Source organism: Sorex araneus, chromosome 1, assembly GCF_027595985.1.
Source record: "Sorex araneus isolate mSorAra2 chromosome 1, mSorAra2.pri, whole genome shotgun sequence".
Taxonomy (NCBI): Eukaryota; Metazoa; Chordata; class Mammalia; order Eulipotyphla; family Soricidae; genus Sorex; species Sorex araneus.
Genome location: NC_073302.1, coordinates 156,294,333 through 156,419,483, shown reverse-complemented (window position 1 = coordinate 156,419,483; position 125,151 = coordinate 156,294,333). Strand labels below are relative to the sequence as shown.

The following is a 125,151-nucleotide window of genomic DNA, read 5'->3' as shown; positions in this document are numbered from 1 at the left end:
GGGGTAGGGGAGATAAAGGTAATAGTACCCCTCCTCTGCTCCCGGTGGCACCTTCTCAACCTTTCGCCAAGTATGTCCTCCAGGAGAGTGGATCACTCTGGGAACCCCAGGTCTCAAAGTGAGGATTTGGAGTGGGGACCCTCTGGAGAGACAGTACCATGGGAAAGGTGCTTGCCTTGCATGCACCAACCCTGATTCGATTCCTGGTGCCCCTTGTGGTCCCCTCAGCTCTGCCAAGAGTGATCCATGAGCACGGTCAGAATAGCCCCTGAGCACCACTAAAGAACTGACCACCAAAAGGAAAATTTTTATTTCCTGTTGTCTGAATACTGCATATAGCTGTTCTGCTTGGGGAGGGGGACATTGTGGGTGCAGGGGTGGCATTTGGTCCACACGCACGGCTTATCCTGGCCATGTTTAAGGGGGCCCTGTGTGGTGCAGGGGATGCAGCCGTGCACATGCGTCAGCTGTGTGCAAGCCACTGAGACATATTGTATTGCAGCCTGGAGCTGGCAGTGTCCCCTCAGAGCCAGAACAATTATGAGTTCCTTGATAATATGCAGCATGGAGCAGCATGAAACCACAAAAATGAGTCTGAGAATCAACAGTCTTCGCAGGTAATGCAATCAACTCCAATAATGATGGGATTTGTTTTCTCTGCCAAGCCAAGACTTCCTTGAGTAAATGTGATAAAGATCACACTTTACAGTAAGTTATTTCTTCTTCATTATTTGGGTCAAGGAATTTTTGAATTTTCAATTCTTTTCATTTTTTCAAGAAGAAGAAGGTCATACCAAGAATTATTCACTAATATATTCTTTTCATAACACCAATTTCTGCTCGAAATTGTTGTTCCTTAAAGGAACAAAAGTAATTTTATTTGATATTGAGTTGTGGTCAAATACTTTAAAGTGAAATTTCCTTTAAATATGCATTCTATGATCTACTGTTGCAACATTTAAAAGGTTGTGCATAGTAAGATTTTCTGTTGGTGCTAAAGATAATTTTGCAAATACCTTTCCAAGAACCATACATAGTATTGACAATGGAAGGCAAACACAATGTGATTTTTATTTTAATTGGAATTTTTCTAAGGTGTGCAATTTGGATTAAAAAAGAGATGCAGGGGCCGGAGCGATAGCACAGCGGGTAGGGCGTTTGCCTTGCACGCGGCCGACCTGGGTTCGATCCCCGGCATCCCATATGGTCCCCCAAGCACTGCCAGGAGTAATTCCTAAGTGCAGAGCCAGGAGTAACCCCTGAGCATCGCTGGGTGTGACCCAAAAAGCAAAAAAAAAAAAAAAAAAAAAGAGATGCAGTCCACTGTGAGTTTATTCTATTTTCATTGCAAACAAGAGTGGAAAAGGGAACAAATGTTTCCACACTGGGTTCCTTGTGAGTCAAGTCAAGCCCTTGGCAGCGGTGTGAAGTGTCTGCAGGGTCCTTCAAAGGGCCTCAAAGGGGAATGGAAGTCTCTGCCCAGGTCTGTTAAGTCTCAGAGGCTTCTGGGGGGGGGAGGGGATTGTCAAATTTCATACTTAGACCATTCATCCCCACTCTAGGAAGAGATGATGCTGTAAGGGTGATGAGGCCGTTTTCTGGCTAGACCAAGTCTGAGTGTAGCACATGGGCCAGCACTGGGCAGCTCCTCTGCCTTTTCCTTCCTGGAGGAGCATTCCCCACCATACCCTGCCCCCCACAGAGCTGACCCGTCACTGTGCTTCACACACTCTACGTGTGACAGGCCCCAGGCTTCTCCTCTGCCATGAAGGAGAAGGTCTAACTCAGTCCAGCCTCTATTTTCATTTTGGTTTGGAGGTTACACACAGCGGCGGTGCTCAAGGGTTACTCCTGGCTCTGCACTCAGCGATCACTCCTAGAGGGGCTTGGGTCCATGTCGGGTATCCAAATCAAACCTGGGTCTGCTGGGTGCAAGACAAAAATCCTACCCACTGTTCTATCACTCCAGCCACAGTCTCTATTTTTTTTTTGTTTTGGGGCCACACCCAGTGGTCCTCAGGGATTAACCCGGTCTCTGTGCTCAGATATTACTCCTAGCAGTGCTTGGGGACCATAAAAGATGCCATGGATTGAAATCAGATCAACTGCATGCAAGGCAAGTGCCCTACCTACTGTCTTACAGCTCTGGGCCCAGCCTCTGTTTTGAATTACCAGGCTAATGGGTGCACTAAGAGGAAAGGGGTGAGCATCAGTGCCTCATGGCCAGAGAAAGTGCAGGATTAGGGTGCATATCCTGATTTGGGCTCTGGTACATGGTCCCTTCAACCCACAGCATCGCTGGGTGCACCCTAGAGGTCGCTCAGAGGGCTCCTGAGCATATTTGTTGGAGGCAAATAAAGTCAGTGCCTCCAAAGAAATGCTGACGTTTCTCTCATTGAGTCCAGAGGTGTGTCTGTAGTAACGAGCTGTCTCTGGGCTGGAGCACTGCCCAGCAGGCTCAGGGACATGCTCTACATGCTGGAGGCCCTGCTTCTAGCCCAGCACCTCATGGTCCTCCAATCACTGCCAGGAAACATCCCCGTGCACCAAGGCTGCACGACTGCAGAGCTGGCCGTTGGCTCCGCAAGAAGTGCTTGCCATGCATGGGACGGTGGGGGATGGGGCGAACGGGCGGCTGGGGAAGGTTCCCCTCACTTCAAATAAACAAACATGGGGCCACAATATGATCCAGTCATTGTAGTTCTCTTCTGAATTGAAGTAAGCATGTCTACACAAAGACTCGCATATGAATTCTTTTTCCAGAATAACCCCAGGTGGTTTCCAAATGCACATTAACAGATAAGCTGAATAAGCAAAATGCACATCGATATAATAGAGTATTTGGCAATGGAAGGGAACCAGCCAGGGTACACTGGGCAACACAACGGGCAGTAACCTGAGAAAGCCAGCTGTCCCATTTATGTAAGAATTTATGTTTAATTAAACAAATTTATTCACGGGGGGGTCTCCTAAGCAGTGCTCAGGAAGCCTGGAAGCGATTCTCAGCCATCGAGCCAAGGGTTCTGTGCTGGCTTCTGAGTGAGGACATGGTGGCTGTGGCTCGGCGCTGCAGTACTGGGGTTGGGCAGGGACCCCTGGCGGTGATCCTTGGGGGGATATGTAGTGCCAGAATTGAACCCAGGGTGGGCATATCTAGGTGTAAGCCCTAACTATTATACTATCTCCAGGGCCCTGATTTTATTATGGTTAGGGATCTCCCAAAGGGAGGTCTGGAGGCCCCACTGCCATTCTTGGCCAACTATGCTGAGTTCAAAGCAAGGGTCACAGATGCCATGGCCACTGGGGAAACCCAGGCCACCCCAGTGCTGGGATCCAGGACCTCCAGGGCTGTACTTGGTGCTCAGGGCCTCCAGCTGGGGCTATACCCAGAGATGCTCAAGGACCAGGTGGTATGGGGATAAAACATGGGTTAGGTCATATCTGGGCATCTAGCATGTGCCCTGACCACAGGCCCCCAAGAGAACTGCTGAAGGATGAGTCAGCTTATAGCAGCAGCAGATGGCAGGCCACTGGTTGCCTGTGGATGTGAGGGTTACGAGAGGTTACCGTGGTGACAGGAATATTCTTTTTCTTCCTTGTGATGTTTCACAGATGTGCACCATTGTGGATACTAACCAGAGTACACACTGTGCTACAGCATGTGCAGTCATGTCTGCAAGCATGTAGAGACATTATTTCTCATTAAAGGGAACATTTTTGTGTGAGATGTTGATTCTTAAATCTGAGGCTTGAAGAAAACAGTGGATAGCAGCTTTGTGGTCCCATATAATAAAAATATGAACCAACTTTTTTTTGGGGGGGGGGCAGTGTAGTAGCTCAACCCAAAAGAATAGCATTTTGGAAAGCTGGTTTGTTTCTAGGCCGCATATATGAGTTTGTAGGGCAAGAATTTCTCATTTGGTGTCAGGTCAATCAGAGAACAGAGCAGTGCCCGAGGACTCGGTGGTCCTCCTTGCTCTTCTCCTGCCCACTGCTTAGCACACCGGGACCCTCAATACCAGTTTCTAACCTCACCCTGCCCAGGCCCGTATGCGCTGCTCAGGCATGGATTCCTTTCTCCTTTTTGAATGGCCTATTCAGAAACTAGAAAGCCCGTAAGACAATTCTTCCTTTATAGGCCACCTGGAAAACCTATTTTAGTTGGCACTGCTTGCAAAATCACAGGATATGAGATTTGGAAGGAATTTCAGAAATCTCTGCTACAACTTCCCAAAGGAGGAAACTGAGGGCGAGACAAGGTAATAATGGAAGCTCCTTCAGGTCTCACTGAGAAAGGACAGTCCAGACTCTCGCTAGAGCTAGATCCGAAACCCAAGCTCTGAGATGTGTGAGTGCATGAGTGTGCATATATGTTGCTGGGAATCAAACCCCGGTTTCCTGCATGCAAGGCATGCACTTTACCGCTGAGTCTCGTGCCCAACCCCTGTATTAAAAAACAAAATGGGGCCCAAGGGATAGTACAAAGAGTAGGGCGCTTGGCTTGCACACAGCTGATCTGGATTCGATGCCCTGACCTCCATAGTGGCCCTCCAAGATGGCCAAGAGAAGTGCTCTGCCAGGCATGGCACGGTGGGGCCCCCACACTGGCCATGGCTATTTCCTGATTCCCTTTATCACACCTGTGGGTAGCTGTGCAGTGGCTGTTAACATGTGTCCACCCACCCCATGACACACACCTGAGCTCTAGTAAATCCTGACCCATGACTCAGTTACATGTGGGGCATGTGTGCACTCATTAACCCTAAAGGAGGACTGATCAGATCAGTGGACTAATGAGCTAAGGAGTCGCCTTTCTAGAAAGACCATTTCTAGAAAACTTAGACACTTTAAGAATAACATTTTCTATAAAATCAAAGAATGATCAGATCTTTAGCTTTTTTCAGGTACACGGCAGGACCACAGAGAATGAAGTGGGTGCTTGAAAAAAAGGGACTATTGTCCCACCCTCCTCTAACCCTGTGGATGAAGTCAAAGGATAACTGAATTGCCTTTTTCTCTATTCTTTATTGAGGATAAAAGTAGTCTTTTAAAGCTGGAGAGATAGTACAGCAAGTAGGGCATTTGCACGCTGCCGACCTAGGTTCAACCCACAGCATCCCTGAGCTGTCTTAGCCAGTTCCCCCCAGTACCCCCCCCACCCACCACCACCCTTTCTTGGCCAGGATCAAGCCCAGAGCCCCACACATCCTGCTTTCAAATTTCGTGCTGACTTTGTAAGGTCAGCCATTTCCCACTTGAAAGTGTCAATCCACGATCTCAGAATATTCCTCTTCATTGTGACATTTTGTTTCGGGGATGCAATACGTTGCCTTATATTTCTGACAAAAGAAATCTAATTTTTTTTATCTCTGAATTATCTTTACCTTTTAAAAATTTTGGTCTGTAGATCTCTTGGAGATGATTCTGAGCAGTGTGTGCTGAGACCAGAGCAATGTCTGGGAGCTGTGGGGATGGGGGGTGCATAACAGGCTGCCTGCTGGCATCAGGGGTAGGCTGATGGAGAGGGAGGGGAGCTTTGCCAATTAGTAAATCTCTGCCCTCTCTGTCCCAAGCAACCATCTTTTCTCTGGGGTCTTTAAGTGAAAAATCTTCAAATTCTGCCCTCAGAGCCACCAAGCTGGGGGACTCTGAGCACCTCAGGCCTCCTGCATCCCCGAGCACTGCCAACCCTTCTGTTCCCCTGTGGAGCTTCTGTCACTTTATCTAGAGCAGGAAGAAGCCGTGAGTACCTTGCTCTGGGGAGTCTTGCTCCTGGTCAACTTTGCCCCACCCAGGTTCTGCTTATCCTTAAGTGGCACCCCATGATCAAAGAACAGAGCACTTTAAGCCCTGGGCCTGGTGTCACTGCAGATTTGCCTCAGGCCAGTGCCCTTCACTGAGTGTAGTCACCTCCTGTGCATGTCAAACTTCTGGTATTTTCTTCCCTCATTTTCTAGTTTGGTTCTTTATTCAGTTTGGTCATGTTAGGACTTTAGGAGGGAGTATTAAATAAAAATGTTATGTTTCGAGGGGCTGGAGAAGAGCACAGTGGGCAGGCACTTGCCGTACACAGATGACCCCGGTTTCATCCTCAGCATCCCATATAACTCCCCGAGCACCGCCAGAAATGATTCCTGAATGCAGCTAGGATTAAGCTCTGAGCACTGCTGAATGTAGCTCCAAAATAAAACAAAAAAATTGTTCCAAGCCCAACATCTATAACTGAAAACTCTTTAGTATTCTATGTTTGGCTTCATTTTCTTTCGGATTTCATTCTCAGTCAAAAACCAGAAACTTCATTTTTCAGTAGCACCCAATTATTGCAACAAAGAGTAAACAGGAAAGAAAGGTTTTAATATTGTTGCCATTAATCTAAATGTTGCCTGTTGCACCAGTCAACCTTGTGACATGTTTAATTCTATTAAATGAGAAAGTATGTCTAACTGCTGTCTTTATACTTTTCTAGTATATTTTATACTATCCTAGTTTCCAGTGTTCCTGAGCTTCTAAATTACTCCATCCTTTGTGGCTCTTCATAAAGAACTTTGAATCATATCTTCAGGAGAATAATAGCCAACACGTGTGAGTGCCGTGCCCTTCTATTACAGGCATTTGGATCTGCAGGATCATATGAATATCATCTCCATTTCACTGCCTGCTGAAGAACAAAGGATTTGTGAACAAATTGAAGCACAAAGGATTTGTCTAAGGGGCTGGAGCGATAGCAGAGCGGGTAAGGCATTTGCCTTGCACACGGCTGACCTGGGTTCGATTCCCAGCATCCCATAAGGTCCCCTAAGCACTGCCAGGGGTAATTCCTCAGTGCAAAGCCAGGAGTGACCCCTGTGCATTGTCGGGTGTGACCCAAAAAGAAAAAAAACAAAAAGGATTTGTCTAAATTCACACAAGTAGGTGTCTTTTTTTCCCTTCATTACTATGCCATTTTGCAATACCTTTTTAATTTCATAAAATGGAAAGATTTCTTCAATCTCCAAAGGACACTAATTATACAAAGCATCCCCCAAAAGCGAGCTTAATACATATACACACACCTAGCCAACTGAAAGGTGCAAAAGTAGATGTTTGTAAGATGAGAGTTGAATTTTCTTCCATTCGAGCAGATTTGGCAGATTTCTGACAACGCATGCAAAAAAGGGAAACACACTAGATTCTATAGTTTTGTAGATCAGGCATGCAAATTATACTGTGAAGAAAAGGTTTCTCACATCTTAATTCTAGAATTCTAATACAACTGTATTAGGGTTGTAATATTTTTTTATTGTGAAATGTAACATTTACTCAGAAAAATATATGAACAAGAATGAACAGACTGAAAACCCCAGGCTGCACTCAGCCCTAACCCAGGTCGTCTGACAATCCACAGAAACTACAGATGCTTCTTCCTGGTCACTGAGCCCTCCTTTCCCCATAAGTGATCATGATTAATTTTTCATTATTGCAATCATTTTTCACCACTTCAAACCTATCCAAAATGCAACTGTTTTGCCTAACCTGAATCATCATTAACCATAGTGTTGAAGTTGCTGCTTCACTTTTTCCCCGAGACGGCCCCATGGTGCTGCACTTTTCATTTCCCTTGCCCTGCAGTACTCCACTGAGTCTCATAACCTTTCAGGACTTGTCATCCCTTGGCTGGTGGACATTTGGATTCTTTTGAACTGAGTCATTTATATCACTAGCAAGCATGTCAGAGTTCTTTTCTAAATTCTCCACAAGGCTGAAAATGGTCTTTTAAATCTTTATCTTTCCTGAGGGTGTAATGGCATCTTATTTTGGGTCTCATGTTTTTTTCTTATTGAAGTAGACTATTTTTGTATCCAAATTGGCCATTTAAATCTATTTTTGGTGGGGAGGGGCACAACTGGTGGTGCTTCCTCTTGGCTCTATGCTCAGAAATCACTTCTGGCTAGGCTTGGGACTATATGGTAGGCTGTGTGCAGGTCCCACCCGAACTATCTTATCCAGTATGGAAACTCTTTCATGGCCCCCTTCAGCTGATGCTCTAGGGGGCATATTTGTGTGTGTGTGGTGAGGAGGCGGGGGAAGAGTGGCTGGGGACATGGGTTGCTGGGAATTGAACCTGGGTCCACTGCATTCTAGGCAAGCGTTCTACCTGCTGTACTATTTTTCCCAGCCTTAAATTTTTTAGGCCCCATTTGGCAGTTGATGATCTAGGAGGTACACCGTGTGTGTGTGTGTGTGTGTGTGTGTGTGTGCGCGCTGAAGCACAGCAGCAGCAGCAGCAGCAGCAGCAGCAGGGAAGGGATGGAAGGGGTTGGGGACCACACCCAGCAATGCTCAGGAATCACTCCTGGTGATGCTGTAGGAACCACATGCAGTGCCACTGAACTGCTGGCTGCATACAAGACAAGCACCTTAACCCTATACTATCACTTCAGCCCCTAATTATGGGGGTAGTTTACTGGTAAATATCCCCCTGCATTTTGATTACACAAAATATGTTGATGGATGACAGTCAAAGGCTTTTGGAATAAACACCTTTTTAGCGGGACTTGGTAGTAATCAGATTCTTTTTGACACAATCTGGCCACTGGACTTTATCATTTTGTCTTTCTTTAAAACTATTGGGGTTTTGTTTTGTGGCCACATCCAGCAGTGCTCAGAGATCACATGGCTTGGGGGAACCATATGGAACACATCCAGGGAGTGGACCTAGATGCAAGGCGAGCACCTTACCTGTACTGTATCTCTAGTTCTTCCTTTATTAAAACTATTTTAGGTTTGCAATTTGCTGTAAAAACGTGTTTTTGTTTTTTCCTTTTTGGGTCACACTTGGTGATGCTCAGCACTTACTACTCAGGGGACCATATGGGATGCCGGGGATTGAACCCAGGTCAGCTGCGGGCAAGGCAAACACCCTCCCTACTCTACTGTTGCTCTGGCCCCCCAAAGCATCTTTTAGTATTATTACAGTCTCAAAGGCCTTCAGATGACATGGAGGATACAGTTGGACATTTACAGTTCACTGCAAACACAGGCATTGTTCTTGCTCTCAAAGTACATGAACAGAGACATGAGGCAAAGCATCTTCAGACCTGCGGCTGTGATATTCCTGTGAATATTGCAAATATTGCAGAGGCATGTTTATGTTTCTGTGACTTTCCTTGCAGAAACTATATTGTGAGGAGCCAGGTCCCCAAATTGACACATTAGCCCTATGTCACAATTAAAGTTTATAACTGAAGAAACAATAGACAATCGAACAACTGTTTAAGTGCCCAAAACACTTCAAAGGGCTTGTTGTAACTTTTCGTATTTTATCTCTGTAGAGATTTTCTTAACTATTTGAAGTCGTATCTTGGTGCCTTTTGATGCTTTATCCTTCTTGAAAATGTGTGTTAAAGAGGTCTGTCTGGCACATTTCAGCACGGGAAAGTTTAGCCTAGAATAAACAGTTAAGACAGTTCTATGCCACCAGTGATTTCAGTGTCACCTTGGACAATATCTTAAACCATTTTTGTGTGCTTCAAATGATTAGTAATATTTGTATCACTATGAAGATTAAATCTGATTCTGCAATTATTTCCCACATCTTTCTTATTCCCATATTAATACTCAATGTTTGATAAGACTTTCCAAATGCAATTCAGTAATTAGGATTCAGGTACTTAAGTTGAGAAAAAAAAATGCATTTTAGGTAAATGTGTAAGTAGAAAACACGAGATGAGCATGTGAAATGGAGACTTTATCGGGTGAGAAGACATAGAAAAGAGTGCAAAGTTGGCCCACAAAAAGTCTTGTAGCACTGACATGTTTCTTAGTGCCACAAATTAAGTCCAGCCCATGGAAAATGTCCATTCTGTCACTTACCAGGGCCAGACCACATTTTACAGGTTTTATGGCCAGATAGTCAGATAGGGTTATCCATGATGTAGAGACCAGAAATAGAACAATGAAAAATAAAAACTAAAACACCATAGGACAAACTGATGTGCACAGGAACTGAGGCTCTTGCCTAAAGCTTAGCTGCATGTGGGACCACCCTTGAAGGGTGCCTGCTCTGAGGTATGTAGCTCTTGTGTCGGGGCTGTGTCAAAACAGCCTTGGGTTAAGACTACCTGCTGGGGGCCAGAGTAATAGTACAGTGGGTAGGGTGCTTGCCTTGCATGCAGTTGTCCCACATTTGATCCCCAGCACCCCATATGGTTCCCCAGGAGGGACCCTGAGCCAGGAATAAGCCTGAGCACCGCTGGGTGTGGCTCCCTCCCCCCCAAAAAAAAAGCAACAAAAAGACTACCTGCTGGGTTATAGTGATGCCAGACCTGTGTTTAAGTGGAAACCCAATCATCTCCCGAATTTAGATAATCACCAGGTGACTGATAAAAATGAAAGGCACTTAAACATTTTCCAACTTTTGAAGTCAGAGTTTCCAAATAAGGTAGGTAGTTTCAAGATAATATGAATAAGGTTGTTACTAGCACAAATTAAAATATATTTTATTACAAACAGTGGTCAGGAAGAAGTACAAGGTGGATAGTCTCTCAATCCTGAGCAACAAGTTATAACAAATCCACAACTTGCTATGCTCTACTATTTGAAATAACAATTATCTACCACCAGTGCCTAGCTATTTTAAGCAAACAAAATCAGGTTAACTCAATAAATATCTTTTATTAATGAAAAAAGGAATATTGTTAAGCACCAAAACTGTATGTTGTTACATTGCATGTACAAGAGAAAGGTGACTGCAATACTTGGTGTACAAGTACTTAACTTTGAAGTCATGAGTGTAAAAAACATGAAATACAAAGCAATACAATAATTACAATGCAGAAAATTTGCACTAAAGAGCAAAAGGCAATAGTTAAAACAATTATTGGAGATTTCATAGTATTGCTATAAATGCTTGCTTAGTTTTTCCTTTGTACTTTTAATACTTTAGAATGTTAATTGAGCAGGTTTAAGTATTGTAAATTTGCAAAAGTTGGCATTTACAATACATTGTGCACACTGTCCATTTAATTGGTATTAAAGCCATCCTTAAAAGCCAAGCACAACGTGCTAGTGTTTTGCTTCTACCATTATAATATTGCACAAAGCTATAAATGGTGTATCAGTTTGCCATTAAAATTCTCATTTATCCAGAATGGCTAAAAAACTTGTCAGTTTCATGAGTGCCAGTAGGCTTTATTCATGCAAAATAATCTGTAGCCTTCAATATTTCATATACTAAATATTATGGTTTCACACTTGGCAAGAACCATTCCATGCCATGAAAATTCACTAAGAAAATGGGGCTTCTGTCCAAGCTGAAACATCAGAAGTCACTGTATGGGTTGTACTGTTCACTCTCTTGGTTTACAACTGAAGGGGAAATGCCATCTTTGATTATGGAGGCGTAAAAATCAATAGAATTTAGTATTGGGGAAAGCTAAAGTAATTTGTTATACTCTTTAATAGTTAACCCTAACAGAACATGCAAGTTAAAAGAAGTTAAAAAAAAACTTCCCTTGTTAAAACTGAACTCTACAATCAGCACCCATACCTTTTATGTTAATTTAAAAATCACTTTCAAACTCTATCTTATCCATCTGTAAATCCCTTAACTGAGCCACTCTTAGCTATACCTCAACTTAGAACAAAAGTGAAAAACCCTGCTTTTCCCTGACTCTCAAAATGAAAGACTGCTTGAGATAAGTGTGAAATAACATTGGTAAAATATTTAATGTCAACCACGGAAGTATCTTCTGTACATGCACCTTACAGTGGCATAATAAATGTATTTAGAGTGGGGTGAAACATTTAAAATTTGGAATTCAATCAATTAAATTCTTAAATATCAAGCTATATGTTTACTGTGGGCAAAGGAGAAATTCTTAAATGAATATATTTTGAAATAACTCATAAGCAAACAACACACACATTCTCTCTCTCTCTCTGTCTCTCTCTCTCTCTCTCTGTGAATCCAGACTACTCTTTCTTACATAAAAAACAAAAACAAAAAACCCTCCATTTACATACATGATAGTTTAGGCAGCAATATAAACTCATTTTGTAGGAAAAACTTTTAATTAAATTAGACTATATTTATAGGATTGAAAACATCATTGCTTCATTTTACAAAGCAATTAAGCAGAAACTCTTCTTTAGGTGCTTTAGCGAAAGAGCACTTTGCAGAAAAGTTCAGAAATCACTACTGAATTGTTCAGTGTCACTAAATAAATGCAACATACCCCCACCCCGCCCCCACCAGCAGTAAGGTGCTTCTACTTTCTTGCCTCTCTTTTATCTGAATACATCTTGCTGGCCAGTCCTCTGAGTAATTCTTCTATGCTAAGCAATAAATGGGAAATCTTTTAAAATGCACACTAAATTTTATATTATCATTTAAATTCAGTGCAAGAATCATGTAAAACTTGTTAGTGTTTCTGTTTTCACTGTAGAATTTTAACAACACAACTCCCACAATTTTTAAATGTTTTATAGTTGTTCAAAAGAGACTACAAATATCTTGGTAAAGTACATAAAACGTCAACTCTATGATAGTGCCTTTAAGAACCCATTAGTACTTAATAGATTCGGATCTGATACTAAGTGCATAAGACCTGTTACGGAGTAACCAAAAAACCAAAACTAAAGCAAAAAAAACCACCCCCCCACAACAAAAATAAACCTTTGTATTTATTTAGCCAAAGAAAAATCTTGCCTTAGGCTACAAGCATTGACTTAAAAAGCTAAATATGGGGGAAAAAAATTAAATCTACCTACTCAATGGCTGCAATTTAAAAATCAAGTTTTAGGGAATATATAAAATTTTATTTTAATATTGGTCCCATTTCAAAGAGAGGATGCTGCCCCTTATTTCTTATTTCACTGGCTTAAGAGTTTTGATTTCTAGTGTCTATATGGCCAAAGTGTGCTTTATAATTTAATACATTTTATAACAGAAAGTGGTCATGCCACATATTAACAAATATTGCTACATAGTTAGCAATTTTTAAAAATCAAGGATTTTTTCCCCCCACTGCAATAAAAAATATGCATGAAAATGCTGAAAATGTTCTATTTCATGTAATGAGAAAAGCCCCACATTTCACTGTGGAAATGGTATACCTGCAGTGACTGTGCTGAGCATTTAAATATGCATTTTACAGAAATATTTCAGTTCCACAGTGAAAACTAAGGAATGATTGTTTTTAAGTTGCTCACAAAATCAAGGCAGCTATAAAATATACATCAAGTAAGCAAGACAACTGGTCATCTTTTAAAAATCCTCTTCAGCCAGACATTTCCTTGTACTTCTAAACTAAAGTTCTATTAGGATGTTAAGTCATTAGAAATGCCTTTCCTATACATGCCCCATTGTTTATATATACATAATTTTGGTTGCATTAGAATAAATATTTAAAATTTACCTTCAAGTGAGAATACTATTAACTTCTAAATATCCCCAGGTCATCATCATCTATTTGTTTTGTTATCTTAAATATACTGCAGTTGAGACTAGATTTGTTTGGTAAATTAACTTCTAAAACAAGCAGCTGTTTGTGGATTCTTAAGACAGAAATCATACATTAGTGGAAACATAACCACCAGATATTTAAAACCATATACATAGTACAGGCAAGTCTGGAACTAGAAATATGATCATTTGTAAGTACCATCATAACTAAATATATACAAAATGAATACTAAGGCCAAAGATGCTTACATTATTAGAGACAGGGGAAAAAAGAAAATTTAACCATGCTTAGATAATTTGGTTTTGAAACTGCTTTAAAAATAAATATTACAAGTTTGAATTGCTAATCTAATTTTGATGGACAAGGGCTATAATTATTTGAAAATTTACCATTATTTGTGAAAACTCCAAGTTTTTTCTAAGACTGTTAAAACAAGAATTGAATCTTGAGGCAGGGAAATGAATGTGTTGAAAAGGTTTTTAGCCAGGACAAGAAGGGCTTTGCTTTAACCTACTTACTCTCTTGTATGAGATGACTTTCTTAGAGTGCTACTCTCACATACGGGACTGTCCACGCTTCACTATTTGCTAGAGATTCATTACAAGCTGGCTCACACAGACCATAGGCCTTTTTTTTAGTGGAGCCATCTTTCAATGGAAGCAGAGCAAATTCCTTTGACAAATAAAAGGTATAACTGCTTTTGCTGTTGATTTAATACTAGATTCTCCTAAGTTTTCTAAATACCAATATATGATAAAAACAAAACATCAAAGGCGTAAAATTGGTACATGGTTTTGTTAATGTTTGCAAATTTTCTTCAGAAATGTTTAAAATATACTATCAAAACAATAATTCCTTCTGATACAAGTATGCTTTTACTGAAGGTGTAAAGAAAAAACCACATCCATTGGGGAATGGATATCACATTTATATACTTAACCTATTATTACTCCTAATCTTTCTAGGCAAGATGTGGGGAACACTAGACTATACATACTGAGAAAAGGTTGTGCCAAACTCCAAGTCTCATCAATATACATACATATTATTGAAATTTAAAGACAGTCCTAGGGATTGAACCCAGGGAGGGCTCACACATGCAAGGCATGTGCTCCCCCAGGAAGCCACCCCTGGGCTTTTGAAGTTAAAGGCAGTAACATATTAAAGTGACAAAGGTATGTTTCTTTTTTCTGTAGGTAAAATGCCAACTTGTATATGCTTTAGGGCTTTCACCCTGGAAATGCTTTCCAGCTCTAAGCCAGAAAATTAATTGCCTTATGAAAAAATGAAATTTTTGGTACTTCAGTCCTTTATTCCATTCGTTTAAATGCCAAGACCTGTCATATGTAGAATTATACTCTACAAAGTACTATAAACTGAGTCCAATATATCCACTTCTGTTCAAGCCCAAGGCAGTCCTGCTGAGAATTCATAATGGCTCCATTCATAAAAAGGCATAGCCCTCTGGATTTTGAATGAACAAAATCAGTACCTAGAGCTGCATACTTATGATTAAAACTTCGGTGACAATAAGAAAAGCTTTCTCCAGAATTCTACTCAAAGCATGTGAAGACAAAGAAATGTCCGTCAAGGAGACTTTTCTGCCGATCTACTCTCTTCTTGTAGCTACACTAGCCCCCATCCCTTCCCGTGTGGAGCATAAAAATATAAACTTAAATGGTGCATGAAAAGAGATTTATGGTCTGCATCCCTATTACTGAATCCCAACTTTTGACTCTCAATAGGAAAGTCTTGTTTATAGTAATCAAGCAGTAATTCAAACAAAAAGATTAAACATAATTTGAAATATAATCAAATTAGAGTATTGCTTCTCATAAAATAAAGCTGAAATCCAAACTATTTTAAGTTCACAATTATGAAGGTCTATTTAAAAGCATGAACATTTTTACCTTGAAACCATACAAAGTGTAAGAGTGTGGCCTTCTAAAAAAAATATGCCATGTTAAATGCATGATGTTGTGGTAAACGCATCAATAGGTGTATCTCCATGGTCATGCTATCTTTTCAGGTGTTGCTATAATATCTTTGTGAAAATTCCTTTGGAGATGAGTAATGTGGTCATTTTCAGTGCAATTCCATCCAATTTTCTTTCAATTTGTCCTACAGATATCATGATAAACTTTTTTCATAGTGTCACACTATTTATATATAACTGTGGTGGAAGAAGCTGTTACTTTAAGCAGATTTTCAGTGCACTGAAAGATGGATTTCAAAGCAGTCACAATACAGCTCACAGTAGATGTTTGTCAACCCAGTGTTCTTCTGACTCATAGCGACCCCTAACTAACTAGTCACTATAAAGATGTAAATGGGTGGACAGGAGCAGAAGGTGCTTTTACAAAAGGAATCTTCAGAAGGTCTCTTCTTCATTGCAGTCCACGAACATTGCACATCGAAAACTCATTTTACCCACCATCTATTGGAATGACTAGGAAAGTGTTAACTTGCCAATTGTGCTTCCTTTTTTTTCATACTATTGAGCCAGTACACTTTGGATCTAATAAAATCCAATTGTGGAATTAAATGCTTAAAATTTTGTTTTCCAAAAGAGTAAGAACTGATCTTCAACTGTTTTGTAGGTATTTCTTCTTTCTGTTAAGACACCTGTTTATAAACAAAATAGTACAGTATTAAAAGGGTGCCTCATTAAAGAGAGTGACATATACATGTAAATATATATGTGTTCACATAAATATTTATACTACCTCATTTTCTGCAATGTTTAGGATCAGCAATGTTTTTCTTATGAACAGCTAGCTAATCATACAGATGATGCACAAAGACACTGAAAAGAAGGTTGTGTTTTCTTTTTTTTCATATTTAAAATAATTATTGAAGAGTTGGGGTGCTGGGCCCTACCTGGTGGTGCAAAGAGACAGCTCTTGGCTTTGTGCTCAGGAGTGACCTCTACTGGAGTTTAGGGAACAGTGTGTGCTGAAGGGGCTTCAGCTGGTGTGGCTGCATAGGAGGCAAGTACCTCACCTCCTATACTACCTCTCTAGCACCCAGGCTTGTGTTCTTGAAGAAATAACTTGAGTACAGATTTTTGATCACTGCTAAAAACTTATAGTTTAGTGTTCACTTTTTAAAATTTTTTTTTTAATTTTTGGGTCACACCCAGGAATGCTCAGGGGTTGCTCCTGGCTCATGCACTCAGGAATCACTCCTGGCAGTGCTCGGGGGACCATATGGGATGCTGGGAATCGAACTCGGGAAGGCCATGTGCAAGGCAAATGCCTTATCGCTGTGCTATTGCTCCAGCCCCCATAGTGTTCACTTTTATTCCTTTTATTCTAATATTGTATGTCAAAAAGCTATATATTACAAATGAAAGTTTGCCTCATAAATTATCTCATAATTTATATAGTTATATTAAGTAGCATCTTTAAAATTCACCAGACAGCGAGTATTGTTGCTATGTATTCCTTAAACTTTTAATTCTCCTCTCCTCTTAGTAAATTGTTACTCGTAAGACTGATCTATTTTTTTTTAATTTTAAAATGTTTCAGGCACTGAATTATTCATGCTACTTAAAAAAATTAATACAAATTTAAAAAGATCTACAAAAGTCCTTTGGACTATCTCCCTGGTACTCCTCAGGAAATTATTCACAGAATGTTAAGAACTGGCTTGTTCTTCAAAAACTGGCTTGTTTGCCTTTGAACATGAATCTTGCTTGCTTATTTCCACTCTGGAGAAGCCTGTATTCTCTCTTGAACACCCACTTCTCCCTTACTCTGCCCTCACATCTTTCTATATAACATTACAATCTATCTTCACACAACACACACAAAAATATTAAGAATCATTGTGTCATTAAGTTAATCCATTACTTCCTTGCTCTAAGACTATCTTCCCATTTTGTTAAGTGCTGTAAAGTCTATTGATATTAATAAAATTATTGAGAACATAATAATTAATAGACTATGTTTGCATATATTTTGTACAAATTCTAATGTTTTGGTTATGATCAATTTTATATGTTATTCACCACCTTTACGGATGGTATTTTAATTTTTTGCCTTATTAATATATAATTAGCATATAAAATATGGAATACAGCTTTCTATTACTTTAAGAGATGGCCAAGTATATGCTGGTATTCACAGGAGTACTTATAAAATATGTGTATAATTTTTATATATTATATTAAATTTGGGGCTGGAGTGATAGCACAGCGGTAGGGTGTTTGCCTTTCACTTGGCCTACCCATGTTCGATTCCTCTGCCCCTCTTGGAGAGCCCGGCAAGCTACTGAGAGTATGGAGCCCGCACGGCAGAGCCTGGCAAGCTACCCATAGCATATTGGATATGCCAAAAACAGTGACAATAAGTCTCTCAATGAGAGACGTTACTGGTGCCCACTCGAACAAACGATGAGCAATGGGATGACAGTGACAATATTAAATTTATGTTAGTTACAATTTTATATAGAATAGTGGCTTCAACCTTTTTATAACTGTGGATCATCAGTGGTTTGTAGAAATCACTATCTGGATAATGTGATAAATTCTTATTTAATAAAGTATAGGTGGTTATCTTGTCTCTCCCCGCCCCCCCCCTCGTTTTTTGATCTACATCCGATGGTGCTAAAGATAAATTTCAGCTCTGTACTCAAGGAACCACGTAGTACCAGGGACCAAACTCGGGCCTCTTGCATGTGAAGCACATGCTCTGGTCCAGTAAACTATCCTCTGGCCCAACAAACCATAGTTTTAAAGACTTTTCAAGGCAATAGCGAGACAATACATTATTTCATGAATAGTCTTAGAAAATCCCCTTTGGACTGCTAACAATATATTAAAATTTAATATGCATAATAGTTTACAACCACTTCAATTAGAAGAAATTTTTAGTTTTTAAAAACCAGAATGTCATTTGCATACTGCAGAAAATCTCAATGAGCAGGATATTAGAAACACAGCATCTAAATAACAATACTTTCCAGAAGTAGTTTTCTGTTAAATTTCCAGAAACAATGCTTTACAGGTTTATGGTGATGCTAAACTTAAGCCGCATAATAAATAGTATAGCCTCAGACTTACTAATATCGCATCACCCAACATAATAGCCGTATTGCTGAGTACTACTGAGGAAGACAAGTAATACATTACAGACAAAATAGGACAAATAAGACAAATAAGACAAATAAGAAAATAACATTTACTTGTTAGTTTTCCCAGTCCGTGCAAGGCAGGGCCTCCTCTTCATCCTCTGATTCAGGGGATGCTTCTTTGATTCTTCTAAGAGCTTCATGGATGCTCCGTGTTAGAGGGTCTGTGTCAGGCAGAAGTGTGAAGGATTCTCTTAAAACCTCCTTCTGTACCTTCTTCAATTTTACCCCTTTCCTTATTTGTGCCAAGATATTGTTACTATCATCTTCATCAGGAAAAGGAGGCAGAGTCCGCTGTTCAACCTTTTTCAGATGAAAACTACCACGCTTCAAGGAAGCTAGCACCTCATCCATGGGTGAGCTCACTATAGAAAATGAAACAGAAATTCCAGTTAGAATCACACTGCATACTCTCTAGAATAGTGCTTCCCCAAGGGATCATACTGTGTTCTCCCTACTCCTCTTCAGGACAGTCATGCTGGAGCAGTGGTGGTGGTGGTGGGGTGTGTGTGGGGGGGGGGAGGGTAATAGTCTTGGGTGGAATGGGGGGGGCACTTTTCTGAAAAGGGGGCAGTAGACCAAGCTTGGCAACCTCTACTCTAGACTTTAGGATAGTAAGCTTGGGGCATGGAAAACAGCATCTACAAAATGCTTCATGAGGCATGGACAGAAGACTGCCAGAAAATGGAGGGGTTTTTACTGTTTGTTTTGCTAAAAACAAAACCCCAACTTAAAAATTCTGTCATTTCCCTTATGTAGGAATCGAAGCAGCCTGGGCATACCCAGTGTAATCTAAATTCAAATACCAGGTAGGTTACACATTTTTATACAAAATCAACCCCAGGTCCTCCATAGCCATGTGTCTAAGTATCATATGATTTTGCCAATGCTATCTGACTGTGACAGTCCTGACCAGATTTGTGATCGGAAACGTTTCGCAAGTTTAAGAATCATATTTTTAACACAAAAGAAGTCACCTACTATGTACTGCCCCAAATATCATGTATCAATTCAGAATATACCATTTTGGGTTTGGGGACAATTCTTATCAGGGATCACTTTTGGCAGTATTTGGGGGACATATATTGAAAGGGATCAAATCAGAACTGGCTGTATGCAAGGCAAGTGCTTAAGCCCCTGTTTTCTCTCTTTTTCTCTCTCTCCTCTCTCTCTCTCCCCCCTCCCTGCCTCCCTCCCTCCCTCCTAGGATATACACTTTTAAAAACATGCTGAAGTTTTAAAAACACCCTGGCCCTGGATTATAGAAATGAGAATACCAAAGAAAGAGGGGTTGTGGGGTAGGGGGGAGGTAAAGAAATGAGGACGTGGACTGGCAATAACAGGCATTTTGGTGATGTAAAGAGAAATAACTAGATCAAAATCATAAAAATCAAAACTAGTCTAAGCACATAACTCAAAACTATAAACTAATATACTATATAAAATGAACTATATACTGTAACTATAAACTAGAACTCATTTAAAGAAGGTATTTGTTAGATGGGGAAAGGCAGAGAACCTTGGGTCACTGGTGGAGGGAGGCTGACCACTGGTAGTGGGTTTAAGGTTTGTAATACTGAATACCTAAAACTGTTGTCAACAGCTTTATAAACCACAATCACTGTATCACTGTCATCCCATTGTTCGTCGATTTACTCGAGTGGGCACCAGTAACGTCTCTATTACACTCAGCCCTGAGATTTTAGCAGCCTCTCCTTACTCATCTTTCCCAACGACTAGAGGCTCTTTCAGGTGCATTGCGGCCGCTCGACATCTAATAGCCTAGTTCTCCCTCTTGGAGAACCTGACAAGGTACTGAGAGTCTATTGCCCACTGGGGAGAGCCTGGCAAGCTCCCCGTGGCATATTCATATCCAAAATACAGTAACAGATATATACATATACAGTAACAGATATATACATACCTCTCGGAGAGCCCGGCAAGCTACCGAGAGTATCTCGCCTGCACGGCAGAGCCTGGCAAGCTAACCGTGGTGTATTCAATATGCCAAAAACAGTAACAATAGGTCTCTTAAAGCACAATACCTAAAAAAAAATTTTCTGAATGTCTACACAAGAAAGCATGCATTTCTGTCTCTACATACATTTGTCAATGTGGGTTGGTATGAATTCTACCCTACAGTGACTATGAAAACCTGTTCACTATCAAATAATGTTCAAAGATAATTTTCAGCTCTGTAGAATCCTGTGAAGTTAAAAAAAAAAACCACCTTTGATTATGCATAACTTTATTTGACACATGAACACAAAATGCTTAACTTACCTCTCCTTCTCTGCAAACCTTCAGCAGTCTTTTTGAGCTTCTTCCTGGCACTGACCAGCTGGCTACTATCAAAGAGGTGTGCTGAGGGGGCACTTGCAGACTTGGGGATCCTCTTCTCATTCCCCTCCAACTTCGGCGGACCTTTCTCCAGTGTCTCTGGGGTACTATCCTTAGCAACAGGTAGAGGCGGGGGAGGTGGGGGAGGTGGAGGAGGTGGTGGTGGAGGTGGTGTTGGAGGAGGAGGTGGTGAAGGTGAATCTATGGTAGCAGAAGCTGGTTCAAGATCAGTATTTCTTAAAAGTGGAAGAGGTGAAGTGGGAGGCAATTCAGAGGTGACACCACCAAGAGGTAATGAAGTAGCTTCAAGTTGTGCTAATGAAGTATCTTCAAGTTGTGCAAGGCTTTGGGTGTCTGTTGTCTGTGATGACCCAAGCTTGCCTCTTCCTTCCTCTACTTCTTCACTATTCTCTTGTATTTGTAATGCTCCTGGTAGAGAGTCACATTGGTCCTCAGAGGGTACTGGACTGGCTGTGCTTCTTCTTCGTGCATGAGCCAATCGTAATCTGGTTGATTTAAGTATGACTTGGCCAGGGTACCTCTGAAAAATGGAAGTTATTATAATTGGTTGAATTGTATTAAAATAATTTTTAGCAAGTAGATATATTCTCCTTCAAATATAGTATGTTATTTTGGAACTTTTGTGATAATCTGAGGGAATAAAATTTTTTTATTTATTTTTTTAAAGAAGGCCCTCTGGAAGCAATGCTCAGGAGGCCTGGTGGCCATTCCTGGAAATACCTGGCCAATTCCTGGGCCTAGTGATGCAATGCTGCGTCTGCCCAGTGATGCTGGGAGCTACCTGGGCCACCCGGGCTGTGGCTCAGGAGCCACCAGAGAAACTATATAATACCAGGGGGACTGAACTCAGGACCTCACACATGTAAGGTATGTGTACCAACTCTTTTCTCAGAGAAAATTTTTTAATGACGTTATGTAAAAAACCAAATTACAAAGTGGCTGGAAAGATAGTACAATGGATAATGCATTTGCCTTGCACACAACTAACCTGGGTTCAATCCCCAGCATCCCATTTGGTCACTCAAGTGCTGCCAGTAGTATTTCTTGAGCCCAGAGCCAGGAGAGTAACCCCTTAGCATCACTGGGTACAGCCCCAAAATAAAACAAAACAAAAATCCCCAAAGTTCAACACGTTTCAAATAACTATAAGGAAATTCAAATTTGCAGCAGCAATGTTAAATACATAACAGTGGACAAATACGTGTTATTGATATACAGAAAGCTAAGAAAATATTATTACTTTCTTATACATATTTTCAAATGTTCACAGATGAAAATTTAAAACATTATAATGTTCCTTTCAAATGTTACTTTGTCGATTAGAAAACTCTGAAAATGTGTGCATTTTCCAATAGAATAGTAGGTGAGGAAATAAAAAATATTTGGTGTTCTGATACCAAACTTTTCTTTTACTATAGTAAAACCACAGCATTAATAGTATTTGGGAGACATGTTTCTTACAACGGGGCCCTTGTATTAAGGACCATTTTCCTGTCTGAAACTCCACTGTTTAATAGTAAAAGGACTTGATTATAAAATGATCATCTGACAAACCCGAGAGAGGTTCCTGAGCACTTTAACAACTGTAACCAAGTAATTTAAGTATAGTTCCAAGTTCCAAGGAAATGTTCGACTGCTTTATCACTGACTAGCTGATAAAGGACTTCTGAATATTTCTCATGTATGTACATCCAATCCCTAATTCTGCCACTAGCCATTTCCAGATTACCATCATGGACCAATACATAAGGAAGAAAGCAAGCTTTTTGGAGATAATTTCACAGATATCACTAAAGTGGCAGATCATGGATAATAAAAATAATAATTCAAAAAACAATCAAAGAAAAAAGTAGCTATGCTGCCAAAGTGGTGCTTTTGTTTGTTTGTGTTTTGGTTCTTTTAAGTTTTGGGGTAGCACCCAGCAATGCTCAGGGGTTACTCCAGGCTCTGCACTCAGGAGTCATTCCTGGGACTTTGCAAATGTTACTTGGCCGATTAGAAAACTGAAAATGTGTACATTTTCCAGTAGAATAGTAGGTGAGAAAATAAAAAAGAAGACAATTCGGGGGACCATATGGGATGCTGGGGGATCAAACCTGGTGGGCCTTGTGCAAGGCAAGCTCCCTATCCATCATACTATTTCTCTGGACCTTAAAAATTTTTTTAAAGGAATGCTATGTTTGTAATTACTTTCTAATGAAGAAAAAAAATCCAAGTTTTTCTCATATAAAAACAACTTTAAATAAGAAATGTGCATAAAATCTTCATTTAAAAGTAATGAGAAACAATAAATAAACTAACCGTACTTTTATTACCTGTTTAAAAGTTCGAAGTCTATCCAGTGTTCTCTGTCTTTCTTGACTAACCCAGGCGCTTTTTCTTTCTTCTTCATCATGTAATTTTTCTCTCTTCTAGCAAAAAGTTAAAAGTAAATATATTAACTATCTAATTGATTTTTACTGTTACTTGGGGGGGAAAGCATTCTTCTAATAAAACAGATGACTCTAAAGAATGAGGAATTAAAGTATTTTATAGCATGAACACTATCAGTTATGAGCAGAAATCATTCTTCAAATACATGTCATTTCATTTTTCTTCATTTACTGTGAAAAACATGTACATCACAAAAGTAAAATACTCTTTTAACTAAATGTTTCATCTATGGGATTCTAGCTAAAAACAACTTTTTTTATTTTAAGCTATTTCTGTGAAATACACATAATTGTTATAGCCTTCTAGCTTTAACAACTGACCTTAAAGATATAGTTGGAGACCATTAGGTAGTTTATATACTATATATTAAACTTTGTATATATGATTATATAAGGAAAGTTTGGAATAAAATTGCTTCTGGCAATATAAAAGTCATTTGGTTTAGTTTATACCATATAGGGATGATTCCTGGCAGTGTTGGGGACCACATGTAGTGCCAAAAATCAAAACCAGGTTGGTCACAGGAAGAGTCTTCCCTATACTATTTCTCTGGCCCTTTTATTTTTATATTATATATCAAATAAAAGGTTTTCCTATTGAAGTGTTTTCTGAAAATGATGACATCTGTCACTGGACAGAGCACTTTTAAGAGCATGGAGGAAGCAGCTCTCATGAAAAAGGGAGGCAACAGGATAAAAAAAAGTTATGATGGTTTCTATACGTAATATTTCATTTATACATTTTAAACATGAAATCCCTGACTGTTGTTGAAGAATAAACTTGAAGCGGCAGGGGGGAAGGGAGGGGGAAGCTAGGGTGGTCAGGCAATACCTAGCTGTGCTCCTGTGGGTAAGAGCTGCCATATGCGGTGCTGGGGATTGAACCCAGGTCAACTAAAGGCAAGGCGAGTGCCTTTCCCATTATACTATCTCTGGCCTTAAGAATAGCTTTTTAATGAGGAAAAAGATTTTTACTAACCACAATTTTCTCCTCTTGTCTGTCTCTGACCTAACAAAAAGGGCAATTTTACATTTTGGTTAAGTATTCTGCTCTACAGAGTTTACTATCCAATATTAAAATTAATACGTTTAGTCTTACATGTTTAAATTTTGTAAGGATATTCAGAAGAAAGGGTTGAAACAGTAAGATATAGGAAGCTAAATTTTATCTTATTTGGTTTTGGAACCACACCCAGTCAGGGCTTACTCTTGGCTTTGTGCTCAGGGTTGACTCTGGTGGGGCTCAGGGAACCATATGTGGTGCCGAGGATCAAACCTGCATCTGCTGAGTGCTGGGATAAACACCTTACCCACTATACTATCTCTCCAGGGAACTGTACTTTAAATAACCCACCCATTTAAGTAATCCATCATCCAAGATATCTTGATAAAGATGGTTTAAGAAAACCTTTCAAAAAAATGATTTTTAGAAAGTTTTTATTTCTGCCAACTGCCATTTTCCTCTAGCCGTGCATATTATAGATGATTACATGGTCAACAGATTAGTTGCACCCAATTCCAGTACTCACAAAACTATACGGCAGATGACAACATATATATCCAAGATTCCCCTAAATAGCAATTCTACTCCCATTTTTTGCGGGAGGGGGTAAGAAGAAGGGGGTTTGAGCCACATCTGGTACCACTGAGGTTTTACTACTAACTCTGCATTCAGGGAATAGTGGGGACCAGGAGACCGTCTGGAGTACCAGGGTCAGCCACATACAATGTAAATGCCAAATGCCCTATCACTGTATTATTTCTCTGGCCCCAGCAATTTCCTCATTTTCACTCCTGTTTTTAGTGTCCCATAAGACACTAAAAACAAAGGATCTGACAGTCATTCTAAAAGGTTATTCTTTCTACCGAAGGAAGTATATGCATTTCCTTGGAGCAGCCAAAAATCTTCATGTAACAAAGAGTAAATTCTACTAGCAGATTATCAGTAACAAATTGACAGAACAGGTACTGATGGTGACAGTAGGGGGCATTCTTATTCGCTTGGTAAGCCAACCCACAGATAAATCTTACAAAGCTGTTTCTGACACATAAAAGCAATGTAAAATCAAAGTTATAAATTAACTCTGCTATTTCTAGCTTCTCGAAGATCTCACTACACTTTATGTGCTGTCATTCCTCCTTACCCCCTCTAAAACTGCCAACAAAGAAAGAAAAAGAAAGAAAGAAAGAAAGAAAGAAAGAAAGAAAGAAAGAAAGAAAGAAAGAAAGAAAGAAAGAAAGAAAGAAAGAAAGAAAAAGGAAGAGAGAGAGAGAAGGAAAGAGAGAAAGAACTCTAGTGTATACTAAACTCTGGATGATAATGATGTGTTAGTCTTGTTCACTGATCATAATGAACGTACCACTGAGAATTTTGGACAGTAGGGGAGGCTGTGCATGTATGAGATATGTGGGAATTGTATTTCTACATACTTTTCTCCAAGATTACACTTAAGAAATTTATGTATGTGCTAACAAAGGATTTGAACAGCTCTGCAGATTTAATTCACTTCGAAACATTAAAAACTGAGTTTCCAAGAGTCCAAACTTACTAGTTGTACTGTGTGATGGGCTCTGTATTCATCTTCACTCCGAAGACGCTGCTGGAATTTTTCTTTGTGTTTTGCAATACAAATTTCCTACAAATACATAAAATATATTTTAAATATAAATAAAACTGAAAAAACCATACCAGGGTTTATTTGATAATTTAAAGGTTAATCTTAGCATAAACCAAATAGCACAATACCAAATAATTCTCACCTCTGGTTTCTCATTTAAAGTTGTAAAGAAACATAAGCTAAATAATCAGGATATGAAAGACTCTTGGATTAATCTATGAACCTCCCAAACTCAAGTTTTCTCCTTTTCAAGACAAAGAGTACATTATAAAGAATAATATACTGTACGGTACAAAGAGTGCTAGTCCTAACATCCTAGGACTAATCTCAGAAGAGACACCAAACTGATGCTATTCCCATATACACCGGTCTTCAGACTGAAAGGTCTCAGGCCTTCTCAGGAGGCGTCGGGTCATGTCTCTGCCCTGCCATAAATCCCAGCAACCACACCCATATCCCACAGGCTCCAGCATATAAACTGCCCAGCTTCATGAGTAACCTCAGAAGAGATGCCAAACCCAGTGAAACTCCTAGGTACATTCTCCAAGATAGACCACATGCTGTGCCATAAAACAGACCTTCATAAAATCAAGAGGACAGAAATTGTACCAACTAGTACCTCAGACCATGATGCACTGAAAATAGAAGTTAATCACCACAAAAATGGAGAATCAAATCAAACACCTAGAAATTAAACAACTCACTACTTACAACCAGTGGGTCAGACAGGAAACAAAAATGAGGACACAAGCTACCAGAACTTACGGGACACAGCAAAAGCAGTGTTAAGAGGAAAGTTTATAGCTTTGCAAGTATTCATTAGGAAGCAAGAAAGGGCCCACATAACTTTACAGCTTAAGATTTAGGAAAATTACCAACAAAAGCAGTACAAACTAGGCAAGAGAAGAAAAACAGTAAGTCTTTAAGAGCAGAAATTAATGAGCTGGAGTCCCCCCTCAAAAAAATCCAAAAGATCAATAAATCCAAGAGCCTGCTTTATAAAAAAAAAAAAAAAGATCAATAAACTACTAGCAAGACTCACAAAGGAAGAGAGGGAGTACCCCAATAAATCAGAAATGAAAGAGGGGAACAGAAACCACAAAACTTCAAAGGATCATTACAGATTATTTTGAGAATCTTTACGCCACAAAACAAGAGAGCCCAGAAGAAAACTGATCAATTCTTAGAATCCTATAACCTCTCAAGGCTGAATCAAGAAAATCTGGAATACCTGAACAGACCTACCACAATAGAAGAAATTACAATAGTAATCAAAAGTCTCCCCCCAAACAAAACTCTTTCAACCTTTAAAGAGTATCTACTGTCAATCCTTCTCAAGCTTTTCCAGGAAACTGAAGAAATAGAAACACTCTCAAACATAGTCTATGAAGCAAACATCACCCTGACACCCAAAGCAGATAGAGACATCACAAAAAGAGAATAATGGGCCGATATCCCTGATGAACACAGATGCAAAGATCCTCAACAAAATGCCAGCAAATACAAAGAATCCAACAACTCATCACAAAGACCATATACCAAGTAGGATCCCATCACAGGACTGCAGGGTTGATTTAACATTTGCAAGTCAATCTAGGAATACATATCTGTAAAAGATTAAAAACCAGATGATTGTTAATCGATAGATGCAGAGAAAACATCTAACATGATCCAGCACCCATTCATTATAAAAACTCTCAACAAAATGGGAGTTGAAGGAACTTTCCTCATTATAGTCAAAGCCATCTACCACAACCCCACAGCAAGCATTGTTCTCAATGGAGGAAAACTAAGTCTCTAAGATCAGGCACAAGACAAGGTTGCCCACTCTCTCCACTTCTATTCAATATAGTACTGGAAGTACTTGCCATAGCAATTAGAAAAGAACAAGATATCAAAGGCATCCAGATAGGAAAGGAAGAAGTCAAACTCTCATTATCTGCAGATGACATGATACTATATTTGAAGTATTTGCCATAGCAATTAGGCAAGAAAAAGATAGCAAAGGCATCCAGATAGGAAAGGAAGAAGTCAAATTCTATCTGCAGATGACATACTGTATTTTAAAAATCCTAAAGTCTCTATGAAAAAAAGCTCCTAGAAGCAACAGATATGTATAGTAAAGTGGCAGGTACAAAATCAGTATGTCAAAGTCTACAGCTTTCTTATATACAAATGATGAAAGAGACATTAAAAAAAAATCCCATTCATAACTGTGTCTCAGAAAGTCAAGTATCTTGAAATCAGCTTGACTAAAGAGGTAAAATGCTATATAAAGAAAACTACAAGACACTAAAGAAATAAAAGAAGATACGAGGAAATGGAAACACATCCCCTACTCACAGATTGAGAGGATTAACATCACCAAAATGGGAATATTCCCCAAAGCATTATATAGATTCAATGCAGGCACTGAAAGAATTCCATGACATTTTCAAAAAAAGAGATCAAACGCCCCTGAAATTCTTATGGAACAATAACTTCCATGAGTAGCTAAAGCAATCCATGGAAAAAAGAAGATGGAAGGCATCACTTTTCCCAACTTCAAACTGTGCTACAATGCAGCAGTAGTTAAAACAGCATGGTGCTGAAAGACAGACCCTCAGATTAATGGAACAGAGTTAAATATGCTGACAGAGACCCTCAAACATATGATTATTTAATCTTTGATAAAAGAGTTAAGAAATATTAAGTGGAGCAGTGGTGCTGGGAAAAATGAAGCAGCTACATGCAAAAATACGATCTCAGGCCTCTGTCTAACACCGGGCACAAAGGTCAGATCAAAACAGATTAATTATCAGACCTGAATCTATAAGGTACCGAGGAAAACGTAGGCAGAACCCTCTATGACATTGAAGCTACAGATGTCTTCAAAGATGAAACACTGCTGACCAATCAAGTGGAAAAAACAACAAGTAAATGGGACTACATTAAGCTAAGAAACTTCTGCACCTCAAAGGAAATGGTGACCAGGATACATGGAATGGGAAAAAATATTTACCCCAACACCCATCAGATAAGGGGTTAATATCAAAATATTAAGTGGTAGCACTTTACAAGAAAATAATCCAACTCCATCAAAATATGGGGAGAAGAACAGAAACTTCCTCAAAAAAAAATGCAAAAAGCACATGAAAAAATGTTCTATATCACTAATCATTAGGGAGATACTAATGAAAGTAACAATGAGATCTGGCAAATTTTTATTCAGATTTCAAAATCCAGTCCAAATGATACCTCTATAAAGAAGTCTATTCTCATTCCCTGATCTTACTGAAGTATCAGTGGTTATCACAGTCATCTGTTTATTTGGTTTGACTTCTCTAAGACTGGTAGAAACAATATCTCAAGTCATAATAATGTACAAATTATTAACATGTTGTTAAATTGAACTGAATCAGTTAAACAACTTACACAGAATTTTCTTCTACATGCTCTCAAAAAACTAAGACCACAATCTAGTCTCTAAAGTGCTACATTATACAGTAAAAAGAATACATAAAACTATTTCTAAAATTCTTAGAAGCAAATCCATGATAGCATCTTAACTAGAAACCATTTTTCTAGGACATAGAAGGGGTGGAGGAGAATTACACACTATCAAAAGATTCCTTTCTAATTATTAAAAAAGAACATTTTGAAATATAATCAGTTACATATGTTATTATCTAGCTATATCTTTCAAGGCTAATGTCAAAACAAGTACATAACTAAAGAATATTCATGATTTCCTTTAATAAAGAATCAGGAACTTCATTATATAAAATTCTATAATAGCCAAGCTTAAGAAAAGTCTATTTTAGGGCTACTGAGGTAAATACTTAGCACTAGTGATTATATCAATGTGTTTAGGAGGGCAATTCTCTGCAAATAATATATATTTATATAATGGCCCAACTAGTGACCTTTTCATTTGTTTCTAGGCCACAGCTAAGAGTATTCTGGGCTTACTCCTGGCTCTACACCAAGGGATCACTCCTAGCAATGCCTGGGAGCCATACGCGGTGCTGGAGATCATTTCTGGGTGGCCACATTGCAAAGCAAGCACCCTACCCACTATACTATCTCTCCAGTCCCTGGACTGACTACTGAAAAAGGGGAAGCTCTCAGCATTCTGAACAGTGGGGCTGATGGGGTCATAAAATTTCTACATGAATGACTCTAAGTACCCTTTAAATATTTCCTCTCAAAAAGAGTGGCTTTAAGTGGAACCAAACTGGAGCCAGTGGTGGAGCAATGGCTAGAGTGGAACTCCTGAGGATGGCAGCGGTGCAGGCTCTGAAGCTGACAGAGCTATGACAGCACTCAGTGCCATGGGCAGCCAGCCACTGTGGTGACAGATGTTTAGTGTGAATGAGTTGGACTCTTTGGGTCCAACTTGGCACCACTACAGTGTAGGTCTCAGAGTTGAGGAGGCGCCTAGATTCTCAGCATGGAGGTCAGCTCAGTCGCCTCACTGCTGGCAGGGCATCCCCACCACCATTTCTTCCTCGGACCAGCCCACCTGCCAGTGCCACCTGCAGCACATATGGAGGAGCCTCCTTGAGCAACAGCTGTCTGGAGACTGAGGATGGGGACATGTATCTTCTGGGCAGGTTCTGCTGGACTGATGGCTACGGCCCATGCAGAGTGCCTGAGCTGTGAATGGCAGTAGCCCTGGTCCCTGCTGAGGCCACAGATGCCACCGCCAATGGGGCCACGAGGGCACAGTGCCACCAGTGGGTCAACCTGAACATGGGGAGCCATAGTGCCCATAGACTTCCTGAGGCACCCAAACTGCCATTCTGCCTCTGGCCAGACTCCAACAACTCAAGATCAAGGTTTTCAAAAAATTAAACTGCCAAAAGTTAGCTAATGTGGGAACCACACCCACAAACCTTTTCTCACTCATTTATCAGCCTTGCCCCAGAGACCCAAAAATAAATCTTAAAAGAGATGAATAAAACAAACACCCCTGCAGTTAATCTTGGACCTGTACGAAGCTGAACAGACCAGGATAGATGGGAGAGGATCAAAGTGGACCGGGGGGTGGGGGGGGTGGTTAGGGGAAAAGTGCAGACCGCCAGCAGCTGCTTGGTCCCACAATCCAAATCATGGCCATGCCCTTGGGCAGACTTCAACATCTTGGCACAGACCTCACTGAAATAGTAACCTGCCGAAAATTCAGATATGCGGGTTTTTTGACTGGAATCTCCAGGCTTTCTCTGAGTCAGGATGGGCTACTCAGGGGCTGGAGTGATAGCACAGCGAGCAGGATGTTTGCCTTGCATGTGGCCAACCTGGGTTCAATTCCCAGCTTCCCATATTGTCCCCTGAGCACTACCAGCAGTAATTCCTGAGTGGAGAGTCAGGAGTAACCTCTGTACATCACTGGGTGTGACCCAAAAAGAAAAACAAACAAACAAACAGCAAAATAGCTACTCAGATGTACCTTCCTGATAAGAATGGATGCCCTGAACAATACAATGACCTCTTGGTACCTGTATGCAAACATAATGCACAAAAGGCGGGGGGGGGGTGGCAGGGAAAAGGAGGGAGAGAGAGGGATATAGAGGGATAGAAAGGGATAGGGAGAAAGAGAGGGAGGAGAGAGAGGGAGAGAGACAGAGAAAAAGGGAGGAGGAAAGGAGAAGGGGGAGGGGGAGGGGGTGGAGGGGAAGGAGGGAAGTGGATGGAGGAAGGGGAGGGAAGGGGAGGGGTGGGGAGGGGAGGGGAGGGGAAGGGAGGGGAGGGGAGGGGAGGGGAGGGGAGGGAAGGGAAGGGAAGGGAAGGGAAGGGAAGGGAAGGGAAGGGAAGGGAAGGGAAGGGAAGGGAAGGGAAGGGAAGGGAAGGGAAGGGAAGGGAAGGGAAGGGAAGGGAAGGGAAGGGAAGGGGGGGGACACTGGTGGTGGTGGTAAATGTATACCAATGTACAGACACTGGTGGAGGGATGGGTGTTGGAACACTGTACGACCCAGTCATTAATAGCTTTGTGGTGGTCTACCTCACAGTGATTCAATTAAACACACACACACACACACACACACACACACACACACACACACACACAGAAAAAAATAAAAAGATAATGCCAAACTCATTTATATACAGATTAAAGATTAAGTAATGAATAAAAGTAAGATTTAAAATTGAGGTTATATGTCCAATAGATATTTAACATACCTTTTTATTTCTGAGGTAGGCTTTCTTGGCTGAAACCCGTCCACGTCTTGCTTCCAGCTGGCGAGCTTTCTGCTGAAGTTTCTGTAGTTCTTCTCTCTGTAAATGCATAGATGCTGCCATCTCTTCCTTCTCAAGCATGGCCTCCATGCTTTCATAAGTGTCATAGTATACCACTTCATCTCTCTTTTCTGTTACACGATAGCAACAACAGATTAACAGTTATAAACAGGGTCTTCCAAGTCCAAAAATGCTTACAAAAATGCTTCCAGTCCACTCACTAGGTTTATAACCTCCTACTTCGATTCCTCTGTCCCTCTCAGAGAGCCCGGCAAGCTACTGAGAGTGCCCCACCCGTATGGCAGAGCCTAGCAAGCTACCCGTAGCGTATTCGATATGCCAAAAACAGTAACAACAAGCCTCACAATGGAGATGTTACTGGTGCCCGCTTGAGCAAATTGATGAACAACAATGCAATGCAATGCTACTGGGACAACAGTGCAATGCTACTCAAAACCATTACCACTGGAATTGTTTAGCTTTGCAAAAACAGTGACTGTAAATATACTTCATTTGGGGGTAAATATATGCAGAAAAATCTAAGTAGTGACTAGCAGTTAGATGCTCAATATATTAAATACCGTCCCTTGCTCCTAAAACTTAAAATTTTTTAAAATCCAGAGTATGATCGAAAATTTTGTTTTTGGGCTACACCTGGTTGCGCTCAGAATTTACATCTGGCTCTGTGCTCAGAGATGCCTCAGAGTGCCTAAGCCCCTCCATGTGATACCAAGATCAAAACCTGGGTCAGCTGTGTGCAAAGCAAGCACTCCATCTGCTTATCCGGTCCCATAATAATTTTTCTTAACTGTAATAATACGTTGTTTTGCTTTATCTACTAGACCACTTATTTGACTTTAGAAACTTTTTTGAAAGAGTTCACATTGACTTTTTTAATAGTCTCAAGGAGAAAAGACAGCTGGCATCCATTCAGGTAAACCCTCCCGATGTATTCTCAATCTTTTGTCAACTTAATGTGGTTAAATGCACACCATACCTGATATCAGTCTTTTAATGCTTTCCAGTTGTGCTGTCAATAGTAACTCCTCACACTTTAAGATTTCAAACTGTACTTCATACAACTGAAGTTGAAGATCATAATAATCAGCTTCTAACTGATCCAATCGGGCTATGGCTTCTGTACCACCTTGCAAACTCTGCATCTGCATTGAAAATAAGAAAACTCTTCTAGTTCATGAAGACCAAAAATACATATATACACATATATAAGATTATAAATCAATACTAATCAGACAGAATAAAACCACAGATAGTTCTAAGAAAGAAGCTTGCAAACGAGAAATAAAGATTCTGTTGCTGAAATGACTGAGAGTCACACACACTTGATTGTGGTGTGCTGGAGACTACCTTATGGCCACATGCATCCCAAACAGCAGTGCCACTGCAATCATGTATAGGCAGTGAAAATCCACAAACTAGCTGCTTCACACCTGCAATGGAGGTGCTTTTGTCACTCAACTACACTGCACCCTCCAAAATGAAGATTTTTTTTTCTTAATGAAATAAAACCAGTAACAAAACATGACTTGGTAAATAACTTAGGCAAATAGTCACTGTCACGGTCATCCCATTGCTCAGTGATTTGCTTGAGCGGGCACCAGTAATGTCTCCATTGTGAGACTTGTTACTGTTTTTGGCATATTGAATACACCACAGGTAGCTTGCCAGGCTCTGCCCTGTGGGCAAGATACTCTCAGTAGCTTGCCGGGCTCTCTGAGAGGGGTGGAAGAATCGAACCCAGGTCAGCTGCATGCGAGGCAAATGTCCCACCCACTGTGCTATCGCTCCAGCCCAGGCAAACAGTAAAAATAGCTTTTTTGAAGTTTATATCACAGTTGATTTATATTGAGAATGGTATGTTCTTACTGTACTGACAAAATTAAGTGTCCCTTCTGCACTCATTTGTGGAATATAAAATAACATAGTATAAGACTGACACCTAAGGACAGTAGAGATAAGGGACAGGAATATTGTTCCATAGTTGGAAACCTGCCTTATGAAATCTGGGGGAGAAGGCAGCTGAATAAAGAAGGGATCACTAAGTCAATGATGGTTGGAGGGATCGTTCAGGATGGGAGATGTGTGCTGAAAATAGATAAAAGATCAAACACGATAGCCTTTCAGTACCTATATTGCAAACCATAATGTCCAAAAGTAGAGAGAAAGTATAGGGGAAATTGTCTGCCATAGAGCCAGGGGAGGGTTGGGAAGGGGGAAGGGGAGACCGGGGAGACATAGTGGAAAATGTGCACTGGTAGAGGGATGGGTGTTGGATGGGTGTATGACTGAAACTCAAATATGAAAGCTTTGTAACTGTATCTCACGGTGATTCAATATAAAAAATTTTAAAAATTAAAAAAAATAAGTGTCCTGTTTCATTCTCAAAAGTAGATATTATGCTCTTATCTTTTTCACCTTAAGACATATGAAAAAAGTCAATTACAACACGGGTGAAAATTTGGTTAACCCTAACCCTATTTGTTTTGCTGTATGATCCTAGCCCAGCTACCTTTCTACCACCTGCTGCCTAGATAGTAAAGCAAATAATCCAGAATGACAGAACTGCTTTTCGTGAAAATTCTTGCAATCTGCTGATAATGAACATTACTAGTATGTTTCTGTTTGCTGGGGGGCAAGGGGGAGAGTGCTCGGGGGTGGGGATTGCCACATCTGCAAACCTGGGTAGTGCTCAGGGCTTATTCCTGGCTCTGCATTCAGAGTTCACTCCTGGTGCTTTGGGGACCATATAACATACCAGGGATTGAACCTGGGCTGGCTGCATACAAGCCAAATGCCCTACCACTCATTATTTCTTCAATTACTAGTGTGCGTGTGTGTGTGCGTGTGTGTACAATATACACACACATTACACATAACAAATATATATATTATTTACATATAATAATATACATTATATATATTAAAATGGGGTGGGTTTTTTGTGGGGCGGGGTCACAGCTGGCGGTGTCAGAGAACCATATGGGATGATGGGGATTGAGCCCCAATCGGCCATGTGAAAGACAAACAAGCATCCTACCTGCTGCTCTATCTCTCCAGCCCTTGATGTTTGTTATTTTGTTTTAGCACCACACGAGGTGCTAGGAATTGAACTTAGACTGGCTGCTTGCAAGTCAAACACCCTTGCTGTACTATTGCTGTGGCCCATTATTAGTATTTTTATGTAAATGCACGCAGGTTCTTACATGGAACTTAAAGTGAGATTCAGAAATTTATAGGCCAGAGAATTAATACAGCAGGTAAGGTGCTTGCCTTGCACGCACCTGACCCAGGTTCAATCCCTGGCCTCCCATCTGGTCTCAGAGCAATCCTGAGTGCAAAGCCAGAAGTATCCCCTAGGCACTGCAGGATGTGACCCAAAAACTAACTAAATAAATAAAAGGAGGAAACAAAGAAGAAAAAGAAATTTCTAGGTGTGTCTCATGATCTTGTTTGAGGTCAGCTTGGTTCGTTTGAGTCCCCAGAAAATGAAAAGAGTTGGGCAGGCATCAGAAAGAAATTGCTATGGAGGAATGCTTTAAATATTGGTTCCAACTTCTCACTATTGCTCTGTGTTCCTATTTGGCTGTATATAGAGAAGTAGCTAGGGAAGATGGCTTTTTAGAAGTCTGTAAGCTGCAACTTATAAGCACAGCTTTCTGGTGTGAGAGATAAAAGTAAGCATTCTTCCATGAACATTCCTTCTAAGAACACAGCTCAACTAATATGGCACTAAACATTTATGCTGAAAAGCTCCAGGATACCCTATGAATGGTTCCTCCCCTGGGGGAGCTAGCAGCATTGTAAAGAAGCCCTGGCCTCAAGTGGCTTCCTCGGGGTGACAACTAAGAAGGATGAAGATGGCATGGGGGAATGTGGAAATGTTTATAATGTATGAGCTTATGCGTTATCACTGAAAGCTCCCAGAGTACCAAATTGCCATCTGACTCGTAGTCAAGGGACAGTATTTGTAGCAAAGATTCAAGTAATTAGAATGTTCTAATTACTGCAAAATGCAGGCCTCTGCCTGGGTGATTTTTTGAAATCATCTAGGTCTAAAATAGGCTTTAATAGGAATCCATTGTTTTTTTTTTACATTCTATATATTTATAGTCTTACCCAATGATGAAACTTACTTTGAGTATTTAATTTCAAATTCCTTTATAAGAATTTGAGGAGTAAAATAACAGTGTACAGTGGTGTACACTTAAAAATAACAAAGTGTGGGGTCAGAGAGAGCACAGTAAGGTGCTTGCTTGCCTTACACGTGGCATGACCAGCTTTGTTCCCCAGCACTACATCCTGAATACCAGAAACAGGAGTGATCCCTCAGCACTGAACCAGGAGTCAGCCCTGAGTAGCGCAGGGTGCAGCTCTAAAACAAAAGAAGGTGAATTAAATATAATACCTATTATAGAACCTCAACATTTATTATACAGGTAGTAACTAATGTTGCTACTTTAGGAAATATTTTATGAGTGACAATAAAGATAGATACTTCAAGAGGGTAATTATTGTGGCTTGTGGAGGGAAATGCTGATAATATGAAGCTTGCTGCTGTTGTCCTAAATCATAAAATACAGATATAATAGGAGTGACTCCTTTCCTGAGACTCCCTGTATCAGTATAATCACAAACATTGCTTTGCACACTATACTGTGTCTCATGTTGAGCTATGAAGACAAAGATAAAGCATATTCCACTGTTAGCTGCATCCCATTCTGTGAGCACTCAATGCAAAAAGGTCAAATATTCTCTGCGTGCAAGGTCAAATATTCTCTAGCTGGAAAATTATGATCAGCTAAGTTCTTTGTGTAAGTCAGTCTAAAATTCTTATCTACTAATACTTAGCAAGTCCAGGTCTAATCTGTTCCGTTTTCATACCTTCAACTTCCTCCAATTAAAGTGACCATTCATTTGCCATGTGACACTGTACTAAGGTTTCCCCAAGCATCCCCATATTTGTCTCTTCTGCCCAATACTTTGGCTAAGAAAGGAAGTTTAAAGCTTCCTATTGACATATTATCACAATGTCATTGGCCACAACTGCCAAATAAGATATGATAGAACTTTGATTTCTATCAAGGTCTCATATGTTACAAAAACACTTGACATGCATAGTGAAAAAATACAGCAATATCAAATATTAAAATGACAAAAGGAAGCAAGTATTTTACAAGTGACCTAACCCACAATTTTCTAGTTCAGTAAGTTCTATGTACAGCAAAGGAGTCTAGAGATGGGTCAGCCTTAAAAAAAGTACAAAAACTTCACCAGAGAAAAAAGTACAGAAAATAATATAACAGATCTGTTATATTCCAACTGTAAAAGAACGATTAATAAGGCAGTAACTGTCTCAGAAAAAAAGTAAAAGAGTGGGACGAGAGCTAAAGCACAGGCAGTTAAGGCACTTGCACTGCAAGATGTTGACTGTTTGATCCTCACACTATGTATCTCCCCACCACCCCCCAAGCACAGAGCAGAAGGAAGCTTTTAACACTGCTAGCTATGTCCCAAAAACAACCACTGAAAAAAGTAAAAGGGTAAGACCAGTGGACTTCTAAGGAATAAATGAAAGAAAAAGGGATAAAAAAGTCAAGGGCTGGGGGTTTGAGAGAGTACGGAAGGCAGGGCACTTGCCTTGCATGTGGACCATACAGAATCAATCACTGACACTCTACTTGGTCCCCCAAGCACTGTCAGGAGTGAACCCTGAGTGTGCACCCAGAAAGAGTAAGGCCTGAGCACTGCTGGATGTGCCCTCCCCACACACACAAAAAAAACACCAACAAAAAAGTAAATCAGAGACTGTAAGAGGGTAAAATGGTGCTCTAAGATTAAAATAAACTTTACTAGCTTCCCCAGTTCTATTCAGTCCCTGTTCACCACATCAAAGTTTCCTACTATTCAAACTTCTTGACAAGATCCATATGAAATGCAAATAAACATTTTAAGCATGGAACTTAACTTTTCTCATCTTATTATTTCTTTCAGTGATATTTATGTAATACCAGCAGAGATCAGAAAAATAGATGTAATATTTATTAAATTTTTATTCCATACCAGAAACTATGCTAAATGCTTTATATCCATTAACTTATGGAATGTTTATGCAGTGTTAGCATAGCTGGCAGGGTGTTTGCCTTGCATGTGGCCAACCCAGGTTCAATTCCTCTGTCCCTTTCAGAGAGCCCGGCAAGCTACCGAGAGTATCTCGCCCACATGGGCGAGCCTGGCAAGCTAACCATAGCCTATTCGATATGCCAAAAACAGTAACAAGTCTCACAATGGAGACGTTACTGGTGTCCTGGTGCCCGCTTGAGCAAATTGATGAGCAACAGGATGACAGTGATACAGAACTTATGGAATTCTAATTCTCCTGGAAGGAAAGTATTAGTTGTTTCAGAGACAGATTCAATAACTCACCCAAGATTATTCTATACGTAATGTTTGACAGTATCCATACCTTCCAATATAATTGTCACAAGCTTAGTCACAATGTGGCCAGATTTAAATTCAATGAAAAATTTAAATTGTGTTCTTCTGTCACATACCACATTTTCAGAATACTATGACGTTTAACCCAACTGTCATTAGTAGCTCCCCTACAGATGATTAAAAAAAAGTTCCAACATTGCAGGGAGTTTTTTCTTTTCTTTTCTTTGTGGGGGAAGGGGTCACAGCCGGCGATGCTCAGGGGTTACTCCTGGCTATGCACTCAAGAATTACTCCTGGCGGTGCTTGGGGGACCATATGAAAAGCTGGAAATCGAACCCAGGTTGGCCTCGTGCAAGGCAAATGCCCTACCCGCTATGCTATTGCTCCAGCCCCCAGTGCAGGAAGTTCTAATGAATAGCAATGCCTAGATACGAAGTTCATATTCATGATCATACACATGTTCAGTAAATACTTGATAATAAAACTGATAAGGGAATATGACCATAATTAGCTATAATTTAGCAATACATTTTGGGAAGTATCAAAATAATGCAATATAAGAAACTGCGTAAGGAATGGTACACATTTTAGCAGCTTATGTATGGCATAGAGAAGACCTCAAAGAATCATCAAATTTGAGTTTGGGTGGGAATAGTTGAAATCATCTATAAAGAAAGTATACTGATCTATTTTTAAAACTTTCAGTCACAGGTATGTTAAAGGTTTTCTGGTTAATCCCTGCTAACCAAAGAACATAGTTAACAGAAGCTAACAGACCACAAGTTAATTAGATAAAACTTCTTTCCATGATTTGCTTTCTGGGGGAATCCTTAGTTTTTTCCTTTCTCAAATAATAACTATGAGGGCAATCTCCTTTCATTAATAACCCTTACTTTGGGCCAGAGAGATAGTACTGTGGGTAGGACACTTGCCTTACACATGGCCAACCTGGTTCAATCCCTGACATTCCATATGGTTCTCTGAGCACCACCAGAAGTGATTCCTGGGGTGCACAATCAGGAGTAACCCTTGAGCATCTTCAGTTTGGGTCCAAAAGAAAACCAAAAGACCCGCTGAACATTTAATTTTAAATTTCTGATTTGGGCCACACTGACAATATGTATAATAATATACAGAGCACTATGTTTTATAAATATTGTTTTATAAATATGTACTATGTATTTAAAATTCAGGGCTGGGGAGATAGCTCAAATAAAGAGCATATGCCTGACTCTGGGTTTGATCCCCAGAACTGCATGGCTCTCGAAAATCATTAGCCTGAGTTCTGTGAGAGAGGAGAGAGGGCAACAGGGCGAGAGAGGGAGAGAGAGAGAGAGAGAGAGAGAGAGAGAGAGAGAGAGAGAGAGAGAGAGAGAGGGAAGTGGGGAGAGGGAGAGGGAGAGAGGGAAAGAGGCACAATATTAGCTTTTTTTAAAGAAGAACCAACCTATATTTAAATCACAGGGTGGAAATGTATTATAATGCCTGCACTGGCAATGTATATGTTTAGGATAGGCATTATAATTCACATGTGCTGTTTCTAATGACTAATGTGGTCACCATAAATTAATGCTGATAAAACTGAAGTATATCATCAAAGATGTACGTAAAACACAAACATGTATTATATACATATAACAAGCAGAAGCCTGGTACAAAAGACACCAAATTCTTTGAAAGAATTCAAACACACCCCAAAACAGTAGAAAACAGATTAAAAGAAAATATGATGACCCCAGGGGAAATGACCCCATAGATAATCATCTAGATTCTCACAGCCCATTTCATAGCCTCTCCCTTCCTCTACCACCCTACACCAATTCCACTAAGAACAATGTTCTTGTAATGCTACACAGTCACAAATCTCACACCTCTGGAACTTTGGCTACAAAAATAGCGGCTCTTTTAGGCACTCTATTTTGTCAGTATGACTCAATGTCTACCTAGTTGGAATAAAACTGGCCAATATAATGAAAGTCAAGAGTGGTAATCTACTTCACAGACAATTAAAAATGCAAGAATTTATAAATTTTAAAGGTACAGGAACTTAAAACTGCAGGCTGGAAACATGAAATTTGAAAAATCTAACTAGAAAAGGAGGTTGCAGAGAAATGCTTCAGAGAACATTAGATGGGGATTTAAACTCTTACAAAGAGATTCTGAATATAAAGTTAAAAAGTACCCAGACAAGCCAAATTCCAATTTTTACTTCTCACAACAGCAGTAAATAAGAAAATGCAAGGAGAAAATAAAATCACCTTAAAATCCATTAACCACAAAAAAAATTCTGGTTAATGGAGGAGAAAATCTCCCTAAGAAATGCTCAAGGGAGCTGAGGAGGGTCACACTCTAAGCTATTCACCCAAGTGCTGCTTAGACCCTGTGATCTGGGGTGCCACAAGGTGCCAGGGGGCAGGGAGGACAGGGGACAGGAGGTACTATATGGTAACAGGAATCAAACTATGGGCCTCTCCAAGTCAAAACCATGCTTCAGCTCTTTGGGTTACCTCTCCTGCCAAGATCTCTCCCACCCCCCAGTCCCCAGATCACAGCCATGATGAGTTATCTCATTAGAGTACAGTATCATGTATGCTTTTAAAATGTCAATGATTGTAAAAAAATACAAATGCGCGCATGGAAGAGGGTGATGTGATGTGTGTTTTCGGGCTCTCGGGGCAGCTCTCTCTTGCTCTCTCTCTCTCTCTCTCTCTCGCCGCTCGAGTTTGGTGCTCTCGAGCCGCTGTGTATGGAACCGGATCGGGATGGCTCCTCCTTGTGCTCTGCTTCTGTGTGTCCTGTGCTCCCTTCTGTCTGTCTATCTCTGACTCTGTCTCTGTGAACTCTCCTCTGGTCTCTTCCAACCTCTCTCTGTCTCTGTCATCTCTCCTCTGGTCTCTTCCAATCTCTCTTCTGATCTCTCTCTCTCTGGAGTCCTTCTGCTTCAGTCTCTGGAGCCCTACTCGCTCTCACTTCTGACTCTGACTCTCACTCTTTTTGTGCTCTTTCTTTCCCCTGCTTCTGGTTCCAATGACTCCCTGACTTCTTTCGCTTTGTGCTCTGCTTCTGTGTCTTCTCTCTTGCTTCTGTGTCTTCTTCCACAGTCTTAGTTTATATAGCAATCACATAGGGTGGTGGTGACACAAAGGTGGGTTGAACATTAGCAAATCAACAAAGAGGGGTAAAACCATTTCTCCAGGAGATTAACAAAATCTCACCTAAGGAGATTACTCCAGATTACGATGAGACCCGCTTAAGGGCAGGATCCCATCTAGGGTGTGTTGCTTTCTTCTTTCCTCTGCTAATAATCCACTTTATTAGTTGTAGTAAATATACTTCTAATATTTCTAGCAATGTCATTCTGTATGAGCACAGTAAGAGATATATCAAACTTAAAGTTTGGTTCTTCCTGAGGACATCTCACTATGTTTTCTAGACCACAGTTCTCAAGTCAGGTTAGTCTTCCTAGCCCCAGCAGGGTCCTAGTCCCGTCGTTACTTTTGGATCATGACACCATTTGTCTATGACCATGCTCTCAACTTAAGAGTATTGTGGCGCTGTGGCCGATGCCAGGGTAGCTCACAGCTTGCCCTGGGTTCATTCAGTCCCTCGTCGGGACCCTGCTTTTGGGGTGCTAGGAACTGAGTTGAGAAAGCAGATGCCCAGGAATAAATATTATTGGAGTCAATCAGCTCCCAAGTTACAAAGCATAATATTAACTGTCTTCCTGTGTCCATACAGAAAGGACATTGCTTTAAGGTAAACTAAGTTCCCTGTGGCAAGGCTGAAAGGACAAACCCAATGTTATCCTACAAATGACCACACTGATAAACTTCCTCAATAGAAAATAACTTAGTAAAACTATGCATTTTATCTAAAACTGTATTAATGAAAGCAGAGAAAAATTTAATTCTTCTAGAGACTAAAACATAATACTTTTACAGAAACACCTAATTTTTAAAAATGAGTATCATCATTCTATGATGTAAGAGCAAATACTTGCAAATCATATCTGACAAGACCAATAGAATATATAGAGAACCCTTTCAACAGTAATGTAAGTATTAGCGGTGCAAAGAAAGATGTGGAGAAATTCAATTGGTACTCTGGAAAATAGGTAGGGCAGTTCCTAAAAAGATTACAAAGACCAATATAAATACTGTCCACAGAAAAAGTTTCACATGAATGACCATAGCAGTATTTCTACTAGCTTTAAAAGTATGCAGAAGTTCAACTGATGACTGCATGTGAAATGAATATAAAATGGAGTATCATTAGATTAAAAAAAAAACTAACTGAAGTACTGATGGTAATCTACAACATGGGTAAATATTTTGTGTGCTAAATTTAAGAAAGGAAACCCCCACTCTCCATATTCCATGGGTATAAGATGTCTGTACAATCATACTTACGTATATAAAATGTAGAAAGGTAATTTCTGGGACTGGTGGAGTTCAGTGGGAAAATGGGGAAATAATTTCAAACAAGTTCATGCTTCTTTTATAGATGAGAAAAATATTCTCACATTGATAGTGGCTACTTATTTTTTCCTAATTCATCTCTCACTACTCCTCCAGATAACTATGTTGAATTAAAGAGCTCTTCCTGTCCTTTCTGGGACTCCTGGAAAATGCATTTCTATGTGGCCCTCTGGTCAAAACGGAGTATTTTTTCAACAGACAGTTTGATTTATGCTTTAAAAAGGACAGCCTTAAACAGCATGTGTGGAAGGGGAGAGGTGTAACTTTATACATATCACCCACTGTCATTCTTGGCAAAAACAGTAAATATATTGTTGAGTAAACAACTAGATTAAGGATATCCGAGTTACACAGAATTCCAAAAGACAGAAAAAGAAGAAAAAAAAAGGGAAGAGTTACAACAACCATGTTTGGGGCCTGCAGTACCTTAAAGAATTATGGCACATGGGCCTGTAACAGAAAGGGGTGCCTGAGGTAAAACTGAAATGGAGAAAATGAAGGGTTTTGGTTTAGAAATACTTCAGGTATGGACTACTGTTATCAAAAAAAAGTGATTTCATCTTTCCCCCCAAATGGCTAAATAATATATAACACAACAAAGTGTTCATTATTTCAAGCAGAAAGTAGATAAATGAAAATATTAGGGTGAAAAATTCAAACATACCTAATATCTTAAGCATTTCCACCTTTGTATATTTTAATTTTGGACTATAAAAGACTCAATCTGAACAAAGCCAATGCCATCAAGAGTGACTATCTATGATATACCACTTAAAATAGAAGTTCATAAACTTCTGTTAGGGTCACTGTCCCTTTACAGAAAGAAAAAAAGAAAATAATTATTCTGCATACCCCCCAGAAACCTACCCTCTCAAGGGACAAACAAAAAACATCCCATCATCACCACACTGCACTGAAGGCTATTACCGCCGAGCTCTGGATGATTCTGGCATTGCACTGATGTAGAACAAGCCACTTAGGTTCATTGGTAGCTTCTTCATTCACTACTTAAACTACATGCTGTCCTTATTTAAAAAAAATAATATCCTCAAGCAGGAGAGATAATGTAGCATGTAAGGTACCTTGCTTTGCATGTAGCTGACCTGGGTTCGATTTCTGGCATGCCATGTAGTACCCTGAGCATTGCCAGGAGTGATCCCTGAGCACAGAGCCAGGAGTAACCCGAGCATCGCTGGGTATGGGACCCCGCCCCACAAATCTCCCAGTTTCTAGCATATTGTTTCTAATATTTAGAAAAATCTATCAGCAAATGACCAGTGTAGATAATTAAGTGTATTTCATAATAAGCAACCTGTTCTGGCTGAGCTTAATAATGATGCATAAAAATATATTAAAGAATTAAAATAATAGCCTAAGAGAGAAATAAAAATATTATTTATCTATACTTCATGGATTTAAGCATACTATGGATTGTAGGATAACAGGTAGTTTAGTTTTATTGGGTTGTTCCCATCATGGTGCTCCCATCCCTCTGTATTTATTTGTAACTTCTTTCTTAGTGTTCTGTTGACTTGTAAATATTGTTTTTCTCTTTCTACTTGAGTCCTTTGCATAGTTTATTCAGAGCCATGTCCTTTTGTATGGGAACAGGAAGACTGTAGCAAATGCTATGCTATTGTAACCGGGGAGTCATTTGACTCTACATGACATTTTCTTCTTGGGCATCTATTCTCTCGACCTAAGCCTCAGCTGCCCTTACTTCCTAGCACCCCCAAAGCAAGGTCCCGACGAAGGATGAGACGGACCCAGGGTAAGCAGTGAGTTATGTGCTACCCTGGCATCGAGATGGGCCTGGCCAAAGCGCCTAATGCTTAACTATAAGTTAAAAGCTTGGTCATGGACAAATGCTGTCATGATCCAAACAGTGATAACTAGATTCGGACCCTGCTAGGGTTAGAAATGATTAATCTGGCCTGAGTGCTACAGTCTGAGTCTGTGGCAAGACGTTGCCAGGAGAGCTGCCCTACAAGTCTCAATGTATTTCTTACTGTGTCCATACAAAAATAACTAGTATTAAGATGTTAATAAGTTCTTGGACTAAGGAAGGAGAAAAACCTTAAGAGGTATTTTGCCTGCTGGCAGTCAGGAGGGGCTTTTGGCGTGGAATGCCTGGCCCTCAGGAAGGGCTTTTTAATGCTGATTTTGCTACCTGACTGTATAACCAAGAGGGCAAGGTAGAGAGAGACTAGTAGGGGGTGAGACTAGGGAAGAGATCCAGCAGCAGAATCCAGAGTGAGGAGAGGAGATCCAGAGCTGGGAGAGAAGTGGAAGGAGAGACAGGAGAGAATGGAATAAACGGCAACTGATCATCAACTGGCTTGGCCCTCATTTTCCTTCTCCGTCTGCCCCATGGCCCGGGCCACTCGGGCTGAGTGGCTGAGCGAGAGGCCTGGGACTGATCCCTCCCGAACCCGGGGATGGTCAACGGGGAGAGTTGCTGGGGCTCTCCCCCGGTCGCCCCCTGGCAGATGTTTTTTACAATGGATCATATATTAAGAACGCTAATAAACGAAGATAATGAAAAAAGTATTGATACGCCACAAACAGTAACAAGTCTCACAATGGAGACGTTACTGGTGCCTGCTCCAGCAAATCGATGAGCAACGGGATGACAGTGACAGTGACAATGAAAAACAGCTTTCTTTTGGAGAGGTGGGTTACATGCAGCAGTATTCCTAGCTATTCCTGGATTTGTGCAAGGTAAATGCCTTATCCCTTGTGTGATCTCTGGCCCAAACATTGGAGCGATAGCACAGCGGGTAGGGCATCTGCCTTGCACACAACTGACCCAGATTCGATTTCTCCAACCCTCTTGGAGAGCCTGACAAGCTACCAAGAGTATCCCGCACGCACGGCAGTGCCTGGCAAGCTACCTGTAGCGTATTTAATATGCCAAAAACAGTAACAAGTCTCACAATGGAGACATTACTGGTGCCTGCTCGAGCAAATCGATGAGCAATGGGACGACAACAGTGCTACAATATAAATATATGATATATAAAAAATAAAAATCTTCGGTTTTTTATTAAATTTCTCTGGGCAGGAAATTCTGAATGGTATCAAAGTTTTGAAATCCAGAGCACCTATATATATATATATATATATGCATATATATATATAAAATAACTTTTTCTTTTTATGGTTTGTTGGGCCATACATGATAGTGTTCAGGGCTTACTCCTGAACATGCTCGGGGGATCATATATATATTTCCTGGGATAGAAGCAAAGTTGGCCATGTATATGACAAGCACTTTACCTTTGTACTCTCTGTTTGGCCTACACCAAAAAAAGTTTTAAACAGTAAAGAAATGGATTTTTTTTTTTACTATCCCCAACCACTTCAAAAGGTGCTGCTGCCTGTAGACACACTGATGCTAATAGCAGCAACTCCAACAATAGGCCTCATTATGACGCTTATTACTATCTCCTGGAGAGAGTACAAAATTAACAACTGCTGTGAATCAGAAAAACAATGGTGTACAAAGATAAAAATCAACTAACAAATCTAAATAGTTAACATTTTGGCTATTTTTCTGATGGCTTCGTTACCTCCTCTTTTAGTGCATGCTTCTTCTGTTCCAAACAGATCTCTTTGGCTCTCATCATCTGTAGAGTTTCCTTAGAAACAGCATACTGAAGTTTTTCCATACGCTCAGCTGCTGCTGCCCATGATGCTTTACCAAATTTCTTCTGATCTGCTCGCATTCGATCATACACAGCTATTAAAAAATTAACACAAAAATAGTGAGAAAATGAGACTCTCAGATCTCACTGACCAAAAGATAAACAGACAAAATTCCACCTTGTGATTAAATAACCTGTAATAACCGTAAAACAAATTCAAGGGACTAGAAAGATAGTATAGTGGGCAGGGTGCTTGTCCTGCATGCAGCCAACCAGGATTCACTCCCCAGCACCCCATACAGTCCCCCAAACTTCCTAGGAATGATCCCTGAACATAAAGCTGGGAGTACAGTCAAGGATAGCTGGGAGTGGTATAAAAACAAAAACAAACAAAATCAACATTAAAGTATTTTTTCAATGAGAACTATGAATAATCACCCCCCAGAATCTTCTGAAGACAAAACTAAGTTCTGAGATTAAAGTTTAAAAAACACTTCTACACATGTTGATTTTATCGAGTTTCAATATTTCTGTATAAATATTTTGTGAAGACTTTAATCAGTCATAAGTATTGATAATGTTAGAATTGTTTAAGTCTATGTGGCAAATTTAACACCTGATTTATTAAAGAAGTGTGATCTGATGTAGAAAGATAGAAATCCTAAGTATAAGCATGAAGCTTACTGTGAGGTTAGAGTTGGTGTGGTCAACAAAATTGCAAGGAACATACCCATCCCGCACCCTTCCAGATAAAATAAAGGAAGGAAAAATTTTATTTTGTCACAATTCACTTCTACTTCCAAAGATACTTCTTAGCAATCAAAAAGCAAGTGTTCCAGTTTTTAAAAGTGTATTACTGATAGCATGATATCAGTAATGGTATCATTACTAAATTGTTAACATTTAATCCAAAGTTTTACTGTTGGAGGTATACTTTATTATAAGAGGCAGGCAATCTGATTAGCATACCAAATGAAATAATTTAATATGCATTCATTAGTTTTTTTCTATACATGCTCAGAGGTAAGTGTTAAATACTCTGTACTGCTACCAAGCCGTAATCAACTTTCGCAGGCGAGCATACCATAATAATCTTTATCTCAGAAATTTGTAAAAATCTTCATTTCATTCTAGAGAGAAAATATAGGAGCTAAAGGCACTTGCCTTGCATAACCCTGGTTCTATCCTGGATACTGAAAATTTGGCTAAGCACCACCAGGAGTAATCTCTGAGCACAGAGCCAGGAGTAAATCCTGGGAAACACTAATAACCATCCCCCCCCCCCCCCACACACACACATTTTAAAAAGGGGACATATATCTTAAGTCTTAAAATGTTTTAAAACACATACCTTAATTAAACCACTCATCTTCAAATATACACAAGGTGGGGTTGGAGAGGTTAGGTCATACTTGGCCATGCTCAGGACTTACTACTGTCTCAGCACTCAGGGATCATTGCTGCCAAGGATGGGGGAACCACATGAGGTGCTAGATACTGACGCTGAGGTGGCTGCACCCTACACACTGTAACTCTCCAGTCCTCGGAAACCTACCTTTCTGAGCTTTAGCTGTTATTTCAAAATATTTAACAGTAAGATCTTGAATAGACAGCACAGCCATGTGAGCTTTCCGCTGCCAATCAGCATCTTCTTTTTGAAGACTTTCGATTCTTCTGGGACCCAGATAATCATTCTCCATGGAAATCTTTAGAGGGAAAAAAGATATATTCATTCCTTAACCATTTATTAAAATTTATAGCACTGTGCATAGTGCTAAGAAATATGAATTTTCCCCTGCTCTAGAGTAGAAATTGACCTTTGCAAAATATGTGTAGAATAATACTGAAGGTATTTGACAAATGTGCCTTCCACCTTCTGCCCGTTTTTTTTTTATCCTTCCCTTTTCCATATATAACAAAGGCATATAAAAAAATGTTAACACTGATAATTTTTTCTAAGATATGAAATTAATTTTCTAATTTATGATACTTTTTTTTCAAGAATTACTTGTGCCAATAAAATAATTACTAGGTGATAAAAGAAACTGAATACACAATGTACGAGAGGCAAGGTACTTACCTTGGATGTGGTCAACCCAGGCTTGAGCCTAGGCATTACATGGACCCTGAGCCCTACTTGGAGTATTCCTTCCCTGACACTGCCAGGTATGACCCAAACGTTCTTTCCAAAATAAAATAATAAGCATTCTTTGAGAGTATTTGAAAAATAGGAAAGAAAGAAAATCATGAACATATCAGGGATACTGGTAAAAGGAGACATGTGAAAGCTAAAATTAAAAGTCACCAAAGTGATAAAATACAAAGTTTATTAAAGTACTTTTTGTGGGGGTCTTCCTAAGAAATGCAAGAGAGCCCAGAGATACTCCTGGTGATTCTTGGCCAACTAGATCAGGCAGCTGAATGCTTAGGCTCAGTGATGGGAAGTTACTTAGGCCCAGTGATGTTGCAGGGGGAGAAGTACGGGGTGCTTCAAAGTGTACCCAGCAATGCTGAGACCAAACTATCTTTCAAACTACCTTGGCATGCAAGACACTCTTTCTAACTCTTTGAGTTATTTATATAACCCTATTAGATACTTTTACAATAATATAAAAGTATATATAAAAGCATTACACAGATATATTTAAGTACAAAGAAAGGTGAAATCCAGGACAAAAGTGATAGCATAAGTGCCAAGAGATGATACAGTAGTTATTCAGGTTAAATTCCTGACACTACATGGGAAAATTGCACAGAAAACCACCAAGCTTAGTGAGGCTAATAGTACCATAGAAGGACTCAACTAGCACTAACCAACACAGCAGATCCTTTTAGCAACATCACTGTAAGATATAAAAATTATCACAAAATAACTCTTAGACTAATTTAACTTTTGATAATTCCATTTGCCTTCACACTGTAACAAACAATATGAAGTAAACTTATTTGTGCCTGCATACGGGCAGGCTGGAGTAGTGGGTGGGAAACTGAGGACACTGGGTTTCCAGTCCTCAGAAGGGCACAGTGATGGGGGAATTGGAGTTGGAACATACCTGAAACAACTGTATAGTGAACAACTTGGTAAGCCAAGTTGTTAATAAAAAAAAAAAAATTTAAGGGCTTTTTTTTACACATATTAATTTTGCAAAGGCTATGAGCAGATTTTTAAGTGCAGGTGTATTTGACAGAGAATTCATTTAAAGCCCAAACAGTAAATGAAGTCATCAAAGAAAATAAAGAAGAAAGGGTTTATAACCAAACACTATTGCTCAGAAATACTGATATTCTAAAGCTGAATGAAGAGTATCAACCAAGTCAGAGGAAGGGAGTCTATTAAGATAGTGTGGGGTTAAGTAATAAAGAGCAAGATTTAAGATGGAAAAATCAACCCTGTTAGATATTGCTTAGTGCTGAAATAAGGTAATAACCAGAATCCACAGAGCTAACAGAAGGAAGAAAATAAATGTAGTTAACAACAGTCTAAAGCAGTAGTTCTCAAACTTTTGTACATCTTTGAACCAGAATTGTGGAATGGTGAACTATCAGTTTAAATAGTAATAATTTTTCTGAGGACTAGCAGAAAATTTCTCTAGATCGGCACCAGAGATTTAGGCAAACTCCCTTTGCCTTATTAACATTCTTCACATCTTCAGATCTGTGCTCACTTATTGTTTCATGACAGCCTTCCCTGAACTTCCTTAAGTTCTTCGGCATAAAACATACTTTTCTGTCACAGTACTTATTGCAATCATATTTTGTGTGATTTTCTGGACTTAAAAACACTGCTCTCCTCTTTCAATTTTCCAGAGAATAACATTATTTTATCTGCTTTTCACTAGAATAATGCCTGGCATATGTTCTAGGCAATCAAAAATATTTCCTGAAGGAGGGCACAAAATACCTACTTCCAGACATGTTTTTATTGTGAACATGTGAGAAATACAAATAATTCTTTGAGAAATTTTATTCTAGAAATGAACAGAAGGTAGAGCTAGAAAAAGACAAGTTCCAGGGTAGACCTATGTTAAAGAGAAGATGCTGGTGCAGGTCGAATGGTAACAAGAAGCATTCACTGGAGGGAGAAACTAAAGATATAGGAAAAAAATAGGACTAATTAGAACAGCAAAGTCCTTAAGATGGGAAGGGACAGGGTACAAAGTGCCATAATGAAGATTTGCTTTTGCTTTAGTATTCGAAGGAATAGTTCATGCGCATACAAAATAGCAGGTTTTGAAATCTGGTAAAGAGTGAGAGAGCTGGGGAGAGAGAACAGCAGTGAAAGTATTTGCCTTGCAAGCACCAGGCCCAACTGGGTCTGTCTCTGGTACCCTATATGGTCCCTGTAATCTGCCAAAGTGATCCCTGAGTGCAGAGCCAGGAATAAGACATGAGCACAGCCAAGTGTGTCCAAAAAAGAGAGAGAGAGAGAAAGAGAGAGAAGATTCTTGCCTTATGATCTCTATTTTCTCCTATAAAGAAAGAACCTAGATTCTTTACTGTGTTAACTTTTTCTGGACCAACAAGGAAGTCTAATGTTTTTAGAAGTCAATTTATAACCCTGTAACAACTGATTTCCCCAAGTGGACAATGATGTTTTTTAAACAACTGCCCTGAAAGTCTCCTGGGGACTGAGTTCTCTCAGTCTTGGATATGAAACAGTTTCTGGCTCAAAGATCTATTAAGCTCTGGTCAGCAGCTGATAGCACTCAATTTATTGATATTCATTTAATTATAATAATAAATATCAATTTATTGATAATTTATTGATATTTATCTCAGACTATGTGTGATCCCAAGTAGTGATTTCCATAGAGATCCAAGTACCAGAAGATTCCCTATCTTTGCAAGCCAGAGACTGTTTTGAACTTGCATTTACATATACAGATGTACATATAAAATAAAGCTTAAAAAAAGAGGGGGGTAGAAGGCAAGATGAGGGGTGGGAGAGGAGGGGAAAGAGGACAGAAGGAGAAAGAAAACAAAGGAGAAAACACATAATAGCTGGGTTTAGATGATAGGATGACAAAGCACTGAGAAAGACTCACTAAGCAAATATTATAAACAAGATGTTACCAAGGTTAGTGTGGTCATGGTGAACACACACATTCAAACACTCTTGGTGGAACTTTAATATATACTTCCTTGGATAAATGGAAATGATGATAGCATTTTCTTTGACAATAGTTTTTAAAGCCTTATTTAAGAAAATATCTTGGGGCCAGAGAGATAGCTCAAGGGGCTGAGTGCATGCTTTCCACAGGGTAGGTGCAGAATGATGCCCAGCACATTATCCTTTAAGCACTGCCAGGAGTGATCTCCAAACAATGAGCGAGGAGTAGCACCAAAGCACTTCCAGGTGTAACCACCCCACTCACCCTGACAACAAATAAATAAACAATACCTTTAACAAAAATAACAAATATATAAGTTGTTTGCAATGAAAAAAAAAAGGGATTCAAAATATCTGGTAATAGTTAAAACATGCCCATAAACTATAACTTCCAAATAATAATGCTTGGGGCTGGAGTGATAGCACAGTGGGTAGGGCATCTGCCTTGTACGCGGCCAACCCGGGTTCAATTCCCAGCATCCCATATGGTCCCTTGAGCACTGCCAGGAGTGATTCCTGAGTGCAGAGCCAGGAGTAACCCCTGAGCATTGCCGGGTGTGACCCAATAAAGAAAACAACAACAACAACAATAATAATGCTTTACTAAGAATTTACACAGAAATAACTGCAATAACCCAGACCATAATTTCAATTATATAAAATAATGCTCAAGGGGAAGATGTATTGCTTGGTGGGAGATTAATGGGCAATTTCTTTCCTTCCTGTTTAAAATCTGTATTTTCCAAAGCCAAAGAGAAAGTACAGTAAATAAGACACATACCTAACCCAGGCTTGATCCCTGGTAGCACATATGGTTTCCATAGCACCACCAGGAGTGATCCTTAAACATGGGCAAGTGTAACCCAAACTGGCCCCCTACTACGTACAAAAATAAGCAAGCACCTCCCTGTAATTTCCAAGTATTATTTATTTACTGCTTCTATCATTAACAAGAAAAAAAATATGCTTTTGTCTCGGACTCAAAAGTCTGGTACCAACTAGACAGGCTGAAGACACATTATTCCAGCGGTTTCCTGTTTCTAGTCAAACAATGAGCTCATGTTTTCATATATATGAGGCCCAACTAAAAGCATAATTATTAAAGTTACCTCTTTTTTCCAGTATGTGGGAGAGGCAGAGAAAATAAAGATATGTCTCCCTTAATAGCTGGAGAAGCGAATTATGAGAATTCCATTTCTGGGACTATAAAAATAGTTCCAAGCAATGACAATCAAGTAGTAGCAGCAGTATGGTATGATTCTCTACTCATCTGAACTGTATTTTAATTCTAGAAGAATATTGTTACCACATTTCATATTATGAGTCAAACTAAAAGAATGCAATGAGATATAAGGTTAGCCATTCATGTTTAGGTTTTCCCATAGCTTATATCTGAAAAACCTTTTGATTACATAATTTGATTAAAGAGACCTCTTCAAGGGGCTTCAGGGGACCCAAAGGAGGCAGATATATATTCATCCCCCAGTACTTCACCATCTAATTAGGGGATAAAATAGGCAACACATATCTGAGTTACAGAAGTACATTTTTAAGTGTTATGGCTATTACCAATTGAGAATTTTGACAAATCACTAACAATGTTTTATTACATATGGTGTACTAGACATCAGTCTGATGACAATATTGTTACTGGTCATTACGAAAAAAGATACTTCACTCTATGAAGGATATCAACAGATGCCAAAATTAAGAATTACAATACAGGGGCTAGAGCAATAATACAGTGGGTAGGGCATTTACCTTGCATGTGGCCAGCCCAAGTTCAATCCCAGGCATCCCATATGGATCCCAAGTATTGCTGGGAGTAATTCCTGAGTGCAGAGGCAGGAGTATTCACTGAGCATAGAGAGCCACGTGTGACCAAAAAAGAGAAAAGAAAGAAAGAAAGAAAGAAAGAAAGAAAGAAAGAAAGAAAGAAAGAAAGAAAGAAAGAAAGAAAGAAAGAAAGAAAGAAAGAAGAAAGAGAAAGAAAGAAAAAGAGAGAAAGAAAGAAAGAAAGAAAGAAAGAAAGAAAGAAAGAAAGAAAGAAAGAAAGAAAGAAAGAAAGAAAGAAAGAAAGAAAGAAAGAAAAAGAGAGAAAGAGAGAGAGAGAATTACAATAGAGCATGAAAAAATTTCATGACAGTGTTAGAGAGGCAAAGTGTATGTTAACATGCTCTACATGTAAGAGGCCCAAGTTTGATCTACAGTACATAGTTCCCCAAGCACAGCCAGCAGAGACCCAGAGCACTACTGCGTGTGGCCCTCCAAAGCAAAGTGAAGTCCTGACGGAGCATGTCTAAAATACTGTGGGGAATGAACTCCAGTTGTAGAGGTAAGGAGGTACAGTCATCACACATTCTAAAGGGAATAGAAGTGTATTCGTAAAAGCCCACAGAACTTTGGTCAGGAACTGAAGATAGTGAAGAATAACCATGTGTAATAAGGGTATTTTAAGGTCTTTAAAAAGAATAAACAATTTAAAGGAAACAAAAGGAAAAGAAAAGGTTTGAGAGGAAAGAACACACTTAGCTTACTGAGATTCATAATTATTGAGGGCTCTGAAGAGAAACAGGATTCTGACAGGTACATATGGAGTATATGGGGAAAGAGAACCACCCAAAGGGATGTAGGAGACAAGAATCAGCTTGAGCAAATATGCAAAGGCAGATAAGTTTTGTATATGATAAGGGACAGAGAATAGCAAGCCTGGTGGGAGCTTAAAAAATTAAGTAATGGAAAACAAGACTAGGAAAAAAAAAGGTTGTGATCAGTATAGGACTTTTAAATGTCAGTTTAAAGAGTTTGTACACAATGTGATATGAGGACCTGGAACACTGGACCAGAAGTAAGTCTTGCACCACTGGGCACGCCCTCACCCCAACCCCCCAAAGAAAACATTAAAAAAAAAATGGTTCTAGTAGCACACTGGTCAGAGTGGTAGCACACCGGGTAGGGTGTTTGCCTTGCACGAGGCCGACCGAGTTGGATTCCGCTGACCCTCTTGGAGAGCCTGGCAAGGTACCGAGAGTATCTCACCCACACGGTAGAGCCTGGCAAGCTACCCGTGACGTTGATACGCCAAAAACAGTAACAACAAGTCTCACAATGGTGAGTTACTGGTGCCCACTCAAGCAAATTGATGAACAATGGGGATGACAGTGGTACAGTAGCACACTATAAGACAAGCAATGTTTCAGTGACATGAATAAAAAATTGATATTGGGGAGTGGGCGTAGATAGTGCATGGGTAAGGCACTTGCCTTCCATGTGTGGCTATCTCATTTTCATCCCCATCTAAATCCCCTGAGCCCTTCCAGAAATGACTCTTGTGCACACAGCCAGGAGTAAGTCCTGAAAAGCTTTCCTCCCCTAACATTTAAAAGTTTAAATAAAAATGGATGTGAATTCTTATCAGTCAGCTGCTCCAACTCCAAGTCCAACTTTCTGCTTTTTGTGGGAATGCAAAAACCATGGATCAACAGAAAGGCTTTGTCAACAGAAAAGGTTAAAAGGAGATTTCTAGTTGGAGAAGTAGATTCACTTCTGCCTGCCTGCATAATCTGACTTTCTTATTTGCTATTCTGCGACCATCATCTCAGATTTACTTTGTTACTTATCTCAGCACCTGTAGTTCCTTTAGTAATTTTTGCTTTGGATTTTGGTTTGTGGGCTATACTCAGCCATGCTCAGGGGGTTACTCCTGGCTCTGCACTCAGGAGTCACTCCTGTAGTGCTGGGGAATCCAGAATTGAACCCAAGTTGGCCATGTACAAGGGAAGTGCCCTACCTGCTGTACTACTACTCCAGCCCCTGCAGTTCCTTTATAAAGCAATTAATAGACTCTAAATTGCAGGGTCATCGTGCCCCTGTCCCTCTATTTTATGGCCACACCTGATTATAGGGTTTAGTCCTAGCTCTCTGCTCAAAGATCACTACTGATAGAGCTTAAAGGGCCATATGTGGTGCCAGAAAACAAACCTGGGTCAGCCTCGTGCAAGGAAAGCAAGTGCCATCACTCTCATCTCTAAATTAGTTTTTCAGCATTTTCAGAACTAGTCACATTGTGTACGCCCCCAAGACAAACAAGCACCAGCTGCTCCGGTCTGTATCCTTAAGAAATCTGGGTCTCACAACACGCAAAAGGAGAGAGAGAGAGTAAAAGGGAATGCCCTGCCACAGAGGTGGGTGGGGTGGGGGGAGGACGGGGTGGGGGTGGTGGTAGGGATGCTGGGACCATTGGTGGTGGAAAATAGGCACTGGTGGAGGGATGGTTACTCAATCATTGTTTGACTGAAATGTAAGCATGAAAGTTTGTAAGTCTGTAACTGTACCTCATGGACATTCACTAATTAAAAAAATTTTTTAATAAATAAATAAAAAATAAAAAAGAAATCTGGGTCTCTCCATTGAGCTAAGGCATAAAGTAGTACTGGATGAGTAATGTTCTCCCTCAGTGGTATGCCCCACAGGGACCCACATGCTAGTTTCAGTAATAACAACATCCGATCTTTGAACTCCCAGTCCTAGGAGGGTGGCTGTGTTTGCAACTGCTAATTGTTGAGCTACCTTTTTATACCAATTACGTGATTAACTATCTTACGTCAGATAACAGTTAATATTAAATTTCCTCTAGCTGAAAAAATCTCGTTTAGAGGCTGGGGAGGATGTGCAGGGGCAAAGCGCTTTTCTTATATGCAGCTGAAATGAATATGGTACTTACCTGGAGCAAAACCAAGCAGTCATACTGCACTCCAAGCAGTCAAGAATAGTTCCTGAGCAATGGTTAGTTGTGGCCCAAAACCACCACCACCATCAACCCCCAAAATCCCAAAATAAGGAAAAGAATAGAACTGGCTCTATTTTTCAATTAGATTCCAAGAAATTATCTTGTTTTCCTTTTTTTGGCCACACTCAGCTGTGCTTACTCCTTGCGCCTGTACTCAAGGGTCACTTCTGGCTGTGTGGGGGAACATATAAGAATTCAGGATCGAACCCAAGTTGGCCATGTGCAAGGGAAGTGCATATGACCACACACCTAGTGGGCTCATGGGGTGCTGGAGATCAAACCTAGGTAGGCTACATGAGGTAAGCACCTTAATTATGTTTCTGGCCCATAAGAAGCAGTTTTCAAAATTCAAAAATTGGAATACAAGATAGTATTTAAAAAATTTTTTTCAGTCTAGAGCCAATAAGTAGACCACTTGCCTTGCATAAGGCTGACCCAGGTTCGATCTCTGGCACCCCATGAGCCCATCAGGTGTGATCCCTGAGTGCAGAGCCAAGAGTAAGCCCTGGCCCCAGGATAGGAGAGGAGAAAAGAGAAATGGGATGGGGGAAAAGGAATGGGAGGAGAAGAGAGAAATTCTTTTCATTTGCACTTTCACAGAGGTGAGAATACTTGCACTCTGTTGTGTTCTGGTTTTGGTGGTTTGTTTGTTTTTATAACCATTATTGGTGGTGCTAGGGAGCAAACCTAAATTGGCCACATAAAAGACAAGTATCCTGCCTAATATAACTCCCGCCTAACTTTACAAGAGAAAAGTGCACAAAATCCAGTGATAATGTGAAAATAGTTCATTTTACTGTTGGATTGTCTCTGCCTTCAGTGTACAAATAAATTAATGTCCCACTAAAAAAAAGCTGTTAAACTGACTTCTGAAATTCAGCTAGTGCTATAGACAACTATTAAGATGTGCTTATAATTTATTATACCTAAGACATAAATAAACTAGGATACCAAATTCTTTACCTAACTTGGCAAATTTGAAGATGTACAGCACTGGCCAGCTGGATCATGTGCCAAAAACAATGACATTTCTGTTTTCAATTTCAGTGCTAGAAAGAAAACAGTGTCTGTTTTTAACATGGAAAAAACTATGTGTCAGTGTAGGTAGCTAGGATAATGAAACTAGTTTATGAACACACACTTCTTGGCACAAAATCAAAGTACATCACTTGCTTGGATATTTTCTTATAGAAACACAATGTTACTCTGATCTATTGTTGGGATCAGAAAAAAAAAAAAATGAGGAAAACCCTCCTCAGATTCCCAGGTAAGACAAATGCCAAAATAAGCCGATAAATATACTGGTGTAGCAGTAGACAAAATGCAAATTTTCCAAGTCCAGGAGTTACTTAAGGGTGATTTTTGATTATCAAAATGTGATTTTACAAATCTATATTTATTAAAAATATTCAAAGCAGTATTTTTAGTAAAGACTTTTTAAAAGGAAAATCTGAAAGAAACTAAAGAGAAGAAACAGATCTGTGAAAGAGAAGCACAAATGCATATGAAAGTTGCACTCTTCATACAAACACCCAATCCAGGGCAGAATCCAGCCGAGCTCTGACAAGCCATGAGTCCTGCTGCATCTGCAGAAGAGACCCTTTCTAACACACTGGTTGGTACAGGGGTTAAAGATCTTTCTATTTCACAGAAGACATTAGATTTGTCATTCCTGAGGGACAGAGTACACTGAAGAGTAAATTCAAGACTCTTGTTCATAACACAATGGGGGTGTGTATGTGTGTGTGTGTGTGTGAAGATTAAGATGGCATCTAGATTCTGATTTATTTACTTTCAGCAAGTATTAAAAATTAGTTGGGAATGACCCTTAAGCACTGTCAAGAGTGGACCAACCTCGGGGCTGGAGCGATAGCACAGCGGGTAGGGCGTTTGCCTTGCACGCGGCCAACCCGGGTTCTAATCCCAGCATCCCATATGGTCCCTTGAGCACTGCCAGGTGTAATTCCTGAGTGAAGAGCCAGGAGTATCCCCTGTGCATCGCCGGGTGGGACCCAAAAACCAAAAAAAAAAAAAAAAAAAGAGTGGACCAACCTCCTATCTCCAACACTCCCCACAGAAGTTAGTTTCAAGTGTCTATAGCTTATAAAGGAAGATAATCAGTAGGTCAACTCATTGACTCACTCATTAAGACGCTGAGTTTAAAAACCTAGAGGGTCAAGAATGTGGTTCAACAGCAAAGTACAGTTCTTACGTGCGTGAAACCTGGGTTCAGTGCCCAGCAGGGCGCAAGGAAGATGCTCTACTATAAATCTCATTGTACAGATTTTTAAAACAACAACAACAAAAAGAGGTTCAGAGAGAATGTTTTCAGTTTAGTATACTCCACCTCTTAACAGCTTCAATCTTATTTAGACTCAAGGGTATCAAACATTAGCATCACTTGTATCACTTGTCATCCCATTGCTCATTGATTTGCTCGAGAAACCAGTAATGTCTCCATTCGTCCCTGTCACGTGCTAGTATAGCCCAATGGCGTCTGCTTGTTCCAGGAACATGAAGAGCATCAAACCGTTCATTCAGGGTCTTGATGAAGAAGTCCAACCACCTCGTAGGTGGGAGGCCAGGCATTCTTTTGCCATTCTGTGGAATCCAGTTGGTAACAGCTCTAGTCCAGTGGTCATTTCCAAATCAAATTATGTGTCCAGCCCATCTGATTTTCGACACCCCGGCAAATGACGAGCATCCCTGATTCTCAATTGTCAACAGAGGTTGAAACTCCGGATTTCTTCTCTCACTTGAGTGAAATGTGATACTCCAAGCATAGCTCTTTCCTTTTCTCTTTGGCAGCCTCAAAGAGCGTTCTCATCCTACTTTCACAGGGCTGGGGTCTCTGAGGCGTATGATAGTGCAGGAAGAATGGTGGAGTCGAAAAGATGTGCTCGGAGCCGAAGGTTCTTCATCATGTGAGATCTTGACCTAGGTACACATAACTGCTGCATTTAGAGATGTTCATTCTGATGAGAGCAAATGGAACGTCAAGAAGTCAAGAACTAGTTTGTTTCTCATGAACACTGCTTTGTGAGATTCGGCTGTAGTCCGACCTTTCCACACTCACAGTTGAAGTCGGTCAACATTCGTGCCACTTGGCTAATGTTTTGTGTTATAAGAACGATGTCATCAGCGAAGCGGAGGTAGTGTAGTTGCCGACCATTTATCTTCACTCCCATTCCTTCCCATTCTAGTCATCGCATGACGTTCTCGAGGGTGGCACTGAAGAGTTTTGGTGAAATGGTATCACCCTGCTGAATCCCTCTCTTCACATCTTCCTTGCAAAATGGTGAGATTCTGGTGGTGAATCAGTAGTACAGCTTATGGAGGATCCTGATGTACTGAGTTTGAACTCCCTGTTTGGCTAGGGCTTCAATGACCACTGCAGTCTCAACAGAATCAAAGGCCTTCTTTTAATCGATGAATGTTAGACAGAGCGCCATCTTGAACTCTCTCAAAACCTCAGTAAGCTTGGTCACCTGGTCACCGTGTGGATATGGTCAATCGTGCTGAATCCTTTTTAGAATCCGGCTTGCTCGCATGGTTGTCCTTCATCTAGTGTTCTGCCAATTCTATTCAGGATGACTCTAGTGAACAACTTGTAGACGACAGACAATAGGCAGATCGGGCAATAGTTGCTGATGTTGTGGATGTACAACAGGACGGTCCTGCTGGTTTTCCATTGGGATGGAACCCTGCATTCAGAGAGATAGAGTGTGAAGAGTCAAGCCAGTATATTTACAAGTACTGGCAGCAGATTCTTTAGGTGTTTGGGTCTAACCTTGTCTGGACCGGGTGCTGTATGCTTCTTCACTGACGAAATGCCATGTCAGATTTTGGAAGGGAGAACACTGGGAACGACATATCCATCCTGTGGAATTTGGTATATGGGCAGGTGGATGTGGCCATGGAAGAGATCCGAGTAGAAGTCATGGATAACCTTCTCCATTGCTCTTCTGGAAGATGTAATAGATCGATCCATCAGGAAGTCGGAGGGTAGTCATCTTGGTCTTGTAGTTGGCGAAGGACAGGCGGGCACTGTGAATACTTTTCCTGGATTCTTCCGCATCGGCCAACACTGCTGCTTTTCTCTCTTCGAGGTCTTCCTTTATCGCTTCTCTGCACAGCTTTGCAAGCTCAGATGTTAGCTTGTGACTGCCTGAGGCTCTCGCCAAACCAGGTTGGTGAATGAGCTTGAGCATTTCCGAAGACATGCATCTTTTTGTGGCTTTCTCACTCTTGGCATTCCTTGCACAGTCACGGAGATGCTGAACCAGTTGATCGTATTCCTTGTTGATGTTCTCAACGATGTTGATATCTTCCTATATTGCTGCAATAGTGCCAAAGAGCTCCCAGTTGGTTGTCATTCTGGTAGTTCTCTTCTTAAATTTTGCAGCCCTTTCTCCCTGCTCTGTAAAGTAGAATTTCGCACAAAGGAAATGGTGGTCTGATCCTGTTTGGAATTTGGGGACAACAGCAACATCGATCAGGCAAAACCATCGATTGAATATGATGTGGTCAATTTTGTTGTGGAACTGTCCAACGGGAGACTCCCATGTCCAACGTTTAGAGTTGGCCTTCTGGATCTGCAAGTTACCATGGATGGTCTTGGTCGACATGATGAACTCAGTCTCTCACCCTGTTCATTCCATTCTAGGCTGTGGGTCCCGATGTGGAGTTCTTCAGGTGACCTTCTCAGTCCTATCTTGGTGTTAGCATATGTCGTAATCATCAGGAAGGAGTGATAAAACAAATGGCTGAGACTCATCCCTAGAGTTTCAGGTGAAGTGACCTGAGGTGAGGCCAAAGAATTTCTACTTCCAACAAGACTTCATGTGACATAGATGTTACTTCCTGGGGAATTCATTTTTGAGAAACAATATATCAAGACAGACAACCTCTCTCAAAGGGTGTTTCTGAAAGACTTCCAAGTAAAAAACAACACTGGTAAGAGGAGCTCATTAAAACCAGAGAGATAGTATGTTGCTTGCCTTATACTTATCAGATACAGATCTGATCCCAGGCAACCCTTATAGTTCTGGCATCAGCCCTATCCTGGAGTGCAGAGCCAGGAATAAGACCTGAGAACCACTAGGTGTGGCCAGAGGGTGGTGGTGGGGTGAAGGGGTGGGGGTGGGGGTGGGGGAGATGCTTAATGCTCTACTGAAAAGGCAAAGGAGTTAATAAATAATCTGTAATTTCCATTCACATGAAGAGAATATTGTTAAATTTATTTAATGTTAAAGACTATACAATATTATGTATAATAAATACATTTGGAATGCCAACTTGATTTCTTGCCTATCATTTTAATATCTTAGTTGATAAAAGCATGAAAAATTTAGTTATTTTCTAAAAGGAGACTCATGAATGATAAACTACAAGACTATACAGTATTTTAGTACAGTATTTCAGCACCTTTCATCAACTCCTGAAACTCCTGCAATTCAAGGCATACCAAACCATTCATACCCTATGATATAATGAAAACAATAGACTTTTAGTGAAGTACATTTATTCCTAGTCATGCCACTTACTGGAATTCAAAAAACAGTGCTAGGTTAGTAGTATTCAGCAATTTGTTTAATAATATTGTATTGAGGAGATGCAGAGAGCATAGGATTACACATGGCTGACTCCAGTTCAATCTTTGGTACCACCCACAGTCCTCCAATCACAACAACCAAGGATGATCCCATATTCAGCTGTATATGGCCCAAGTCCTCACCCTCACCCCCATTAAAAATAAACATTGAAAAAATTTTTTGTATATACAGAAGAGAGATAGTACAGCAGGTACTTGTCTTGCACGCACCTGAACCAAGTCCAATCCCCAGCATCCCAAATGGTTCTCTGCATCCCAACAGAAATGATGCCTGAGAGAACAGCAAAGTTGACTCAACTAGAAAAACTGTAAGATACACTGTACTCAAAATGACAAAATACAAAGACAGACATAAAATATTGAAAGCAAGATCAAAAAAGGAACTTACATACAAAGGAAAGCCTGTAAGATGTACAGCAGATCTATCAAATGAGACCCTAAGAGCCAGAAGAGAATGGAAGAATATAGTGTAAAAATTTAACAAAATGAACACATCACCAAGAATACTCTATCCAGCTAGATTATCATTCATATTTGAAGAAATGGTACAGAGTTTCATGGATTGGCAACAACTTAGGGATTTATAGCCTGAAACCAGGTTTGCAAGAAGTGTTAAAAGGGTTTCTTTAGAGAACGAGACAAACTTTCCATTGAGAAAGGCACACACTTATGGTGCATATGGTTGCCCACCACTAGATTAAGAAAAGTATAGGTTTACTCCTAGCTTGCTAAAGGATTTTGTATATTTTTAATAATGAAATAACATCTCATTTATATTGATCTATGTCTAATCCAGAGTAGTGTTTTAAATTTTGGGGCCAAATCTGGTGATGCTCAGGGGACTATATGGGATGCTGGGGTCTGAAACTGGATCGGCTACGAGCAAGGCAAATGCCCTGCCCACTGTATTAGCTCTCCAGTTCCACATCCAGAAATTTTTAACTGCAATCTTTTACGTATTTATGCAGACACTTTAGCAGTATCTGTGATATAATCTTCTCTGATATAAAAGCAGTATTTCATTTTTCCAGATAAAACTTTGTACTATTATAGGCTTGTGCATATCTTCCTATTATAGGCTTGTGCATATCTTCCCATTTAAAGTTTCTAATTCTCTTTGCTCTTAATTTGAATTTGCAGGTTTTACCTATTTCATGAAAACTAAAATATACTAACACAGAATTTTGTTTCTGTGTCATACCTAAACAGTGCTCAGTGTTTACACCTGGTGTGTGGGGTGCAGGGATCAAATCCAGTTTGGATGTGTGCAAGGTAAGCACCCCACCCACTGTACTACTGCTCCAGGCCTTCAAACTCTTTGAGGAAAAATAAAGTTTTATTTATGACAGGGCAGACATGATAATTACACAATAATATTCAAATACAAAATAAAATTTAATACATTTTAGGTGGCAGAGTTGACAACTAAGTTATATAAATGAAAATAGGCAATATTAAATGACTTTGATTTCTAATTTAAAAGGTTAAATAATTATCATCACAAACTGACTTTTACTGATTTGTTTTGAAAATTACATTGCCATTTCTTTAAGATGTGTTGGAGCAAGTAATATGAAATAAATTTGTTATGCCTGACAAGGGGATATGCTGGGGGGACCTGGGAACATCGGGGGAAGAAAGGGTACACTAGTGGTAGGACTGGTGTTGGAACATTGTGTGCCTGAAACAACTTCATTATAAACTACTTTATAAACCATGGTATCTTAATAAAAATTAAAAGGAAAAAAATCTCTCTCCTCTCTCGCTCTCTCTCAATATATGTATCTTTTCTCACACGCACACGCACACGCACACGCACACACGCACAAACGTCTAAGAGAGAGTATAGAGCCCGAAAGGTGTTAAGGAGCCTGCTAACCATAATTTCATCCATAGCACTGCATGGACCCTCAAGTACTGCAGTTTGTGCGGAAAAGGGAGAAAGAAGGGTGAGGGGAGGTGAGGGAAAGGAAGTAAAGGGGAAGCGAGGATACTGCAAACTTATATTGGCTGCCTGAAAAATTATCTATCATAAGTACTGAAATATTTGGGACCGGGAATATAGTCTTAGCAGTAGAACACATGCTTTCCAAATACGAAGCCCCAAGTCCAGTCTCTATATTCACAACTAAATATTTATATGGCAAACATCCATACAATAATGCTACATAAAATAAACAATAGCTTTTAGTACTATTTACAACATATACTTCACCAAATCTATTACAAATTGTTTTACAGGGGTCAGAGATAGCTCAAAGGGCTAATATGCATGCTTTGCATATCTCTAGCACTTCATAATACACTAAGTAAAGCAAGAAACAAATCAGAGGCACTGGGCTGGAAGTAGCCACTGAGCACCACAGAATATGGCCTTATTACTTAATAGGAATTATCTTACTGAGCACCACAGAATATGGCCTTATTACTTAATAGGAATTATCTTAATTCATAACAAATTAGTAAGCAGTAACTAAATAAAAACCAGAAACTGAAGAAGCATTATTCACTGAAATCAGAAAGAGATTTAAATTTTAGTACTTAAATTTAAGCTTAACTTACTAAATGTGAAGACATTTTATAAATAATCCCAATAATATTCTTTTAAAATATATGTAGTATATGGGGCTGGAGCGATAGCATAGTGGGTAGGGCGTTTGCCTTGCACGCAGCTGACCCAGGTTCAATTCCCAGCATCCCACATGGTCCCCTGGGTAACACCAGGAGTTATTTCTGAGTGCAGAGTCAGGAGTTACCCCTGTGCATCGCCCCCCCAAAAAAAGTTTAAAAAAATCTATGTAGTATGATAATAAGAACAGAACTGTAAGGGTAAAATGAGTTAATTTGCATAACAGAATCATTTAATACACTACATTACTGCATGAATCTGCAACTAATAAATTCACTAACAAGTATTTCTGCCTAAAGGGTCAGAAGGGTAAGAAAAGTTTGTCATGGTTGACTAGTGTTTTGAGGGACAATGTGACAGAAGAAACATAGTGAAATATTATTCAATAATGAATGATAACCTCCTGCAATTTCCAATTACATGGACGCTAAGTAAAATAAACCAGACACAGAAAGACAAACACTGTATGGGTCTGCTTGTTTGGTATATACAGAATGAGAGAACCAAGCAGATGAACAAACTTCTGGACTATAAAACCAATTAGTGGTTACCAGAAGGGAAGGAAGGAGTGGCAATATGGGCATATAAATCCAGACGTGTTCTCATATCCAGGGCACCGCAGAGGGCTACAGGTGCGCCCACCACCCGCCCAAACAGTCTCGGCAGCCAAAAACCTCCACACACTAATCAACGCCATGTTCATGGCCAGACTCCACAGGCACCGGACGAGCCCGTCCAGGACTGAGTCTGTTGAAAATCTCAGGTATGTGGGTTTTGTGACCAAAATCTCCAGAATCTCACAGAGTTGGGGATGGGTAACCTCCCTCCCTGTTCTTTCAGGAGCCTGGTGGTCATGCCCATGAATTGCCTCTGGTTTCATATAAGCTCAGTAACCAGCGCCATGATCCAGAGACTCATAAATCTCAGAAGAGATCAACAAGCTGCAGAGATGTTTCCAGACCCCAGTGTTACCATCCAGCTAAAAATTTAACTACAGTTCTATCACCCCATTCAAAATTTTTGAATTCCTGGAACAACACCTCATACTGTACAACACTGATATGTTTCAAGGGTATCACAGAGTTGTGGAGTAATTATCATTGTGATATAATTTTAGGACATGGAAAAGGGGATGGGGGGAAACTTGGTTTCATCCAGAGTCCTTGGGGGCTACTCTCAGCAATATGCTCAACACTCCCAGCAGTGTTCAGAAGACCACACAGTGCTGGGCATCAAAACAAGAAATGAGGTTGTGCACTGTATGTCTGAACCCCCGTACTCGCCCTCCTATCCCTAATTGTCAAACATTTTTATCACCCCCTTCCAAAAGAAAACATTTAAATGGAATCACTGGAATTAGAGATATCTCAATAGACCAGAGTACATGCTTTGTACACAGGGTTCAATCCCCAGCACTGTATGGTTTCATGAGAACTGAACCAGAAGCAGCTGAGTCCTGTAGGGTGTGGCCCAGTGCCCACTCCACACCTAAATCAATCTCTCAGATTTATCAAAAGGTTCTAAGCTTGTATTCAAGTTGAGTCATGTTTTGGTACATTATGTCTTTTCACTGCAGAATGACATACCATCGTATGAACAAGTCACATTTTGCTTTACCCAGTCAAACATTTGGGTTGTTCCTACCATTTGGCTTTTGCGAATAATGCTATCAACATTCATGTTTTTGCATGAACATACATATACAAAAATTATATACACATATGCTTTAATTTTCTGTGGGGCACACAGCAAGGAGTGGAAAATGAAATGACAAAACAATTCTTTACAATTCAGTGTTCAGCTTGCAGTCTTTGGCATCCACGTACAGCTTGTGCTTAAGCACTCACTTCTGCTCTTCACAACTTCATTTTTAAAATGCTAGTCAGATCCCTCTACACTGATATTGCTAATTCTAAATCAGGTGCAATTGAACAACCTGAAAACCCTGAGCTGATGGGTACCCTGATGCTGGGTGTGGTGCTGGAATGTGTATGCATGACACTATCATTAACATATCATTAACATAATATATCACAACATCTCAATAAATATATAAAAAATAATTTTTAAAAAAGTAAAAGGTGCTAGATCAATAGTACAGTGATTAGGGTACTTGTCTTGAATGCAGCCAATCTGGGTTCTGTTCCTAGGACCACATATGGTGGCTGGAGCCTGTCAGAAGTGAGCACAGAGCCAGGAGTAATAAACTCCTGACCACAACCAGGTATGGTCCAAAAGCGAAACAAAGAAAACATAAAAATTAAAACACAAAGCTCCTTGGGCTGGTAAGGGTCTCCCTAACATGATAATACTTACATGGATTATTGTTCTAGGAACATTATAAAGTATATTACTTGATAATCATAATAATCCTTGAAAATGATTAACTAGATTTATTTTATGTAGGTATAAGCTGAAAATCAAATACATGGAAGCAACTTTGCCTCTAAAAAGCAGTTGCTTCTACGAGAAAGTACAATGGGTGGGAGGAGGCCTGTGTTTGCTATCTAGTACTATACACCTCACTGATTTAGACGGGCGAGGCACCTCAGCCATGCTGTGCACGGCCTGAAAACAACAATTTTTAAAAATATTAAGAAACAATAAAACATCCCTACTTTTATGAAAGTAATGTCTTTCTAAAAAATACATCTTCTGGATGTTCTATATTCTACAATCACTCACATTTGACAATTTTTGTTGTCTTTTGTTTTTGTTTATGGGCCAACCCACCCAGTTCTGGGTTTATTCCTGACTCTGCACTCAAGGATCACTCCTGGAAAGCTTGGAGGACCATATGGGATGCTGGGTATCAAACCCGCATCAGTCGAATACAAGGCAACCACCCTACCCACTGTATATCTTTCCTAGCCCCTAAAATCACTCACATCCCAACTTGGAGTATATAACTCCTTTTTGTGTGTGTGTATGTGTGTGTTTTTTTTATTACTTTATTTTTTAATTAGTGAATCACCGTGAGGGTACAGTTATAGATTTACACATTTTCGTGCTGTGTTTCCCTCATACAATGTTCAAGAACCCATCCCATTCTCTACCACCAATGAACACAGTATCCCTCCCACCCCCCCTCCCAATCCCATCCCCCCAGCCCCACCAGGCCTCTGTGGCAGGGCATTCCCTTTTGTTCTCTCTCTCCTTTTGGGTGTTGTGGTTTGCAAAAGGGGCACTGAGTGGTCATTGTATTCAATCCACAGTCTACTTTCACGTTGGGGAAGAACCCCTTCCCGAACGGGTTCTCCAACCACATTTTACTTGGTGTTCCCTTCTCTATCTGAGCTGCCTTTTTCCCCAGCGCGTGAAACCAGTTTCCAAGCCATGGAGCCAACCTCCTGGCACTTATTTCTACTATTCTTGGGTATTAGTCTCCTACTCTGTTATTTTATATTCCACAGATGAGTGCAATCTTTCTATGTCTGTCTCTCTCTTTCTGACTCATTTCACTTAGCATAATACTTTCCATGTTGATCCACTTATATGCAAAGTTCATGAATTCATCTTTTCTAACAGCTGTATAGTATTCCATTGTTTAGATGTACTAAAGTTTCTTTAACCAGTCATATGTTCTAGGGCACTCGGGTTTTTTCCAGATTCTGGCTATTGTAAACAGTGCTGCGATGAACATATAAGTTCAGATGTCATTTCAACTATACTTTTTTGCTTCTCCAGGATATATTCCCAGCAGTGGTATTGCTCGGTCAAATGGGAGCTCAATTTCTAATTTTTTGAGAAGTGTCCATATTGTTTTCCAAAAGGGTTGAACCAGTCGGCATTCCCACCAGCAGTGTATAAGCCCCTTTTTTAAAATTATTAAACACTATGTGGTTCCCCATCTTTCAAATTTATTACGAGAACTTTACTTCACAAAAAGTATAAGTAAAAACTAAAAATACCTTCTGGTTCTCCTCTTCTATACTTAGCTTCCCAGGAAAGATCAAGTATGGGCAATTTTATGAAAAGTACATTCAGTCAATTTGTAAATGTTAACAAGCAATACATAATAATACATAATAAGCAAGTGAAAGAAAAAAAAAACTTCAATAATCTGCTGAGCTAAGTTTATACAGTCTAGTCTTGAAGTAAGTGGGACTTCAAAGTCATCTAATTTATTCCTGGCCTTATAATCAAGTTCTCACTGGACAAATATCTATGGTACTTTTCGAACTTAGGGTTCTAGGGTTGCAGCTCAGAAGCATAGCACTTGCTTTTGCATGTGTGAGGCCCTAGGTTAGATATCCAGAAGCACAAAAAGAAAGAAACAAAACAAGGAAAATAAGTTAGAAATTGTAATTCCTAAAATATGTAGTTACAAGTTACCATCTCCTGGAGGGGTATGGGAGGGTGAGGGTAGGTGGATGGTGCTGGCAGGGAGCACACTTACAGCAATATGATACTTTGTGGGTCCACAGGTGCCTAGGATTTCTAGTCAGTGCCTGGGGACAATGTCAGGGATCCAACTTGCCTCCCTCAGGTTATCTCTCCAGCACCAAGCTACCACTTTTATCAAAATGTTACGTTTATGATAAAACTGACAGCTCAATATTTTTCAAAAATATTAAAAGGGAATTTTTACTGGTAAAAGGGAGGGACACAGAAACCAGTTCCAGACAGCACCACAGCATTGAGAGATCCCTCCAGGCCCCACATAGAGCCAAATTTGCCGGGGCACCCCAGATGGAGCAGGTGCAGTCTACTCCAGATGAAATCCGGCATCCAAGAGCTCCCACAAGCAAGGCCCAGGTATGCAGGTACCAGGACTAAATCTCCAGGCCCCGTGGCGGCAGAGGCACCAGGCGGTTCTTCCCTGGCTCTCCGCCAGCTCAGAGGCCTGGCTGTTACGCCTACAAGCTTTCGCCAGGCACCATATTGGCGCACTAACAGCCCTGGTCAAAAGACCTATTGAATACAAAATGGATTAGTGCCCTACAGAGATGTCTCTGGAACTCAACCATTTACAATCTAGGATCCCAAAAGCACGTGGCTGCTTTGCAGCCACACCAACTCTCATGATATTCAAAATGAGCAATGGAAAATAAATTATCTAGCGTCTGCCCCTGGCAGGCAGGCTTGAATGGTGCTAGGAAAATTTGGGACAAACATAATGCCCAAAAGTAGAGAGAGAGAGTATTGGGGAAACTGTCTGCCAAAGAGGCAGGATGAGGGCTCGGATGGAGGGAGGGGGGTTACTGGTGGAGGATGGGCGTTTGATCACTGTATGGCTAAATCTCAAACATGAAAACTCTGTTTAACTGTATATCTCACGGTGATTCAATAAAATTTTAAAAAATAAATTAAAAAAGAAAGAAATGGGAGGGAGAGGGGGAGAAGACGAGACAGACAGAGAGACAGAGAGAGAGAGAGAGAGTGAGAGTGAGTGTTCGCCTCTTTGTGGGGAGGGAAACTGGGGACATTGGTGGTAGGAAATGTGCAATAGTGAAGGGACAGGTGCTGAAACATTTTATGACTAAAACCCAGTCATGAACAACTGTGTATGTCACTGATTCAATTAAAAAAAATTAAAAGAAATTTTTAAAAGATGCTAAAATAAAGATGCCCTACTTTATAAAAGGCTAATACCAAAGATATGTAAAACACAAAGCTCAACAACAAAAACAATAATAACCCATCTAAAAATGGAAAGAGAAGATGAACAGATACTTTACCAAAGAGGACAAATGAGTAGCCGATAGGCATATGATTAAGTGTTCATAATCACTTATTAGTAGGAAAATGCAAATCAAAATGGAATGATATATCATCTCATGCCAGTGAGAATGATATGCCTCAAAAAGACTGGAAACACCAGTGTTACTGACAATGTGTAAAAACACTGCCCTCATTCACTGTTGGTGGGAACATAATCTGATTCAACCTCTATGGAAAACGGTATGGAAATACCTCAAAGAAAAATAACAGATCTCCCATATGACACAAATATCCCTCTCTTCTAGATATCTAGACCCAAAACACAAAAACATTAAATCAAAAAGATATATGCACCTCTACATTTACTGCAGCACTTAGTATAAAAAAGTAGCAGAGAAATGGGAACAAACCACATACCCAATGAAGGATGAATAAGGAAGATGTGGCATATATATACAACTAGACATGATGCAGCCAGAAGATGAAACCATGCAGTTTGCTGCAATATGGATAGAACTGACAACTCAGTATTTTCAAAAGATATTAATAAGGAAATTTTTACTTAAGTTACATGAAGAGGGAGAAAAACTAATACCAGATATCTCATCTGTGATATATAAAGAAACAAGGGAATGGAAGGTATCAAATGTTAAGTCCTTGATGCTAATTTACAGAACTGAAAATGCCAAACAAGGTGGGGAGTGTGTAAAGGATAAGTGAATTACACAGAACGTAATGTATGGAAAGTAGTGAAAGGTCTTGGGCACTTTGGTGGTAGGGAGGTAACTGTGTATATAAAAACCACACATATCAAAACTACTGCAGACATGAGGCTCAAGCTACAGTATCACTGTCATCCCGTTGAACAATTTGCTTGTGCGGGCCCAGTAAGGTCTCCATTCATCCTAGCCCTGAGATTTTAGCAGCCTCTCTTTACTCGTCCTTCCCAATGGTGCCACATTAGAGGCTCTTCAGGGTCAGGGGAATGAGACCCATCATTGTTACTGTATTTGATATATGAATATGCCATGGGCAGCTTGCCAGGCTACAGTCACTGTCATCCCGTTGCTCATCAATTTGTTCGAGCAGGCACCAGTAACGTCTCTCATTGAGAGACTTGTTACTGTTTTTGGCATATCCAATACGCATGGGTAGCTTGCCAGGCTCTGCCGTGCGGGCTCCATACTCTCGGTAGCTTGCCGGGCTCTCCGAAAGGGGCGGAGGAATTGACACAAGTCGGCCGCATGAAAGGCGAACACCCAACCGCTGTGCTATCGCTCCAGCCCAGGCTACAGTGCTATTTTAAAAATGTATTTAGGTTCTAGGTTATTCTCAACCCTGGCTAGTGTGCAGACTCATCTTTTACGATATTTCAAAAGGCTGCTTTAGCTCTGTAAGCCCAAACCTACCAAATTAGAATCTCTGGGGAGAAAGAATCAGTTTTACATTTTTCTAAAGTTCCTACAGGAAAAAAAGGTGTGTGCCCAATCAGGCTGAGAACCATGAAACAAGCAAGCTACTATTCAGAATTAAGGAAAGAAAATTACCTTGATTTGCTGCCTCCTAAGCATGGCAAGTTCTCTCATGTCTCGGAATGGCTGTAGTAAATACTGATAGAGTTCAGTCGTGGCTTCTGCAAGGCTGCTATAAGCTTCATCCTCCATTTGATACAAGTCCAGAAGCTCCACCATGCTTTCTGTATTCTTGTGCTTATCTAAAAGCTGAAGAACAAAGAAATTTCACTGCAAAGAAAGCAGATTATGATAACCGATACTCTTTTTAATTTCCTATCATCTCAGGATCTGGGAACTCGAAAACAGCAACAAAAAAATGAAAATACTGTTTTTCATCATTTACCTCCATATCTAGGTATCTTATTATTCAACATCACTCTTGCACCAGCTTTTATTCAACAGTTTTGCTATTTATTATAATTCCTACGTTGATTGTATCTGCCTAGCAAGAACTCTTCACAACATTCTTCCCCCAAGTATTCAGTACCCTTCTCTTAGTTTACTGCTTTTTATAAAGTACTGATCAAATCCTGCTGACATGTTTTACTAATTCCTCAAAACTTGCCCCTCCTTTCTGTCTCGTAATTTGAAATATTTCCTTAATAACCATCTTCAACATATACTATCATATCATTGCTCCAACTGTACTGAATAGTTTAAGATAATAGATTTCGACAACTTTCTCATATTGCATTCTCTGTACTCGTGTATATATTCACTCATTCATTCTTCAAAAAATAAGGACTAAATATCTAATAAATATATAGTCCTGGCCTAGTAGTCAGGTATACAAAAACATGATCACTATTCTTGGAGTAATTGCTGTGCAATATACAAAAACTAAATAAGTTATATATGTACAATTACACAAAATGATACATGTTATGAAAATAAAATTTAAAATTTAACAGAATGGGCTCATAAAAGGGACATAGTAGTAAACTATAACCTAGTTAAGAGTTGGAAGATAAAAGGATATTCAAGGACACTTAAGCTGAACATCTAAAAGAAATTTCAAAGGACATGTACCAAGACAATTTTTTATACACATAGCATCTATTTACCTAGTGAAAAATCTTAGCTCCACAAAAAGCAAAAACCTTTGATTCTTTCTCCTACCTGGTAGGTTCCTACTCTCTTACTTCTCAGCTTATTATATCATAATATATCATAATTGTCACACATACTATCATGAAAATATAGTATCACACATACTATTGTGCAGAATTTAGGCTCAGATTAATTTCCAGGGTAAATTTTTGGGTACAGTGTAGCATCATCACTACACATCATTAAAAACCATGATAAAAGCATCTATATTAAATTACTCATAAAAAATATTAAGTATGAGTTATCATTCAACTGTTTTAATTTAAACTTTTATAACAAATAGGGAGAACATTGCTGGTACAGCTCACCAGTTCCCTATTAAGCCAACTCTGCTACAGATAATAATTACAAACACTAGAGAAAACACTAGAAAACACTACCTGAAATCACTATAAGTTATAACCTAAGTCATCCGTAAATAAAAATTGGCATAAGCACTAATACTTTGGGAGTGGGGGAATGGGGGGACAACTATATATGATGTGAGGCCAAGTCATCTCCCCATCCCACCCGTGCCCTGAGGCAGTAACACTTTGAAAGGAAGACTCTAGGAGAGGTTTTTCAGAATCATGCAGCCTTACTGTTTAAGGGAAGGACCCAGTGGCTGCCAAAGGCGGCAAAGAGTGTGGCTAAAACACAGATATCCAAGGGCCCTAGAGATAGTACTTTGGATAAGGCACTAACTAGCCAGCATGCAGCCAACCTGGTTTACATATCTCAGACACCACATGCTCCCCCAAGTAATTGCTGGAGTGATCCTTGAACAGAAGGATATGGCCCAATCCCTGCCCTGTCCCCTCCTCAACCCCCAAAACACAAAAACAGTCTTGAGAAACCAAGAGTTCAGGAAAACTGCAGCTGAAATTAAAGGGGGAAAAGCTGCAAAGAAGAAAGCCAAGAAGAAACTCCAAATTCATATATGAATTCTACTCCAACCTCAGACTGACCTGAGAATTAAAGTGTGTGCGTGTATGTGTGTGTGTCCAGGCCACTCCAACCTCAGACTGACCTGAAAATTTAGTGTGTGTGTGTGTGTGTGTGTGTGTGTGTGTGTGTGTGTGTGTGTGTGTCCAGGCCACTCCAACTTCAGACTGATCTGAGAATTTAAAGTGTGCTTGTGTGTATGTGTGTGTGTGTGTGTGTGTGTGTGCGTGCGTGCGCGCATGCCCTGCTTTTTGTTTGTTCCAGGCCATACCCTGGCTGTGCCTGGGGCTCTACTCCTGGCTTTGTGCTAGAGGGACCACATCTGGCATTGCTACATTGCTACCGAACCATGCAGTGTCAGGAATTCACTGAGCTTCCCAGCACTCACAGTCTCCTATCATCTCCTCCTCCCTCTTGGTGGCTTCCCTCCCTTCTTCCCTCCCTCCGACCCACCTCAATGCAAAGTATACACTTCAATCCAGAGTCTCTCCCTTCCTATGGTAAACTGTAAGGTAAGATAATTGAATGTAAGAGTGGTTAAGAAAAAAAAAAAACTCAAATGTTTATTTTTAAATATTTTTTTTTCTTTTTGGGTCACACCCAGCATGCACAAGGGTTATTCCTGGCTCTGCACTCAGGAATTACCCCTGGCGGTGTTCAGGGGACCATATGGGATGCTGGGAATCAAACCCGGGTCAGCCACGTGCAAGGCAAACGCCCTACCCACTGTGCTATCACTCCAGCCCCAAAATAATTTTCTTTATGATTTAATCAGTAAATGTTTGAATCAAACTTATTTCATATACTCACATCTGGGGTCACATAAAAATTTCACAGGTGAAAGGGGGGTTCATGAGAGGAAAAAGTTTAAGCAGCCCTACTCATAAATTGTGAATCAAAGGATAAAGTTACTATTTTAATTATACCTAATTTCAGTTTGGAATATGAGTCAATCAAATTAATTGCAAAATTGAAACTATAAAATTCAGTATTTTCTGGAAGACTAAGTGCACAAATTCAGAGGTTCTGCAAGGTATCATTTATAATGTCCATAATACTAATCTATATTAAGTCTATTAAAAAATAGAAAAATTTATACTCAATATTCAAAGGTATTATATATAGATACCAACTATAGTTTAAAGCAGATTTGGACTTAGTCTCTTATATTTGTAACTGCTTTAAAATATTTGCTAAGAACACAATTAAAATATATGCATAAATAAACAGCAAATTTTCAGGGACACTCTACAACTGAAAAATACAGTAAGTGAAATAAAAAATACTGGGTGGATACAGAGTATGATAATGAAGATAAAAAGAAATGATCCAATTTTGAAAGAGAAAACAATAAAACCCCAGAGACTTATGGAATAATACTAAAAAGTCTCCATATATTTAATTGTAATTCCAAGAAAGGAAAAACTGAAGGAAAAAGAAACATTTTATAAAATACTCGCCAAAAGCATCTCAAAAGCTCTCCAAAATAATTTATATGTTCAAGATGTTTCACAAATCCCAAGAATATAAATGAATAGCATTCTAGAAATAGGTTCATCACAGTCAAATTTTTAAAAAAGTAGCCACAAGGAAAAATCATTGTCACTGTCACTGTCATCCCGTTGCTCAAGCGTCCCATTGCTCAAGCGGGCACCAGTAACATCTCCATTTTGAGACTTGTTACTGTTTTTGGCATATTGAATATGCCATGGGTAGCTTGCCAGGCTCTGCCATGCGGGCAAGATACTCTCAGTAGTTTGTCATTTTCTCTGAGAGGGGCAGAGGAATCGAACCCGGGTCGGCAAGCCCAGCAAGGCAAACGCCCTACTGCTGTGCTATCGCTCCAGCCCATAGGGAAAAATACACCACACATTTAAAAAGAAAGTATACATAAAAATGTTGGCAATGTAACCAGGAAAATCAAAAGACTGTTCTCTTAATTTCTATAAAATATGTGTCTAAAACAAAAATATAATTTTTGTTTCTTTTGGTTTTGGGGCCATATCCGATGATGATCAGGGATTAGTTTGGACTTGTACTCAGGAATTACTCCTGTTGGTATTCGGGGGAACCACATGGGATGCCAGGGACTGAACCCAGGTCGGCAGCATACAAGGCAAAACCCCTACCCTTTGTACTATCCCTTCAGTCCTTATAATAAAAAGCTATACAGTGAAGTTACATACGGTGACAAAAAGGCATCACCTATAGCATAAAGAATCAAGCAGAGATGGATCTTATGACAGGATCCAATATTTTAAAAAACAGTAAATATTAACTTGAAGTACTATCTCTGTGGCAACCACTAGGAAAATAATGCAAGTACAGCTATAAAAGCTCAACAGATTAAGCTTTAATTGATTTGAATTATCATCATATTATAATATATAATGCATCAAAAAGAAGAAATTAGGAAGAGAATTACAAACGGAATACACAGACTCAAACATATTGGAATAAAATTTTTTGAGAATTAAAGGTAATTCATTAAATACTCTGAAAGTTGAGTGTTAGAAAAAAGAGCAAGACCCAAAGAGACAAATTTAAAATATAATAACAAATTGAAAGCAAATAATAAAGCATAAGTATACTGGGGTGATAATATTAATTAAAAAAAAAACAAACTTCAAGGAATAGCTTGTTACCAAAGATAACGTAGAAAAATCCACAATAGGGGCCAGAGGCAGTAAAGTGCTTTAAGGTGCTAGTCTTGCATATGCTGAGAACTGCCAGGAGTGATCCCTGAGCATAGGGTCAGGAGTAATTCCTGTACATACAAGGTGTGCCCCAAATTCCCAGATCTCTGAAAACATAATTCCATAATAATCAAAGGGTCAAATCAAGAAGAGAACAATGAATATGCATAACCTAATATTAGAGTTTCAAAGTACATGACAAAAATAGACTAAATTACAGAGAATGGGTGGGAGAGTACAAAGGCTAAGAGGGCACTTGTCTGAGGCAACCCTGGTTCCAGCTGGGTTGTGCTCAGTTCCATCTAGTCCCTTGGTCCCCAAGCACCACCAGGGGATTAGATGGAACTGAACACAAAACCAGGAACAGTCCCAGAGCACCAAGAGTGGTTCAAACCTCACCCAAATAAATTTTAAATTTTTTAATACTTAAAGAAACCAACTCAGAGCTGGAGACTAATATGTCTCTCAATGATAAGACTAGAAAAGTCTGCTGACAGACTTTTCTTATCTAGAAATCTGAACATCATCAACTACTTTAAATTAACAGTCACGAAAATTTACATCCAACAATTTAAAAATACATATTATTTTAAAATACCACATTGTATAGTATCACCATACTCTGGGCCACAGAACAAGTTAAGAATTTTAATATATTTAAATATATTTCTGGTTCTAAAAATATATTGGAACAAGAAATATAGCACAGGGAGTTAAGGTTCTTGACTTGTATTTGACCCTGGCATTGCATAAAGCCAAGAGAAAAAGCTAAGCTTAGCTGGATATGCTCCAAAAATTATATACAGAGGAATTATTTTTCTGATCACAAAGGAAATATTCAGAAGCTCCTCTAACATTTGGAATTAAAACTTACTTTTTTTTTAAAAGCCACACAGACCCACATAGCAGGTAAAGCACTTGCACATATTCAACCCAGGTATCATAGCCAGCCATCAGCACATAATGGTTTCCTGAGCACAAGGGGTGATCCCTGAGCACAGAGCCAGGAGTATGCCCTGAGCACAGCTGGGTGTGGCCCCAAGACAAAATGAAAAAGAAAATAAAAGTCACATAAACCTTTGTAAATTTGGTAGAAATGAAAGTTAGTGTAATCACTATGGAAAACAATATGAAAATTCCTCAAAATATTAAAAATAAGGTCAGGGGCTAGGGAGATGGCTTCAAATGCTGAGCCGTTTTTTTTTTTTTAAGTGTGAGTCCTAGGCTCAATCTGTGGCACCACACAAGGTCCCACCGAAAACCATCACATGTGGCCCTTAAATTTCTTAAAAGGTAAGAGGCATAGCTCAGTGGTAGAACATTAAGTCTCCTATATGTGAGGTCCTGGGTTCCATCCTGTGCAATACACATATATACACACTAAAAACAGAAGGCTTATAATTATAGTGATGCCCCTTTGGGGCATTTACCTGAAAAGAAAAATTAAAAGACCAATTCAAAGATATATATCCATTTCTATGTATAGTGCAGCATTCTGTACACAAGCCAAGAGTTAGAAACCTAAATTGGGGACTGAGCAACAATACAAGGAGTAGGATGCTTGTTTTGCACATGGCCAATGCAGATTCAATCTTCAGCATCCCAAATGGTTCTCCCAGTTCACCAGGAGTGATCCCTGAGCACAGAACCAGAAGTAACACCTAAGCACCACTGGATGTGGCCCAAAAACTTTAAAAAGAAGCTATCTAAATATCTGACTAACACACACACACACACACACACACACACACACACACACACCCCTGCCAACTACATTTTTGACCTAGAAGATACCGTGTTTAGTGAAATAAGCCAGATGTGAAGTACTGTAAAATTTCTCTCATATGAGGAATATATATATACACACACACATTTATGTATATATTTAAATCACATGATTTTAATTAAAAAATGAAAATTTAAGAATATAAGACTCATTAGTGATTATTATCAGGGGAGGGAAGACCAATAAATAGGTCAAAAGGGGCAAATGTAAAGTAGAAGATGAAATTGGACTTGCAATGATGAACTTAATGTGATATATACACATGCTTTTTAACAACACACACCTGAAATTTAAATACTAGAACTTCAAGTTTTTAAAAGTCAAAGCATTCTTTACCAAGTATAAATAACAGCTGGCTAGTATTTTTAATCAAAGGTAATTCATGACTTATGTCCAAAAGTAGCATAATTCACAATAGCATAAACATGAAATCAACCTAAACATTCATCAGCAGATAGTTAAATTATGAAATATATGAATAATCAATAGATTTCTATTCTGCTGTTAAAGATGAAGGTCAAGAAGATGCTCAAACTAATGATAAAATTTAAAGGAGCAAGAAGTAAGGAAAAAAAATAGGACAAATTTAATACAGATTATAATACAGCTGATACTCCAAAAAGGGAATACTGAAGCACCGGAGAGGGACCAGAGTGATAATACAGTGGGTAGTAAAATAACATAGCAAAATACACTGTCTTGCACATGGCAGACCCAGTTTTGATCCTGGCACCCATATGCCTCCCTCAGCACTGACAGGAGTGATCCCTGAGCAAAAGCCAGAAATAAATCCTGAGCACTACTGAATATAGGCCCAATAATCTAAAGAAAAAGAAAAAATTCCAAGCGAGAGGGGGGTAGGAAATCAAAGAGGGAGAGAGAGCGAGCAGAAAATCCTTGGTAGTCAGTTGTTTGCTATTGCCCCTCATTGGATAAACTTGAGAAGTCCCGCAGTGAAGAAAATTTCAAAAATGGTTTGCAAGCTAATGCGATGATACAAATGAGATTTTTATAACAATTAATTGGCATAAGACTTCTCAAATCTCAAAGTCTATAAAACTGCTCTCACTTTCCAGATACCCAAAATGCAGACACACAGACATACACTTATACAAACCAGCCTCAATGGTAATGAAACAATGCAATGTTCAGAGTCAAGAGAATATAGCCAATGGGGGGCTAAGAAACTATCCTGATTATCACCTTTTATTTTTCTTTTTATGTTGTGCATGATCTAATGCCATAACATGTATCATTATGTGTATATATAAATATATAAAAACATACACATACATACATATGTACAAAGATAAACTGAAAGTCAACAAATCATCAGCATTAGGCTCATTATGTGAATTCCCCACTTAACTGTGAGAAAGGTAGATAGAAGCATCACACCTCAATGGAGCAGAATCCAATAAAAAAAACTCTTTGGGAACCAATACTGGTGTAGGGAAATCTAAACTGTAACTGATAAATTGTTGATAGTCTCAGTGTGAACACATTTTAAGTTTGAAGTTGGGGTTGGTGAAGGGAGAAGGAAAGGTACACAACATTTTTTTTTTCTCAAGCTTTATCAAATTAGAGAAAAAAATCTTTTCAGGAAAAGGTGTAATAGCAATCATTTTGAAATGTGTATGGGGCATTCAATTCTTATCAAGGCCTAACCTCAAAAGAAACTATTTTACCAGAATCTAACTTACTAAAGGTTTCAGAGTTTAACTGATGTAGGGGGAGAGATATGCCCAATTCCAGACGTTTCTAATCTCATATTTCAAATCTCATAGAAGGATAGGGGGTAAGAGAACTGATAAGTACTTATTAAGACCTCAGTACGAGAGGCAGGCATAATCACAGACTGAAAACTATTCTCAGCACTTCCTCTCCCACCAATACTTTAGCATCACATTAAAAGAGCCCCTATTTTAAAAGGAACAAAACTGAAGAAAAAAAAGATACTAAATGTCTAAAATCTTATTTAAAAAGTAACTAAGAAAACCTAAAACAACAAACTGGGGGAAAATACATATGAAAGGAAATTTTATGCTCTAAGAAATCTAATGTCTAACTAAACAAAACCTCATACACTAAAAGGCTTTTATCTCAGGTTCCTGAACAGAGATAAAGCATCATGCTCACTATCCTAGCACATCATCCTAGTTCATCATCCTAGCACATCATGTTTACCTTTAAGTTAAAAGTAGAAGGTTGGGGCCAGGAAAACAGTACAGAGCTTAAGGTGCTTGCCGTGTATCCAGCCAACCTTCATTTGTTACCCAGCATCATATTCCCTGAGCACTGCCAGGGGTCACTTCTGAGCAGAGCCAGGAATAGCCCCTGAACACCTGGAAACCTTTCCACCCACAAAATAAATAAATAAAAATAATAAACACTACACCATGTTAGAAAGTCTGAAGGCAGAACAAACACCAAAACTAGACTCAGATATACAGCAGGGATATAAGCATTAAGACTATAAATTTTAAACAATCATAAATATATAGGGCTAAAAATATAGTACAGTGGCAAGAGTGTTTGTCTTGCACACAGCCAACCCAGGTTCAATCCTCAGCATCCAATTTGATCCTCAGAGCACCACCAGAATTAATTCCCGAGTATAGAGCCAGGAGTACTCCTGAACATCACCAGGTGTGGTCCCAAATACAAACATAAAACAATCATATGATCCAACAGAGAAAGAAATTATGCATACACAAAAAATGGGTTTTTCAAAGATATATAATTTATCTATTTATTTTAAAGGGCAATATAAGCTGAGAGCTAGAAATTCTAAGAAAATTTTTTAAAAAATGCCAAAATTAAAAGCACTAACAGCAGTATGTGTTTGAGGAACTTAGCATTATACTGCACACAAAGAAAATAAATAAATGACACTGAAGAAATGCCTACCATAAACTTACAAAACTGAAAACAAAAAGACAAGACTGAAATATAACAACAACAACAAAAATGCAGCAACAATAAAAGGAATATTCAAGTATGGTATCTATAAAGAACAAAGATGAGAAATTATAATGTACTTCTCTTCAGAAATCATGCAAAGGGCAGAGTAAAATAATGACGGTTCTGAAGGAAAAAAATCCCACTAAACTAAAATTCTGTATTTAGTGAAATTATTTTCAAAACTGAAGCAGAAATAAACACTTCCTTGGGCAAACATAAATTGAGGGAATTTCATGACAGTAGACCTGTCCTGCAAGAAATGGTAAAGAAAAAGTTATCAGAAAGAAGGAAATTGGTATGTCAGAAACTTGGATAAAGAAGAACCATTAAAGCATAAATGCAAAATAACATCCTTCTCATTCTTTTTAACAGATATAACAAATAATAAGTTGGTTCAAAATAACCACCATAGTGTTATAGCTTACAGTTAATGAAGTGAGTGACAACACTCAAAGGAAAGAAAGAATTTGAACACCCTGGTACAAGGAAGGTACTTGGATCACACACAAGATAGTATGATACATTTAAATGAAAGCTTGAATGAGTAATAGATGTATATTGCACACTCAATGGCAACCACTAAAAAAATTCAGGAAGTATAACCAATATGCTAATTAAAATTAAAAATTAAATGACAGGAAAAAAATGGAAGATAAATATAAACAGACAATAACAGTACTAAAAAAAAAATCTCCCCAAATAATTTAACTTTATCCACAGTAACTTAAACTTAACCTAACTTTGTCAATGGTCTAAACATAACAAAAATAACAATGAAAAATATAAAAAACAGACCAAGCTATATGTTTTCTGGAATGGCCACAAATAAAGACAAAGACAGATTAAAAGTTAGTAAACAGAGAGAGATACCATAACAACCAATAGTAAAATGAGTCAAATGAGTAAAATGAGGCAGAGACTCTCTTGCCCCCAAACCTGACTGTCTTCACTGGGCCACTTGGAGGTGGTGGGTTTCAATTTCCCTCCCTGCCCTGAGCAGAGCCCCCACACCCGAAGACCTCTGGAGCCCAGCCACAGCCATGCTCAAGGCACATCTCCACACATTCAGACGAGCCTCACGCATGAAGGAACTGGCAGAGGAACCCAGGTGTGTGGGACCCGGGGCTGAGATCTCCAAGCCTGCTTGGATCGGAACTGGGCCTCTTCCGCCCAGATCCCCCATTTTCCAGTAGCTAGGCAGTCACACCCACGAACTGTCCTCCAGCACCGTGTAATCCCATCAAAGGCCAACATCTAGAGGCTATAAAACCAAGCTCCTGGAAGCCTAGTTCTCCCTCTCGGAGAACCTGGCAAGCTACCAAGAGTTTCCTGCCTGCATGGGAGACCTTGCAAACTCCCCATGGCGTATTCATTTTCCCAAACTAGTAAAAATGATGGGTATCATTTGCCTGACCCTGAAAGAGCCCCCAATGTGGCATCATTAGGAAGGACAAGTAAAGAGAGGCCTTCTAAAATCTCAGGGCTAGGACAAATGGAGATGTTACTGAGACTGCTGGAGAAAATCCACGATCTGCAGGATGATGACGACGACGATGATAATGATGATGATGATAATGAGTAAAATGAAATCAGGGCCTATCGTATAGCAGTTGACCCAGGTTCAATCTCTGCGCACCTCGTAGTCCTGTTGTTCATCGATTTGCTCAAGAAGTTAACACCTCCATTGTTAGACTTATTGTTATTGTTTTTGACATATCAAATACACCACGGGTAGCTTGCCAGGCTCTGCGATGCGGGAGGGATACTCTCCAGAGCTTGGTGGGCTCTCTGAGAGGGACAGAGGAATCGAAAGCAGGTTGGCTGCGTGCAAGGCAAATGCCCTATCCACTGTGCTATCACTCCAGTCTGTGCACCTCGTATGGTCCACCAAACCCCATCAGGAATGATCCCTGAACAGAGCCAGGAGTAAGCCCTAGTGGTGCTGGGGTATGGCCCAAAAATCCCAAAAAGAAAAAAGTGAACTGAAATAGCTGTATTTATTTTAGACAAAGCAGACTCTGGAGCAAAGAACTTTTTCCAGGATGAAGAAGTGCATTATATAAGAATAAAATGGTCAATTCTCCACGACGACATAATAATCATTAATGTGTATATATCTAACAACAGACTATTGTTAAAATAACTGAAGCAAAAATTAATAGAACAGCCAAGGAGAATGGACAGATGCACTATTGCTGCTGAAGGCATCAAGGCCCCTCACTGTTATCAGAAAAGGAAAGATTGAACAGGCAGAAAAGTATAAGCATGACTGAATTCAACAGCACCATCAATCAGCTGATTATAATTGACATCAACAGCTTCATCATGCAACAACAGCAAATTTCTTATTTTTCTTCAGTACACTTAGAATGTTTACCAACTCGACATATTCAGGCCTAATATACACCAAACTAATTCAAAAGAATAAAAATCAGACAAAGCATGTTGTACGACTATAAATGAATTAAATTAAAACTCAGTAACAGAAAAATTAATGGAGAAATCTGTAATGTTAAGTGAATATCTGGCTGGAGTGATAGTAAAGTGGGTAAGGCACTTGCTTGGCATGGGGTTGACCCGTGTTAGATCCCGGGCATTCCATACAGTCCCCAAGTACTGCCAGGAATGATTCCTGAATACAGAGCCTGGAATAACCTCAGGACACACTGGTGGGTTTAAGAAAATGTAAAATATAAACTGAAAATAAATATACAACATACCAAAAAAATTGGAACATAAAAAAAGCAGTGCTTGGAAAAACATTTATTTCATCGAAATATTCGAAGTCTAAAATCAATACATTTGCCTTAGAAAATTAAATACAAAGAAAGCAGAAGGAAAGCTAAAATCAGCATAAATTGTGAAAGTCAAAGGAAACAGAAAAAATCAATTAAAATGCATGTTCTTTGAAAAGATCCATAAAACTGATATATGTCTAGGAAGATAAACAAAGAAAAAGAAGAAATTTATATAAATGAGTTTCAATTATATTTCTATGTAAATGAAAATGAAATCACCACTCTTTAAATCATCACTCATTTAAGGCTCTTTAAAATTATAATAAAAAACATTTGAACAATTCTATATCCACAAATTTAAGAAAATGGGTGAAATGGACTGCTTCCTTGAAAGATACCCTCTAACAACACTCTCACAATTTAAAGATATACAATCCGAGCAAGCTTATAGCTATTCCACAAATTAAATCAAAATTTACCTCCCAGGAAGGAGAGAGCGCACAGGAATTTAAGGTGCTTGGTTTGCAAGCAGCAAACCCTGGTTTGATCATTGTCACTACATGCCTCCTTCCCAGCACTACACAAAAGTACCCCGGAAAACAGCACTAGAAAAAGCACCTGGTTACTTCCCAAAGTAGAAATCCGAATGGCTGAGAGGCACATGCGAAAATGTTCAACATCACTGATCATCAGGGAGATGCAGATCAAAACAACAATGAGATATCATCTCACACCACAGAGACTGGCCCACATCCCAAAAAACAAAAGCAACCAGTGTTGGCGTGGATGTGGGGAGAAAGGGACTCTCCTTCATTGTTGGTGGGAATGCCGACTGGTTCATCCCTTTTGGAAAACAATAAGGACGATTCTCAAATAATTAGAAATTGAGCTTCCATTTGACCCAGCAATCCCACTCCTGGGAATATATCCTGGAGAGTCAAAAAGGTATAGTAGAGATGACATCTGCATTTTTATGTTCACTGCAGCACTGTTTACAATAGCCAGAATCTGGAAAAAACCAGAGTGCCCAAAAACAGATGACTGGTTATAAAGAAACCCTGGTACATCTATACAATGGAATACTATGTAGCTGTCAAAAAAACATTAAGTCATGAAATTTGCATATAAGGGGATCAACATGGAAAGTATCATGCTGAGTGAAATGAGTCAGGAAGAGGAGACAGACATAGAAAGATTGCACTCATATGTGGAAGATAAAGTAGCTGAGAGGTACAAGCTTGCAATGATACAATTTCTGGCAGATATTTCTTTGGATTTAGTTACTTAAATACTAAAATACAGAAATCCAAAACCGTGCGGCCGCTAGTGTGGCCACTCAACCTCATATCTCTTCATTCTCGGCAATGGAAAACAAATTATCAAATGCTTCCTTTTCAGCAGGTCCAACTTTAGGGGGGAGAAACTCCAAACAATAATAGTGAGTTTTTTGTTGAAATATTGAATGTAATCAAAGTAAAGTGAAAGTAAAGTGAAATTTATCAGTTACAGAGGCGGGGTGGGGGACTGGGAAGGTGGTGGGGAGGAGGGGAGGTATACTGTGATTCTTGGTGGTGGAATATGTGCACTGGTGAAGGGATGGGTGTTCGAGCATTGTATGACTGAGACTGAAACCTGAAAGCTTTGTAACTTTCCACATGGTGATTCAATAAAAGAATAAATTAATGATAAAAAAAAAACCCATCTGGTTACTACCAGGTATAGCCTATGAGCCCCACCCACAGCAAATTAACTTTACAAATTAGCATCAAGACAAAGATGAATTCACTAGAATAAATTTTGAAACATAGTTAAGAATTATGCCAATTTTCATTAAAATAGAAATGGGGAAATACTACCCATTTTATCATTTGATGAGACTCGTATTAGCCTATAATATCAGAAACAAAGACATCACAAGAAAGGAAAACTACAGGCCAACATCCATCTCATAAACAGGTGCAGGGGCCAGAGAGAGAGTAGAGTTGGTAAGGTAGCTTGACTTGCACACAGGTTCAATCCGTGGCACCCCATGTGGTCCCCTGAGCTCTGCCAGGAGTAATCCCTGAGCACAGAATCAGAGTACATCCTGGGCACTGCAGGGTATACCCCAAAACTTTTTTCTTGAGAGAAAAAAAAAACCCAAGATGTATAATAATATAGCATGCCACAATTAAATTGTTGAAAAGGATGGGGAATATATATGTTCTCCTTTTTTGGTTTGTTTTTTGAAACTAATCTGAAAGAACAACTAAGAGGCTATAAAGGGTGGCTGTCTCTGAGAAGGGGAACCATTTTCAGGTCAGTGATATGCATCTTTCACTTAATATTTTTTCTCTCAACCATGTGTTCGACAACGTACCTTTGTACCTTTTTTCTTGAATGTAAGTTTTCTCTCCCTTAATATTTCTTCTCTACTTCTTTACCTCAAAGGTACTCTAGCTTACATATCAAAGGAATATAAAATCTTACCCTTTACCAGGTACTGAAAACTACACAAAAAACTTTTCCAAATAAGAAATGCAAGATGATACATCCTTTTCTTATTCTCACATAATACTCTAAGTAGCTGAATCATGTGTTGGATCCTATTAATTTACAACCAAAAGGGAGAATTAGGATAGTAACAGCAACTACCATGATGAACAATTTTTGTTTTGTGTTTTTGGGGCCACACCCTCTGGTGCTCAGGGGCTACTCCCTGCTCTGTGCTCATCTGTGCTCAGTGGTGGGGATCAAATCTGGGCTCTTGCAAGCAAATAATGAGTTCTAGCCCTCTGAGCTATCAATCTATGATGATCAGTCTATTAAAGCCTATAAAAGTAATGATGGGCTGGATAGTATAGTGGGTAGGGTACTTACCTTGCCTGCGGACAATCAGGGTTTGATTCCTGGCATCCCATATGGTCCCCTCTGCACTGCCAGGAGTAAGCACTCAGCATGTCTCCCCACCCCCAAAGTATAATAGCAATGAAACAATGGCAGTCTTTACAATAAAATAATATTTTATAGTTTTATAGTTAATAATTCCATCCCAAGAAAATGTACAACCACGGACATCCTTCATCTTAAATTCCACTTGAAAGTGGAACACTTCTTAAAATGATTTTCTACCATAACTTAAGAAAAGCCAAACTGTTAAAATAATAATAATACAACCAAAACAGTAGCAATATCTCAGTAATAAAATTTCTGCAAGTCATTTACAAGTGATCAAATGCCACAGTTCAATAGTAAGACAATCCTCAGGCACTCGGTGTCTTTGAGCTCTTCTTACTAAAGTACATATAATGCATCAGTTCAAATACTTTCAAGTCCTTAGGTTTACTAATTAAATCACAACAGTACTCCATAGATATGTGTAATCAATAAGACAAAAATAAGCTATTCTATTCAAGTATTAATACATATGTACTGTTTCCCACATGCCTTTAAATTCTCAAAACAGGACAGTACTTTACAAAGCTATTATGCAGGACCTAAACTTAATACGCTTGCAAAGAAAGCCAAGGCATCACCTAACACTGCTAATTTATTAATTTGTCTTCTTTCCTATAAAGTTTCACTTTTTCCCAACATTAGATTACCTTAGAAACAATTTTAACTTCAACTGACAAGCTATTTTAATGTATCTGAAAAAATACAAAAACAAAACCAAAAAAAGGCATTCTAAAGCTTCAAAATATGCCATTTACTAAGCATTAGGTTTTACTAGTTCGAATCATTTCCTATTATTTGTGAAAAAATAAACTCATCTGGGAAAAGAATATAATTACTAACTTGCTTCTCTTATGTAACACTACCAAAAACTGGTGAAATTCAGCACAAAAAGTTAGCTATGTTGTGGACATTTGCAGGTTATGATCTGCAAAGTCAAGGTGCCAAAGGAAAGGTGCAAAGTGCTATAAATAATGTGCACACACACTCGAAAGAAAATGGAAAGAGTTGGATTACTCAGAACCACAGATGTTTGAGATATACAGGGCAGACGTAAATTTAAAATGTGGAAAATACACCGCTTTGCTAAATTTGGTAAGATTCACTGATAGATGTAATATAAATCAAATGTAGACAGATTTGAAGAATACAATATGCTTGCAAAGAAGGCTCTCAAATGCAACCAACACAAAACAGGAGTGTTGAGCCAGGACAGTTCAAGCAATAGGGGCCCTGGCTTGATCCCTAGCACAGCATGATCTCAAGAGCACCTTCAGCAGTCACCCCTGAGCATTAAGCCAGTTTTCCCTGAGAATCAATGAAAGTGGCACAAAAATAACAGTAACAGGGGCCAGAGAAAGTACCGTGGAAAGGGAGCTTGCCTTGCATATAGCCGACCCAGGTTAAATTCCAGCACAAATATGGTCCCCGGGACCCAACCAGGCCTTGAGCACCCCAGGTGTGGTCCCAAATCAAAAAACTTTTAAAACCTTTTAAAAGTTATTCTGGTGACCGAACAGAAAGAAAGGTGTATGTCTTTCATGCCGACTGGATCCCATGCTGGATCCCCAGCTCTACATGCCCCTGAGCTTCACCCGCTACAACCCTGGAAGACCCAAAGTAACACTAAGGTGGTCCATGTAGCACCTAGTCCAGCAGGTCCTGAGCAGCAACACAGCTGTGGGTCCTAACACTGAACCATCCCGAGGCCCTGTGAATACCATTTGGAAGCCCACCTCCACAAAAAAGCTATTCTGTCCTATTTATCTAAAAGAAATCAAGCAAAGTCATACCATGTTCTAATTAAACAGTGGTCTAGTAAAATACTTCTTCCTTTGCCCTCTCACTAGTTTCCCCAAAGGATACTTTTTTTTTTCCTTCCCCTGATTTAATCTAGTCTAGGCTCCTAATAAACATGTAGTACAACATCCATTTGAAAACTTTCCCCAGGTTCTTTTAAAAAGAAAAACTCAGGCTAAAATTAAAAAACATAATATATTAGAGGGCTGGAGCGATAGCACAGCGGGTAGGACGTTTGCCTTGCATGCGGCCAACCGGGGTTCGATTCCTCCGTCCCTCTCGGAGAGACCGGCAAGCTACCGAGAGTATCCCGCCCACATGGCAGAGCCTGGCAAACTACCTGTGGCATATTCGATATGCAAAAAAAACAGTAACAAGTCTTACAATGGAGAGGTTACTGGTGCCAGCTCGAACAAATCAATGAGCAACTGGATGACAGTGATGAGTGTGACAGTGATAAACAGGAGAAAATTTTTGCACTAAGTATCAAATAAAGGGCTAATATCCAAGGTATATTAAACTCAGAATGCTTAACAACAAAAATCAATAATCCCACTTGTAAAACGGGGAAAAATGAACAGACATTTCTCTGAAGACATAGTTTGCATGAAGATATATACATGTTATATAACCTGTTAAATGTATAGATGACATACATGTACATAAATATGAAAACTGTTACATGTTAATCACTTTATTATCTGAAAAATGTAAATAACTATTATCTCACATCAGTGAGACTAGAATACAGCAAAAGAAATGAAACCACCAGTGTTGGTAAGAATGTGGCTAAAAAAAATAACTCTGACTCACAGTCCAACAATACATGAATGAACAACGAAGTTAAGGTGGGGACAGATACACAGTGGGCAGGGTGTTTATCATGCCTGAGGTCAGCCCAGGTTTGATCTCTGGTACCACATACGATCCCAAGCACCACCAAGAGTGATTCCTGAGCAAACAGCCAGGAGTAAAACCCCTGAGCATCCCAGGGTATGGCCCAATCCCTCCACCCGATAAAAGAAGGTATATATATATACATATATAAATATATATATATACACCTATAAAACCAGAATATCATGCAGCAATAAGAAAAGATGAAATCATGCAGTTTGCTACAACATGAAAAAATGTAGGGCAACATGTTGAACAAAGTAAGTCAGAGGGAAAAAAGAAATATACTTGATAATCTCACTTATTTGTGCCATATAGAGACAAAACAAGGAACAGACCGTATCAATGACAAACCCTTGGCACTGGACTACAAAACTAATTCACAAACAGTAAGGGGGAATGGTGGAGGTCAGCAGTGGGTATAAAGATCAAACTAGAGGAACACAAAGGCAGTTGTGCACTGAAATCAAGAAACCCAAACTTTTACAATCAAAATTAGGTGCCTATCAAGAGGGGAAACTGGAGAGGGCCTGGAAGGAACCTTAGAAACACTGGTGGAGTGAAGCCGACACTGGCTATGGAATGGGTGCTGCAATACTGAATGCCTAAAACTCAATTATGAATAACCATAAATAATGAGGCTTTAATTAAAATAATTTAATTTTAAAAAGAGTTGTAATTATGGACACTCTGGTGTAGACCCTGTACATCAATACCACAAACTTGAACACTACAGAAACCATATTAACTATTTTTTTTAATGAGTTAAGTACCTTAACCTGCAAATTCTCAGTTTTTGATACATAAAACAAAATCTTGCTTACTGCAAAAAGTCTCTAGGACAAGGGCCATCATGCTAGTAAAGAAGTAAATGAGAAGGAGTAGCCTAAAAAACTAAGAATCTCCATAATTATAGCAGTAGAAAAAACTCCTAACAACCCTATGTTATTGCTCCTTTCTTGAGTTGTATTACATTTGATTTCTCTTTGGGAGATGGGGAGACAGTCCAAGTGATATTTGTGGTGGTGGGGGCTCCAGAGTAATACTCAGAGGTACTTAGGGCTACCTAGGATAGAATCCTCAGGACTTGAAAATGCAAAGCATGTGCTCTACTCCTTGAAGCTATCTCCCTGGTTCCCTATTCATTAATTATTTCAAATAATAGAAGTGAGGAAGAAGATACCTCCTATGCTAGTTAGGGACTCTATCCTATAACTTGCCAATCATAATTAGTTCTACAGTAAATTCTCTGAACTGGGGCTATAGGTTTGCTACTTGAAGATCCCGGAATAAGTTTTTAAATCCTATAACTTGAGCAGTTACATTCATCTATGTTCTGTTACTTTTCTCCCTGCTTGAATTCATCAGCAACAAGGCTGAGTGACTCATTTTTTTTCAATTAGGAAGCTGTTTAAGAAGCAACACAAATTCTACAGATAATATCTTCACCAGATTACTATTAATAGATACAAATAATTAACTGCTCTGAAAATTAGTGAGACTCATGTGTAGTTCTGGAGTACTCCAAATGGGAGAGGCCTATCCCAGCAAGAAACTGAATCTGTGGTCTTGGGAATGCCCCTTACAGGTATGAGATATTTTTCCAACCGACAATTAAGGTTAACTCCGCACACATTTCCAACACTCACAAGACACACTGCCTTACTGCTCTTGTTTTTATATAACTGATTTAACCTTCGGGGGAGGAAGTGATGGAGACGCACCCAGGAGTACTCAGGGATAACTCTTAACAGAGCTTAGGAATGATATGTGGTGTCAGGAATCAAACTTGAGTCAGAAGTATGCAAAGCAACAGTACTATCTCTCCAGCCCCCATTTAAAACTTTTTCTATGTTAATCATTGATGACTTGTTAATAATTAAAAGCTGAAATCCAGTGTATAACATGTAAGGGCAACTGACAGTAATGAGCTATTTTAGTATTCGAAAGTTTTTTTTTAAGTTCTTTAAAGATACATGGCAGGTTAGTTTTATTTTACTCAAAGGGAAATATCTTTCATTAAAATATTAATCAAGGGCTGGAGCGATAGCACAGTGGGTAGGGTGTTTGCCTTGCACGTGGCCGACCCGGGTTCAATTTCTCCATCCCTTTCAGAGAGCCCGGAAGCTACCAAGAGTATCCCACCCACATGGCAGAGCCTGGCAAACTACCCATGGCATATTTGATATGCCAAAAAACAGTAACAAGTCTCACACTGGAGATGCTATTGGTGCCCGCTCGAGCAAATCGATGAGCAACGGGATGACAGTGATACAGTGAAAATATTAATCGCAAAGGGTTGGAGAGATAGTGCAAGGATTAAGGCACTTGCCCTGCATGTAACTGATCCTGGTTTGATCCCCTCAGCATTACCTAGGAGGGATCCCTAAGCAGAGCCAGGAGTAAGCTCTGATGTGGCCTAAAGAGGGAGTCCTCCCTTGCACTTATTTCCTAAAGTGGTTTCACATTTCAGGAAGTGAGCATCATGAGACTGGTTCAGTAAGTCAGCTTACATATATCTAAATGTGTAATTCAAGAATAACAAAAATAACAAAAATCTTATTCTTGATCATCTAATAACCATTTGACTAAAAGTGCTTGACATTCTGTGACCACTTACAAAATTCATTATTAGAAACTACAAAATAAAAACAAAGTCTAGAGCATGTATATTAATAACTGAGGTTATGCCCAAATTTATTATCTCAAACCACACATTCCAATTTTCTACTCTTTCCATATCAAACATTCTCAGGCTACCTTGTTTGAAACAACAACAACAAAAACACAACACATGTAAATTCTAATACTATCCAAAATAAATAAAATTAAGGGCTAGACAGAAAGTACAATAGTTAAGGCCTTGCACAACTGACTCAGGTTCAATCCCCAGTACCACATACGGTCCCCAAACCTCACCAGGACTGATCCCTGAGCACAGAGCCAAGAGTAAGCCCTAAGTACAATCTGGTGTGGCCCAAAATCCAAGAAATAAAATAAAACTGATCAGTTGAAAAACATACTCGGGAGTCAGAGTTATAGTACAGAGGGTAGGGCGTTTGCCTTCCACGTAACTGACTGGTTTGATCCCCAGCATCCTATATGGTCCCCTGAACACTGCCAGGAGTAATCCCTGACCATCACCAGGTGTGACCCAAAATGAAAAAAAGAAAAGAAAAACATAGTACATACTGGGAGACATAAAGATAGTATAGGGGCTAACGCAGCGCTTGCCTTGCATGCAGACAACACCTGATTCAACCAATCCCCAGCACATGGTCCCCTTAGAACTATCAGGAGCTATTACACAGGCCCCTGCTCCCCAGAACTGGGTATGGCCCACAAACAAACAAAATACAGGTTTGGAACTGGGTGAACACAAGAGTCAGTATGAGTTGCTTCAAAATTAAAAAATGGTAAAAATTGTCAACAGACCCTGATAACACCACAACCCTTGTCAAGACACTATATGTGACATCTTTTATTCCTACTAAAAGGCTCGTGTAAATATAATTATCACGCTGCTCTACAGAAAAAGGGCCAGTGATAGTGCAGTGGGTAAGGCACTTGCCTTTCACACAGCTGACCCGGGTTTAATCCCAAGCAAAGCCAGGAGCAGCCCCTGAACATTGCTGGGTTTGCCTCCCTGCAACCCCACCTCCAAAACAGGGCAGCTGGTAAAAGGTGGATAGACAGTCTAAGTCTTTCCCTAGTAGCCTAGCTTAATCATTTGTCCCATTCTCTTACATGAAGGACTAATAACTACTAATGGCGGGGCTCAAGGACCGTATGAAAGAGAGAGGGACAGGGAAAGGGAGAAGGAGAGATGGGGAGAGAGAGAGAAAGAGAGAGAGAGAGAGAGAGAGGAAGAGAGGAAGGGAGGAAGAGAGAGGGAGGGAGAGGAGGAGAAGAGAAGAAGGAGAGAGGGAGAGAGGGAGGGGGGAGGCACAATATTAGCATTTTTTAAGAAGAACCAACCTGTATTTAAATCACAGGGTGGAAATGTATTATAATGCCTGCACTGGCAATGTATTTGTTTAGGATAGGCATTATAATTCACATGTGCTATGGGGGGTGGGGAGAGATATCTCAAATTAGATGAAGTATTTATTTGAGGGACAGGATGGGGGATGCATACAGGGTGGTATTCAGGGACTCCTCCTAACTCTGTGCTCAGGGATCATTCATTTTAGTGCTTAGGGGAACTTGCAGTGTGGAGGATCAGAGCAGAATCAGCCACTGCAGAACAAGAGCCTTAATTTCTGTACTATTTTTCTGGCCCCCAGTGAAGTATTTAAAGGAAAAGAAGGTACACTAGGAGGGAATGGGAAATAATACAACAGACAAGGTGAAAAGAGAATAAATTTATTCAATATGGAACTCCTTTTAGTTTGCATTTAGCAAATCAATAAATATGCTAAATATTTCAGATAATATCTGTTCCTCTACCAAATTCACTTATGATCATTCTCTCTCTCATACACACACACACACACTCTCTCTCTCTCTCTCTCTCTCTCTCTCTCTCTCTCTCTCTCTCTCTCTCTCTCTCTCTCGTTTAAGTTTCAGCTCTCACAAGACTTAATGTACAGTGTAAACCTGCACAGGAACTAATTCTGAGGTCCTCAGGGGAGCCAGAGACTTTATAACACACTATTTACAAAAGAAAGCATCTAGATGGGCTTCACTTTAAGTTGGCATATTTCTTTTTTTGTTTGTTTGGGGTTTTTTTTTTTTTTTTTTTGCTTTTTGGGTCACACCTGGCTTTGCACAAGGGTTATTCCTAGCTCTGCACTCAGGAATTACTCCTGGTGGTACTCCGGGGACCATAGGGGATGCTGGGGAATCGAACCTGAGTTGGCCATGTGCAAGGCAAACAGCCTACCCTACCCGCTGTATAATCATTTCAGCCCAGGCATGGCATATTTCCTTTTACTAAATAATGATATTCATTCCCATGCATTTTCAAGTTTAAATATAACTCAAATTTTTATTTCTATAATACTCTTTACCATAACCTTTTATCATTTGGCAAAGTCAAAGTCAATATTCCATAAACTAATGAATAATATACAATAAAAAGGGCAGGATTTCTAACAAAAATGAATCAAGGTAAGTTAACATTCTTATCTTCCCTCTTCCCTGTCCTCCTCCCTGGTCTACAAATCTTTCAAAATTTAGCAAGATAAAGTTATGAGGGAGAGGTAAGTACATTATTTTTGAAGTTTACAGTTTTTTTTTTTTAAGGTGAGAATAAATAGCAGGAAGTAACTAGATAATCTCAGGTCTTAGAATATACTAAATTCCCTACACTGTGGGAAGAGCAAAGTATAAAGAATGTTTCTGACTGAAGATAAAATTTCTTTTTTGGGGAGGGTAGGGAAGGCTTTAGAGGCATACTCAGTGGTGATGGGGGAATGTATGTGGTACCCGGAATCAAACCTCGGGTCAGTGGTGTGCAAGGCAGGCTCTTTGTTTCAAAGATAATTTTTCTTAAGTGTAAAATGTATCTGAAAATTCAAGGAAAAATATCACACCTGTTAAATCAACTTCACCGGTAGAACACTTAATACAGAACAGAATTCACAGCAAAATATTCATATACCTGTATAACATTTATCTTTCTGAGTTTACAGAAAAGTACTTTATATAAATGAGTCTGCATGAGAAAGACATACACATTCTGTCTCACATATAAGAGCTTTAGGTATAGACATAACACACATACTATGGGTACAAGTTTAATCTTTGAAATTACAATGTTCTTTAATCACAGGATTATTATTTATTATAATGTACATAATCAACACATTCCAAATCCAGTCATGACGAGACACTGTAATGTTCTGTCTAGATATAAGACACTGATCATACACTTCTATTTGACTATGTTTATCAATTAGCCCTACACCCTCTTCTACAGGGGCCAAGACTTAGTACAGAGGTTACAGAAGCAGGCTGAGACTAGGGAGATGGCTCAAAGGGTTAGAGCACATGCTTTGTATGTGGGATCCCCAAGTGAAGGGGAAGAAATGTTAGAGGAAAAAATGGTAATGAGCATGCATTTTTTAAGTATAATTTTAGCATGACATAAAAAAAAAACAAAACTTCAGAAAAGCACCTTCAATGCTAAAACCAAGTCAAGAAAACAAATAGTAAGAAAGAGAATACGACAGTATAGGTTAAGGCTCTTGCCTTGCAACCGGTCAGCCTTGCTTCCATTCTGGGAACTGCAGATGCCCTGAGCATCACGAGATAAGCCCCTTAGCCCTCAAATCTAAATGTCTCTAGTTAATTTGTAAAACGATTCCTTCATTACTCTGTGCAACTAACTTTTTCTCTTAGCAGCATAAGAGAATTCAGTAGACTGAAAGGAAATAGTTCCTTGTTTATCAGAGAATAAAAAGAGCCGCTAGAAACTTCCCATTACAAAAAATAAACATATATTGGGGCTGGAGCAATAGCACAGCAGGTAGGGCGTTTGCCTTGCATGCATCCGACCCAGGTTCAATTCCCAGCATCCCATATGGTCCCTGAGCACCTCCAGGTGTGATTCCTGAGTGCAGAGCCAGGAGTGACCCCTGTGCATCGCTGGGTGTGACCCAAAAAGCAAAAAAAGTAAACATACATACATTCAATTATCAATGGAAGACCAAGGTGTCCTTTCAAATCCCACTTTCAACACATTCTCTACTCAATGAAAGGTCAAATAAAGCAGTAAAAGAGAACCATGACACTGATTAATAAAATTACATCTGAAAACTTGGGAGTGAAGTTTGCTAATTCAAACAAAACAGCTCTTTTTCACTTCAAATAAATAAAATTTCCCACTAACATCTTTTATACACCCTTTGTTCAAGCTGGCCTTAATTTACCAGGTAGGTATATGCCTGATTTTACATTTGTAAAGTATCTGGGCAGCAGGTAAAACAGCAGAGAATTTACCACATAACTTATCAAGAGCGCTGCCATCCTGCCACCAACCTTCATGTTTCTTCACTAACCTAGAAGCACGCATTCATGTTTTTTCCTTATCTTTTTCAATGACATGAAAAAATGACCAAAATTTTATTTGGGCAGAGAAATGAAGAAAAATAGTTTCTGAGTCATTTTAGCTTCCAGCTTTCAAGTCTTTATTTAGAAGTTTCAAGAATCTCATGAAATTATCATTTTACACTTAGCAGTTTTTACATTGTTTTATGGGAACATATTGTAAGTAACAAGCAATGCTGACTTACTTTCTGGGTCTTAAAGGGTGACACCTCTCATAGTTCCTCACTGTAATTTGAGGTGAAAGAGCTCTCAAGTGGTGCTCAGAGGGACTAGGAGGACCACTCCTGGTAATACAGCAGTCCATCCTTACTAGGGCCCAAGGATGAGATGCTGCATGAGCCCTGCAGTGATAGAAACCACTAGAGCCTACATAGTGGTGCTTGGGGGCCTTCAAGGCTATACCCACAATACTCAGGGCCTGGAGTGGGGCACCCAGTGGGGCTTAGAAAGCCATTTGGTGCCAGGGGCTGAGCCTGATTGGGAAAGTCATCATTGGTAGGAGGACCAGTTAAGCAGTCTTCCCTGAGCTCCTTACTCCTCAGGTTAAATACCCTCAGAAATCAGAAGTTGTTTTATAGCTGAGTCCTTAAAGATACAAAGGAAAACAATGACTGGGCATTTTCACACATCATTAACCCATTTTGATGAAACACAAAACATTCAAACTGCCCAAACCATGCCTATAAATAATATGAAATAAAACAGGTTAACATAATTTAAAAAACAATTGAATGAAGAGTCAGGAGATAACTCAAAGGGTTAGAGTGTATACCTTGCAATCAGGAGGCCCAGGTTCAATCCCTGGTATACCACATGGTGCCCTCTGCACAAAACTAGAATAATCCCCGGGGAAGGAAGGGGGCTAGAAGAGGAGGAAGTGGAGGACGAGAATACAAACTGAACTACAATTTCTAAATCCACTCTCCCTTGCTTATGAACTTCTAAAGTCGTCATGAAAACAAAGCCTGGGAAGAAAAATATACAAATTTGAATCTGAGTTTGGTCACTCATTAGCAAATCTTCAGCCTCAACTTCTGTGTCAGTAAAATAGGTACAAAACCACTGATTTCAAAAGATAGTGTGAAGCATAAAGAAATAAGCAATGTGAAGTACCCAAAATAAATTAATTATTAATATGCTACATTCCCTAAAGGGCTGAATTTAAACTTCCAGGGGAAAAATGTATTGCACTACAAAAAAGAAAATAATTTTTTCTATATAACCCTCTTTAATGGGCTGGAGCGACAGCACAGCGGGTAGGATGTTTGCCTTGCACGCAGTCGACCTTGGTTCAATTCCTCAGTACCTCTCGAGAGCCCAGCAAGCTACCGAGAGTATCCTGCCCACACAGCAGAGCCTGGCAAGCTACCCGTGGCATATTTGAATGCCAAAAACAGTAATAACGAGTCTCACGTGGAGACATTACTGGTGCCCACTCGAGCAAATTGATGAACAACGGGGATGACAGCAACCCTCTTTAATACATTCTAGATGGTCTCTTAGCCAGCCACGTTTTCATTCAAAAACAAAAATTCTTTTAAATATGTTTAAAAGTTCCATGGAGTTTTGTAATTTTTTTCCTATAGTGTCAGAGATGAAACCTAGCCAGAGCCTTATACATTAGAGATGTGTGTTCTACCAGCAAGTCACATTCAGAGCCCCCCAATTTCTGGGCTTTAAAAAAGTTAAATTGGGGCCAGTGAGTACTACTAGGGCGCTTGGCTTGCACAAGGCTAACCCAACTTCAATCCACGGCATCCCATATGGCCGCCTGAGCACCACCAGGAGTAATTCCTCAGTGCAGAGCCAGAAGTAACCCATAACCATTGCTGGGCATGGCCCGAAAACAAAAATAAAGATAAATAATCACAGAAGAACTAGCTCAAATCCAGTCTTTCTGACTCCAAATATTAGAAAGGCCTACCTATGTATGACTACTTTTGAAAATGCATTCCGCTTTCAAACAGCATTTTTCAACTAAAAAGTAGTTAAAATCAACTGGAAAGCAGATAGAATTAAGCACTGTCTTACAAACATAAATTCCAAAGAATATAGATTTTAAGTCATAGTCAAGCCTGCTTATCATAGTTATGGTTTGCTATCAAAATGATCATAATTAATCATTTCAAGAATTGCTGTCCTATGGGTAGGGTGTTTGCCTTGCACAAGGCCGACCCGGGCTCAATCCCCAGCATCCCATATGGTCCCCAAGCACCGCCAAGAGTAATTCCTGAGTGCAGAGCCAGTAGTAATCCCTGAGCATCGATGGGTGTGACTCCCCCTCCCCAAAAATGTTTTAAAAAATAAAAAAAGGAACTGCTGTCCTGATACAGAAGGCATTGTTTATCAAACCCAGGTCACATAAATAAGCCACAGTATGGATCACTCATACAAACACAAAACAACATTACACTTCTTAAAAACAAAAAAAAAAACTCCTACTACTACAAGTGATCCTCCACTCAGGCAATCAAGTTTATCGCTAAGACCATTCCAAGAGACCTTAGGGGCACTTGATTCATCTGATCATGTACTTCTGTATAAATAACACTCGCTAGAGTAAACCCTTATGAAGTCCAAGAATAATCATCTATCAAATAATAAATTTCATATTTAATTTGTACTGAAGACTAAAACCCTAACTAGTATATAAGCTTACAACTCAACCTCTATAAGTAATTTCTCAGTAGAATTTACAAAATCTAGCTTCCCACAACTTTTTTTAACAAAAATTTACCTTATTTGTTAATCACTCACTAACCATTAATCGGACTGGAGCCATAACACAGCGGGTAGGGCATTTGCCTTGCACGTGGCCGACCCGGGTTTGATTCTTCCATCCCTCTTGGAGAGCCCAGCAAGATACTGAGTATCCTGCCTGCATGGCAGAGCCTGGCAAGCTACCCGTGGCATATTGGATATGCCAAAAACAGTAACAACAAATCTCACAATGGAGACGTTACTGGTGCCCACTCAAGCAAATCGATGACAGTGATGACAGTGATGAACCATTATTCATTGACTCAGCAAAAATCTTAAGTTTTTCTTGTAATTCCATATTAAATTTCTCCAGTATATCCCCAAAATTAAGCCCCAACAGAGATTTGGGGCTTATCTCTAAGATTACAAAACGGGTAATTTGTAATTGCAGTTTTCAAGCTCCTTTTGAAGACCTTTTCTGGTTTGATTTTTTAATTATTATTATAACACCATGATCTATAAAGTTGTTATTAACAGCTGTTTCAGGCATTCAGTGTTCCACCACCAATCCTACAACCAGTGTGACCTTCCCTCCACCAATGTCCCCAATTTCCCCCTCCCGGTGTTTTTAATTTCCAAATAATGCAACATGGGGCTGGAAGATAGTACAGTGGGTAGGGCATTTGCCTTGCATTCAGCTGACCCAGGGCTCAATCCCCAGCATCTCATATGGTCCCCCGAGTACCACCACGAGTAATTCCTCAGTGCAAAAGCAGGAGTAACCTCTCTCCCTGGGTGTGGCTCCAAAACAGACAAAAAAGTGACATGCCTATACACATAAAACTTTAAATACTGCTTAAATTGCCCTATATTAAAAACCCACTCATTTGCTTCCCTCAATTTATAAGGGTAACACAAACCTGAGAGAAAGAGCTCATATTTAGAATACAACATTAAGATTTTTTCCCCTGCTATTTTAAACTATCATGGTTCCTCAAGAAATGTATATTAATTAAAAAAAATATTTCCACCTGCACTTTACACTCAAAGAACACATCTTCCAAATTCTTTGAATGCTTCTAATACTTAAAACAAAACCTGGTGTTGGTTGTTAACTAAGAGTACCCATAAATTGTCAGCATTCATAAATTGGCAGAGAATTCTTAAAATACTGTCAAGGCCAGTGACCTTGAGAAGTTTATACTCTAGTTGTACAGTCTGTTCTATTAAAAAAAAAATAGGACTGGAGAGATTGTGCAGCAGCATGAAGGGTGCTTGTCTTGTATGCAGCCAACTAGGGTTCAATCCTCAGCACCTGTGGCGTATTTGATATGCCAAAAACAGTAACAAGGCTTACAATGGAGACGTTACTGGTGCCCGCTCGAGCAAATCGATGAGCAGTGGGATGACAGTGATACAGTGCTACAGAGAAAAAAGTTACTGCAGAACAGAAACAGTACATCGTGTATGGCATTTGCCTTGCACACTCCTAAACTGGGTTCATTTCAATCCCCAGCATCTCATATGGTTCTCAGATCCTGCCACAAGTGGACACCTAGTGCATAATTACTGCATACTATTTAGGTAAGTGGGGGAGTTTGGGCAAAACCTAGAGAAGAATAGTGTGCCAGGAATCAAACAAGGGATGGCTATACAGCCATTTAAGCCTACCCCGCCTCCATCCTGTACTATCTCTCTGACCCACAGCATACTATGAAGATAGCAAAATATGTGAGCAGCTGGGAACAATAAATACATGATTAGCCTATACTGTCCCATTATCAGGCCCATGGCAGACATCACTAATTAATCATATCGGTTTTCTGAACACTGAGCATCATAATTTTTTTGTTTTTAAGGATAATAAAAATACTGACTATATAGATTAAAAAATACTCATTATAACTAAGGACACATGCCATTACATACTAGTTCAAAACCAAAGACTATATTAAGAGCAAAGAGTAAAATCAATAATGAACCTTAAGTTAAATTACTGCTTCTCTTTTGGGGGAGGGTTGGTTTTTGGGCCACACCTGGCTCTGCACTCAGGAATCACTCCTGGCAGGGAAATTAGGGGATGCCATGGATCAAACTCCAGTCGACTGCGGGCTGATTTTTGAGTGATGATTTTCAAGTATTAAGTTATGTCATATATATAGGTTCACCAGAGGTAATAAATGTACCTCTCTAATCAGTGTTGCTCAACATTTCTTTCAACATAATCTTCTAGCAGAAACCAGAATTGAACATACTTGTCATTGATAGTTCCAAATACTGTTCAAATCAACAAGAAGCATTAAAAGAATTTTTTGTTTTGTTTTGGGGCCACATCCAGCGATGCTGAGAGGTTAATCCTGGCTCTGCACTCAAAAATTAATCCTGGTGGTGCACCAGGGACCATATGGGATGCCAGAGATTGAACCCACGTTGACCATGTGAAAGACAAACACCATACCAACTGTACTGTTGCTCTGGCACCTCAAAATAATTTTTTTTCATATTCAATAAATACATTTTGACTTTTTTCCAAAACACAAAATATTCTTTAAATGCTTTACTTTGGGGCCTACAAGATAGTATAAAGGTTAAGGCATTTGCTTAGCATGCAGCTGCGGCCCAGGTTGAGATGCCAGCACTGCAGTTTTTGCACACTGCTGGGCATGTCCCCTTTACAATGAGCCAGGTGTAGCCCCCATTTAAAAAAAAAAAATTAGTTTAGACTTTTTCTGTTGAAAACAGCAAAACATTATGATCAATAAAATCTTTTTTAAAAAAATGTTTTATGTATTTATTTTGCTGGTCAGACCCAGCGATGCTCAGGGATTGCTCCTGGCTGTGCACTCAGGAAGTATTTCTGGCAGTGCTTTGGGGACCATATAGGATGCCCCGGATTGAACCCGGGTCCGCCACCTGCAAGGCAAACACCCTCCCCACTGTACTATTACTCCGACCCCTAGCAATGAAATCTGAACTAAGAAAAAAATCTTTAAAAAATACCCAAAAACTGGGAGCTGGAGTGATAGCACAGCGGGTAGGGTGTTTGTCTTGCACGTGGCCGATCTGGGTTCGACTCCCAGCATCTCATATAGTCCCTTGAGCACCGCCAGGAGTAATTCCTGAATGCAGAGCCAGAAGCAACCGTATGCATCACTAGGTGTGACCCCCCCCCCAAAAAAAAAGAAAAAACCAAACCAAACAAACAAGCAAACAAAACCAAAAACCGAGGCATGGCTCCACAGTAGGCTCCCTTGTATGTGTAATGACCTTGGGTTTGATCCCCAGCACCCCCAGCACCCACAAAAGTAATCCTCCCTTAAGAGTTCTAGAAATTATAACAACTCTATTTTTCAGTAGCCCTCATTTTGAACCCAATTTGAATTAAAAGACAAAATTATTTCCTAAATAAAACACATGCCAACATTACTTGGAAATTACAAAACTAAATCAATAAAATACATATATATAAACCAAATAAAACCACTCTGCTCTTGTAAATATATATGTATCAATAAAAACAAAACTTTAAAAGAGAATATTACTATTTAAAATTTACTATTTCCTTCCAAAAGAGTTTAAAGTTGAGAGACCCCAGAAGTGAGGAGAGAAATAAAAACAGATTTCTGGAAGTCCAGGATCACATTATGGTGCGTGATATATCACATAAAGTAAACCTAACAGGAAGGAAAGAGTAATCTGGGTTCAGGAAGTTTAGTTAAGAGTACTGTGGGCTGGGGCTGGAGCAACAGCACAGCAGGTAGAGCGTTTGCCTTGCATGTGGCCGACCCGGGTTCGATCCCCAGCATCCCATATGGTCCCCCAAGCACTGCCAGGAGTAATTCCTGAGTGCAAAGCCAGGAGTAACCCCTGAGCATTGCTAGGTGTGACCCAAAAAGAAAAAAAAAAAGATAGTACTGTGGGCAACCAGAGAGATAGTACAGTAGGTAGGGTGTTTGTCTTGCACACTGCCAAACCAGGTTTGATCTCCACCCTCTTCCCTAAGCATCTTCAGGAGTGATCCCTGAACAGAGAGCCAGGAGCAAAACCTGAGGCAAAGCTGACTATGACCCCAAAATCCCACACTCAGAATAGCAAGAAATAGTTCCTAATTTCTCAAGACCAGCAAAGGAAAATAAACAGTATGCTATAAAAAGCCAGGAGGCTACAGTTTTCTATCCTATAGCTGGATTCAAGCAAGGTTAACAAATGACAGACAACACAATGTCAGAAATACAAACATCATAAAAGAAAGGCACTTCCCCACTTTAAGGAAACCTCAATTTATATTAATACTAAAAATAATTAAAATGCTGAAAAAACATCTTACGCCATTAGGGTAAACTAAAATTATCATAAAGAATAAAGTTTTCAGGGGCTAGAGCAATAGCACAGCGGGTAGAGCATTTGCCTTGCACTTGGCCAACCTGGGTTCGATTCCCAGCATCCCATATGGTCCCCTGAGCACCGCCAGGGATAATTCCTAAGTGCAGAGACAGGAATGACCCCCGTGCATCGCCGGGTGTGACCCAAAAAGCTAAAAAAAATAAAGTTTTCAGCAAAAACTGTTAATTAAGTAGGCATGATCTCAAATCATAGACATTTTACATGGCAGAGCTCCCTATCTTCCCATACAGATCTATTTCCTACTGTTCCCACTTATTTTAGGGATTATAGTTTGAAAAAGCTTCCCACAACTTTTTCTCATAAAGTATAAAAGTTTTATAAAGATTCCTGCCTGGTCGTTTTTTGTTCTCACTAAAATAAGAGTGAAACATAAGCCATCCATAAATTCTTGTGATATTCCTAGACTGCATAAAGCCCTTAAAAGTATTTGCATCCAACTGTCAGTTGGTGCTTTTGCAATAAAATGGGCCAATCGTTTGGAGGAAAACATCTTAAATTTGCATAATTTATTATGTTAGTGAAATAAGTCAAATACAGTATCAGAGTATATCTGATGATAAATACTGTTATCAGAGGGTGGGATGAGGAGAGAAACTGGTGGAAGGTGGTCTCAAACGGTACGAACTTCCAGTCAACCAGGCCGAAGGGATTGCTGAGTGGGTAGGGCGTTTACTTTGCACGGGGAGACCAAGGTTCGATCCGGGCATCCCATCTCACTCTTAGGAGTAATTCCTGAGAGCAGAGTCAGGAGTAACTCCTGAGCATCGCCGGGTGTGGCCCCCAAACAAAAAAAGGTAAGCGCCAGGGATTTAAGGTACAAAATCATGCAAACAGCTACCATAAATATATACGGTATTTATACCGTATAAAGTTATGGGTAGATCATGAGTCTCAGTACAAGACTTTTTCTTTTTATTGTATCTTCATACGATGATGAATTCTTGCTGAACCTACTAAGGCATAATCAATTCACAACATACTATATCAAGCCAACATGCTATAGGTCAGTTATTTCTCAATAATAGCGGGGGTGGGGGGTAGAACTTGCCTAAACACCAAACTACATATGGAGAGTAAACAACGACCAACTCTGCTCTATCAAACAAACTTTTCAGAAAAAAACACCATGCCAACAGCATGAAGAGTTTCTATCTGGGAATTTCGAACCGGAAAGAACTTCAGGGGCAAGGAGAAATGTGCCCTTTATTTCCTCCGGGCTGGAAATGTGGCCCGATGGGCAACATGAGGCTCTAGGTTCAAGTCCCAGGACGTCAAAAAAAAAAAAAGTAAGGAGAAAGAAAGAAAGAAAGAAAGAAAGAAAGAAAGAAAGAAAGAAAGAAAGAAAGAAAGAAAGAAAGAAAGAAAGAAAGAAAGAAAGAAAGGAAGGAAGAGACAAAGAAAGGGAGACAAAGAAAAAGAAAACAAACTTGTTTCTTCAAAGAGGCTAAGTGATTTGCTGGTAATTTTAATACGGTACTCAACAGAACACTTACAGTCACATCTCCCCTGTAAAGGAAAACCCAGACTCATGCAGGGTCCTTCGAGGTTTTCCTACCACCTGCTTCTGCTCTCCCCAAAGAGCGACTGAAGCCCTGACCAAGTTCTTACCTCCTGGATGCGCTTCCTGGCCCGCTGGAGTACTTCTTCGTAGCCCTTCTGCCGCAGTTCACTAAGGCTTTCGTAATACTCCTCGGGGTCGTCGGTCTCGGTGAAGAGCACCTGGGAGAGGATCTTCCACCCGCAGGTGTCCAAGCCGTGGCCCAGGTAGACCTGCAGCTGGTAGCACAGTGTGTCGATCTCCTGCTCCGTCATCTCGGGGGCGCCCCCAAACAGCACGGTCCACATGCCCGACGGCTCCTCGGGGAACACGGGCAGGCAGGGCTCCAGCTGCGAGTTCACCGAGCACAGCTGCTGGTGCACGGCGCGCAGATCCTGGAAGGAGAAGAGGCCGGCCCAGCTGCACTCCTCGGCCGCCGACTCCAGCTCGGCGGCGGCGGCGGCGGGCGGCGGGGGCTCGGCGCCCGCGGGCGCCGGGGTGGCCGGGGCCACGGGCTCTTCCTTCACCAGTTCCAGCACCTCGATCTCCTCGGAGACGGCCCCGCAGGCGCTCACGACGCGCACCGACGCCACCGGGGCCTCCTTGGGCGACGGCGGGACGGCCGCCGCATCTTTGCCTTCCGCTCCTCGGCGGACCGGGCTGGACTTGGCCCGCACCGGGCTCCGGAGCGGGCTCTCCGCGCCTTTGGCGGTCGGGCTCCGCAGCAGCGGGTCGCCCCGCAGGCTGCGCGCGCTCCGCGGCGAGCCGCCGCCGCCGCCATCCGCCCAGGCCGTGCTCCGCCGCGGCCCGGGGCTCCTGCCCGGAGTCGTCGCCGACGCGGCGGTGTCGGAGCGGCCCTTGGCCGCCGGGCTGCCGGGCCCGCGGGTGCCGTCAGCGGGCGCGGGGGTGCCGGGCAGCTCGGCGGCCCCGCGCGTCCCCGCCGGCTCCCTGGAGCCGCTCCGCTGCCGCTGGGCCGTCCGGTTGTGGCAGGTGATGGCAAACTTGCCCTCGATCTCGTTCCAGGCCACAATGAAGACGAACTTGTGCTTCTCGCGCTCCTCGAACACATGCGGCCGCACGGCCACCCAGTCCGACTCGAGCGTCTCCTCCAGCGCGAACGACATGGTGGCTCGGGCGCCAGGCCGCGGGGCAGGGCCGCTGACCCTGCCCGTCCGAGGACTCGCCGGCTGGCTGCGCCGCGCCCACCGCTCACCCTCGCCGGGCGCCTTCAGCCATCTTAGCGCGCCCGCCGGCCTCGCCGCTCGCTCGCCCGCCCGGCCCGGCCGCTCTCGGACCGACAACGCTCCTTTGTGGCGCGGCTGCCGGGACAGACAATACGCGGCCCCGGAGCAGGTAGTTCACATGGTCACGTGCGGCCGGATCTGTTTACAAGCCCCGCGCTGCCGCAGCGCCTCGCGCCCGCCCCGGCCGCCCCTCGCGCGCGAGGCCGCGGGGCTGCGTCTGCAGCGCTCGGGAGGTGAGACGTGGGGCTCGCCGGGCCGGCCAGGCCGGTCGCGCTCGGGGTCGGCGGTTGGTGTGTCTCGGCCGCTCGCCGGAGCCCGATTCCCCGCCCCTTCTCTTCGGCGTCGCCTCCGTCCGAAGCCGGCCTGAGAGACAGACGCGTCTCCTCAACTCAGCGCCTCAGTCTCGCCACAATGTTGCCATTCGGCTGCTGACGTCGGCGGCTCCACGAGGGACGTAAACATGGGCACGTGCCGCACGCTAGTGACGCGGCGGCAGCGGCGGCGGCGCGCGCGCGTGCGCGCGGGAGTCGGCGCCGCGCTTCGGCGTCCCCGCCCTCACTGGCCCGCGGCCGCGCGCGCCGCTCTTTCCGGTCTTCTGCGCAGCCGCTGCCTCCCGCGCGCTGGGACGGGCGGCCGGCTGCTCTCGGCGCGCTGAGGGGGCCAGGTGTGCCCTGTGGGAACGGTTACCTCAAGCTCAGGAGGAAGAGGAACTGAGGCGGAGGAACTGAGACTTCGCGAGCTCCAGTCGTTCAAAGTGACCCTCCATGGAGGGTATATTTCCCTCTGTTCTCCCGGGGGAGTCAGGAAGGATCATTCCTAAATTCAGAATAAAGTCCCTCAGGATTTTATGGGAACTTCGTGCTGAGCTTCCTAAGGGTCCCCCAGGCCATTGGATTCACCCCTAATACCCTTGAGACCCACTTTTGGATATGAAAGGAAGGTGCCAGGAAACGACTCAGTAGAACTCCAAAAAAAAAAAAAATTAAAAATTAAGTAGAACTTTAGTCCTGTCCAAAAAGGATGGATATTTGCATTTCAGTCCTCGGTGTTCTATTGGTTTTTTCTTTGTACTGTTCCGTAAACCTTGTTTTTGGCTCGCTCGCTTAACTCCTTTTGAAGTCATTGACCAGAATTCGCAAAATGTGCGCAAAACGGAAGGATTCTGCTAGTCGTGCTATTATGTTTTTTAAAAAGACATTCTTAAATTACCTCGAGGTTGGGTTGTTGTCATTCTCTTTCCTATCAGTGTCCAATACATGGTGCAGGTCTTCTGGGTCCCACAGTAAAGTAAATTCTTTTGCTTTTATCTATATTTGTAAAGTATGCAACCCATTTGGGTTAACTGTGCATTGTCTTTAATATTTGAATTTGTCCTGACATCTGAATAAACAGTTGTGAAAAATTAAGTTCCTTGTTGCAGTGCTCTTACTGAATAAAATCTGTCTTGTCATTAAAATGAAAGCGCTACAAATTTCAAAAACAAAATTAACCCTGTTACCCAGGTGAATATTTAGATCTCCATATCTGCTTTGACAAAACAAACAGCAAAGTATTGGGCAAAAGAGAAGGGTTGGTTTATAACTCTTTTCACAGTTCTTTTTGTGGAACTGCAAATTTTCAAAGCTTGTCACTGAAATTGTGTCAATTCTAAAATGCAAATCACATCTACTGTTCAAAGGGCAGAAAGAAAGAAAAATATTGTTGCTAATCTGTAACACCAGCTAAGCAAACAATAGCACATTATAGACAATTACCTGACTTTTCTACAAAAGAGTTACTAGTAAACTAATTTTTCTGATAATCAGTGATAGTGATCATTAGTATGTGATACGTTATAGGTATGAATACTGAGAAAGAATACTAAAGGAATATGTTTATAGTAAGCATTTTTATTTACACATATTAAGATTGCAAGAGTTGGGCTGGAAAGGCAACCCAAAGGTACCGACATGTGCTTTGCATGCAAAGGTCACTAGTTTCAATTTCAGGCACTGTATGGTTTTCCCTCGTACCTCCAGGAACAACCCCTGAGCATAGAGCTGGGAGTAGTTCCTAAGCACCCTGGCTGTAGCACCCAAAACAAAATATAAATAAACAAATTACACTATCAAAAAAATCTGAAAATATGGATTGTGGTTACCAAGGCATTCGGTATTTTCTCACCATACTCTGACCACTGTGTTTTGTCAAAAGAGTTTGTTACAGTCTTTCTCATTTCCTTTGTCTCAGTAATCACTATCCTAAGAATTAAAGGAGACAAAAAAGAAATACCCATGATAGGTTACCTTAGTTCTCTACAATTCTTGCTTTAGGTCTGTACCTGAGTATCAAGCAAGATTTGAGTATATAAATTATTTCCTGGGAATAAGTAAAGCTATAGAAACATCACACACACCATACCAGCTTTGAAAGGACTTGAAAATTGAAAATGATTAAATGATTAACTGAATTGAGGATTCAGTTTTGTACTGTTTCAGATTACACAACGATATTGAGGATTGTTAGGTAATCTGGGAAATGTTTTACTCTTTAATCCTTCTTAGGGGTTGGAGTGATACTGAAGCAGGTAGGGCATTTGCCTTGCATTCCAGGCAGTTCTCCGAGCACTGCCAGGAGCAATTCCTGATTGCAGAGACAGAAGTAACCCCTGAACACTGCTGGGTATGAACCAAAAAAATTCTTTTAATTGGGGCCTGGAGTAATAGCACCGTGGTAGGGTGTTTGCCTTGTACGCGGCTAACCCGGGTTCGATTCCCAGCATCCCATATGGTTACCTGAGCACCGCCAGGAGTAATTCCTGAGTGCACAGCCAGGAGTAACCCCTGTGCATCACCAGGTGTGACCCCAAAAGCAAAATAATAATAATAAAATAAATAAATAAAAGTTATTTTAATAACATAATGTTTGCGTAACAATTTTAAAATTACATGGCATTTTCCTATGCATATTAATTTCATCCTCACAATAACCATATGATGTATAAAATAAGTCCAAGGGCTAGAGAGATAGTACAAAGGTTAAGGCGCCATGCCACCCACCCTGGTTCAATGCACTGCAGTACTTATGGTCCCCTGGGCATTGCCAGGAGTGAACACAGAAGCAGTAGCACAGAAGCAGTAGCATTGCTGGATATGCACTCCCCCTGCATTAAAGAATAAGTCTTTAATTTTATATTTGTGGAAATAACTGCTTAGTTTAATAACCCTGATTAGTTTGGTCACAATCCCAGGATTGGGTCCAGATAATGACACAAATTCAGGGGCTTCATACATATGTCTGTGCCAGTTAGACTCTAATAGGAACAGACACTAAAAAGAAATTAGAACAACTGATGGTTGGGTAGCCGGGGTGCTGTCTACATTTGAAGAAAAGGGCAGAAGCAAGGATAAGGCAGGCTAGTTAAAGAGGAGCTTTAGGCAAAGTTTGTTCCTAAAACAAGTTCCTGCATCTAGTGGAAATGGCTAGACTTGCCCTGAGAAAAGCAAAAGATGAAAACCTGAAAACGCAAATGATTGGGACCTGTCAGCTAACCACACTCCTTGCAGCTGCAGAATGCAGCCCTTCTTGACTGACTCACCACCATGCCTGCCAAGTTTAGCTTATGTGCAACATGAATGTCCTTCCTAGGTCCCTCAGGACTCCAGTGAGCCTCTCTTTCTGAGGAGAAATTTCAAATAGGGAGACTGGGAGACAAACCACAGCTGCTGTGGCTATGGTTGGTCATGTGGTCCCAACCGGTGCCCATCATCTCCCTTCTTCACTCTCTGCTGGCCTCACTGACTCATTAGCTGGTGTTTCCTAAGCTCTCATTCAGAGGGGCCTGAAATCCTGGTAACTTTATATACCACCACTGTGCATAGCCTCCACTACCACATCACTACATTCATCGCTATGAGACTAGAGGTACCAAAAGGTAACCAACTGGGACATTAAAATCCCATACAAGTTCTTCCCAGCACCTGCCCATCATGAAGCAGCAGGCCTGCCTCCACTTTTTGTTAGCTTCAATTGCTCCTGATAACCTACTGGTTCTGCTTCCTTGCTTACACCTGAAGTGTGCAAGTAACTGCTGTTGTAGTTTAATGGAATCTTTGCTGTCCTCTGGTAATAATATACTAAAGAACAAGGTCTCTAACCTTGAAGAATCCATAACTTTGGGGACTGATAGTGGCAAGACTACTTTCTTATTTCTTGGATGTATGTATTTGCCTCTGTGGGAGCATAGTGCCATATGAAGGTCTGTAATTCAACATCTATATGTACCCCAGAGGATGGTACACCACCCCTGACAAAGGAAACATGGTGGTGGGAGTTCATCATCAAGCAGCAAGTGAGATCTTCTTTATGGTGCTCAGAGACTACTTCTGACTCTGTTCAAAAGTGGCACCTGGCAGTGCTCAGGGGACCATATATGATAGGGGAGATCAAGGAAGGAAAGTGCCTTGACCCCTGTACTATTTCTCTGATTGAGTACCATGATTCTGAGATGGTATTTCACATGTCCATTCAGTATTCCATACTAACTCCTCTATTTGGCTAGCAGCTTCTAGATGTCCTTGTATATGACATGACCAGTGGATCTGTAAAATGAGTTTCCTGGTTGGATGCCTTACTATTCCATCTTGGTAGATCAGTCATTCCTTAAACAGCTTCAAAGTATTGCTGGCTGAGACTTATAGGACAAGCCAACCCATTCCTGATTAAGTGTCCATTCCTATGTGAAAAAAACACGATTTATCCCACGATGAAAATGGTCCTGTGCAGAGCATTTTCTGCCAACTGACTGGTTAGTCTCCTTAGGAAAAATGCCATACTGGGGTCTCAGTGTTGTAGCTTTACAGGCAGCTGCAATAGTCAAATAAGGCAATCAAATAACTAGATTGGACTTTGTAGTGGTAGTATAGGTTTTTTTGATTCGCACAAAATCTTCATCTTTGCCCCTGTGATCATGTCATCTGGTTAAGAACAACTAGTCAAATTATTTGCCCAGTTGGATATTGGTGCCTATGGCATATAGCTGTTTTCTGGTGGGCATTAATATATAATATAAAAATCTTACATCTTGTTTACAATGCCCTTCTACGTGTCTTTTCCTTATACCTGCTAGTTGCAGATTATTTTTGGTTGGTTTTGTTTGGGTTGCGTTTTGGGGTCATACCAATTGTGCAAAGGGTTACTCCTGATTCTGTGCTCAGTAATCACTACTGGAAGTCTCAGGGGACCAAATGTGTGCTGCCAGGGATCAATCCAATGTCAGGACGATGCAAGGCATGTGTCTTACCCTCTGTACTATCTCCCTGGCCCCTCATTTTTGGTTTTTCTTCTTCTAGTACCTTTACTATTTGCAATGAAGCATTGAAAAAGGCAAGTATCACCTTTGAGTACATATTTGAAGAAGTGCCGAGTAAATACCTTTACTATTTTTTTTTCATTTTTACTTTCAGCCACTTCTTTTTTTCTCACAAAGCAGATGGTCAGGTGTACTTCTGCAAGCTCTGCCCATGAGGGAGATTTGTCTTTCAGTGACTCATTGCTGTCTTTCACTTCATGACATCACGACATTCAGCCATCATGCAGGTAGCATCTGCTTTTGATTTTTCACTTATTCACTAAAGCAGTCCATCCATAATCCAAGCTAGCTTTCCTTCTTCCTTCTGTTGGGTGAATATGAGACCCATCTGGTTCCTAATGTGAACTGAGGAGGGATTCTACACTCTAGTGGGTGCCAAACAGGACACACAGATGCCATACATAAGTGCCCTTTCCTATCATATCTTCCTTCTCTGAGTCCCAGTCGTATTTCAGTCTTATGACAGATCTATTTTTTAATGACTTGATCCTAATTCATGAATGACCATTCTATATTCATGGTCACTTTATATTTTTTTCTAATTTTATTTTTACTGTATTGTTGGATAGAAAGATTTTCAAACGTACAGATGTTTTTTTCGAAGAGTTGACCAAATGTGACTTCAAAAATCAATGTTAATTTCTTTTCTGGGAACTTTTTTTTTGCTCTTTGGGTCACACCCAGCGATGCTCAGGGGTTACTCCTGGCTTTGCACCCAGGAATTACTCCTGGCAGTGCTGGGGGACCATATGGGATGCCTGGGATCAAACCCGGGTTGGCCACGTGCAAGGCAAATGTCCTACCTGCTCTGCTATCGCTCCGGCCCCTGGAACATTTTTTCTTAGTTGTTCTGTTCTTGAAGAGCCGGGACCATGAAGAGTTTGTCTAATTTTGGGGCTGTGAACTCTGTGATATTCTGACAGTAAGTGTTAATTTGGCCTGCAATGAACAGTGAATCCATCCTGGGTGAGGGTGTGGAGCTGGGGGCGTTTAAAAAGTTTGGACAAATCCTCCTCAGGGAACGGAGTTTCCTCTCGACTCTGTGGCTACATATTCTCTTGCTGGCAACACTGCTGATGCTGATGTTTCCACTGCTGCTGTTTACTTGTCTTTCTCATGTATGTGTTATATTTAACTATATCTTGGCTCATATCATCCACTCTGTCCGTCAGCAGCTGTAGATTTTTCCCCAAATGTTTACTGTTAGCAAAACTGAGCAATTCATGCTTTTCTGCTACAGATGACTTCTTCTCAAACTCCCACATTCGTACATTGATCAGATGTGAATTTTTAATTATAATCGGCACTTCTTCAAACATGTACTCAAAGGTGATGCTTGCCTTTTTCAATGCTTCAGGAGAAAAATCCTTCTCTTTACAAACTTCCATCAGTTTATGAGTCATTCTGTATGCCTTCAGTGAGACAGACCCTTGGGCAGTTTTAATCGGAGCATAATTGAGAACGACACATTCTTCAATGGCATGCTGGTAGTTGAACTGAGAATCCAAAAGTGCCTGGGTGACAAATGAGCCATAGTATGTGAACTGATACCAGCCCATGTGGAGGTGATAAATGTTTACATGGTGCAGGCTCTGCATCATTTCCATCTGATACTGATCATCAAAATCAGTATCTTCTTCCATGTACTGAAAGAATGGAAAACAATTGATAACTTTGAAGCAATCATCTACAGCAAGGCCAAAAGCACACTTTGAACCACCTCCATTCCTTGTTTCCTTCTTGAAAATGTTTGATTATCTTCAATACCACTTGCTTCATGGTTGAATCACCACTGCTGCCTGTGCCTTTGCCTTTTCCTACCGCACTGGTGGTGGAGGTAGAGGAGGCTGCAGCAGAGACTGTGTCTACCTTGCAGATGCCATCTTTCAAGTTGGACAGAACAAGAGCCATATTCATAAATAAAGTATTCCAATATTTTCAGGGCCTATTTAAGTGTTTAATCTGGTTTGGAGATCTAGTATAGGAGGTAAGGCACTTAGCTTGAGCATATGGCTCACCCCAGTTCAATCCCTGGCAACACTGATTCCCTGAGCACTGCCAGAATGACCTCTGAGCATGGAGAGGAATAGCCTCTAAATATCACCGAATTATGACCCAAGTTCCCCACCCACCAAGGAAAAGTGTCTAATCATCTGCAGTAGGTGTTGTGTTCTTGTTTCATAAACTTTGGAGCCTGGGCTGTGTTCATATATTGATAATTTTCATAAAATTCATGCGGTCTTGTTTCCCTTACTACTTACAACTCAGTTCCATAGGGTCTGCTAAAATCTTAGTTCCAAACAGCAGGAATGCTTGCTCTGAAGTCAGGGTCCACTGCAGTCATTCTCGAGTCTGAGCCCTGTGCAAAGCTGGCATCTTTAATGTTGGCTACTATAGGGCAGGAGCAATTCTCATAGGTGTGTAATGTGTTGTCACTAAAAGCCCTAAACTCTTTAAAAGCCCTAAAACTATTCATTGGGAAGGTGATGGGCAAAACTGACAATGCCAAAAATTGGACCAATGCCAGATATTCCCTCATACAGAGCATTTACTTCAGTCCTTTGAGCTATAGCTCTGGCTCAAAAGCTCAAGAAGTCTTTAATATTTGTTTTATTTCCTTTATTATAATAATGGATCTAGTAATATATCTAGTTGTTGTTCGTTTTTGTTTGTTTTGTTCTTAGAATCCACACTGGGTCTCCTCAGACACTACTCCTAGCTCTGTGCTTCTTCATTTTTGGAGGGGCTCAAGGGATTCTGTGGTGCCGTGGATCAAACCCATGCCTCCTACATGCAAAGCATGCAGTCATCCCACTGAACTATATCATCAGTTCTTGTTATTTCATTTGCACAGAATATCCTGGCATACACCTGACTCTGGAAAGTATAAAAACTGCATTGGGTTGGCAAGTACTTGAATTTTTTATCTCCGTCCCTCTGGAGTACTTGTCTTACCAAGGTCTCCAGCATACTAGCATTCTTATTCATCCTGCCAGATCAGCATGAGGTCATCAAGGTAATGAATCAGTATGATGCTCTGCAATATGTCTAGATGATCCAGATGTCTTAAGGCTAAATGACAACAGATGGTAGGAGAGTTAACATGGCCCTGGAGCAAACTGTTTCTGATCTTCTTTCCTGACTGGGGTAGAAAATTACACACTCACAAATCAATGGCTACATACTCCATACCAGAGACCATATTACCTGAGCTTGCAAAGAAACTGCATCTGTCTGGGCTGTAGTGAGCAGGGCTATTTCTTGGTTGAGTTAGCAATAGTCTTGGAAGGCCATCTGGTTCCTTCAAGGAACAGAGCAACAAATTAAATCAATATGCTAGGGACAATCATGCCTGTACCTATGTGAATGACATTAACTTCTGCTATCCCACTCCTGAGTTACGGTTTTGGTTTTTTTTCCCCCATTGTCTTGCTGGGAATTTGAGCAGTTTCAGAAGTTTCAACTTGAACTTTTTTGCGCTGATAGTTCTCACCAATTAACCTAATATGAGGATTTCACCAATGCCATAAATGTTACTCCCAATGATACATTTGGGTACCAGGAAAAAGAGTACACAAACCCAGTGGGCTCAGATTTGATCAAAGTTCAATTTATTACCTACCCTCTAGAGGTATCCTAGTAGAGCCCATGATGGAGTTTGTGGTTATTGAATTTCATTGTCAACTTGGACTCTGTCTTCAAAAAATTGTGTAATATCTGAGTATTTCTTAATCCCCTCCCCTCAATTCTCTCTATCCACAGTACAGACCATTCAAAGGGCCTGGGGTGAGGTGCATATGGGGTGGATTTCCTGTGCATCCTTACATAGCCTATGAAAAGCACCAGGAAGCCAATGTCTGAGTATCTCCCTTTCCCCAGAAAACTGTAGTCACTTAAGTATGTAGCCTGATTCCCTGGGAAGAAGAATCACTATGTAATTCAGCATTTTTTTGCAGTGGATATCTCTCAAGTCTTTGGTTAGTTGGTCCCACATGAAATTCAGGAACAGGAGATTCAGGTCAGGAAACTCTTCGGGTACCTTCCCTCAGTCTCCCACTCATTCACTCTCGTCCTATTTATGTACATTTAGCAGTGTTTTTTGACTGCTCAGTTGTTTTGCCTAAAGGGATGTTGTGATCTATTAACCATCCCATAACTGTGCTCACTCAGCTTCTGATGATGAAAAGCCACCACTGGCCTCTATTGCTCTAGGGTCTTCTCATCCCCATAGTTATCAATAAACTGAATTCTGTGATTGGGTCTGCCATTAACCTTGGCCTGCAGAGGAGAGTCATGTTGGACTTTCTGTCAGTGCTGGAGCCATTCTTCCCATCACATTTCCAATGCCCTCAAACAGTGATGTATCCTTTGGGCCTTTCTGGAAGGAGAATTCCTTGGGCCCTCAGAAGTGCTGCAACATTCCCATTTCACTGGGTCTTTGACTCTCTTCCTCTTCTGTGTACCATGGTAATTCAAGCATACCACTTTAGGCTGTCTGTGATGCACTGCTGATATGCATTTTTAGGAGTCACCCTACCTCATTTATTCTCGCTTGGATGTTAAATTGCTTTATTCTAGGAGAGTGACCTCCAAGTCAATTAACAGCGTTAGTCATGCTCCATTTTTCATGATTATCCTGCAGAGTGACAACGCAGCTTCTTAACTGGCCTCCAGTTCCATTAATCTTATATGTATGCTTCTCCTTACAAGGTTTTTTTTTTCTTTTGGGTCACATCCGGAAATGCACAGGGGTTACTCCTGGTTCACGCACTCAGGAATTACCCCTGGCGGTGCTCAGGGGACCATATGGGATGCTGGGAATTAAACCCCCAGTCGGCAACGTGCACAGCAAATGCCCTACTTGCTGTGCTATTGCTCCAGCCCCTCTCCTTACAGTTTTTTCTTTTGGGGTCAGCAGTATGCAAAGCAAGCACCCTGTATTATCTCTCTACCTGTCCCCTTATATTTTATTTGACTTTATTTTATTGTCTTTTGAGTCACACCCAGTGATGCTCAGGTGCTACTCCTCACTCTGTTCTCAGAAATCACTCCGGTGGTACTCAGGGGGATCATGTGAGATGCTGGAGATTTAACCCAGGTCAGCTGCACGCAAGGCAAGCACTCTACCAACTGTACTATCTCTCCCACCCCACCACCCTGCATTTTAAATGCCTGAATCACTGGACCAGCCAATGACTTCCTCTCCCCTGGTACATTGTCCATAGCTCCCATAGGTGTAACCACTGTCAGACACATTGTCAGTCACACTGGGCTGGAAAGGCAGAACTGGTGGGTGGGACAGCGTAACCCTTCAGAAAGGAACCTAATACTCAAGTACTCTCAGAAAGAAAGGTGTCTGAGGTGAGCTGAGTGTGAACAAAGTCACATCACACAAAAAAAATCTAATTTTTAAAATGTGTGTTTTTTGCATGTTTGTTTTTGCTGGGGGACCTTACAAGTGATGCTCAGGGGACAGGTGTGCCACTTGTGGGATTCTAAGCCACTCGGACCTGACGGTTCAATGCTAGGGCTGGAGGATGTGGGACTACTTGAGCCCTTGAGCATTATCAGGACCATGCTGGAGGTGCTTGAGGAGCATGCAGTACTCAGGATTGAATCAGGCATGTGCCTTATGTCCGCATATGCTATCTCCCAGACCCCATTTTTAATGTTTAACAATTACTTTAGTAGCATGCTTAATTCACTGTATCACTGTCATCGATTTGCTTGAGCAGGCACCAGTAACGTCTCCATTGTGAGACTTGTTGTTTTTGGCATATTGAATACGCCACAGGTAGCTTGCCAGGCTCTGCCATGGGGGCGGGATACTCTCGGTAGCTTGCTGGGTTCTCCGAGAGGGGAAGAGGAATCGAACCCAGGTCGGCCGCGTGCAAGTCAAACGCCCTACCCGCTGAATTCAATATTTCTTTAAAGATTTTTTTTATTTTTAAAGAAAAAGTGAGTGGGATGTTTGCTTTGTTTTGTTTTTTCCCTTTTGGGTCACACCCAGCGATGCACAAGGGTCACTCCTGGCTCTGCACTCAGAATTACCCCTGGAGGTGCTCAGGGGACCATATGTGATGCTGGGAATCGAACCCTGGTCCACCGCGTGCAAGGCAAACACCCTACCCACTGTGCTATCACTCCAGCCCCAGGATGTTTGCTTTGCACACAGCCACCCAGGTTTGATCCCTGGCAACCCATATGGTACCCTGAGCACTGCCAAGAGTGACTTCTGAATGCAAAATGAGGAGTAACCCCTAAGCACCACCAGGTGTGGGTCCCAAACCAAAAAAATATTTAAAATATAAAAAATATAATAAAATTTAAAAGGAAAATTTCCAAGTTTTATTATAAAAGTATTTGTTGGGGGGCTGGACCTAGCTCACAGGACTAGAGCACATACATTGCAGGTGGGAGACTATGCGGAACCTGGTCCTGCACGGTCCCTGAGCTGCACAGTGACCCGGAGCATGGGGCTGGATGTTGGACCTCAGCAGTTTCAGGTATGTCCTAAAAAAGCAACAAAGGCTATTTTTGTTCACTGGGGGCAAGTGAAACACAATACGTAAAAAATCTAGAAAGGTAAATACTGCTTCGGGGAGAAGGAGTGGGAGTATAGCAAAGCAATCAAGAGCTTGCCTTGCCTCCGAGAAGCACTGGGCTCCTCAACCCTCAAGTACCTAATGTGGAGCACCTAGGCAAGAGCAATCCCTGAGTGTTGCTCTGGGAGCAAAACCAAATAGACAAAATAATAAACAAATACTACCTAGAGATAACCACTGTGTGTGTGTGTGTGTGTGTGTGTGTTGTTTCTGGGCCACACCTGGTAGTGGTCTCAGGGCTAACTTGCAGTTCTGTGCTCAGAAGAGAGATGATGGGGCCTGGGAGATCCAATCTGGATTGGCCACATGCAAAGCAAGTGCCAGTGCCTTCCCCACTGTACTAGCTCTCCGGCCAAGGTCATCACACTTAGCTAAATACTACCTTGAGATAACCACTCCAGCACTACGGCGTGTGGCCGCAACCCCTACCAATTTCAGTTGTCATGGTCTACATCCTGAGTATAATCCTAATCCTAAGCCTGTTGGAGGAGGGCAGAGTAGACCACACCCCCAGTGCTCAGGGCTTAATCCTGGCTCTGTGCTCAGGGATAACTCCTGGCGGGGCTCCAAGGTCCATATGGGGTGTTGGGGATTGAACTCGAGTCAGCTATTTGCAAAGCAAATATTATGTCTCCAGTTCCTAATCCTAAATCTTTATATACTTGATCTTTGATGTATTCTTAATATCTACGGAATCTTTTGAAACATAGGAAGGAGAGAGAGAGAGAGAGAGAGAGAGGAGAGAGAGAGAGAGAGAGAGAAACTAAGCAGAAAACAAACAAATACTTCACCACTATGGCACCTAGGATGTTCAAAGAAGCAAGTATCTAGATGGAATTTGAGGTGAGAGACATTGAAGGTGGGAGGTGGGAGAAACATACGAGGGAAAATAGAGGGAAATGTATGAGGGGAAAAAGGAGGGAAAGGGAATGTGCTTTAGTGGTGGAGATATGCCTTTTGTCCATGCCCTTCTTTTATGAGCAGCATTACATGGACCCCTGCCAGGTGTCACCCAGTCCCCAGAGCATCACTGGGAGTGATTCCACAACTAAAAAGAAAAAAAAAATGGGGAAGAAGTCAGGGTAAAGGAGAGATGAGGAGGACAAAGAAAGTTTCAGGAGAAAACAACATCCAGTACCTTGTAGCCTAAGATGGTTTTTGCTAGGTCAATGAGGAGTGGCAGAGAGGGCTCAGAGGAGTTTCATGTGTCAGCAGCAGCCTGTCTGTTGGACATCTATGCCACAGCCAAGCACTGGCTGGAAGCAGTAGCTCTGGGAGGGCGGTGGATTCAAAACACAGCAGCCAGGGCCATCAGTTTTATGCTTGGAGATTTGAGAGGCACATTCTCATGACTGTCACAAACACCATCTGTGCTTAATAGAAAAAACAACTTGGTACTATTCATTCATTGATTCATGACACATCGAGGGCACAAATATGAATGTGACGTGGTGCTTACATTTGAGTAGTTGGCTTCAGTCTGAGTGGAGTATCATGAGTGATTCCCAGAACTTAGAAATAGAAATAGACAGATTTCCAGCATGTCTTCATGCAGATATTCTGAGCATTACTTCATTATTTTGTTTGAAATGATTTTTCAGATTCTAAGGTAAATCCTAAGCAAATGCTAAATGGGGTTTGGATTCCTTCTGTTGCCTAGCACCCATTCCTGTGTTCATTTCACCTGATGCAAAAAGCCTAGCTAGATTGAACCTGATAATTTTGTCTAGAACATGACACTAAAACCATATTTCTTTTTTTTTTCTTTTTGGATCACACCTGTCAACGCACAGAGGTTATTCCTGGCTCTGCACTCAGGAATTACCCCGGCAGTGCTCAGGGGACCATATGGGATGCTGGGAATCGAACCTGGGTCGGCCGCGTGCAAGGCAAATGCCCTACCCATTGTGCTATCATTCCAGCCCCAACACTAAAACTATATTTCTATATAGTGTTTCCCCCTCACTTGTTTTTGTCTGTTTGGGAGTCACACCTAACTGTGCTCAGGACTTACTCCTGACTCTGTACTCTCAAGGGTCACTCCCCAGGAGAGGAATCCCTCTCAAAAGCAAAAAGAATTGAAGGCAACCCCAACTGAGGAAACCAATGCAACTGCACATTAACTGCGCAGCAATCGGAGCGCCATCTCTGAAGTGCTAAGGCCTGCGGAACTTTGCCCAGGGAGATGGGACACGAAGGAGAAACCCAGCACCTGACCTTTCTAATCAGACAACACTGGAGTGCACGGCCAGACTACAAGAAATACCAAGATCTGAATCAGCAGCAAGCTCTCCATCCTTGCTGGGAGAAGCTATCTTTGATCTTAGAAAGAGAAACATCCTGAGGGCAAATTCCTGAGGCAAGCTTCTAGCTTCCCAAGGGCTGAGGTGCCATCTCCTCACACCTACCCAAACAAGCCCATGCTTCTCCCAGTCCACATCTGATTAGAGGGAGTCTGAGTGTTTTCTTTTTTGTTTATTTTGAGGTTTGGGGCCAAACCCAGGAGTGGTCAGGGAGAACTATTCCTGGCTCTGTGCTCAGGGCAGGAAGCCATATATGCTGCCAGGGATTGAATCTGGGGTCAGCCACATGCAAGACACAATCTTGCCTCCTATACTATCTCTTCAGTCCCCAAACCGGAGACAGTCTGAAGGGCTGGAGCGATAGCACAGCAGGTAGGGCGTTTGCCTTACACGTGGCCAGCCCAGGTTCAATTCCCAGCATCCCATATGGTCCCTCAAGCACTGCCAGGAGTAATTCCTGAGCACATAACTATGAATAATCCCTGAGCATCGCTGGGTATGACCCCCCCTCCAAAAAACCCCCCCAAAAAACCAAAAAACAAAAACCAGAGACAGTCTGAAAGAACGCAAGGAGAAAGTACCCTGTGGTGTTCAAAACATAGCTAGTTAGCAGGGGTCCCCCATTGCCTGCTGTGCATGCTTTGTGGCTGAGACCTCATCTTCAACCAACCCCCCATCCTCCCACTCCAAGATTACCCACCCCTCCCTAGATCTGAGTGGCCATACCAGGGCAACTTGGAAACCACCAGAAACTGAACTTGAACTCCTGGATGTTATTTACCTGTTCCTCATATTGATGTACAGGTGCCTCGAGGTACTTGTGGTCATGCCGCAGGTCTCTTGGAGCAGGCAGCAGACCTGCTAATGGACAACTATCACTGCACACCCATGATTTACAGCCATGATTTTGGGTTTGTTTTTGTGCCACTCTCAAAGATGTTCAGGGTTCCTCCTACACTTGGGGGTCATTCCTGGAGGGACTTGGGGGACCATATGGAATGCCAGGGATCAAACCCTGATCAACCATATGCAAGGCAAGTGCCCTACTCACTGTATTAGCAGCTGTAATTTTAGACAATTGGTTGCAGCTAAGGTTGCCAGAAGAAAGCTAAAACTTGGGAAGGTCCCAAGCACATCAGAGCTGTCTAAATTCCCTAATGAAGACTTTAAAATAACAATCCTAAGGATACTCTCTGAAATGAGGAAATCAATAGAAGAGTAATTCAATAAGGACAACAAAAGCATGAAAAAAAAATTTCAGACCCAATCATTGAGTCTAAAAGTATTGTAACTAAACTAACAAATACAATAGAGGGACTCAGCAGCAGAATGCCAGAAATCAAGGACTGAATAATTGATCCTGAGGATAAGGTAGAGCAAACCATCAGAAAAGAAAAATATATAATAAAAGAAAACATGAGATATTTATGAGACAACATCAAAAGGAACAATATGTACATCAGAAGGGTCACAGAAGGAAAGAAAAGAGAAAATGGGGAACAATTCCTTATTGAAGAATTGTTGGTAACTTTTCTGGGGAAGAGAAATATCCCAGATACAAGACAAACAGTTCCAAACAAAATAAACCTAAATAAATGAACACCAAGACACTGTAAGTAAAATGGCAGGAGCCAATGATAAAGACTTATATTTAAATAAATGCCCAGAAGACTCATGGCAATTTATCAAATCTACAGGTCAGAGAAGAACCACATGATATAGCTTCAGTGTTAAAAAAAAAAAAAAAACAACTTCCAGGGGCCAGAGAGATAACTTGAAGGCCTGAGTACATGTTTTACATGCAGGAGGCCCAGGTTTGATCCTTAGCACCATATAGTCCCCTGAGCATGACTGGGAGCTATCTCCAAGCAAAGATGCACCAATCAGGTGTTGTCCCTCTCCCAAAAGACTTCCAGCCAAGAATATGCTATTTAGCTATGCTATCACTCAAATGTGAAAGTTATTAAAAAGTCTTTCAGATATGGGACATGCAGGAGGCCCAGGTTTGATTATTGGTGCTGTATAGTCATTTGGGCACTATTGGGAGTGACCCTTGAGCATAAAAATAGGAGTAGGCCCTGGAGTAGGAGTAGGACTGGATTTGGCCCACTTTCCTCCAAAACTTTTTGTTTGTGTTTGGGCCACGCTGTAGCAATTCTCAGGGGTTACTCATGGCTCTGCACTCAGAAATTATTCTTGTCAGTGCTGGGGGTTGGGGGAGGGAACCATACCTCCCTATCCCTGTACTATCTCTCAAGCCCCAGATTTATTTATTTATGTTTAGGGTCATATCTGGTAGTGCTCTTGGATTACTTCTGGTTCTGTGCTCAGGACTTGAAGGACTATATGGGGTGCCCAGGATTAAATTTAGGTTGGCTGTGTGCAAGGCAAGTGCCATACCTACTATACTATCATTCCAGCCTCACAGTTTTTTTTTTAAATGGAGAACCAGGGATGTAGATCAGCAGTACAGCTCTAGCAATTAAAATGTGAGGCCTCGGAGTTCATTCCCAGGTCAGAAAAAAACAAAACAAAACAAGAATACATAAATTTGAAAGAGGATATGAGCTTGGTATATGTAAACTCCATGGTAATGTCAACAAAAATACTTAGTAGAAACAAACAAGAGACAAATGGAGCCTGATTAGAATACCCTAGAGATCAAGAGGGACCTAGAGTTAGGACAGCAGGTGAGGTGCTTGCAACCGACCTCAATTTGATCCCTGGCACTGAATATGGTCTCCCAAGGTTTGCAAGTAGTGATCCCTGAGGCCAGAGCCAGGAGTAAATCCTGAGCACCACTGGGTGTGGCCCAAAACAAAACAAAAGAACACAAAACAAAGTAAGCAATCAAAGTACAAGAGGAAAAAATAAAAGAAGGCCAAAGAAACAAAATGACACACTGCAAAAACACCGTGATCCTGGGCTGGATCAATAGCACAGCGGGTAGGGGATTTGCCTCGCACGTGGCTGACCCAGGTTCGATTCCCAGCATCCCATATGGTCCCCTGAGCACTGCCAGGGATGATTCCTGAGTACAGAGCCAGGAGTAACCCCTGTGCATCGCTAGATGTGACCCAAAAAGAAAAAAAAAAACAAAACACACTGATCTATAAGAAAAAAGTTGCAATAAATTTTTTTGTTGAGGGGCCATCTCCAGTGGTATTCAGGCAAGATCTGTGCTCAGGGTTCACTCTTCCTGGGCTCAGGGGACCACATGGAGTGCTGAGGATGGAAGTTTTGTAGGCTACCCAAACACCCTACCCAATGAACTATTGCTTCTGCCCCCACAATGAACTTCCTTACCAGTAATTTCATTAAATTTCAATATCCTGAACTCACTGATCAAAAGCTACTATGTAAAAACAGAGGGATAGTACACGGTTAAGCAGTTGTCTCCCGTGCAACCAATCCTGATTCACTACCTGTACTATATAGTCCCCTAAACACCCTGGGAGTGACCCTTGAACATGGGGCAAGGAGTAGATCCCAAGCACCACTGGATGTGGCCCAAATGCCTCCCAAACACACAGGACGCAAAACCCATCTGCTACTGCTTTCAGGAGACCCAGATGAAATTTCAATGATAAATTCACACTCAAAATTGAAGGACTCGAGAGAAGATTCAAAGGGCTGCAATGCTTTGCACCACATGGTACCCTGAGTACTGTCCAGTGTGGACCACAAAGAAGAAAACCATTCTCATGTTTTTTAGTGTCTTCTGTATGCTCATCAGAATTATTCTAATGAGTTGTCATTCTTAAAATACTTTTCAAACTTTTTAGTAGCTATGTATGATCAGATTACATACATTTTTTTCCTATTCTTATCTTTCTATTTTCTCAGTCACTCTGAAATTAACCATACTAAAAGTTAATGATTTAAACCAAAATGTAGGCACACTTCACTCTGAGGTGTGCCACATCCAAACTCTGTGAGTCTTTCCTTTTCTTTACAGTCTTCAACCCTGTGTTTGTCTGTGAACTCTCTCTCTCTG

The 125,151-nt window shown here is 40.6% G+C and overlaps 1 protein-coding gene and 1 pseudogene across 1 annotated transcript; both read right to left on the bottom strand.

The window, feature by feature from the left end:
• Positions 1-7,257: 7,257 nt before the first annotated feature.
• On the bottom strand, positions 7,258-106,921 carry JMY (junction mediating and regulatory protein, p53 cofactor). Its single transcript, XM_055130412.1, has 11 exons — positions 105,724-106,921; positions 72,143-72,316; positions 48,345-48,495; positions 46,715-46,884; positions 33,206-33,371; positions 32,152-32,339; positions 25,921-26,007; positions 23,255-23,350; positions 20,862-21,459; positions 18,633-18,943; positions 7,258-16,070 (listed from the first exon to the last, which is right to left on the bottom strand). Exons 1-10 carry the CDS (start codon positions 106,774-106,776, stop codon positions 18,636-18,638), a joined length of 2,991 nt encoding a protein of 996 aa, XP_054986387.1. The 5' UTR covers positions 106,777-106,921; the 3' UTR covers positions 7,258-16,070; positions 18,633-18,635.
• Positions 106,922-113,087: 6,166 nt separating this feature from the next.
• LOC101541721 (eukaryotic translation initiation factor 3 subunit H-like) lies at positions 113,088-114,157 on the bottom strand (annotated as a pseudogene).
• Between the last annotated feature and the right edge of the window lie 10,994 nt (positions 114,158-125,151).

Coding starts and splice junctions, on each gene's coding strand:
- JMY (XM_055130412.1), bottom strand. CDS start 106,776: ATGTCGTTCGCGCTGGAGGAGACGCTCGAGTCGGACTGGGTGGCCGTG. Junction 23,351..25,920: donor CCCATCACACAGTACAACTA/GTAAGTTTGGAC, acceptor ACTTTTTGCTAG/AAGAGAGAAAAATTACATGA. Junction 21,460..23,254: donor GACTTCGAACTTTTAAACAG/GTAATAAAAGTA, acceptor TCCATTTTTCAG/AGGTACCCTGGCCAAGTCAT.